Genomic DNA, 144,179 nt, shown 5'->3' with positions numbered 1-144,179 from the left:
TAGAATTCCAACAGCCCCCCTTAAGCTAGACCACTACAATACAGAGTTTTGCCTTCATCTTGATGAATGTATCGGTCTTCAATGCCTTACTAAAAATATCCGCAACTTGATCTTGAGTTTTTCAAAAGCGAACGTTGACAACTCCATCATTTACCAAGTCTCGAATGAAATAATACTTGATCTTTATGTGTTTGCTTTTGCCATGATTTGGATTACTTGTGAGTGAAATCGCCAAACTATTATCACAAAATAAACTCGTACCACCTACTTGCGAATGTTTGAGATCTTCTAATACCCATCGTAGCCAAAGAGCTTGACAACCCGCCGAAGATGATGAGATGTACTCCGCTTCCGCCGTAGAAAGAGCTACAACCGATTACTTCTTTGATGCCGATGAAATTGCACCCGAACCAATGTTAAAAACATAACCGGAAGTAGTCTTGCTATCATCAACACTTCCGCCCCAATCACTATCACAATAACTAACCAAACTTGAATCTTTAACTCTTCCATAACGTATCCCACGATCAATGGTTCCACTTACATATCTTAAGATTCTTTTACCGGCTTCCCAATGACTTCTTTTTGGTGATTCCATAGGTGTACTAATATGTTTAGCACCTTCCATTCTAAACCTCTTTAGCAAATCTTTTGCGTACTTAATTCGAAAAATAAAAATCTATCCCCTCTTTGGTTGACCTCAATACCAAGAAAGAAATGGAGAGACCCATGTCGGTCATCTCAAATTCTTGCATCATATTTCTTTTAAATTTTTCACACATGCTTGAACAATTACCAGTAAAAATTAAATCATCAACATATAAGCAAACAACCAAAGACTCACCTTGGGTATTCTATTTGATGTAGAGGGTGTGTTCATAAGGATACCTTTTGAAACCGTTCTTCATGAAATATCCATCAATGCGACTATACCATGCTCTTGGTGCATACTTCAAGCCATATAAAGCTTTCTTCAATCAGCACACTTTGCTTTCTTCACCTTTCTTCACATAATCGAGAGGTTGATTAACATACACCACGTCTTCAAGAAGCCCATTCAAGAATGCCTATTTAACATTCATTTGATAAACTTTCCAACTATTTTGTGTCACCAAAGCTAGAACCATACGAATTGTCCCAAGACGAGCAACGAGAGCAACTTTGTAATCAATGCCATACCTTTGTTGTAGCCTTTTACTACTACGCGAGCTTTATACTTTTCAACTTCACCACTTGCATTCAACTTTGTCTTGTATACCCACTTCACACCAATAGTCTTTTGCCCATTTGGAAGCTCCGTTAGCTCCCATGTATTGTTCCTTTGGATTGAACACACTTCTTGATCCATTGCTTGCTTCCACTTTTCTTCTTGACATACCTCCTCAAAACTAATCGGATCGACATCGGCAAACAAAGCAAAATTTGCCAACTCTTCATTAGTAATTTTTCTAGACTTTTTCATAGATTTCTCTTATGCTTTGTGTCTTTCTTGGAGGAGAGTCGAGGCTTGTTGAAGACGATAAATATGATGGAGCCGAAGAAGATGGAGAAGAATATGGAGTGATAGGAGGAGTCATATCTTCTTCATTTCCTTCAATTCCACCATCATGAGTATCTTTGCTTTCATTCATATCTACAAAAACTTCTTTCTTCTTCTCACTTTGACTCCAATTCCAAAACTCTTCTTCATTAAACTTCAAATCCCTACTTATGACAATCTTCTTAGTGATGGGATTGAACAACTTTTACGCTTTTGAACTTTCACTATACCCAACAAGGATACATATTTCAGATTTATCATCCAACTTTCTTCTTGTTTTATCCAGCAAGTGAGAGTAGACAATACTACCAAAAATTCTCAAGTGAGAAACACAAGGCTTATGACCACTACAAGCTTCTTGAGGAGCCATACCTTGAACATTTTTTTATGATTCCCGGTTCAAGAGATAGATGACACATGCAACGGCTTCTATCCAAAACTTGTTAGGCATCCCTTTAGCTTTTAACATACTTCTACCCAATTCCATAATCATCCGATTCTTCCTTTTGGCAACTCCATTTATTTGAGGTGTGTATAGAGTGGTAAGTTGATGCCGAATCCCATTTTCTTTGAAGAAATTCTCAAACTCATGAGAAACATATTCACCACCTCTATCAGAACACAAAGTTTTCAACATGAAACTACTTTGAAAAGGATGCCGCAGGGGACTTTGGTAAGGATGCCACAGGGGACTTTGGAAATGATGCCTCAGGGGACTTTGGAAATGACTCCTCAGGGGACTTTGGAAATGATGCCTCAGGGGGACTTTGAAAAGGATACCGCAGGAGACTTCAGAAAGGATGCCTTGGGAAGACGGTTGAATACAGCCTGTCTGCGAAATTGACTTGTCTTCGAATGAGACACGGCCAGCGGGACTGGAGGTTAGCGAAACGGGAGCTAAACAAAATTTGATTTGTCTGCGAAATTGACCTGTCTGCGAATGAGACACGGCCAGCGGGACTGGAGGTCAGTGAGACGGGAGTCAATAGGGATTAGAGAAATTGGATTGGATTCGAAATTAGAAGAGGATTTTGACTGACTCTACCGGGGATTGATTGATCATCTCTTGCTTAGAGAAATTAGGAGTGCGTGCTCTCACTTGAGAACAAGACTTGGATGACTTGCCGGAGTTTGAGTATCGACTGTTTTTGTTGAGAGAATTGTATTCTGCAGGGGATTGACTCCTATGAGGAGTTGACAGTAGACTCAGAAGTGAGTAGACTTTAGACTCAGCTGGGGAATTGATTTTTATGGGGAGTTAACTCTGTTGGAGAGCGGACTCAACTGGGAGTTGACTCGGTTGGAGATTTGGAGGCTTAACTCGAGATGTGCTCATGCCTCTCTCATCTCAACTTGCTGGAGATATTGACACTGATTATCCTTGTGTGCATGACATCTTTTATGACGCAAGTCATAAAAGATGCCCCTAGTGTATTCGTGCTTTCATGACAAGAGTACAACAAGGCAATGTAAAGCTGATATTTCATTTCATAAACACTGGGATTACATGAGTTTTTGCTTCTTCTTTTCTTTTCCTTTTTCTCTTTTTTTTTTAGAGGTAAAGAAAACAAACACATTGCTGATGTAGCCTGAGAGTCTTCCTTCTGGTTCTGCTCGTTTATGATGCTGAGATCTCTGACAAACACGGGCAAAGTAATCTCCAGCATTTCTGGATTATGCTCTGACTCGTTCTGGTCTTTGAAGATGCCGGCCTTTCTCTGCATGTCACCCCAACTTCAGGAAGAGACTAACTAAACTAGACTTTAACGACTTACACTCGACCAGACACACAAAAGACTTAGACTTCAAAGAGAAACTTGATTTGCTTCAGGACCTGATGAAACCAATGAATATTTTTAGCATTTTGAATGGTAATGGTCGCCCACTCTTAGAATATTTCAAATACCATGCTTAAAGGCATTACTTTCCTCTCTCGGTATTTGCGTCATGGTTATTATACCCTTTAGATTGTTTGGTTTTAAATGCCCCTAGTATAGAGGAGTCAAAGAAGATCTTGGTGGCGCTATTCAGACTCTGATGGTGCCAACTCTAATGATGAAGGTTGCGCCCATTTCCTGATGCTCTGTTTCTTGCGGGAAGTCACTGCCATTCGACCAGATCGCCGAAGCGGGTTTTCGATCTATCGGACCGCTCTGCCTTGATTTTTGCCTAGATCACATTTTTCAGGTTTTTGGTCCAGCAGGCTAACATCCTAATTTTTGCCTAAGTCGCCATTTCGGGTTTTCGACTTAGCGGGTGAATGACCCTAACTTTTACCTCCGATTGATGTTTTTAGCATAGGCCCGCATAAATTCGAACGCACTAGATCAAGAGGATTTGATGCCCTCCAAGCCTTTCCAACAGAAAAGAGTATCTTTGATGCTTTCCAAATGCACATCCTTCACACACTTGATCTTGACAGTCGATGTTGTGCATGCCTCTCACCATGTGCTTCTTGTTCATGAGAGATAAAGTGACCATAGCGAAGATGCCATTGTCATGACATATCTTTGATAATGGTGTTGAAGTAAGGAAGAGCTCCACTTTGAAACTTAAGAGGAAACATCATGTTTTGAGTCATTCTCACCTTGGCTATGAGAACATGACTTTTGTCTTCATATGATTTCGCATACACCTTCCTTGAAATGAACGTCATGCCCTTTCATTAGAAGTTGCCCAACACTCAAGAAATTATGCTTTAGACCGGGAACATAGAAAACATTGGAGATGTGCTTGACGCCTTTCTTTGTTTGAACGAGAATATCACCACTTCCCCTTATGGAAAGCCTCTTGTCATCATCCGTTCAAACTTCACTTTGGAGAGATTCATCCAACTTTACAAACACGCCTTTGTTGCCGGTCATGTGGTTACTATAACCACTATCAAGATACCAAGTCTCATCAAGAGAAACTTATTGCACATTACAAGCAAGAAAAAAGTGTGTCGTCTTCTTTACTTTCATCTTTCTCATACATGAAAGTAGATTATTTCTTCTTTTCTTCCGTAATCTTCGTTTTACAATACTTCATGGTATGACCATACTTTTAACAATGATAACATTAAATTTGGGATATAGGTCTTCCTCTTGTAGAAGCACCACTTTCAACTTTTTCATATTCTTCATTTCTTTCTCTACCATTTCTCCCTCTTCGACGAAAAGAATTTCTTCATCTTCCTCTTTCTCTAGCGCCTCTCATAAAAGAGACTTGAGTTTGAAAAGCTTGTTCTAGAGGAGAAGAATCAAATTGCTTCATTCGTAGTTTATGGGATTGGAGTGATCCCAATAAACTTTGTAAGGATAAAGAAGCTAAATCATTAGATTCTTCAATTACAACAACATTATACTCAAATTTCTGAGTCAAACTTCTAAGGATTTTTTCAACAATCATTCGATCTTGAATATCTTCACAATTTACTCTCAATTGATTTAAAAGAGAAATAACACGATTGTAATAATCTTCAACCGATTCCGAATCTTTCATCCTTAATTAATCAAATTCACATCTTAGAGTTTGTAATCTCACCAAGTTTACTTTGTCTTCTCTTTTGTATGATGTATAGAGCTTCTTTTGCCAAAGTCACCTATGAAATTCGTTCAAAGATGACTTCATCCACCGCTTGATAGATTAAAAAAATAAAGCCTTCTTGTCCTTCCGATTGTCTTTCAATTCATTGAGTTGGTGTGGAGTGAGAGCCGCTTAGATCAATACAACACCTTCATTTAAATGCTCTATTGGTTGTAGTTATTGCCATTGAATTGAGGAAGTTGAGGTTGCAACATATTGTTAGAAGCCGTGATCAACCTTCAACCAATGCTATGATACCGCTTTGTTGGAATGAAACCAACTAGGTTGGAGGGAAAAGATGAGTTTTAAGAGAAGAAGATTGCTCTCTTGATGTCAAACACACACAAAAATAGCCCAAGTTGTTATATTACTAAATAGCCTTCAAATTTCACTAAAATTGCTTACATTTGAAGAAAATACAAGGTCAAAATATAGTCTACACTAGAAATCCGAGATTAACTTTTCTTAATTACTATTAGCTTCGCTAAGCTACCATTAACAAGTTAACACATGAAAAGTAAATAACTAGCACAATTCCAAAACACAAAACATAGTCCCTAGACCATTAACTCCCACAAAGGAGATGTTCAATGTGGTGAAGTCTATCTAACAAGCTTCCAATGTTGAAGTAAATGAGAAACAAAGTTCTAGAAGTCCAAGAGTCAATTTGATAGATGGCCAAGATCTAGTGATTAAGCTTAGAATTCCAACACTTTGTCTTTTAGATTTGAACTCATCACAAGGCTAGTGGTCATGAGTGTGTTAATTTTATGTAGGTTCCCTTATTATCTTCTTGTATTTCCTTTCTCCGCTTGCTTTTCTTTTTCTTAATAAAATATCCACCATTCAATATATAGAGAAATTATATGATGAAGCGCCGTATAATCACGTAAAGGTGGTACAATGAAAGTACCATCCTTGATATTTAATCCAACAGCAGCTCCTCAGAAGGTGCACTGCTGTTGGATCAAATATCAAGGATGGGATGATGAGTACGGGCGTGTTCATAAGGCCCTTTGCCCTTTAATTTATCCAATTTATATGTGTGTCCTCATACGCTTGTATGTGTGTGGATGGTTGGGACTTGGGAGTAAGATTGGGAGGGGAGGGGCATCGAGTACTCTTCAATCTCTACGTCACATCTCTTTTATTGCTCCTGGTCACATCAAATCCCAAAATATATTGTGATTTGATGTGGAGTTTGTTGAGGGTGGGATCCTTGTCATTTCATGGGGTGCCCATTTACTCCCTCGCAATAAATTTGCCAGCACTACATGCCTTTTCTTCTACATTTTTATGTGTTTCTCTTTATATCCAAGAGTCGAAATAGCCACCGCTTGTCATAAGAGGGTCCATTGTCATAAGGCCCTCAACAATTCAGGCAAAAAGAAAACGGGTCCCCATCCCTCTCTCTCTCTACTGTGCCATAAGACTATGGGCATCACAAATGGCTCCAGGTTTCTAGAGCAAAGCCAAAGAATGAGTAAGGGGATTACATGATTTATAGTATTGAGTGTGTGAAGGGTAAAAGTAGTATTAGGCAGCGACACATACACATAGCCCATTTTTTTCAATGTAAGCCGACTCCGCTCACAACCTGCTTTCAGAGCCCACACTCCAACCTCATCACCGGACATGATGGGAAAGCCTAGGGGTGTTAACGGATCCACTTCGGGTCGGATCCACCTATGACACAGTCACAATCCACTCAAATTCCTTATCGGTCGGGTCGAAGTCGGATTGTTCTTCGGATCCCCACGTCATGATCACGATCCATTTTAAATCGGACCGTACATCGGAGTGTCCTATTATGTCCCACTAAGCTAAGTAAACAATTATTTTTATTTTTTTTTAAAAGAGTTAGAATGGTAGTCCACTATTAGTGTGTCTCTATGCATTTTCTTAAACTAAATTAAAATTTTATCTATGTGTAAAATAATGCTTGTAAACAATAAAACTAATCAAACTAATCAAACGAATATAATGTATAACTATTATCAACGAATAAATTACCCTAAAACCCCTCTCTCTTTTCCTTCGCGAAAGTATGAAATGAAATGAAATGAGTGAAATCGCATTTCCATCCGATTCATTAAATGATAAGAGAGGTTTTTACCAAAATGCCCTTCATAGAACTGTTAGCATTAACAAAATTTGGAGGGTATTTTTGTAAAACATTTCAGATCGTGACCATCCAATGGGCATCTGTGGCGTGCCCATACACAATTTGAAATTTTTCGGATCCCAGATTTGATGATCCGAAATATGCCTATGGATCCTATTCATATGTTTAGATCCCGTTCATTAACGTTCGGATTCAGACAATCCATCGGACCGTCTGGATCCATTGACACCCCTAGGAAAGTCTAACCTTATCCTTTAAGTCATTAAAAATTACACCTGTCTAACTCATATCTCATTGGCTTTCCCCTCCCCCTCTCCCTCTTGTTCTTCCCCTAGTGGTTCCATTAAATCTAGAGAAAACTTTACTAGCAATGTTCTCCAACAGCCACGAGGGGGGTTCGCTCACTGTATCACTCGTGACTCCATCTACATGACAATGACAAATTTCTTTTTTTTTTCCTTTATTTATTGTTGGGACCTGAGTAGAACTCACCCTTAAAAGCTAGCCGTTAATAGGAGGGTGCCCAAATCCTTATAAGCCCATCCACATACTTTCACTTTTTCCGATGTGGGGTCTTTACTTTCGCATGGAACCCCAACAATCTCTCTCTCCACGCAGGAACTATGAGATTTTCTCTGAGGGGTTTTTCCATCCTCAAAGGCGCACCGGGGTTACCAAGATCTTTCTCGAGGGATTTTTCCATCCTTGCAGGCACTGGTTAAAAATGTGGATGCAGGTCAAAATGTGGCCAAGAAAAATCCTTGTTGACTCAGCGTGGACGCGGTTGATGCAGCTGAGTACTCGATTGAGATAGGCATAACTCAGAAGAGACGTCAAAGGAATTTTTATTGACTCAATAGGGCAAAACGTGGCCAAGGGAAAAAGGGAGTCAACACAAGAGAGTCCACCATGATGCCGGGGAGTTTTAAAACTATGCTTGGAGGCACACCGGGGTTACCATGGTCTGGCTCTAATACCACTCATTTGGACTCAGGTAGAACTCACCCTTAAAAGCTAGCCATTAACAGGACGGTGTCCATATCCTTTTAAGCACATCCACATCCTTTCACTTTTTCTCATGTGGGATCTTCGTTTTCGCGTGGAAACCACAACAATAAGTTGGTGTTATTTAAACATGTGTACCATGTGAAACAACCACTTAGTCCAACAGCTTAAGCTTTAAGAGTTGGTGTTATTTAATAATTCATACTTCGACACTCACCGTCACATGTGGCCCCCTCTTTTGGGTTTGGCCATACAAGTGGATTTTTAATGTCAAGGAGTTGTTTGGTTTCCGTTGCCGTTCAAATCTGGCTGAGTGTACGAATGGGTCCCCTTTGATCCAGCTCTGGTGGAAAGGTGGTCGACGAGCTGATCTAGGGAATGGCCTGTGCTCACAAAAAAGGGTTAGGTGTGCCCGGAGTTGGAACTCCGGGGAAACCCTACGACACTCAAGTTAGTTCAAGGTAATTGTTAGAATATGTGAGAAGTTAGATTGGATTGAGGTTCAACATTGGATCGTCTGTGTGGTAGATTAAGCAAGTTTGTTCGTAGGGCAAGTAGATATATTAGAGATTAAAATCAGATCAGAAGATTTGATTTGAATGAGTTAGATAGAGTAGTTGGGTTAGATTAGGCAAGTGAATTAGATTAGAGTTATCTTTTTCCATGGTTATCTAGATTCCATTCTATGTTTATCTTTATGTACTCTATATAAGCAATTGCTATGATTAATCGAAATCATCCAAGAATTCCAAAACTTCTCATGGTATCAAAGCGGTCCTAATCTCTCTTGCTTGCCTCTTCTAATCCACTTGCCTAATTTATCTAGTTGCCTTGTTTATCCAACTTACCTAATCTACCTCCAAGATGATCCAACGGTGAGATCTTAACCCAATCTAGTTGGATCCCACATATTCTAACAGTAATTGATGGAGCTAAACACAAGGTGATATGCTCCGAGTTCTTGATTGTGCATATATACCTGAGATTCTCTCTTCAGAGTGCGGCTTTCCCTTTTTATCGAAGGTTTCGTGACTCAGGTGGCGAGGTGGCTTACGTGTAGCCATGTTGATTACTGGCATTGGTGCCTGTATTGGTGCTGTCAGTCTGTCCAGTTCTTGCAGCAATGGTTTTGACCGTCGACGAGACGTTGCAGGGAGGTGCCATGATTGGCACTAGTGTTGCTTAATCCTGAGAGTTTCATGGCGGGAATTGACTGGTGTGTGAGGCAGCGTGTGATCTCTGGAAATGCCGTGATGGCCGGGAGTGCCGTGTTGGCCAGAGGATCCATCAATAGCTGCAGTGTGGCATGTCCTGTTGCGTGGCAATGTTCGCTTGGGGGTTCTTTATGCGTCCACAGGCCACAAGTCATCATGCGGTTGGCATTTTATTTTGGCCCCCAAAAGTTTCAAACCCAGGACTGTCGTGAGGCAATAGCTCTGATACCATGTGAAACAACCAATTACTCCAAAAACTTAAGGTGTTGGAGTAATTGGTTGTTTCACATTTAATAAAGATAGTTTGCTATATATGCGCCAGAGATAAATGGAGGTAAACTTTTGTCTCCTTGGTCTCAACTTTTAACTGTTTCCCCTTGAAGTGTACGTCCAATGTCCATCCGGTGACATGTTTTGAATGAATCTTTTTTCTGGGGTAGGAACCTACGACCTCAAGGTTGAGAAACAAAGGCTCAATCAATTAAGCTACAAGCCCAACTTTTATTTTTTAATGAATCTAGTTCGCACCTACATGTATTATTTTCTTAGAAGAGTGCTAGCATGATGCTTAATTAGGGTGAAACTAGGAGGTTTACTTGCATGACTTGTTAAATAATGTACTAGGCTTCTATTTGTTGAGGCTCTCATGATGAATATAGACGATTTTTTGTAATTTTAATCTAACTGTTCGCTTAAATTAAAGGCCATAAATAGGATGCTTAGAATTGTCAACTAAGAGTTGATTTTGATGCATGGGCCCATCCATAGCATGGTCTAGATGATAAATGGTTAGGATCATTGAACAAGTGGGCCCCACATGTACTTTTTCCTGCCTATATTTGTCTTGGAAAAATATACACAAGCATCATATAAGAACTCCATATGAAATACCCAAGTTACCAAAGTACATCCCATTTGGGATATAAAAGTAATATATTGGCATGTAAACATACTATAGATAGCTGACTCTTGCTTGATGCATATTATTTAGTGAAGATTCCCATTTCTTTAAGAAGAAAAATATTCTTCTAGGGTTAGGCTTCACAACACCCTTTCCCTATTTCAGAAATTCCAAACTACTTTTGAATAATACAAGGCACCAGAACCATCCAAACTCAATAAAGATATAATAAAGAATTGGGTTCTTCATTCTCACTCGAATTGGGCCAATTGGCATTGAAATGACACTTTTTCTTTGATTAATTAATTCATCACATATGACTTTTATATGAAAACTGAAAAATAGCTGTAATGGGTAAGCTTTTCTTTTCTCAGTGAGTGTGCTTTTGCTTCTTCTTTTCTCATCTTGGTGGGTAGGTATGGTTTTAGGAACTCCACTAATGCTGTGATAAAGGATTACAAATAGCTTCCATATTTAGGAAGCCTTCCTTTTTCTTTGTCACCCCAGATTCGTGCTGTCATTGCAATAAAAACGAGAAAGGGAAAATGTTATGTGCTTTATTGTGACTGTTTTTACAACCCACGTGAATGATATAAAAAAAACTACAACCGCTAACGGTATATGATACAAGTTTCCGAATTTGGATTCAACTATGAAATTTTTTTTCCATGGAATATTAGTTTTTCAAGCGAGAGAAGGGTAGAAAGGGACAAGAAGAGGAGAGATGTGAGAGGGCATAAATGAGGTGAGTGTGAGAAGTTGCTAAAAAAATGGGAAAAATAAATTGGATCTTCAGTTGAGTTTTATATTTCTTTTCAGCCTTTTGTTCCTCAATCCTTTCAGGTATCTCCTTGTCTCACACTCACCCTCTACAGGAATAAGTTAATTTCCCATGGAAAATAAATTCATGGTTGCCAAACATGGCCAAAAAGCCTCCCAAAATCATGCCCGAACTAAAACTAGTTGTTTGAAACAAGCAAAGTTCAAAGCAAAATGAAGTCTGGACTGAATTAAACTTGAAAGTGGATTAAGCCCAAGAAGAATGTGTTAGAGGTAAATAGGTAAAGCAATGGTTGCTTGAAGCATTACACCCAAAGTATCTAGTTTAGAATACCAAGTTTGTTGCCTCCAGCCCCAATATATAGAGATACACTAGGGCTTTAATAGGTTAATGGGCTCTAGTCCAAATAGGCCCACTACACCGGTCCATTATCTTATTGGGCTTATATTAGAATATAATAGAGTTATATTATATTCCCAACAATCTCCTCCTATGTTCTACATATTGTACAATCCAATAGATAGTTAATGTGATGTCCAAACAAAATTATTGAATCATCCATATCACCATATCAATAAAAATCTGTAATCCAATTAAAAACAAAAATACTTTAAAGAATAACCAAGAGTTTTAGAAATAATCTAAACTCAAACATAAGCAGCTTCACATGTAGGTGAACTATTTAATTAACTGGAAAGAAGATAATAGTTCTCACTGCTTTATAAGGATTCACTCATCAAGTAAGTCATCCTCATCAAGATCCAAATTGAGGAAATCTCCTCCATTTTCGCAAATTCCTGTAAATTACCAAATATAAATTTCATTAAAAAATGAATCCAATCATTTGTGTATTTTACTAAAAGCATCTAGTTCTACCAGAAGAACTTAGTATAATTTCGTAATGGCTGAAAAAATAAATATCAATATCAATAAGCATCAATGTCAAGTTTCAATCAAGAACAAGACCTAAACAGTTTCTTTTACGGAGAACAATTTCATGTTTCCATTTGAAATGTTACAGGCATCATATCCAAATTGAGTTAAGCTGTATCATCAAGTTTTGAATGAAACAACCTTTCCCAAGAAGAACATATCATCAAATGTGGAATGACATAAAAACAACTGTAAACATCATTGAAACATATCAAGTGTTTATCTTGGCCAAGATAGGGAGATTCAAAAAATTCAAAATAACATGAATGTAGGTTAAGACACATCTACATAGTCTTTAACCCCATCTCCCCCACAATTTTGAATATTCAATCTTTGTTCAGCCCTTTCGTAAGAGCATCGGCCATCTTATCCTTCGATCTCACATCAACCAAAGTGATAATATCTTGTTCTATAAGATAATTCAGCATGTCATGTTTCAACCTGACATGTCTCCTCTTACCATTAAAGAGAGTTTTTCACAACTGTAATTGTAACTTGATTATCACAGAACAAACTTAAAGAGTTAATCTTTAAATGGGTCAATAGAATGTCCAGGATCAGATCTCTTATCCACTCTGCTTCATCTCATGTAGAAGCTAAAGCATAAAGTTCTGATTCCATAAATGACAGAGCAATACAAGTCTGTCTCTTTGACTTCTATGCAACAGCGGCTCCACCCAGTGTAAATACATAACCACTGGTAAATTTACTGTTTCCTAATTCTGAGCCCCATGATGCATCAGAATATCCTTTCATGATAGGAGGATAGCCATTATAACATAGAGCATATCCTTGAGTACCCTTAAGGTATCTCATCAGCCTCATAAGGGCATCCCAGTGCTCATGGCCAGGATTACTAGTAAAACGACTCAGCATGCCAACTGTAAAGGTTATGTCTGGCCTAGTGCAGCTCATAGCATACATGAGACTACCAATCAGTTTAGAATAATCTAACCGATTCACACTGTCTCCTTCATTAGAGATCAGCTTTTTGGTATAATCAAATGGTGTCTCAATCGGTTTATACTCACTGTATCCCCATGTAGAAAGTAGTTTTTCAATATAATGGGCTTGGCTAAGAGTAATCCATTGCCTTTCAAAACTTACTTTCATACCAAGAATGGTGTCAACCACACCAAGATCTTTCATGTTGAATTCTTTAGCCAAAGTGGATTTCACGTCACTCACTACAGAGAGATCGGAACCAAGAATCAACATATCGTCTACATACAAGCAAATAAACACAACCTTATTCGACACAGAACGAAAGTAAAGGCATTTATCTGAGTAACTGGTCTGAAAACCAAAGCTCTTTACTACCTTATCAAATTTTGATGCCACAATTCAGGTGCTTTTTTAAGACCATACAAAGATTGGTGTAACTTACAAACTTTGTTCTCGAAACCTTCCATGACAAACCCTTCAGTTTGGTTTATGTAGATTTTCTCTGTGAGGTCTCCATTAAGGAAAGTCATTTTTACATCCATTTGATGCACAACATACTTCTCAATAGAAGCCAAAGCAAGAAGAATTCTTATCGTTGCCAAATGACAGACCGGTGAGTAAACATGTATGTAGTCTATCCCACTTACTTCAGTATAGCCCTTAGCTACTAAATGTGCTTTATACCGAGCTATAGATCCGTCAAGATTAAGTTTCTTCTTCAAAATTCACTTACAACCCACAGTTTTAGCCCCTTTTGGCAAATCGACTAGCTTCTAAGTTTGATTTTGTAACAGAGAGCTCATTTCATCATCAATGGCTTCTGCCCACAACAAAGAATCCCTAGATCTCATTGCTTCCTTATAGGTTGATGGATCATTCTCTACATGGTAAGTCACAAAGTCTTCACCAAAGTTCTTGGGTACTCTATCTCTTGTAGAAACTCTTAAAGGTTCTGATTCAGCAATCAGTGTAGGACGAGTGTCAAAAATATTCTGTTAAAACTCTACATGTGATTCTGTAACCATCTCAGTATCACCAGGTATGGTCAAACCATGATCTCCAAGAAATTTATTCTCAAAGAATACTGCATCTCTAGATTCTATAATCATAGTGGTAGATAGATCAAACAACCGATCAGCAGCACTATCTTCTGCACCACCTAGATAAACACAAGTATTGGTTCTAGGTCTCACCTTAGGTCTCCTAGGTTCTTGTATCCTCATATAAGCAATACGGTCCTAAGTCTTAAGAGTGTCATATCTATAAGGATGTTTATGCCATAACTCATAAGGGGTAGATGGCAACTTAGAGTGTGGTACTCTATTCAGGATATGATTTGTAGTTAAAGTTGCTTCTCCCCAATAGTTAGTAGGCATGCTAGCTGTCCATGACATAAAGTTTAACATTTTAGTTAACGTCCTGCTCTTACGTTCAGCTATGCCATTAGATTGAGGCGAGTAAGGAGCAGTAGTTTCAAGTATTATGCCCGGAGATGCACAGAATTCCTTGAACTCTGTCAAAGTGTATTCTCCTCTTCTATCACTCCTAAATCTCTTAATTTTCAAGTTCAATTTATTTTCAACACGATTCTTGAAAATTTTAATTCATCAAAAGCTTCATCTTTCGATTTTATGAGATAAATATAACAATATCTAGAAAAATCGTCTATAAAAGTGATTAAATACTTCCGACCACCTCTAGTAGTGAAACTTTTAAAGTCACAGAGGTCAGAATGTATTAACTCAAGAAGTTGTGTGCTCCTAGAAACCGAACAAAAAGGTTTTCTAGTGATTTTGGTTTGTGCACACACTTCACATCTGTCAAATCTAATCAATGTATCTAAAGGTATATTATAAGTTTTAGCAAGTGTGACCATTTTCCTATTGTTCACATGTCCCAATCTAGTATGTAACAACTTAGGATCAATCAAAGTGGAACTAACCTGACTAACGATTTCATTTGCTAAACTTAATCTATACATACCATCGATTGAGAAAGCACAGCCAAAATAGTAAGAGTTAACAGTTAAAGTTACCCTACCACCCAAAAAGGATGAACACAAACCAGCATTGTCTAAAAGACTAATAGAGATTAAATTCTTTTGAATAGTAGGAACTACTTTAACATTTTTTAAAGTTAGTATTTTACAAGAAGAAATGATCAGGTTCGCAGTTCCAGTGTGAGTCACTTCTACCTTGGCTCCACTAGCCACTGTAACGGTCTCTTTCACGCCAACAGCATCCGTAAGCAGTTTCTTCTAGTTGCAAACATAGCAGGTGGCTCATGTATCTAACCACCAGTCTGAAGAAGTACTGGCCTTACCATTGCCTAACATGGCAACAAAACTCTTACACTCAGCACTGCCCACCATCATATAAGCTTCCTTTTGTGATGTGTCAGATTTAGCCTACTTAGGTTGTTTACACTCTGCAGCAAAGTGACCACATTTCCCACAGTTATGGCACTTGTCCTTCTTTTTCTGAAAGATAGTCTTTTTGGCCTCCAACTTGGGATGTTCACTTTTAGGTGACTTCGATTTCCGAGAAAATTTCTTGGGATATATTACCGCGTTAGCGGCAGACTGTTGTTGTCTAACCATCTCCAAGTTATTCCTAGCTCGATTCTCATCTTCGATTCAAATGAATCGTTTGAGATCATCCAGTCACACTTGCACTTTTTTCCTATACATTTTAGTTTTGAAAGAGTGTCATACAGAAGGTAACTTGCGTATGATTGCACCTACAAGAAACGAATCACAGCCAACTATTTTCTCATTAGTTTTTGCAGAAATCCTCATCTTTAAGCCATTGAGATTCATCAACTTCTCCAGTCGTCTCAGCAAAAGTACTCAAAACGGTGTAAAAAACAAATCATATATATTAGACCGAATTGAGTCTTTCGCTTCCTTGAAGTAAATTCTAATCCACCAAAGGATTGAAGTTTGACCATCTCAAAGAGAATAATATTCTTATTCTATCGTATATATGTAGATGAAATAAAAGTTGGAAAGAGTGCACCTGATTGGCGAATCGCGAGAACCCAATCCAAGTTGAAATATGGAACGGAATCCAACCCGAGCTACACGAGCCAAATCCAACCACGAAATCCGCGTGAACCGAACCGCGGCAAACTGGTTCAGAATTTAGAGGAATTTTGAAGTGAAGACCACCTACAGATTCCACTCTCTTCCAGCGAAAAATCTGGTCTGAGGATCTCCAGGCGAAATTAGAGTTGCTCCGGCGAACTCCGGTGTGATTTCTCTAGGATTTGCAGAGAAGGTATGGTCGGTGGATATACTTGTGGGAAGAAAGAGTTAAGCTTGCCTCAATCACCACAAAGATTCGCCCCTTTTGTTTCTATTGAAAGAAAACCCATACCCAGATGATTCGGTGGAGGGTGTGGAGGGGAGGGATGAAATCCACGGCCAAATTTTGTGGGAAAGAAACCCACGCCCAAAATCAACTCCCTTCCCCACCACACATGATACACGTTTTCTTGGTGGCGAGACTCGGAATTTTCCAATTGCCGTGACATAACCCAACTTCCACTCGGGTTCCCCAATGCAAATCGACCCCAACAAGATTCAACTGCCATGGGTTTTAGGGTTTCAACCCAATATGTATTTCAGAGTGAGATAGTTGCAAAATCTTCTTGATTAAATGAAGCTGTGATGCAGGTGTAATGGAGCCAAACATCCTTTGTGATGCAGGTGAATGGAGCCAAACCTCCTCTGTGATGTGAAACCCCCAAGTTCGAGAGCAAGGGGCTGATTCCCAGTTAGAGAAAAAGAAGCAAGTGTCCAAACAGTTTTGAACCTACGTCCAAACCGATTGTGATAAAAGAGGGTTTTCAAAAACAATTGCAGAAACCCAAACGATTCTAGAAGAGAGGGCTCGGTAAAGATGCAGAAACCCACAGGTTTTCGATTCAAGAGGAAAACCCATAACGTATTATGGTTTTCATAATGCTTCAAGATTGTTAGAGGTAATTAGGTCAAGCAAAGGTTGCTTGAAGCATTACACCAAGGTATCTAGTTTGGAATACCAAGTTTGTTGCCTCCAGCCCCTGTATATAGAGATACACTAGGGTTTTAATAGGTTAATGGGCTCTAGCCCAAATAGGCCCACTACACCCGTTCATTATCTTATTGGGCTTATATTATAACATAATAGTGTTATATTATATACCCAACAGAATGAGTTCAAATTGAATAGCGCATAGTGCCTCTAAAGGCAATCTTTGCTATCAGGTGAAGGAGGAGTCATAAGAAACCATTAAAGTGAGATTTTTTTTTTTTTTTTATCATTTTTACGATAAGGGTATTGGCAGGCAGAGACTAGAATTATGTTAGATGGCCTGTGGTACTATAAAGCATTTGGTCTATCTAATATTTGGCTTGAAGCATATAGTAAAACCTTGATCGATATGATCATTGACAAAGAAGGATCCCCCATGGTCCATTAAATATTATAGGCAGGAGCTTCAATCATGCGTTTTAGAGTTGAGGGCCTAGTATTCGTTGTAAGTAATTTTCCTTTTATTTTGATTTTGAGGTAATGTGGTATGTCCCCCTCTTATACTTCTTTTATTCTATCAACAAAATTGCATCCCGCTCCGGTTTCTAGATAAATTCTGGGTAAAAAAAAAAAGTCAAGGCTCAATGGTGTCCATTTACTCTCCAGATATGTGCAAAAAAGACTGTCCAATTCTCGACTCGGTTTGAATCTGCCTAAAACCCAACTGGCCCCGTAGTGTAACGCCATCCCGAACAGGTTGGGTTAATCTTCCGTTGCTTCTAACCGACTATCCGGCCGTCGGATACCCCCAAACTTTATGGGGAGGTTTGCTGATGACCATTGATCATGGCCATGCCATCCTATCACCAATCACCCCTACGGGTCACGTCAGCGGTGGAGAGTTTTAGTTAACCTCCAAGGCCACCAACTTTTCCCATTACATACAGTATAAAAATATATAATGGATATTACCATATAGAAATTTACATATATAAAATAGAGAATTTATATGATGAGTGGGCGTGGATGTACACTTGCAGGGTATCCACCCTTGATAGTTGATCCAACAGCAGCCTCTTAAAAAGTTGAAAAAGTGGGCTGCTGTTGGATCAAAGACCAAGGGTGGATGTCCCTCAAGTGTATGTGCACGCCCATTCATCATATAAAATCTCATATAAAATATATCTAATAGCAAAAACAGAATATACATTTGTAAGGTTTTTACTAAGAGCCGAAATATATCTAAGAGCATTTCATGTCATTTCATGTTAGAATATTCCAAATATATTCCTTTATCTTTATTCCCTTGTTTGGATTGTGGGAAAAATAATTCTTGAGGAAAATTAGTTTTCCTATGAATTTTTTTATTCCCACAATTTAGAGGGAAATAATAAATTTTACGGATATCATTATAATTTAAGGGTTTGGGCCGGCGTGGTTAAATTCTACTTAAATTAGGATTTATTCTTTCTAGAATCCTAGTTAATAGCTGTTTTGGTTTTAGTTTCTAGAAGCTTGGTTATTTAGGATTTTGGTTTGACTTGGTCAAAGTTAGTTTTTGAGTTTTAGTTAGGATTTTGTTAGCTAAATAAACCCAACAGAGAAGGAGAATCGTGTCTCTCCTTGTGGTTGTTTTGGAGTAGGTTTTTAGGTCGTTTAATGGTCTATGGACTCTGTGTCCCTGGTGGAGTCTTCCTGTATTTTTTTTAAGAAAAGGAGACAAGGGCAAAACGTTCAGGCTGAGGAGGTGTGACCGTTGTCAGAGAAGTGAGTGTAATGTTTTCTTATTCTTGTTTATAAAATTCAAGAGAATACTCTCTCTCTCTCTCCCCTTCTCTCTCTCTCTCCCTTTCTTTTGTCTTTTGATCTTTTTTGGTATTACTTCTTGCTTTATATCCTTGATTTTCTACAAGTGGTATCGGAGCTTTGTGCTTTAATCTTCGTATCCTACACTCTCTTCATACAATTTATGATCACTAATCTAATCAATGAACTTGACTAATCTCCACGTATAGTACTGTTGGAAGAGTCGCTTTTTACTTGACAAATTCTTCATTTTTTAGAGAGAATGGCAAGGAAAGTATACGTAGGAAACATGGGTTCCACATCAACAGACAAGCAATTTGTCTAGTAGTCTCCAGGGATTGTAATCTAAATTGGCTACCAAAACACCAATAAAATTACCAAAATGGCATTTTTCTACTTGGGATATGTAATACCCGGCACACACACAACACACACATTAATATTTTTTCTTTCTTGAATTGAGTGTCCTTACCAGTATTAGTTTATGGTTAAATTTTAGAATGGGGTATTAGTATCAATTTAGTTTGGTAAATTTTATCTTGGGAAATGGAGTGTCGTTAACAAAATGGTCTCTTAGGCAAAGGGTGCCCTTATCAATTGAATTAGCGATGAATCATAAGTGGGTGTCATTATCAAATGGGATGGATCTTTAGAATTAAAGGTGAGACTATAGATGGGCAATTTGATACATGAATGAGAGAAAGAGAGAACGGTAGACCCTATACATGCACCTCCATCCTTGTCTTTAATAAAAGACCATCCCTCATAACACTCACTGTACCCTTATCCCTCTACCCTTCCCAAAGCCAACCCCCAACCATGCTTATTTATTCCCCTACATTAAATCCCATACTCTCTCCATTTATTTGCCATAGATTATAGCCACCTCCCGCATTCTATAACTTCAACGGAAGATACCCAGTTCCTCATTTCCATCTCCGTTTCCCTCTCACAACAGCAGCCACCCACATCTTTCCAGCTCCCTCTACCTCTATTTTTCCACACTAGAAGATGAATGGTCTGGATCATTGAGCAAGTGGCCTCCACCTATATTCCTGCCAAAGATGTATTCTTCTTCTTATCTCTCTCCGTCTCAAATCCTATAGAATTAAAATAATCCCTTGAAGTATACCACCTAGAGATGCCATCTCCATTAAGTATGTAACATTGCCAAGGAAATCATAGAGATCCGTATCTTACCTTTCAAACCTCCGAAACTCTTGTTTACACTTCTATGTTAGCATTGTATTCTTGGAGGTTTTTTTTTTTTTTGCTGTTATGTAGTCTTCATAAGAAACCGGTCAAGTGTTAGTTATTTTGGCAACTGGCAGCCATGGTGAAGACTTGGAATGCAAGTTAGAGGAGGACTTAGGTTCCATTAAAGAAGAAATCTCAATTTTCAAATATTTTACCTTAATAGCAAACAATATTAAAAGAGGCTATATGGCCAGCCCAACCTCTCAGGCAAACCATATTGAAGTATAAATGATTAAAAAATACCGACTCTAACAGCTTAAATAACATCCCAAGGTGGATTGTTTTTTACCCATAAAAGACCAAAATGTCCTTATATGTAAAAAGACGAAAATTTCCTAGTATAAAGAACAGCATAACCGTGATGCTCACTAATATGTTTTGATAGGGTGAACGGTTGGGATCATCCAATGAAGGGGGTCCCACCAACTCAACTTAAACCCATGCATCGAGTGGGGCGTACCATTTTGCCTCATGTTGTGATCGGGTAGGTCCCACGATCTATTACTAAGACCATGTATACGGTGGGGCCCGCCATTTTACACCTCATATTTTGATGGGGTGGGTTCATTTTTCACTCATAAATAGCATGGGCCAAGAGGCCTAAGAATGCTAGTATACGTAGAAATGACATTCGTACACATTTATTTGAAAACTTAGCATTAACCACGATGGATATTTTGGTCTTTTACAAGGTAATTTTGTTCTTTTCGTATATAAGGATATTTTGGTCTTTTATGAGTACAAACCAATCCATGACCTGATTTGCAAAATTCACTGACATATGATAACTAGAGTTTTTATATGATGCCCGATCGGGCATGACCTTGAAAATATCACCACCTCTGACTTTTGATCCAACAGCAGCCCCCTTTTGCATATTTTTAAGGAGGCTGCTGATGGATCAAACATCAAGGGTGGCACTTTTTTCAAGGTGATGCCCGATCGGGCATCATATAATTTCTCTGATAACTATTTTCAAATCATAAAACTCGAACTCGTTTTGCAAATACAGCATGGGAATTGCTAGGCTAGCGTCCATCGCAAAAGGGTTTTCGCGGCTGGTCTCGTTAACGAAGACAACAGCTTTTGTCTCCGTTCATGAGGTGGCTGGTCTGACGTGCAACAGACCAACTGCGAAAGTCCTTTTGCGAAGGAGCTTAGCAAATCCCATAAAGCATAGTAGAAGACTTCTTTTGTGAAAAACGTGAAGAGGACGGGGGGAATTGAAGTATAAATTATTAAGGAAAACTCTTCTAAAGCAGGATCGTGTGCTGATTAAAAAAGACGTGAGTGAAAATGACTGCCGATTTGGTCATTTTCACTTCAGTTTTTTGCATTTTGGGGACACTGTGCTCTCCATCTTGTTTCCTTATGCACGTGTCCCAATAAGTCCATGTTTGGATTGCATTAAATATGTGGAGATGATATTTTCACTCCCCCCCTGCATTAGGCATGCGCTCCTCTTATAACGTGATTTGACCTGAAAAGTGGAAAACTACATCACTGCACTTCCATTTGACACCAATCTTGTCTCACCGTGACCTTATCTTGGATTCTCAAGACTTCTGTCGCTCCATCCCTGCAGGGGCAGAGAACCCGTCGCTGTCTCGGTTGTGCTACCGGAGGCTCTGGGGAAGTCAGAATAGGAGAGCACTCACTTTTTAACGTCAAATCACATTATAAGGGAGGCGCATGAGTAATTGTGGGGGGAGGGGGGGGGGGGGGGGGGGGGAGATATCATCGCCCTAAAAATATTTCTGATGGAAAACAATTTCTTGGGAAAAAAATTTTCTTTCCACGATTTAGAGGGAAATGATATGTTTATGGTTAATTTAGAGGGATATCATCACAATTTGAAGGATACTCTAAATAAAAATTGAATAGGGTTGCTTCAAACCATCCCTTTTCATGTGCAAAAATTTTGAAAAATTTTGAATTGTTTCTCCTTTCCAAACTTTTCAAAAAATTCTTGCAATCCAAACACAACCTTAAGGGCACGTCTGGCTGCGAGGGAATGATTTTCCTGACAAACCGCCATCTCCAAGTGTAAATTGGAGAGAAATCAGGAAACAAAATTCCAAAGACACGTCTCCAACGAAGAGAAGATGCAAAAAAAATCCAGTAATTGAAATCTCTACTCAAAACCGAATCAATTCTTTCCTGGGATTTTGTTTCCAGATTTTTAGCAGCGTTCACCCTATTCTCTATTTGGAGATGGCGATTTATCAGGAAAAACATTTCCTGGCAGCCAGACGAGCCCTGAAGGTCAATGTGCTTTCCTTCAAACGGGGTTACCTTTTGCTAACAACCCTCAATAATTAAATAACACACAAACTCTAACAGCTTAACCTTTTGGAGTAATTGTTTGTTTGACAAATCATGGTGAGTTTCAAGCTTAGATTTCTTTGTTGCGGAATACCTTTACTAGCGTTACATCTATACTGAGTATAGTAGCTCTGAATTCACAAGAAGAACAATCTTTCACATGTACGAACCATATTTGGAATCGAGTACGAGATTTCTCCTTTTAGAAAATGACACCCGTGTGCCTTCCCTTCCTCAATGAACCCCGTTCTTTTAAAAGAAAAATAAATGCTTTGGGAAATTTCAGTCCAAAAGCGACCTATATTATATTGGGAGCCAACTGAGCAAGGCTGTCTAGGAGGCCATGTTGCTACATGCATTTAGGGAAATGATATTTTGACCCTCATTCTCAGCATTGCTGTGCATGTTTGTCTTTTCCTAGATGAGTTGTCACGGGCCATTTGTTTGTCAATTTCTTATGAGGGAAACGATATGTCTGCCCTTTTTAGTCTCCACTCTCCAGTGTAAAAAAGGGTAGACATAATTCATAAATGTGATTTTATATTATGTGTGGCCGTATAAACCTCTATTTGCAAAAAAAAAAAAAAAAAGAAGTACGGTACAGTCCACTCCATAGGATGATCCAAGCCTTCCATTTGTTGGGTCACTCGGTGAACGGGTGGTGCCCGAACATGGGATGATCCTAACCCTTTTATTTTTCAAAAAAAGTATGATACGGTCCACTTCATAGGATGATCCAAATAGTATATTTGTTGGGTCGTAAATAGGTTTTGCCCTAAAAATCATTTCCATAGGATCATTCTAGCCCTCCGAAGGGTCAAGATCATTCTATGGAAATGATTTTTGGGGCACATCCTATTCACGTTCTGGCCCAACAAATGGACAGTTTGGATCATCCAATGTAGTGGGTCTTACTGTACTTTTTCAAAAATATGGGTTATACGGCCACTTATCATATAAAATCTTGTCATAAATACTGAGAGAGGGTGGTTCAAGGAAGAAAAGGGGGTGAATATATCACTTACTTTCTTATAAATGAGTTTCGATATGGTGAGTACTTAGTGCACGTTTTTTTTTTTTTTTTTTTTTTTAATATAGTGAGGCCCACCGTGTTGGAATATTGAAACCGCTCATTTGTTGGGCCGCAACATAATAGGTTGTGCCGAAAAAATCATCTCCATGTGATGATTCTAACCGTCCGACCTATGGATGGACGGCAACAATTAAAAATCTCAATAGATCCAAGGGTTAATCAGACTATGGAGATGATTTTCTTGACACAACCTACTTACGTTGGAGCCCAAGAAATGAGTGGTTTTCATATTCGAATTTTGAAAATCATCTTCATGATGGAAGGACTAGGATGATCGTTCTGGTGTGGGCCCTATGGATGCAAGATAATTTCATTCTGGCCCATAAACTCAACAGTGTAAATCAATGGTGATAAATATAAGAAAGGATCCCAAAGTGTTTGTTGACATACTACTGCCTTTTAAAAATTTACCCTTGGTTTAAATCAAAAAATTCCCGATGGCTAAGATTCGATCTCCTATAGGGAAATGATATGTTCGCCCCCTTTCTTCCTTGGGCCACCCCTTTAGTGTAAAAGGGTAGTCATAAATACACTAGAGAGGTAGTATATCACTTCCGTTTCAAATACACTAGGGCCCACTAATCTAGTCTTGGAAAAGTCAAAAATTACTCCCGCCGTTACATTAATCAATTAGTTCTGAATTGAAAAAAAAAATCCCAAATCTTTCAGAGACTTGCTAATCAGTTTCGTAAAAAGTCATTTTGAGGCTCACTTTTTCAGGAGAGAACAGACACGTTCTTGCAGATTTTGTCTTATTTACTCTTCAATATCTTCATAATTTATCTGAGGTGGCTATTATATCGTAAAAAAGTGAGCCGCGAAATGAAATTCCGCGAAATTGCCTACGAAATCCCATTCCAAAAATACAAAGTTACTAAATCAGAACCCGAGATAAGCTGCCAGTCCCCCCGTCACTTCGTCCCGTAGCTGAAAATAAACAGAAGTAAAAAAAGAAATGGCAACGATAAATTCGCACCCGTCCTAGGATAATTCGCACCATTTAACGTTAAAAAGCGCTAGAGTCTTCCACATACTCCCCTTCCAAGGCAAGCGAATTATCCTACCAGGGGTGCGAATTTATCATTGTCCAAAAGGATTCTTTGGTGGCAATATTGTAAATAAAGCTCAACACAAGTGTCATTTTCCCACCCCATATATATAATATTTAATATATATAAGGACATTTTGGTCTTTCAATGAGCACAAAACGATCCACAGAAGAGACTTTTTGCAAAATAAAGCAAAGTATAAATGATTAAAAAGAATTGCTAGCGTCCATCGCAAAAGACATTTCACGGCTGGTCTGTGTCATGTCAGACCAACCACCTCGTGAATGGAGACAAAAGCTTAACGAGGTAGCTGGACTACATGCAGCAGGCCAGCTGCGAAATGCCATTTGCGATGGACACTACTAGCTTTTGTCTTCATTCACGATGACATGCGACAGACCAGCGGCGGTTGGTCTGACATGGGTATAGTAACTCTGAATTCACAAGAAGGAGACAATCTTTCACATGTACGAACCATATTTTGAATCGGATACGAGATTTCTCCATTTAGAAAATGACACCCATACGGGTTCCCTTCCTCAAAGACTTCTAAAAGAAACAAAATTTCAGCCCAAAGGCCACCCATATTATATTAGGGAAACGGTACATACGGGCCTTTGTTTGTCCATTTCTTATAAGGGCAACGGATCTCTCCCCCCCCCCCCCAAGAAAACAAACGGTGTAAAAAGGGTAATCATAAAATGAGATTTCATATGATGTGCGGCTGTATAATGTTGTATTTATCAAAAAGTAAGGTACGGCCTACTCCATAGGATGATCCAAACCATCCATTTGTTGGGTCACAATATTGTCTTGAAAAATCATTTACATAGGATGATCCTAACCCTCCCATCTGTAGAAGTTTCCATAATGTGCCAGTTAGGATCATCCTATGGAGTGGGCCATACCTTTTGGGAAAATGTGGGATTGTACAGCCACCATCACATAAAATCTTGTCATAAATGTTAATTCAAGCAAGGATTGTTTGAAGCATTACACCCTAGGTATCTAGTTTTGAATTCCTAGTTTGCTATCTCCAGCCCCTATATAAAGAAATACACTAGGGTTATTGACTGGTTAATGGACTCTAGCCCATGTAGGCCTACTATACTGGTCCATTATCTTATTGGGCTTATATTATAACATAATTAGGGTTATACTATATACCCAACAATCTCCTCCTACGTTCTACATATAGCACAATCAAATAGATAGATAATTTAATGTCCAAACAAAATATTGAATCATCCATATCACCATATCAAAAAAGATCTGTAATCCAACTAAAAACAAGAACACTTTTAAGAATAACCAAAAATTTTAGAAATAATCTAAACTCAAACAACAACATTTTCTCATGTAAGTGAACTATTTATTGTTGAGTATATATTATAACCCTAGTTATGTTCTAATATAAGCCTAATAAGATAATGGACCGGTGTAGTTGGCCTACAAGGGCTAGAGTCCATTAACCAGTCAATAACCCTAGTGTATCATTATATATAGGGGCTGGAGGCAACAAACTAGGTATTCCAAACTAGATACCTAGGGTGTAATGCTTCAAGCACTCTTTGCTTGCATTAACATTTATTCAACTGAAAAGAAAGTAATAGTCCCCTCATGGCTCTAGAGGAATTTATTCATCAAGTAAATCATCATCATTGTAATCCAAATCAACGCAAGCTCCTTCATTTTTGTCAATTTGTGTAAATTACCAAATATGAATTTCATGAAAATGAATCCAACCATTTGTGTAAAATACTAAAATATCTAGTTTTACCAGAAGAACTTAGTACATTTCATATTGGCTAAAAAATAAATATCAATAAGTATCATTGTCAAGTTTCAATACATGAACAAGACCTAAATAGTTTCTTTTGCAAATAGAATAGTTAATTTCATCTAAATTGTGAAATGAAGAAAATTTTCTGTCAGAAATATTTTCCTTGCAATCTAAACAGGGCCTTAATTTAAGTGTTTTTTTTTTCAAATAATGGAATTGATCTAGTGGGGCCGTCATACATCGCAGGGATGATCCAAGTGTTGGATTGTGATTTCAAGCGGTGACATGGGTTAACATTTTTGGAAAGCATATTCTTGATTGAAGCACTAGTATGATCGTTCTAGTGTGGGCCCTATGGATGCAAGATAATTTCACTGTGGCGCACAAAATCAACAGTGCAAATCAATGGTGATAAGTCGCTATGGATATAAGAAAGAACCCCAAACTGTTTGTTGAAATTATAATGCCTTTTAAAAATTTCCCTTGGTACGTCTAAATAAAAAAAATCGGATGGCTAAGATTCAATCTCCTCCATTTTGGCATAATTTCAAAAAGGGAATTGATATGTTCGCCCCTTTTTCTTCCTTGGGCCACCACCTTGATGTGTAAAAGAGTAGTCATAAATATGGTTTTAAATTTCGATTCCGGTAAAATTTTGGTACCGGCTGAAATCAAGAAATTTTAGCCAAAACTATGTAAACAAATAAAAAAGGGCATTTTTTAGAAATTTCGGCCAATATTCCAGAAATTTCCAAATTTTCGACCAAAATTTAGTAAATTTTGAGAATTTCAGTTTCGGTAAGTTACGGTTTCGAACTTAACCGAAATCCGAAATTTCGGATTTTGGCCAAATTTTGAAACCATAGTCATAAAGACACTAGAGAGGGTTATCCCAAAGAAGAAAAGTCGTGAATATATCGCTTCCCTTTCAAAACTTTCTTCCAATACCCTATCAGCTTAAAAACCCTAATCACAATACCTAGTGACCCACGTAGACTATGGCCCACTAGTCTAATCTTGGAAAAATCAATGGTGGAGAAGGCATCACAGCAAGGTTCTCACATACACTAGGGCCCACTAATTTAAACCTAGCTGTAAATACCCAAAATACCCTATTAAAATTTTGTTCCCCTTTTATTAAAATGGGCATTTTTGTTAGTTGGAATTTGGCTTTGATTACAGCTTCTTAAGAAAGCCTATAAATATATCGTTTTATGGCTAAAACAAACCCTAAACGTTTTGTTCAGTCCTAGAGAAAGAAATCAGAGAAAGAGAAGGAGAACACCGAGGATATCGCGATTTCGGAGTCGAAGTCGCGAACCAAAGTAAGATCTATGTTCATTGTAAGATTCTGTATGTTAGAAACCCTAATTTAAGAGTTTTAGGCTTTATAAGAATCGATTTAGATGTTTGATTTCATTAAAGATATAAAAACTGATCTTGAACTCCTTTGGATTAGCATCGTTCTTAATTCCGACGAACTCAAGATTCGATATAGAATCTTTAGCAATTTTTCTTAAATTGTATGTTTGAATTCGGAGTGTGAAATCGAGTTTAGCGGATTCCTCTTGTCGATACGAATCCATCAGATCCGACCTTGCGCAATTTGGAGTCCGAATGAACAAGATATGAATTTTTGAAGTTTACAGAAAATCGGAATAAATCAGGAATTTTTCATCAAAAACCCAGCCGCACTTCGGACGCCCGCCTTATGGTGTTCGAGCGCCCGAATGAGCTGTTCGAGCGCCCGAATGAGCTATTCGGGCGTCCAAATGTGAAGAGTTTAAAAATCTGGGAGTTGAATTTTGGAAAAAGTCTCAGAGACGCCTGAAAGGGGGCATCCGAAAGGGTTGTCGAGGCGTCCGAAGATCTGGTTCTGGCGTCCGAACCCGCCTGGAAATTGAAATTTTATTTTGGATTTTGGACTTCGATTCTTCGGTTTAGGGGTTACTTTTAGAACCCTTATGTGATGTTTTTGTATTTTTCAGATTAAGAATACTCAATTGTTCGACGAGTTTGGAGAACGAACTTTTTGTCTTTGAGGTCCGTAATAACGTACTACTTTAGGTATTTTGTATACCCTATACACTTTGAATTGATATTAACTTTAGAATCTCGTATTGATGCCTTGAACTTCTAAAATGGCCTTGGGTCTAGCATGCCTAATTTTGTTCTTACCTATTCAGTACGGTACCATTATGAATAGGAACTTTTGAAATAACTGTTATGAAATTCAGCTTTGAAATTTGAACCTTTGAATATGAACCTTGGATACTTTCTGAACACTTCTGTGGAGGCTAGCGTATTTCTGAAACCCTGCCATATGTGGGTAGTACAATTGGCGAATTCTGAAACCCACCGAGGAGGTAGTACACTGGAACTTCTGGCCCATCAGTGAGATTAAACGCTGACCCTGTCGACTTGTATCTGAACTTTGAAGAACTAGTTCCAACACCGTGGATTGTCGGTGTAAGCAGTAGCATGTCTTCTGTACCATGTCGATAATTCTGAAGTGTATTTGAATTCTGGAAACCTTTAACTTTGACCAGAACTTAGATACTGAATTGCTTTATTGCACCTTTAATTCAGAACCATATTTGACAAATACTTATATCTACTTTGTGCCTATTAGATCAGTTGAGACCTCAGTATTCAGTTTTGATTATGTTATCTCGCCCCATTGAGCCTTAGCATGCTTAGATCTGTACTTAGAGTAGTGCTTTATTATGTACTGAGCTTTTCAGTTGACTGTGGTTATATAATATTTTTCAGGTCTTGACCCTCGTGAGGTTAACAAGGAACAAGACGCTTAACATTTGAATCGGACTTTAACTTGGAGATTAGCTTAGTTATCTTTCAGTTCATTAGGAAGTGAGTTCTTTGAATAAGATGTGAAGACTTAATTATTTTATTTTGTTTTGACTCAGGGGAGAGTTGAGATTTGATTTGAGTTTGTTGGGTCTGCATTAATTGAGACTTTAATATTTTAGTTATGAAATACCACATTATTTTTGTTATTGCTGTGTAGCCTTGTAATTTTGTGGGACTCGTCTTGCAGGTGTACAATGTTGTCATGTCGTACACCCAGATGGGGGTTTGGGGCGTGACACTGGTGGAGGCTTTTCAGCAACTAACTCTGTCACGTGGGTGAGATATTTTCTCCCGCCATTCCATTTAACGAAATAGCATTTAGAAAAAAAAGAAAAAAAAATCCCAAATCTTGCCATTACTTGCCAAGTAATTTCGGATTATTTTGTCTTATTTATTATTAATATGAGGTGGCTATTCTCTTCTGAAAAGTTTCGCATTATTTTGTCTTATTTATTATTAATATGAGGTGGCTATTCTCTTCTGAAAAAGTGTGCCGCGAAATGATTTTCTGCGAAATTGCCCGGCAAAACCCAATCCGAACATACAAAGTTAGAAAGTCGCAAAGATGGACGGTCAGTTCCTGCAGTAGCTAAAAGTAACCAGAAACTACCGAGTACCTTAAGTTGAAAAAAACGATACGAATGATAGAATGAAGGGCGCCTTGCAAAAACCAGGTCCAAGGGCTCCCTAGCGGTAGATTTTTGCAAAGCGAAGTGCCGGAAAAACTTTAATGCGCTTAAAAAAGTGGAAAACGTGTTAAAATCAACCATTGGGGGCCGCCATTGGAGCTGATTTTTCTAGAGATTTTGTGTTTATTGATGACTTGGCTGCTCTCAAATGCAACAGTCAATACGCGAAATGCCTTCTGCGATGGACGCTAACAAATCCCAAAAAAATAAAAATAGAAATTTTTAGTGGCAATAATGTAAATAACCCACAATACGAGTATCATTTTCCCGTCCCTCTTCACTGCACACTCCCGCCGTCACATATAAAAAAAGAGAAGCTTTTATTAAATAATAATAATAATAATAAGGCTGATGATAAATTCACACCCCTTGTAGGATAATTCGCACCCTTGAAATGAGCTTATGCGTTATGCGTCAATTCAAGGGTGCGAATTATCGTACATTAGTGCGAATTTATCATCTCCCTAAAAATAAATAAAGAAAATTTTCACTCACGCAGTTCAGTCGCACTCCAAACCGTACGGGTTTTTATCAAATAACGAAAAACCCATCAGATATCGACACCGGGATTTAACGCTGGTCCTGTCTGGACAGAGCCCTCAACCAATCAGATATCGACAACGTAAAATCCAAAACCACTTATCAATAATGAAAACCGCTTGTAAATTCCACTCTGCTTTTTCTCCTCTCCTATAAATAGAAACATAATTATTCTTCATCCTCCTTCAACTCTAAATCTTCTTCTCCATTTTTACTCTCTCACAGAAAACAAAAAAATTCTAGGGATTCAGTTCATCATTTTTTTAGGTTTTTTTTTCTTTTCCAATTGATTCAATGGGAAGAGGAAGAGTTCAATTGAAGAGAATTGAGAATAAAATCAATAGGCAAGTGACTTTTTCAAAGAGGAGAATGGGATTACTTAAGAAAGCACATGAGATCTCTGTTCTTTGTGATGCTGAGGTTGCTCTAATCGTTTTTTCTACTAAAGGAAAGCTTTATGAATACTCTACTGATTCCAGGTACTTTGTTTTTTGTTCCGATATATTTTTTTTTTTGTTCATATTTGATCTCGATCTATGTAGATTGTAGCTTGTTGTAGTTCTACATGTGATTTCAGATTAAATTAAAGAACAAGCAACGTTCTTTTTCCTTTTCATACTTTTCTTAGATTTTTCTCACTTTCTGGAAAATTTCAGGCTCTTTGTTTTTCATTCGGATTTTTTTTTTTTTTTTGAATATTTTGATGTCGATCTATGTCGATTCTTTTTAGTTTTACATGTGATTTCAGATTAAATTATAGAACGAGCAACGTTCTTTATTTTTTATTTTTTTTTGAGATAAATGTTGAAATATATACTTTTCTTAGATTTTTCTCACTTTTTGGAAGATTTCAGGTACTTTAATTTTCTTTCGGATTTCTTAATTTATTTATTTTTGAATATTTTGATGTAGATCTATGTAGATTGTATCTTGTTTTAGTTTTACACGTGATTTCAGATTAAATTACTGAACGATCAACGTTCTTCATTTGTTTTTTGTGGTGGAAAGGAATCTATATTTTTTATTTTATTTTTGATAAATGTTGAAATATTTAGTTTTCTTAGGATTTCCTCACTTTTTGAAAAATTTTGAATTCTTGAGTTCGATCTCTAGCTTTTACTGCTTTACGAATGCAACTCTAAAAAAACATCGATTTGCATCTCTTTTTTATGATATTAATGTCGATGATTTATGAATAGTCGACAGATTTCAGGTAATCAGCTTTTTCTTCGGATTTCTTCATTTGTTTTTGGAAAATTTTGAAATCTAGATTTTAGATCTCGAGCTTGTACTGCTCTTTGAATGCAAGTCTGAAAAAAACATCGATTTTCTTATCCTTTTCATGATATTAATGTCGATACTTTATGAATACTCGATAGATTCCAGGTACTCCGCTTTTTCTTTGTATTTCTTCATTGTTTGGAAAATTTTGAAATCTAGATTTGGATTTCTAGCTTCTACTGCTCTTTTAATGCAACTCTAGAAAAAAAAAACGTAGATTTTCTTCTCGTTTTTATGATTTTAATGTCGATCTATGTAGATTGTAGCTTCTTTTTAGTTCTACATGTGATTACAGTAAAAAGATAAAAAGAACGATCTTTATTTTTCTTTGTGGTGGAACTTTTAGTTCTACATGTGATTGAGATTTACTATGGAAAGAAATCTATTTACTAAGTTCTTTTGTGATTAATGTGTAACGTTGTAGTTTGTAGCTGATTGTAGCTTGTTTTCAGATTAGGTTACAGAAAAAATAACGTTCTTCATTTTCACTCTCTGGTAGAATTTTCATTACTTATGCTTGCATAAAATAATCTTTATAATGTTTCTCTTCTGCTTGAATCATATGTTTACTGTTCTCTTATTGAATATCATATGACAAAATCACAATCAGTTTCTTTAGAATAAAAGAGAAATTTTATTTTTTTTCTTGGGATTTTGTGATGCTCACTTTACACCCGGTTCATGTTAGCTCGTACTGTCATTGGTGCACTTTTTTTCATCCTTTTCTTGGTTTTCATTTTTTTATTATTTTCTTTTTCTGCTTCTGCCTTGCACTTCACGGTAGAGAGTGCGTAGGTTAAGGCTGTTGCTCATTCTGCGTAAGATAGTCATTGAGTGTTGGAGTGGGAATGTTATACGTTCACGTACGCTTCATGTCTTATTTATTGTCCAGTGGTTAGGAATATGTTTTTCGGTTTTTTTTATTTTTTTACCCTTTTTGTTTAATGTTTGTTTCTTTTATTTAAAGAAGAAATAAGACAAAAGAAATGCGTGTATATAAGAGGGAGTTATGCGTAGGTTAAGGCCGTTGCTCACCGTGCTTAGGATAGAATAATAGCCCTCCTCAACTATCTCTCTTCCAGTACTAATATTGCATGAACTTGTCTAATAGCTAACATATGCCATCTTATTGAACAGTTAATGAGGAATATGTCAATAGTAAGCACATCTATACTTCATATAAACTAAGCCCCCTTGCTACTTTTATGGCATATAAGATCTTAAACCTAAGTTTTGTATTATGTGGTTCATCTCTCTCTCTCCCTCTCTCTCTCTCTCTCATCGTGTCTTGCTTTTTGTTAATAATAAATAACAAAGAACTGAGCACGCCTAAGGCCCAGCCTGGGTTCTCAAGCTTTATATATGTTTCTATTTAGAGCTGTGTATTCCCCCTTCTTTTGTTCTCTAGACATGGTCAGTCTCTTTGTTTCTTCCCTCTATCTATAATATTTTGAGGTACGCCTCGGGGCCGCATTCTTATCTAGGTTGAAACAAAAAGCTGTGTTGTGGGCAAACCATAACTAAGAGAGTCATTCCATTTAGGGGTAGATAGCATCAAACTTAACTTTACGTGAGGACGTTAAATATCAAATATCTTATGAGTATAAATTCCTTTATAACTATTAAATATCTTGCACATGTCAATTTTTTTATAGCAATAAATTATGTACCTTAAAATTTTAAGTTGTAGTTCTAATTTTACCTCATAAATTTAGCCATAAAGCACGTATTTTTGCATGAATAGTGTGTGCCATTTTCTTGTATGCTTTAATAACTATTGTTTTTTCGTAAGATCAAATTCTCGGACTTAGGTCTCAAAGATGTATACACAATCTTTATGCCAACTGCAGCGGGTCATATTTGTTGTGACCGTTAATGTTGATGAATCTGATTATATGCATGTTTAACATGCAAGGGCCTGGAGCCACTTTTTTTGTCTTTTTCTATTTGCATGCATTTTGATTATATTATAATCAGGAATTCTAGAGTGAAGGGAACCCTTGCAAAAAAGAGGTGAAAGAGCTCTCCTATTGGCTACACATCACGATCATGTATTAATAACGGCTGAGAAGTCAAAACATGATGGTGATGTGCAGCCAATGGGGGAGCCCTTTCACCTCTCTTTTGCAAGGGCTCCCTTCAGTTTAGACTTCCTCTATTATAATATATATAGTTGCGCTTTTTGAATTGAATCGTGAAAACCAAGTGAACCAGCTGGTTCAATTAATTAATTACTTTATAAATCACTATTATGAAATCTACTGAAGGTAAACAGGTTGACATACCAATAGAGCGAAAGAGGAGGGTTGACTTAATAGTTAGAAATGTTTAAATTTTGAAGATAGACTCGGGGTTGTCGCCTAATGTAATATAAAACTTAGGTCTTTGTTTTTTTTTTTTTTTTGGCCCTTAGAATGGGGCTTTGTTAAATATTATATTGTATGTATATAGTATTGTTACCTAGAAATTGATCTTCTTGGGTCAATGAACCCATGCCTTGAATAATCATCTCTATAAGAAACATACTCTCACTCATTTCCCAACCAAGAAAGTAGAAAGGATATCCCGGGCACTCGAAAAGCAACCACTATTTAATCTTACCTTCATAGGCTACTACATTATGCATTCAGAATTAATGCATATTTATTTATTTAGGGAGTGGGGGGGTGGATATTTAGTGATATTTATTTACAAGTTTTGATAGATACACCCTCCTCCTTACTTTTGGTCTCTTTTTGCAGCTACTTGAGAATTATGACAGAGAATAGGATATGTTTAATGTGTAGAGGGTGTAACAAAGCAAAAATATTCTTTGATTATATATGCATTTTATAGGGGAGTGATAAATCGACCCCCCACATCTCTCTCTCTCTCTCTCTCTCCCAGAGGAGAGAGAAAGACACATTCCATGGCATCTCCTATTCTTACGCAGACACTGTCTAGTGTCTGTCCATTTTTCCCGTATCATCCTCCCTCCCTTCGAAGAACCTGGTCCTCCAGCTTAGCATCTGAATTCATAGCCTAAACATCCTAAGTCTCTTCTTCGTCTACTTCTTTCGGCCAAGAACCCCCCATTATATACAACTTTTGTGTCTTGCACCTATGACCCAGAGAGTACATTTTGTCACAGATATTGCACAATCCTTTGGCACGCTTTACTAAATTTGAGCCGGAGTAAGTCGTGTAATAGTCGGTTGGGATGATTTTGGGACAACCGTGCTGAAATCTTCCTAGTTTTTGTCATATTCAGGAATAGAAAATCGCCGACGACTTTGATTTCGTGTTCTTGTAACCAAGTTAGTCCAGTGACAGCTGACAATGAATTGGGCTTGAACATTTCAGTCGAATTTCATCTTTAGGACCCCTTACAAAGCAACTCATCATGTAGACTTTATTGAGATATTTGGTTCAGTTGGCTAGACCCTCAATTTGGCACTGATATTCATGGGCCATTGTACTCTGAAGAAGCTTTGTCGATGCTGTTGTGGGATCCCCGAACTCAAAGGGGCCATGTCTAATTTCCAATGCCAGTGTGAACTCTCTCTCCATCCTTTTATTGCTCTTGATTTATCCATCCATCTATACCATCTAATTGCACACCTAAGTGGAAGTAAGCGATTACAAGCTACTAGTCTGATGGAGTTTGATGATAGGAGAAGAACTGTTCTGATGGAGTAAGCGATTACTAGAGGATGAGTGATTACTAGCTACTAGTCTGATGGAGTTTGATGTGTGGTGCGGGGATGTGTCATTTAAATGTAAATTCCCGAGATTATTTAGCATGGCTTCTAATAGGGAGGCCTTTGTTTGCGATTGCTTGGAGCGGAATGATGGTGTCCTTGTGTGGAATCCGGGATTTAGAAGATATTTTTTTTTAGTGGGAGGTGGAATTGGCCTCTAGCCTGCGGGTCCTTCTTGAGGGATGTTATATTGTTATATTAAGAGGAATGGAGAGGATAAAAGGCTTTGCACTGAGGAACCTTCTGATCCTTCTTGGTCAAATCTTTCTATAAGAGTTTATTGCCCATTTCTAACCCTTCATATTTGGCAAAGGTATGGAAATTTCAATGCCCAACTAGAGTTTGTATCATTGGTTGGGCTGTTTGTCGTGATAGAATACAAACTATCAATTTTCTGAGAAACCGTGGTATGTGGTTTATCGATCATTGCCCCCTATGCCTGCAAGATGGGGAATCTGTGGATCATTTGTTTATGCATTGTTCTTTTACTCGGCTCATTTGGCGGTTCATTTTCATGAGATTTGGTATTTGTTGGGTTAGCCCAAAGTCTATTCCATCGTTATTCAATGGGGAGGGGTTCCTTGGAAGGAAAAAGGGAAAAGTTTGTGGAATTTTTGTTTACTCGCTACGTGGTGGTCTATTTGGAAGGAGGGGAATTCTAGGATCTTTGAGGGGAAAGCTAAGAACCCTCATTGGATCTACTTGAAGATTATCACTTTGGTTATATCTTGGGTGAGATGCCTTCCTTATTTCCGGTTTGTATCGGCGTATGATCTTTGGGAAGGTTAGAGGGAGGTTTGTTTTAGTGTTGATCAGAGAGTTCTTGTCTCGCAAAGGTTGGAGTCGCCTCCTCAAAATATGCTTAAAGTTAATTTTGATGGAGCGAGCTTCGGCAATCCGGGTCCGGCTGGGGTGGGAGGGGTGTGTCATAACGAAGAAGGGGGAGTAGTGTGGGCATACTATGGCTCTATAGGTGTCTGTGATGCCTCTGAAGCTGAAGTGAGGGCTGCGCATTTTGGCATTTTGTATATTGATAGAAGTCTGTTGGATCAAACCATTGTTGAAGGGGATTCGCTAAATGTGATTCGTTGGCTGAAAAGTGGGTCGGCTCCTCCGTGGAGATATCTTTCCATGTTTGATGACATTGGTGATATAACTTCGGGGTCTTCTATCGGATATCAACATGTCAGAAGATCGGCAAATGATAACGCGGATGCGCTCGCCAAGCGCGGTGTATCTGGTGGTCCTATTAGGTGGTTTGACCATCTTCCTCCTTGAGGAGTGGTGAGACGTTGATTGTATATTTTGTCTCTTTTGTCTTCTTGTTTTCTATTGTAAATATGGGAGTTCCATCTCGGTCTCCTATTTTTTCCATCATTTATAATATTACCATTTCAAAAAAAAAAGGAGAACTGTTCTGCTCGGTAATTCCACCCAACTGGGTCGGTGAAAATCCAAGCGAATGACCTAAGTTTGGATAGAATCTTTGCTTGCTGTCGTGTGCTGACTTCGCACTTAGTTTACAAAATGATCTAAGAAATGTTTTTCTTTGTCATGATTGACCTCTTGTGAGATCATATCATACTTCGCATCCATGGCGGTGATCTCGCTGATAAGATCTCTTGGTTTCTGATTTTGACGTACCATTATGTCTTCCAAACTAGACAACAGTTGAATATCTTGTCCAGTTAGGTTTTTCTAGTTCCATCTGACATTCCAGAACCGACTGGCTCTATATCAAACTTGATGCGTGATTTTTTACTTTCTCATGCAATGGTGACGGTTGGTGGTTTACTTTGAGGAGAAACTGAGACCTAAAGAAAGAAGTTAGCATACTTTTCTTATTAGCAACTTTCAGTCTATCATTGAATACAATGAAATCAGAAATCACTCGCAACCCCAATCCTACTCAACTACTCCCAATGATTATCTCTAACTATAAATATAGATTCACCAAATAATTTCCACATTACCAACTATATTAGATAAGATCGAGAGAACTCCAAATAAACTCTATCTCTATCTCCTTCCTACTAGGATAAGCATGCATGCCTCTAACTATGTTGCATATTGTAACATGCGTGCATGTATCAGAGATTGAACCTTCAAAGCTGCAACAATGCAACATCAAGAATGTCTGCTTGTTGGTCTCTGCAAGCACGATGATCCCACCTTTACCCGCAACCCATCTCAACCCATCTCGCTCATCGTGTAATGCCATTTCTACTCGCTTAATCAAGGAAAGGGGCCTTCATCTCTCAGCGCCTCTGAAAACAACCACTACTTTACCATGTTTTAGCAGTTGCTGCCACATAAGTCGGCCCTCTTAACCAAACTCGGCGATCGTCCAAGTAAACTCAATCTCTCACGCTTCCATCCTACAAGAAACCCAATTCCAAAAAAACCAAAACCCACTCTCAGTCTTACTGATTTCCTATCTTAAGTCGCCTATTTCTTCGTCATCATTTCTCAACAAACCTATGCAGCTTTTGCTGTAAACAGCAACAACTCCTCCAAGCTCCTTCATGATTGACTTTAGGAACAACTAGTGACAAATGGAAGACTTTGAGTTTTTTTAAAAGGGAATCATAGTTGCAGAGATTTGGTGTCTGAGAGAGAAAGAGAATGCATGTGGAGGTTTATAGAGAGGAGAAGGGTGAAATTAACACCCCCTCTATTTTCATCCATACACTCCTCTTTTGTCTTTAGTAAAATACCTACCATTCGATAATGATAATGACACCCTGTATCCATTTTCCTACTTCCTTGTTGGATTGAACCTCCTTTTTTTTCTATCCGCATCTCCTTTCTATAACACATCAATTTGATATCCACACCCAAAACAGATTCTTTTTGCACTCTTAAAAATTATAGTCTTTGTGTTTTTCCATCGGTATTTGTCCTTCCCAACTGGTAGTTTCGCTTCTTCTCTTTTTCTTTCTTATAATAATTTTCCACACATATCCTTCTTCTTTGGCCTATTTTAGTTGAGGAGCATCCCTTGATGCACGTGCATGAAGTAAGAACTCTTTTCATTTGAGGTGCCTCGATCTTTCGAGGTGTGTGCCTTAGAAGAGTATTCTAGATTTTATGATGATCGATGATGGGGTATTAAAAACAGCAGCCTATTAGCTGTCGACACGTGGCCCGAGGATGGCCCACCGCAGATTCCGCATCAGCAGGGGTAGTTTGGTAATTACCGCAGAGTTGGTGAACTCGAACCTATAGCTGGCCGACACCTGTCCTGGGATAATAACTCCCCAACTACCCCAGGTTTCCCTCTATAAAAGGGCTTCTAAAGTTCATAAAAAAGGGTAATAACTTCTCACCCACCACTCTAAAACTAGCTCTGCACTCCTGCTCATACTGACTTGAGTGTCGAAGGGCCTGTCCGGAGAAACACTCCGGGTTGGTCTTCTGACCTCGTTCGCTCCTTGTGCAGGACTCAGCTCCTTCACTTTTGTTCCCCAAGATTCAACTCATCCACTTCGGCTCCTCGGGTCCTCCAGCTCGGCTCTTACGTCACTATCGTATCTGTTACCGGTTTTAGGCCTAACAGATTGGCGCCATCCGTGGGACCACGAACTAAAAGCTGTTCGAATCCCCTATAAACAAAATGGCAGGGCGCAAGAGCGCTCGAGTACCAACTGCACGGACAACTCGAGTCGCGCTACCGCGCAGGACTCGTAGTGAGCTAATCGCCTCGCAGGTGGTGGCTACTTCTCCTACAGCCGAATAGAGCCCGGCTCGTTCGGACCACCTCAACCCTATGCCCACTCTGGATCAAGTGCAAGCTCTCTTTCAACAGATGACTGCTCTTGTCGGTCAATACCAGCAACTACTCCAGGCGCCTCCCCAACCTCCTCCAGAAGCTCCACGACCTGTCCAGGAAAGGTCAACTATCCACAGGGGAGAGTCAGCGCACCACGGTGAGGATCGAACTCACCACTCCGCGAGACAAGTCCAGCCCTCCAGAGCCAGGCACGCCCATACAGAACCTCACCACCGCCGAAGATCACGGTCCCGCTCTGCACGAAAGCATAGAGCCCGGGAAGACCGCGCGCCGCAGGAAAAACTCCGGCCTCATCGTAGGAGTCCGAAAAGCCAATCCGGCTCCGCGGCGAGCCAATCGGTGGAGAGAAACAGGTCACCAGACCGTAGAGCCGATCCGATGCTACGGAGGATGGAAGAAATGGACCACTGAATAGAAGAGCTGGCAAAGGATCAGAGCCGGCCCGCTTCGAGGGCGTTCTCTAGCAGAACGCCGTTCACCGACGATGTCATGGGTGCCCCAGCGCCCAGAGGATTTAAAATGCCAACCGTCCCGCAATACGACGGGACCACTGACCCTGTGGACCACTTAGAGACATTCAGGACAATGATGCTCCTCCACGGTGCGTCAGACGGCTTCTTTTGTAGAGCATTCCCGACCACACTGACTGGTGCGGCCCGGGACTGGTACTCAAGGATCAAACCGAACTCCATCAGCAACTTTGAGGACTTTGGGGACAATCTGGTCCGCCACTTCATGAGCAGCCGTAGGCCAAGGAAAACAACAACATCCTTGATGGCCTTGCGGCAGGAGGATAATGAACCTCTGAAGGCATTCGTCAGCCGCTTCAACAGGGAGGCACTCCAAGTGCCAAATCTAGATCCCTCAGCCACCACAAACGCACTTCTCGCGGGTGCTAGATCTAACGATTTCCGCCGGTCAGTGGCTCGCCGAAACCCGCACTCAATGGCAGATCTGATGGCCGGAGCGGAAGAGTACATATCCGTGGAAGAGACGCTGGCGGCCCTGGACTCAAATCGGAGGAGAACCTCTGAAGACAAGAACCCTACCAAGCAGCGTAGAGACGATAAGGCCGCCAGAAGAGAGAAGTCCCCCCAGAGGAGGGAAGAGAACTTCACCCCTCTCAACACCTCCCGGAGACATATACTGGCCGCTATCAGTAGAGAAGAGTTCGTAAGGTGGCCGACCCGAATGATCTCCAAGGGAAATAGGAGAGACAAGTCGAAGTATTGTCGGTTCCACAGGGACCACTGCCACGACACAGACGAATGCTGGCAGCTCAAGGAAGAAATTGAGCTGCTGATTGGCCAGGGATACTTGAAGAAGTATGTCATAAGCGACAGCCACAGAAGTGAACGCAAGGAGAAAAATCTCCAGGGCCGGAGCCCTCGGCGGTCACAGCCGCCCCCTGCCCGGGGTCAATCTCCTCCGCCATCCAGTCCACAGCCAAAGGCACACCGATCCCAGCCAAGGGGAGTCATTGGCACAATTATGGGCGGACCGGCTGCTGGTGGCACATCATCTGCTGCTCGAAAAGAATACGCACGCCGAGTCGACGCCGTGCACTCATGCGGCAAGAAGATGAAGACGGACAATGAGATCTCCTTTTCAGACGCGGACCTCGACAACCTGATACTGCCACACGACGATGCCCTGGTCTTAACCATGCTCGTCGCAAACTGGGAGTTGAAGAAAATCCTGGTCGACAATGGGAGTTCGGCCGATATTTTGTACTATCACGCTTTCGAGAGAATGATGATAGGTGACGACCGCTTAAGGCCGGCGATCTCAGATCTGTTCAGTTTCTCAGGAGAGGTCGTCAAAGTGGAGGGACAGATTGAACTCCCAATCCTCGTCGGAGAGCCGCCCTGCCAAGCTTTCGCCATGGTCTACTTCCTGGTAGTGAGGGCCACTTCGGTCTATAACGATATCTTGGGACGGCCTGGCCAGAACCTGATCCGCGCCGTCGCTTCAGCGTATCACCAGAAGATGAAGTTTATTACGTCTAACGGCGTGGGAGAAGTCCGGGGAGACCAACCGCAATCCAGGGAGTGCTATGCAATGGCACTCAAGGGCAAAAACACGGTAGAATCGTTGCCGATTGAGTTACTCGATCTAAGAGATGAAGCCCAGGGGACTCAGCCCGCTGAAGACCTCATCTCCATCCCTCTGTGCAAAAACGATAATGAGAAAGTCGTTCAGATCGGCTCCTCTCTAAGCAGCAGCACCCGGCATAGCCTCACCCAATTTCTTCAGGACAATGCAGACATCTTTGCGTGGGCTCCCGTTGACATGCCCAGCATAGACCCAGAGGTCAGCACGCACAGCCTTGGTGTTGACCCAACCTGCAGGCGGGTGAAACAGAAAAGAAGACATTTCGCCCTCGAAAGGCGGCAGGGGATAAAAGAAGAAGTGGAGAGGCTCTTAAAGGCCGACTTCATTCGAGAAATCCAATACCCGGATTGGTTGGCAAACGTAGTCCTGGTAAAGAAGACAAATGGAAAGTGGAGGACCTTCGTTGATTTTACTGATCTGAACAAGGCCTGTCCTAAGGACAGCTATCCGCTACCAAAAATCTCAGCTCATTGACGCCACCGCAGATCACGAACTACTGAGCTTCATGGACGCCTTCTCCGGATACAACCAAATCAGAATGTATGAGTCGGACATACCAATGACTTCTTTTGTGATGGATCAGGGTACTTACTGTTATCGTGTCATGCCCTTCGGCCTAAAAAACGCCGGGGCCATGTATCAGAGGCTCGTGAACAAACTCTTCAGGAACCAGATCGGCCGCAACATGGAAGTCTATGTCGACGATATGCTGGTCAAAAGCCGAAATGCACAGGATCATGTGTCCGATCTGAGGGAAACATTCCATGTCCTTAGAGAGCACAGCATGAATCTCAACCCCACCAAGTGCACTTTCGGCGTCAGCTCGGGAAAATTCTTAGGGTTTATGGTAAGCCGAAGAGGGATAGAGGTCAATTCAGAGAAGATCAAGGCCGTGGTGGAGCTCACTCCACCGAAAACCATCAGAGAAGTGCAACGGCTAACCGGAATGGTGGCCGAACTGGGGCACTTCATCTCAAAATCTGCAGAGAGATGCCTGCCCTTCTTCAACGCAGTCAAAGGACTCAAGACCGCGCCCTGGACAGAGGAATGTCAGGCCGCATTCGAGGACTTGAAGCAGTACTTGTCGTCTCCACCACTGTTGACAAAGCCAGAACCGGGTGAGGAGCTACTCTTGTATCTGTCCGTAAGCCCCATGGCTCTAGCAGCTGTCCTAGTTCGTGAAGAGCACAGCCAACAAAAACCGGTCTACTATGTTAGCAAAGTCCTGCATGATGCCGAAATCAGGTACCAGCGGGTCGAGAAATTGGCCTACGCCCTGATCATGGCAGCCAGGAAGTTGAGGCCGTATTTTCAAGCCCACACAATAAAGGTCCTGACTGATCAGCTGCTCAGGCAAGTTCTCCATAAGCCGGACACCTCAGGACGACTCGTGAAATGGACCGTGTAGCTGAGCAAATTCGATATCCGGTACATACCGAGACCGGCAATCAAGGCTCAAGTGCTGGCAGACTTCGTAGCTGAATGCACCATCCCCCAGCAGATCACCGAATCTGAAATTGTCCAAACCCCAGCTGTAGAAAGGGTAATCACAACTGAGGAGCGGACAGAAGATGGAACTGAAACAGAAATCATCCCCGTACCAGCAGGACAGGATCCATCAACCGCCGAACCGCTCTGGGAAGTGTACGTGGACAGATCTTCGAACAAGGGTGGCTGTGGAGCCGGTCTGGTTCTAACCGGGCCTGACAACTTCACTTTAGATTATGCCCTGAGATTCGGATTCCGTGCATCGAACAATGAGGTTGAGTATGAAGCCCTCCTTGCCGGAATGAACCTCGCAGTCCAGACCAGCGCCCAAAAGCTGAAAGCATACTGTGACTCCCAGCTGGTTGCAAACCAGATTCAAGGGATCTATGAGGCCCGTGATGAGCATATGATCAAATACCTCTCCAAGGTCCGCCAGTTATTCAGCAAGTTCAAAAGTTTTGAGGTCCTCAGAATCCCCAGAACCGAAAACACAAAAGCAGATGTGCTGTCTAAGCTGGCCGCATTCGGATACACAACTCTCTGGAATATATATATGGAATTTCTTTAGAAATCCGATATCGAAAATAAGGCCGCTGAAGTGATGCAGGTGGAGCACGAGTCCTGCTGGATGGACGAGATCATCGACTACCTGCGAAGTGAAAAACTGCCAGAAGCCAAGAAAGAAGCCCGCAAAGTGACACAGAGAGCAGCTCGGTTTTCCCTCGATGGTGAGAACCTGTACAAAAGGTCATACACCCTCCCGTACCTAAAGTGCCTCCGGCCCAGCAATGCTGCGTACGCCCTACAAAAGACGCACGAAGGTATTTGTGGGGTGCATCTAGGGGGCAAGGCCCTGGCGATCAAAGTGTTGCTGAGAGGTCTGTACTGGCCCACATTAAGACAAGACGCACTGAACCTGCTCAAGAAGTGCGAGAGATGCCAGAAGTTCTCTCCCACCATTCACCAGCCTGCTGTGTCTATGGCCCCGATCATCAGCCCACTCCCCTTCGCAGTTTGGGGGATGGACATCTTGGGCCCCTTTCCACCGGCCTCCGGAAGGCGCGCGTTCGTAGTAGTGGCCATTGATTATTTCACCAAGTGGGTGGAGGCTGAACCTCTGACCCAGATCACAGAGCGAAACGTACAGAACTTCTTTTGGAAGTCAGTGGTTTGCAGATTCGGGATCCCCCGCGTCTTGATAACAGACAACGGTAGACAATTCGACTGCCGGAACTTTCGAAAGTTCTGCTCCGACTTGAAGATCGAACATAGATTTACTTCAGTGGCGCACCCTCAGACGAATGGGCAGACAGAAGTGACGAACAGAATCCTATTGCAGGGGATAAAGAAGAGGCTGGACGAAAAAGCTGGTCGATGGGCAGATGAGCTTTATCACGTTAATACCCGTCGATGTGGGAGCCCCGTCTCCTAGAGTCACCAACTTCAATGAACAGCTCAATGGTAACGAGCTCCGCGCAAATCTCGACTTATTGGAAGAAGCCAAGGAAGAATCCTGAATCAGGGTCGCCGCCTACAAACAGAAAGTATCCAACTATCATGATTCAAATATACGCCCCAGAGAATTTCGAGCAGGGGATCTAGTCCTAAGGAAAGCTGCTATCTCCCAACCACAGAAGGTCGGAAAATTCTCCCCAACCTGGGAGGGGCCATACCGAGTAAAAGAGGTGATTCGCCTGGGGAGTTATAAGCTGGAGACGCTGGAGGAGCACATGTTACCCCATGCTTGGCATTCAAAGAACCTCCGCAAATACTGTCAGTAGTAGGCTACCCGGCGTGAAAGTGACTTTGTAAATATATACTGAATGTGAATGACAGAAGCTCTTTTGCAAAACTCTTCGTACAACTTGGAAACCCAGTTCACTAAAATTAGGATACTCGATACTTGGTTCGCCACGGCTCGTCTCCGCAAAGACCGGGAGCGCACTCCTGGTCCGGAACAAGCCTGGACGCAAAAACCAACTCCACTCGGAAATCCAGTTCGCTAAAACTATGGTACTCGCTGCTTGGAAACTCAGTTCACTAAAACTAGGGTACTCGATACTTGGTTCGCCACGACTCGTCTCCGCAAAGACCGGGAGCGCACTCCTGGTCCGGAACAAGCCCGGAAGCAAAAACCAACTTCACTCGGAAACCCAGTTCGCTAAAACTAGGGTACTCGCTGCTTGGAAACCCAGTTCACTAAAACTAGGGTACTCGATACTTGGTTCACCACGGCTCGTCTCCGCAAAGACCGGGAGCGCACTTCTGGTCCGGAACAAGCCCGGACGTAAAAACCAACGCCAGTTGCTAAAGCTAGCGTACTTGCTGGTTAGTTCACCACGGTTTGCCCTCGCGAAGACTAGGTTCAACCGAACCTCGAAACGCCTGTCGGGAGTATGATCGACACAGTGTAGAATCAAACAGTATAGGCAGAGACAGACAAGTGGAGAATGAGTGGACAACAAAAAGTAAATTTCCATTCATGAAGTAGGGCCTCGAAGGGACATTACAAAAATGAGGCCTCAAAAGGCTGTTACAAAAGTTGGGCCTCCAAAGGACCATTACAAAAAAATCAATCAAAAGAAAAGAGAGAAGGGGAGCTCAAGGCACCCCATGGCTGTCAGCCCGTGCTGGATCCGCCTCCGGGACCACGGGTGCAGCAGTGGTGGCCGGCTCGTCATCGTCAGGCATCGGTGGGTTAGGGAGAACCAGTCCCGTCAAAGTCACGACCGGGTTGTATTCCTTAACCTGCTCAAGGCAGTCTAAGAATCCAATCTTGTAGGACTCACTGGACAAACTGAAGAGTTCGTCCTCCTTTTTCTGAACGGCCGCTATCTGCCTCTCCCGGGCTCTCTCTTTCTGAGCGTTGAGGGCCTCGGCTGCCTTCTCCTTCTGAGCGGCCAACTCTTCCTTGAGCCGCTTGTTCTCCTCGACCGTCTTGCCAATGGTTCTTTGAGCTCTTCTGCCTCCTTCATCAGCTGCCCGCTCTCCTCCTCGGACTTCGTTATTGCCTCAGAGAACTTCTTGCTCTTCTCCCGAAGATCGTTGTAGTACAATGAAATCTGCACGCGAGCAAGTGTCAACGAAGAAGCAAAACAAAAGACAAGATGAGCAGACGCACGGGCCATCTTACCTGGTAAAGGGAAGAGAATATGGCCTCATCCGCTGCAGCTGGAGGTTCGTTGAGAACCTGGAGCTTGTCTTTGCTGAGGAGAACTTTGGTGAGGAGCTCCTTAGCAACCGGCTCTCACCAAGGCCGGTGTCATTCTTCTGAACGGCCCAGTTGGGCTGAAAAACATTGTCTCCAGACCTTGCCGGAGGTGGACGGGCTCCGGTGGATGTTCCACCTGACTTTGAGGATCCCGCCCGCTGGCCATAGGCGCCGACCAACTTCACCGTAGTCTTACTTTTGGGAGGCAGCGTCTCCTGGGTCGGAGCCGGACTCGATATCTCAGCAGCTTTTCTTTTCTGGCCCTGCTGGGCCCTCCCGAATGCCCCCTGCTGCATCTCTGAAAGTCAACATAGACAAACAAAACCAGTTAGAAGCAAGAAAAAGAAGAAAAAGAGTTTTAAAACAAGACTAGCCACATACGTGCACCGTACTAAGGCCAAGCCCGACCAGAACCGCTTCCCCAAAGAATTCTGAGCAATGAATGAGGCCCCCTCGCTCCAACTCCTCACAAATTAGGGCGAACGTTCTCGCATCTTCGCCCTCAAGGAGCGGCTTGCGGCTCATCGCATGTGTATCTGGAGCGTCCCATTTTAGAGGAACCGGCCAAGGCTCGGTGGACTCCTTGTCCTCGACGTAGAAGAACCTGTTCTTCCATAAGTGAATGGAAGAAGGAATGCCAGTGATCATTTTCACCTCCGGACGCTGGCTAATGTAAATCCAGCCCCCGTCCTTATGCCTCTTCAAGTGCGCACAAGCGCGGAATAACGACACAGACACATTTCTTTCGAGCCGGCCATGGATGAGGTACATGAACCCAGTCAGCGTCCTCCATGAGTTCGGCGCAACCTGAGCCGGAGCCAACCCATAATATCGAAGGACCGTGGTGAAGAATGGGTGCAGAGGGAACCTGAGTCTGGCCCTTAACGACTCGTCGTATATGCAGACATCAGAGCTTTCGTTGCAAGCCCTATCTCCCTCTGTCGCTGCCCTCAACCCGAACCTTGAGGGAATACAGTACCTATCCCTAATGTCTCCCATCATGGACTCATCAAGGTAATTCTACTCGTCAAGAGCCCGTACGTTGTATTTAGGATTGGCGTCCATCCGGGCCCTAGCTACGACCTCAACGGCCCGGCTAGGGAGAAATGTTGTGGACGCCTCGGCGGCGTCACTACCAACACTCGCCTCTGCTCGGAGATAACTATCCGTTGCGAGCGGGGTGGTATTCAGATCCAAAATCACCTCCTCCTCTATAACCTCGTACTCACTATCTACGATTTCCAAGCTGACATCAGGACTTGCCATTTTTGGCCTTGGAATCCTGGTCGGCTTATTTTGGGTCCTACTTGACAAACTAGACCCTGAGCTACTGGAAGACGACTCCCCTGAACCGGACTCAGAACTAGAGCTACTACTTGACATGAAAGCAGGAAAAGAAACGAATAAAAGGCGCGCTCAAGAAGATTATCGGTCTGAATAGAGAAGCTCCTAATCCTCAAACGATCACAACGACAACCTACGCGAGCCGAACAGGCAGAGCAAAAAGCAAAGAGGAGGGAGCGAAAGTAAAAGTGAAATGTAAAAAAAGAGAAGGGAGAAAAACCTCTTCTTATAGGCAAAAGTGAGGCGGTTCGCATTTAATGAAGGGCACGCACTTCGAGGGCCCTTGAATGGTGCCACTTGTCTTTCATTAATGACGGGCACATACTTCGAGGTAAGGGCGTAAGCAGACACGCACGTATCTCCAAGAGGCTAAGGGCTTCCGTGAAGTGCTCATGTGAGGGATAGCTTTGGGCGTGATTGTGCCCGTTAAGAAATTCTGTCCGGCCCAAGCCGAACAAGATATGACGCAACTCGCTACGCGACAAAATTCAGTCCGGCCCAAGCCGGACAGGATATAACGCAGCTCGCTACGCGACAAAATTCAGTCCGGCCCAAGCCGGACAGGATATGGCGCAACTCGCTACGCGACAAAATTCAGTCTGGCCCAAGCTGGACAGGATATAACGCAACTCGCTGCACGACAAAATTCAGTCCGGCCCAAGCCGGACAGGATATAACGCAGCTCGCTACGCCACAAAATTCAGTCCGACCCAAGCCGGACAGGATATAACGCAGCTCGCTACGCGACAAAATTCAGTCCGGCCCAAGCCGGACAGATTTTCCGGACTCATTTCCAAGCCGGACTTACAGATTTCCGGACTGATTTCCAGGCCGGACAGACAGATTTTCCGGACTGATTTCTAGGCCGGACTTACAGATTTTCCGGACTGATTTCCAGGCCGGACAGACAGATTTTCCGGACTGATTTCCAGGCCAGACGGACAGATTTTCCGAACTGATTTCCCGGCCGGACAGACAGATTTTCCGGACTGATTTCCTGGCCAGACAGACAGAATTTCCGGACTGATTCCGCAGGCCAGACAAACGGCTTCGCCGGACAGATTCCCCCTCCGATCAGGAATGTAACTCACCACACTTCCCCAAATCACTACAATGACTTGGAGAACTGGGGGGCAACTGATGGGGTATAAAAACAGCAGCCTATTAGCTGTCGACACGTGGCCCGAGGATGGCCCACCGCAGATTCCGTGTCAGCAGGGGTAGTTTCGTAATTACCGCAGAGTAGGTGAACTCGAACCTATAGCTGGCCGACACCTGTCCTGGGATAATAACTCCCCAACTACCCCAGGTTTCCCTCTATAAAAGGGCTTCCAAAGCTCATAAAAAAGGGTAATAACTTCTCACCCACCACTCTAAATATAGCTCTGCACTCCTGCTCATACTGACTTGAGTGTCGAAGGGCCTGTCCGGAGAAACACTCCGGGTTGGTCTTCTAACCTCGTTCGCTCCTTCTGCAAGACTCAGCTCCTTCACGTTCCCCAAGATTCAACTCATCCACTTCGGCTCCTCGGGTCCTCCAGCTCGGCTCTTACGTCACTGTCGTATCTGTTACCGGTTTTAGGCCTAACAATCGATACTCAGAACTGACCATGATGACCTAAACTATCACGGCTCACTTTTGCCCTTTAGGGACTAGTCCATATTGACCCATTTCCATGAGGACCAATATCCAAAATTGGCACATGAAGACTTGCCTGTCAAGGCTTAAGTTCCATCCAACCCATTGAGGTAATAGTCTATTCTATTGTGACCGTTGGATTTTGTTTATCGACTAACATTCAGCAACGGGCATTAGTTAACATCACCAGTGGATATTCATCATCAACTTTGACAAAATCCATTAAATCAAAAGATTCTCCGTATATTTTTTTATTTGAGAATTTTATTGTAATCAAATATATGTCGAGCTATCCCATTATCAGCAGTCAATCACACAATGTATGTAAATAAACAAGGGGAATTTCAAACAATGTAAAGGATAGTGATTTTGTCCCAAAAAAAATAAAAATAGTGAATTCGTCCCATTATCAAAACATGTCCGTGCTTATATCATTTTGCCTATATGTATCAAAGGCTACTGCCGAGGCTATATCTCGAACACATCAGATGTTTGCTCGCCACATGGCCTAGAGAAGAAGGGTGTTTTATGCATTTTGAAAATTGGAAGTGTAGTTTTAGTATCTACAGATGCAAAAGGAGATAGAGCACTCACGTTGTCCAATTTTTGCTAGCCATGCGCCACCATGTGTTTAGAGTTTTAAATCGGTTATACACACGGTTTTCATTTCACTTTCCTAGTTTTTCTATCCACAATCAACCAATTTGTCCATTTTTGGCAACTTGGTCACTGACTGAGTTGGGCTTCCTATGTACCAACCAACACTCTACATTTGGACTTTATGTTTTCTTAGGCCAAAACATACCACAATGGACGCACAACACGTTTTAACTTTATTTTTTCCTAAGAAACTAGGAAGCATAACTCACACAACTCTTAGAGATAGATTAAATAGGTCAAAGCTAGGAAAGAAAACATAAGAAAGACTCCCTAAATACGTCATCAAAGAAAACTTTCCAATCGAACAAACTCCAACTCCTATAATCAAGAATCTAGATTGTTGTAAGCCTTTCTTAATCACGAAAACAAATAGTTAGTTTTCTAACCCGCCTCTTGTGTTTTCTCTGTCATAGGACTCCTCGTTGCATCAGCTGCCCTTTGTTGAGAAGAATTCATCCTTGAATTCGCCATATCACCCAATGACATCAAAGATGTGAAGATCACTGGGTAACCTGAGGCAATAAACATTATTGTTGTTTCATACTAAAATCCCATACGGTCCTACCTGACACCAAACAAATGGAGAAGATAAGAGGAAAACGCAAGGGAAAAACTGAGATAAAACAACTCGCCACCTTGGGAATCCACCAAAGGGATAAGAGCAAATAGACAAGAACTCCTTCAAAAGCCAAAGGCTAAACTGGATTCAATCTGTCACGCCCCAAACCCCATCCTAGGCGTAAGACATGACAGCGCCGTACACCTGCACGACGAATCCCACAAATGTACAAGGCTACAAAGCAATAACACAATAACCTGGCAATTCATAACTAAAATATCAAAGTTCAATTAATGCGGACCCATCAGAGTCAAATTAATTCTCATCTCTCCCCAAAGAGTCAAAGCGGAAATAAATAATATGGTCTTTACATCTTATTCAAAGTACTCACTTCCTAATGAACAGAAACAAATAAACTAAAATTAGTCTTCTGAGCAAAAATCCAAATCCCAGCTAAGCGTCCTGTCGTCGTTAACCTCACGAGGGCCAAGACCTGAAAAATGTTAAACAACCACAGTCAGCTGAAAAGCTCAGTACATAATAAAGCACTACTCTAAGCATTGTCTAACATGACAGGATTCAATAGGGTCAGATAGTCAAAGTCAAAGCTGAGTTCAAAGGTCTTAGCTGATTCACTAGGCATAAGCAGTTATAAGTGTATGACAAATATGGTTCTAAATTGAAGGTGCAATAAAGCAAATTCAAAGTCTAAGTTCGGATCAATGTCGGAGATTTCAGAGTTCAAGTACAGAGGGTTCAGAGTTCAAATACACTTCAGAGTCATCGGCATAGTTCAGAAGGCATGTTATTGCTTATACACCGACAGTCCACGGTGTTCGGAATCAGTTCCTGAAGTTCAGATACAAGTTGACAGGGCCAGCGTTTTATCCCATTGACGGGCCAGAAGTTCCAGTGTACTACCCCCACGGTGGGTCCAGAGTTGCCAAATGTTTTACCCCCATATGGTAGGGTCCATAATTCATCCAAGCCTCCACAGAAGTGTTCAAAAGTGTCCAAGGTTCATATTCAAAGTTCAAACTGATAGTTTACAGGTTCAGAGTTCAGAACAGATTTTAATAACATTATTTCAGAATAGTTATTTCAAAGGTTCAGAAGAGTAACAGTAGGTGAAACAAAATAGCATGATGGACTCAAAGCTAATTCAAAAGTTCAAAGTATCAATACAGGTTTCTAAAGTCAATACTGATTCAAAGTAGCAAGGGTTTATAAATACCCAAAGTAGTATGTTATTATGTACCTAAATGTCATTCGTTCTTCCCTTAAATCTGCTTATGATTCAATGTTCCAATCTGAAAAGGGCATAGACAACAAATAAGGGTTCCAGAAGGTAACTCCAAAACCAAAAATCTAATATTCAATGTTCTCATAGATTTTCAAAATTTTCAGAGTTCTTTCTAGTGTTTTTTTAGAATTACAATCATCATTGAGTCTTCAAACACTTCTGAATCTATTTTTATCATAAAGTACGTCTTCTGCCGAGTCTATAGAGTACAAAAGCATCGAAAACAGATAAAAGATTAAGAAGATATGATTTTTCAAAGTTTTACACATTTTCAGAGTTCGGAAGTCCGAAGGTTTCTTCGGAACTCCGAAAGCCTCGGATCAATTCTACTGGCCTTCCTTCGAAAGTCCAAATGTTTCTTCGGACGTCCCCTTCGGAAGTCTAAAGGTTTCTTCTTAAGTCCGAAGGTAGCAGACTGGGTTTTTCGGAAAATTCCAGATTCGTTCCGAAAACTTCAAAATGCCATAACTTCTTCGATTTAGCTCTGATTCGCGCGTGGTTGGATTCGTTGGACTCGTATCGACGAGAGGAATCCATCTAATCCAATTTCATGCTCCGAGTTCAAACGCACGATTTATGAAATATTGCTAAAGATTCTTATTCGGATCTCCATACTTCAAAATTCAGAATTCGGATTCTTAATAATCGACTTTGAGTTTGTAGGAATCGTAGAGTAATATCAAAACCAAAAAAACTCAAGATCAATCCGGAGGTTTCTTATTCCTAATCAATATTAATCAAAGTTCTTATTTCTTTTCTATTTTAAAACCCTTGATTTAGAGTTTCTAATTATCCAAAGCTTTTATAGTTCATAGATCTTACCTGGATTTGCGGCTTCGACTCCGAATTCGCAATCTCCTTGCTCTTCTTCTTCTCTTTCTCCAATTTCTCTTTCTAGGGCTGCACAATCGTTTAGGATTTGTTTAGCCACAATAATTTATTCAAAAGTTCTAATTCAATTACATGATTTAGATCTGATATGTACTTTCGTAACATAGACACATGAAACACATTGTGCACTCGGGACAATGATGGAGGTAAAGCCAATCGATAGGCTACTTTTCCAATCTTTTCTAATATTTCATATGGTCCCACAAATCTTGGGCTGAGTTTTCCTCTAACCCCAAACCGCATCACTCTTTTGGTGGGTGACACTTTCAAAAGTACCTTATCTCCGATCTGAAATTCCAATTCTCTTCGTCTGACATCTGCATAATTCTTTTGCTGGCTCTGTGCCGTGCGAAGATGCTCTCTAATCAAATGGATTTTGTCCACTGCTTGCTGAACCAAATCTGGGCCTAAGAGTCTTCTCTCACCTACATCATCCCAACATATAGGTGATGGACACCTCCTCCCATAGAGGGCCTCAAAAGATGCCATCTGAATACTGGCCTGATAACTATTATTGTAAGAGAATTCGATCAAAGGAAGATGGTCATCCCAAGATCCTTTCAAATCCATAACACAAGCTCTGAGCATATCTTCAAAAAATGATGATGAATATAGAGCTAATTCTCTCTTCATGTTATTCCACCAGAAATTCCCTTTCAAGTCCTTATACATTTTAGTACCTCCAGGGTGTATAGAATAACGCGAACTGTGCGCTTCTTTCAGAATTTAATTCTTCAGAACAGAGTCACTCGGAACACAAATGCTGTTACCAAACATCAGGGTACCGTCATTGTGAATTCGGAATTCAGATTTAGATCTTTCTTTTAGCTTATTTCTGATTTTACAAAGTTCTGGGTCAGATTCCTGAGCTATTCTAATTCTTTCTTGTAGTGTGGGCCGTACTTGGAGTGCTGCCATCAGTACCCAAAAGTTTGGACCACGAATTTCTATTTCTGATCTTCGGAGGTCTTCTAAGATATACTTCTGAGAAGTGATCAAAGTTGCCAAATTCACAGACGACTTCTGACTTAGAGCATCAGCTACCACATTAGCCTTTCCAGGGTGATAGCTTATGGTCAAGTCGTAGTCCTTCAATAGTTCTAGCCAACGCCTCACGTTCAATTCTTTCTGAGGAAAGATGTACTTCAGACTCTTATGATCAGTGAAGATTTCACAAGGTTCTCCATACAGATAATGCCTCCAAATTTTCAAGGCAAACACAACCGCTGCCAATTCCAAATCATGAGTCGGATAGTTCTCTTCATAAGGTTTCAACTAACGTGAAGCATACGCAATCACTTTGCCATTCTGCATCAACACACATCCTAAGCTTTTCTTCGAGGCATCACTGTAAATCACAAATCCCATTCCGCCAACAGGCAAAGTTAGGATGGGAGCAGAAACTAGCCTCTTTTTCAATTCCTGAAAGCTCTTTTCACAATCTCCAGACCAAACAAATTTTGTCCCTTTCCGTGTCAAACGAGTCAAAGGGGCAGCCAAACGTGAAAAGTCCTGAACAAAAAGGCGGTAGCATCCCGCCAATCCCAGAAAACTACGAATTTCAGAAACATTATTCAGCCTATTCCATAATGTTATTGCCTCAATCTTCTTTGAGTCTACAGACACACCATCTTTAGAGATAATATGACCCAAAAAGGAGATTGAGTCGAGGCAGAATTCACATTTCTTCAGCTTTCCATATAGCTTCTCTTTTCTTAGAATCTCCAAAACAACTCTAAGATAATACTTGTGGTCAGACTGACTTCTAGAATATATCAGAATATCATTAATGAACACAACCAGAAATTGATCTAATAATGGTCTGAATATCCTATTCATCGGGTCCATAAAAGCTCCCGGGGCATTGGTTAACCCAAATGGCATAACAAGAAACTCATAATGGCCATACCGAGTTCGGAAGGCCGTCTTCAAAACATCTTCTAATCTTATTCTTAACTGGTGATAACCCGATCGAAGGTCGATCTTGGAAAACACACATGCCCCTTGCAATTGATCAAACAAATCATCTATCCGCTGAAGCAAATATTTATTCTTTATAGTAACCTGGTTCAATTCTCTATAATCTATACATAACCTCATACTTCGTTCTTTTTCCTTAACAAACAAAATTGGTGCTCCCCAAGGTGAAACACTGGGTCGCACAAAACCCTTCTCTAAGAGTTCTTCCAACTAATTTTTCAACTCTTTCATTTCCAAAGGTGCTATACGATACGGGGCCTTAGAGATAGGCGCCGTTCCAGGAACTAAATCAAGAGTAAATTCAACTTCTCTATTCGGAGGCAGACCTGGAAGGTCTTCAGGAAACACATCTGGAAACTCCCTAACCATAAGGATATTCTCAATCTTCATATCATTATCATTAACCTCAATGACAATCTACTGAAGCATAATGGGTAGACAACCAGTCCATTCCCAAAATTACATCAAAATCATACAACTCTAGCAAGATAAGATCTACTAACAGTTCTCTATTTCCAATTCTAACAAGACACACCTTACTAATTCGGTTAGTCAAAATTTCTTTTCCTACTGGGGTGCTAACACACAGATCGTAATCAAGAGGTGAAGTAGGTAAACAGTGTAGTGTAGCAAAACCAGATGAAACAAACGAGTGTGTAGCACCAGAGTCAAATAATGCATGACCAAAAGAGGATGCTATAGGCAGAGTACCTGATACTACTGTGCCAACGACCTGAGCGTCCTGATAAGTAAGAGCATAAGCTCGAGCCGGAACACGAGGTCTTTCATTCCTTTGCTGCGCTTGAGGATTACCCGGTGCAGCTCTGCTCTGAATAGTCTGAGTCTGAACTGTCTGAGCTCGAACAGCAGGCGTCCCCTGAACTGATTGGGCATCTCCTGCCAGATGAAGACACTGCAATTCTGTGGCCTACCTCGCCACATCGGAAACAAGCCCCAGTATTCCACCTACAAGTTTAAGTAGGGTGGTTCTTTCCACAACGTTCACATTTAGGGGCAATTGGTCTATTCGATGCTAACTTATTCTGATAGCCCCCACGATTTCCTTGCTTTCCTCTAGGCTCTTTGAAAGCAGGAGGTTTGGGCGTTTGCTGACTCGAGGCTGATCCCCTAGGAGCTTGTCCTTTATTTTCACCTTCTCTATTTCTTTTCTTCTGATTAGCTTGAGCATAGGCTCTAGCTTCCTGATGAACTGCTTCAAGTTTCTTTGCCCTTTCTACCAAATCTTCATAAGATTCAGGGGCCGTAGATTCGGCTATCCCCTTCTTCAGATACATAGCTAATCCAAATTCAAATTTGTTTCTCTTTGCTTCGTCGTCAGGTACCAAAGAAGGTACAAAATGAGCCAGCGTATCAAATTCCGCTTCATAGTCATCCACGGTCATATCTCCTTGCACCAACTGGGTAAATTCCTGATGCATACGGTACAGAGTACTGCGAGGAAAGAATCTCGCAAGAAACTCGGTGCGAAACATCGCCCAAGTGAAAGGTCCCTGATGGTGCTCATATTTCCTCTGAATTTCCTTCCACCAATGAAGGGCTCTACCTTCCAACATTTAGGTAGCATATTTCACCCTATCTCTATCCCCATTACAGTTCATTGCCTCAAAGGCATTTTCTAACCAGGACTCGGCATCATCTGCTGTAGTCGACTCCTTAAAGGCTTTTGCTGCAAGCCTCATAAATTCTGAAATTCCAAACACTTGATGTGGCTGTTCAGCCACTGGTGATTCCTGAACTTGGGGTTGCTGACGTTGCTGATTTGCCAATCCAATCATGGCTCTCATGAAATTTCTCATCTCAGTCCCTTCTTGTTCAATATTATCTTGAGGCGGAGGTACCTCAGGATTCTCATTCGGTATCTGACCTCCTTGATTCGGAGGGTCCTGAATTTCTTGTTCTTCTTGAACCCCTTGGTTCTGATTTTCCTGAATCACTGGCTCTTCTTGAGCCACATTCTGATCTCCCTCGATAATGTCATTGAGGGCTCTAGTACGATTAACTTGAGTTCCACGGCCACCACGTCCTCCTCGAGTTGCCATAATCCTAAATCCAATCCAATTAAAATGCTTAATCAGAAAACTATCTAGGACATAGTTACATACATATATTGTATTTATATAATAATTACAAAACATTCTCATTTGGAGCCAATATCTATCCATCACATATTTCTCATGATTCTTACCCAATCACAAGCGTCCCCAAGTGCATTTGAAATTATAATTAGGACCTGATCGCGCAACTGATTTATGTGTTGTCAGGCGTCCCCGATATGAACAACATATCAAGCGCTTCCTAATTGCTCCTTATATAAATCCCCAACTCTCACAATCACCGGTCCTTTGTTCAAATAATTCTACCTAGGACCTAAAGCTTAGGCTTTGATACCACTTTTCTGTCACGCCCCAAACTCCACCCTGGGCGTAAGACATGACAGCACCGTACACCTGCAAGACGAATCCCACAAATGTACAAAGCTACAAAGCAATAACACAATAACCTAGCAATTCATAACTAAAATATCAAAGTTCAATTAATGCGGACCCATCTGAGTCAAATTAATTCCCATCTCTCTCCAAAGAGTCAAAGCGGAAATAAATAATATGGTCTTTACATCTTATTCAAAGTACTCACTTCCTAATGAACGGAAAACAAATAAACTAAAATTAGTCTTCTGAGCCAAAAATCCAAATCCCAGCTAAGTATCTGTTCCTCGTTAACCTCACGAGGGCCAAGACCTAAAAAATGTTAAATAACCACAGTCAGCTGAAAAGCTCAGTACATAATAAAGCACTACTCTAAGCACTGTCTAACATGACATGATTCAATAGAGTCAGATAGTCAAAGTCAAAGCAGAGTTCAAAGGTCTTAGCTGATTCACTAGGCATAAACAGTTATAATTGCATGTCAAATATGGTTCTAAATTGAAGGTGCAATAAAGCAAATTCAAAGTCTAAGTTCGGATCAATGTCGGAGATTTCAGAGTTCAAGTACAGAGGGTTCAGAGTTCAAATACACTTCAGAGTCATCGGCATGGTTCAGAAGACATGTTATTGCTTATACACCGACAGTCCACGGTGTTCGGAATCAGTTCCTGAAGTTCAGATACAAGTTGACAGGGCCAGCGTTTTATCCCACTGACAAGCCAGAAGTTCCAGTGTACTACCTCCACAGTGGGTCCAGAGTTGCCAAATGTTTTACCCCCATATGGCAAGGTCCATGAATCATCCATGCCTCTACAGAAGTGTTCAAAAGTGTCCAAGGTTCATATTCAAATTGTTCAAAATATTCAAAGTTCAAACTGATAGTTTACAGGTTCAGAGTTCAGAACAGATTTTAATAACATTATTTCAGAACAGTTATTTCAAAGGTTCAGAAGAGTAACAGTAGGTGAAACAAAATAGCATGATGGACTCAAAGCTAATTCAGAAGTTCAAAGTATCAATACAGGTTTCTAAAGTCAATACTGATTCAAAATAGCAAGGGTTTATAAATACCCAAAGTAGTATGTTATTACGTACCTAAATGTCGTTCGTTCTTCCCTTAAATCTGCTTATGATTCAATGTTCCAATCTGAACAGGGCATAGACAACAAATAAGGGTTCCAGAAGGTAACTCCAAAACCAAAAATCTAATATTCAATGTTCTCATAGATTTTCAAAATTTCCAAAGTTCTTTCTAGTGATTTTTTAGAATTACCGTCATCATGGAGTCTTCAAACAGTTCTGAATCTATTTTTATCATAAAGTACGTCTTCTGCCGAGTCCATAGAGTACAAAAGCATCGAAAACGGATAAGAGATGAAGAAGTTTTGATTTTTCAAAGTTTTACACATTTTCAGGGTTCGGAAGTCCGAAGGCCTCAGACCGATTCTACTGGCCTCCCTTCGGAAGTCCGAAGGCCTCTGATCAATTCTACTGGCCTCCCTTCGGAAGTCCGAATGTTTCTTCGGACTCGGCAAAAGGTCGAGAACTGGGTTTTTCGAAAAATTCCAGATTCGTCCCGAAAACTTCTAAAGGCCATAACTTCTTCGATTTAGCTCCGATTCGCACATGGTTGGATTCGTTGGACTCATATTGACGAGAGGAATCCATCTAATCCAATTTCATGCTCCGAGTTCAAACGCACGATTTATGAAAAATTGGTAACGATTCTTATTCGGATCTCCATACTTCAAAATTCAAAATTCGGATTCATAATAATTGACTTTGAGTTTGTTGGAATCGTAGAGTAATATCGAAACCAAGAAAACTCAAGATCAATCCGGAGGTTTCTTATTCCTAATCCATATTAATCAAAATTCTTATTTCTTTTCTATTTTAAAACCCTTGATTTAGAGTTTCTAATTATCCAAAGCTTTCATAGTTCATAGATCTTAGCTGGATTCGCGGCTTCGACTCCAAATTGGCGATCTCCTTGCTCTTCTTCTTCTCTTTCTCCAATTTCTCTTTCTAGGGCTGCACAACTGTTTGGGATTTGTTTATCCACAATAATCTATTTATAGGCTTTACTAAGAAGCCCTAATTCTGAGTTAAACGCAGACGGACAAAAACGCCCCTTTTTAATCAAGGGGGGATGAAAATTAAAGGTGGTGTTTTGGGTATTTACACAAACTCTCAGCCAAAGTTCTCTCTCTCAAGTCCAATACTCATTTAAGCAAGAGCTGGAACAACCCTCTAGCCATAGGTGCATTTCCAAAGGTTTAAACAAAATATCCTAACATGACAACACAAGTTTCAAGAAAGAAGGGGGAGGAAAACTAAAACTACTTTGACTACATATGAGGCTATTTAAGTAAACATAATTGGGGTCCTTTGGGACTTGATAGAGCATAGAAAGAACTTCAAAATTAACTTAAACCATCGCCAAAAATGTGTAGTAGATTGGACTGGGCAGCAGTTACTGAAATTCGTATGGTGCAAACAACTTGAACACTCTCAGAAAAATGGCCATAACTCCGTCCTTAGAACTCTGATTCACGAATCGATTGTTGCGTTAGAAAGTAGACACACACCTTTCCAACCATGCATGGCTTGCTGTTTTTCAAGCTATGAGTAAATTTAAGTTTGACCCTCGAAATGGCCTAAAATCATGGACTACAACTCTGTTTTTAGACTTTCTAAGTTTGGGACCTAGGCTAGTGGGCTCAGTTTGAGGGTCCATCTGAGCTAGATAGCTCCGGCACCACTACCTTCTTGGGGTGAAGCTTGTTATGGGCACCCATAGGAAAGCGATCTTTGGTAAACACGGCCCACACGAAATAACCCACTTTTAAAATGACTTTTTGTCTATGCTTGTCAGCCAACTCTTTATAGCCTTGGTGGATTCGAGTGTTTTACAAACTTGTTCATGCACAAGCTTCATTTGATCAGGAATAGGCATACCCCATAGATCTTCTTTCTCAAGCAAAACTTACACGACTCCCAACTCTTTCATCTCATTGGTGAACTAATGCATGGATAGAGAGAATAGAACTCCCTTCTTATTTAGGTTTCGGGTTGACTTCATTCAATGAAATAAGTACAATATTTAAATAGTCCTTCCAAAGGGGTACGTGTTTATGTGCCTATTGTGCACGACACTCCAATATACTGCCATGGACAATCCAATAGAATGTGACATAAGTTTTTACGTACACCACGTCACATCATGCATCAGCACAGTAACATGTGCCAATCGAAAAATTCAATAGGCATCATTTTGAAACATTTATCTTGCTTCCTCATTTCAACCATAAAAGGTTGTCGGGCTTTGGATGTTCTGTGATACCAATTTTTAACTTAGTTGCGGCAGACTCTGATAGGTTGTTCTCACAACTCTCGCTATTGAAAATCAATGACCAAACTTTTTTGGCCTCTATACATGTACGAAAAAATGTTGTTTCTGAGCTAGTCATCGGAATTGTCTTGAAGTGAAATCATCACTTTCTGAATAACTAAGGCTAACCCAATGTTGCCTTATAGTTCCACTACATCTGCCTCCTCATCTTCGTACTCATCATAGATGGGTTCTTCTCGGTCTTCTTTGTCCACATCGATAAGCAACAGATTGATGCCTTATGCCCAAATTCCTCGCAGTTGAAACATCAGACTGCAATCGAGGGGCTTGGTCTGAGTTTTGGTATGTCTGATCGTGGCATCCAACCAGATTGGATTTGATACGTAGGCACGTGTGCAATAAAACTAGGATGTGTATTGGGAGTAATCCTTATAATGTCCCTTCCTTGTTAGTCCTCAAGAAACAATGCCTAGTGGTATACGTCAGAAACCATCCAGAATGTATACATATTTATAATATCCTGCATTTGAAGCCTCAATTCACTGATATATCTCTCTACCAATTGCTCTTTACTTTCTGCCAATTCATTACGGACGACTAGCTCATAGAATTCATTAGTATAGTCGTCGATTGATCTGTTATCTTGCCCAAAATTCATTTTTGTAAGCCTCCTAAATCACGATGACAAAGAAATGGCTTTCTAATCCATGCTTGTGGGTTTTCCGCTCGTAGGGCTTCTCAACCTCCTCCGCAAATCCTGGGTGCATCACTCCAGATCTAGTGTAGAAGCTTAGTGTGGATCTTTAGCTATCACCACTTCATATACATTGTGGATCCAACATCTTGTATGAGATGTGAACCCTCATTCTCCACAGGTATAATTTATTTTTATTTTTTTTTGAAATATCAATTTGTATTAAATGAAAAGGGAGCACCCGAGAAGGGGCAACCCAGAGAATAAAAACAAGAAAGAAGATACAGGAAAGAAGAAGAAAAGAGACAACAAAAATTACAAAATTATACTGCGGGGGAAGATGATCGAACCAGAGAATACACTCCCCCCCCTCCCCCCCCAACTCCCTGCTTGGCTAACACATCCGCCTTTTCGTTGTCGACCTCCAAACGTGTTTAAAGACAATAGCTAAACCCGCAACAAAATCCTCAATTTCATCAAATAACGCCAAAAATCTCCAAGGAGGAGCTACTCCACCCTTCAACCACCGAATGACATTCAATGAATCCCCTTCAACAATAATATGATCCCAGACTTCCCTACTCAACTTCTTGATCCCAAAATAGGCCGCTTTGACTTCCGCCTCCGAAGAATCACACACCAATAGGGCCAGAAAAAGCCCAAAGTATCTCACCAAACTCATCACGACAAAGGCGTCCCACCTCCGCCGGACCCGGGTTTCCAAAACAAGCACTATCAAAGTTGATTTTCAACATTTCTAGCATCGGAAGCCCCCATCTTTGGACTATGTTAATTGTCCTCTCACTAGTAGAGCACACTTCCCTCCAACCTCCCCAAAGATCAAAGGCCGATACAAAACGAAAGGATAGAAGACATCTAACCCACGATATGATCAATGCTATAATCCGCATGTACAAATAATAAGGTGATAATTTCAGTGCAACATGTATGATTGTGAAGGCCTCACACGAAGCATTGGCATATGTTATCATTCCTCAATGAACGTGCTGTTCCATAACAACTTTTTATTGCCTTCAAATATAGTATGGATCAAGTTATTAAGATAATCATCAAGGGTTCATTTGGGTGTACAAAACTAGTAGTAGGAGGAAAGGAAATCAGGTGTTGTTTCTTTACTTTTTTCTATTCATTTGAGAAGAAAGTCAAACAGTAAAAAAAGGGCTTGTGTTTGGGAAAGTTACAGTCATGTGAATAGTAAATAGCATCAAACAGGGCTTGTGTTTGGGAAATTTACAGTCATGTGAATAGTAAATGGCAATCAAACAATACTAGAAAATAAAAGGAAAACACTTCCAAAACATTCGTTTGTAAAATAAAGATGAAAGTAGGGGTGCAACTTGAGTCGTGCTCAACCTGAACCCGACGGGTTCAACCCCCATTTCAGCATGGGTTGGGTTGGCATTTACTCTGATTGGTTTTGGTTAGTGTTGGGAAAATCCAACCTGATTTACTTTCCGGCTGGCTTAGGTTTGAGGCCATGGGCAACGGGACCCGACCGGAACCAGACATCCATCCTTTTATCCTGATTTTTGAAATATTAAGGCTATGTTGTTATTGTTGTTAATTTCCTTTGTTGGCTCCAGGCTAACCTGAACCCAACCCAACAATCTGGCCCGAATTGGAAAAACGGGTCAGTTTAGGGTTGAGAGATTTAGAGGGTTTGGTTAGGGGTTAGATTTAGCGGGTTGGGTTAGGGTTGACAATCCTACACCCGAGGCTTGGGTAGGGTTGGGTTACGGTTAAGGGACTGCTTATCTCTGGTTGGTCTAGGGGTTGGGAGCATCCTGATCCAACCCGGCTAGTTGCACCCCTAGACGAAAACAAAAATGAGTGAGCTAATTGCAACCAAACAATACTAGAAAAAGGAGAACGTCCTTTTCTTTTCATTTTCCCAATTTTTGGTGCAACAAAGGGGCTCTTTCTCAAGACAATTGTTCCATTAAGGACCAAGTTAATGGCAAACCAACAATAGTAGGAGGAGGAAATTATGACATTTTCCTTTCATTTTCCCTTTTTTTGGTGCAACAAAGGGGATCTTTCCCAAGATGAGCAAGCAACCGCTAGCAGAGGCAACACACTTTCTCCTGTCATGTGGGTTTTAGTGAATAGTTAGCCTCTCACTCATACGCAACCCCCCCCCCGGTGCGCACGCACACACACACACACACATATATATATATATATATATACATATATATATATATACATATATATATATATATATATATGTATATATATGTATATATATATATATATATATATGTATATATACATATATATATACATATATATATATATATATGTATATATATATATATATATATGTGTGTGTGTGTGTGTGTGTGGATTTCCTAGGAACCATCACATAAGGCATTTCGCGGAACGTCGGTTGCATGAGAGAACAGACAGATGGCTCACTTTTCAACATATTTTGTCATTATTCATAAGGTGGCTGCTCTCTTGTGCAACAGACGTTCCATGAAATGGCTTTGAGATGGAGCTCTTGCGCAAATCATTTACAAAGTAGAAGAAGTGCAAAGTGCTTTTCGCATTCGAAGTTCTCTTAAAAGTCCTCTTTTTCCTCCGCTCAATCGTCCATACATCCTTCTACAATTCAAAAGACACCTAACCATTAGCAACCACTTATTTTAGGAACCACAAGTAAAATTCCTAAAACCTTACTACTTCCTAACTAATACCTCAAGATAAAGATTAAAGTTAACAAACAGAATTACAAAAATAAAGATAATTCCTAATTTTCATCGACTGAATTTTAGGTAGAAGATTTTCCACGTTTGCCGTCCTCAAGGCCGAATGATCATCACCATCATCTCTATGATATACCTCCAAATTAGTCACTTGGGAAGTTGCAAAAACTCACATGTCACCAAGTTGATTAACCATGTAAGCATTCTCAATAGTACCTTAAGTACACAAAATGGCCCATCGACTCGCTCTTGCAACTTGCCATGTTTACTCCTTGAGAACCGCAACTGACCCAAACAATGTCTCCATCTTTAAATTTCAAATGCTTTCTATGCATATGGACCAATACTTTGTATTCTTTGCTGATCTCTTGAATCAATCCCTTATCAATAAGATCAACAACTCGCTTATTTAGTTCTTCATGGTCACTAGGATTCCTTTCATAGGCTGTCTTACTCACTAAACTTAAGCTCAGAACAAGGTCTATATGATGTTGAATGTCCCTTGTCGACGATAAACCTACTAGTAATTTACGGATAAGAACATCAGAAAATTCCCTCATCGATTTGTGCACTCTATGTTGAAACCCAAGCACTTGAAGCACATATCATTATCATGGTAGGGATGATTAGGATCCGACCAATCATGAACTTCCCTCTCACCCGGGTCACCATGCACATATCATTAAGACATTAACATTCTATGAGACGAGACTACTGTCATCATGACTCAGAATTTTGAAACGCGCTACACATTCCGTAAATTGCTGGACTTGCCTCCTAAATACATCGACTTCATTAGTTTAGTGATCTTGATGAGTAGCCTTCATACGAACACCACCATGTCCACGATTGTCAACTATGGTAGTTGTCTCTTCACGAAAGCGCTAAGGATCAACAAGAGCCTTGATACCAAATTGGAGAAGCAGAAGCATTAAGATAGCACAACAAAAATAAAATTTAACTAACTTCGGTTTACGATTTTTGCAGAACCATAACACAACTTGAAAGTTCTCGTTTTCCTCCTCTCAATTGTCCATATATCCTTTTACAATTTAAAAGAATTGCTAGTAAAAGACTCCTAACCATTAATAACCACCAATTTTAGGAATCACGAAAAGTAAAATTCCTAAAATTACATATTACTTGTTAACTAATACCTAAAAATAAGGATAACATTAAGAAACAAAATTACTAAAATAAAGAGATTTTCTAATTTTTCCTCTACTGAATTTTAGGTAGAAGACTTTTCACGTTTGCAAGTTGTGCCTACATCACTCATGATCATTTATTTTGCGTATATATGCCTACATCACTCATGTTTAAGGATAGACTACTTAAGGAAGGACCTTGGAGTCTTGACAAGGGGACTAATATTATGTGGAATGGCATGTCTAGTTATATCAGAAAAGTGGCTAGAGAGGTACTTGGAGAATCTAGAGGAAGTGGGCTACCGTCTAAAGACACGTGGTGGTGGAACGAGGAGGTCCAAAAGGCAATTAGGTCTAAAAGAGAATGTTATAAATGTTTGCATAAGTGTATAAATGAGGAGAATATTGAGAAGTATAAATTGGCTAGAAAAGAAGCTACGATGGCAGTAAGGGAAGCTAGAGGCAAGGCATATGAGGATTTGTACCACATGTTAGGGACAAAAGAGGGTGAAAAAGATTTCTACAAGCTTGCTAAGATGAGAGAAAGGAAGAACAGGGACTTGAATCATATAAAATGCATCAAAGACGAGAATCAAAGATTGCTAGTAAAAGAAAACGAGGTTAAAGAGAGATGGAGAAGTTACTTCGATAAGTTGTTTAATGGAGAACCTGTAGCGAATTTGGGAGAACTTGATAATGCTTTTGATGATACAAGCCGGAAGTTTGTTCGTAGAATCCAAACATCATAGATAAGAGTAGTTATGAAAAATATGAAATTAGGTAAGGCTACGGGGCTGACGATATTCCTATTGAGACTTGGAGATGCTTGGGTGATGTGGGTTTCGTTTGATTAACTAGACTATTTAATAATATTTTGAAGACTAAGAAGATGCCCGATGAGTGGAGGAAGAGTACATTAGTACCTATTTATAAGAATAAAGGGGATATTCAGAGTTGCACCAATTATCGGGGAATTAAGCTAATAAGTCATACCATAAAGCTTTGGGAGATGGTAATTGAGCATGGACTAAGAAAAAAGACTAAGGTGGTCAGAGAATCAGTTTGGCTTCATGCCCGGACGATCAACTATGGAAGCTATCTTCTTGATTAGGCGGTTAATGGTGAGATTCAGAGAAAATAAAAAGGACCTTCATATGGTTTTCATTGATTTGAAGAAAGCGTATGATAGGGTTCCCAGAAGTGTTATGTAGTGGGTCCTTGAAAGGAAAAAAGTGCCTACTAAATATGTTGATGTGATTAAGGATATGTATGATGGAGCAGTAACCAGTGTCAGAACTACGGATGACACATCTAGTGAGTCTCCAATTACAATAGGACTGCACCAAGGATCAGCTCTAAGCCCTTATCTTTTTACGCTAGTTCTGGATGAGCTTACGAAGGGTATCCACGATGAGGTTCCGTGGTGTATGTTATTTGCAGATGACATAGTATTAATCGATGAAACCAAAGCAGGAGTAAATGCTAAGTTTATGGAGAACTACTTTGGAATCCAAAGGTTTTAGACTAAGTAGGACTAAGACAGAGTATATGGAGTGCAACTTTAGTAATGTAAGGAGGCAGGACGAGATTGTAGTAAATATGACTGGACAGGAGGTACCTAAGAGGGATATCTTTCGCTATCTTGGTTTAGTTTTACATAAGGAAGGAGAGATTGAAGAGGATGTTAACCATAGAATAAGAGCAGGTTGGTTGAAGTGGAAGCTTGCCTCAGGAGTTCTGTGCGACCGAAAATCCCTACCAAGTTCAAGGGAAAGTTTTATAAGACAGCTGTGAGGCTAGCCATGCTATACGGCTCAGAATGTTGGACCACCAAGAAGCAGCATGTGCATAAGATGAGTGTAGCGGAGACGCGAATGCTTAGATGGATGTATGGCCACACAAGGTTAGATAGAATGAAAAATGAAGACATTCGTAAAAAGGTGGGGGTGTCACCATTTGAGGAGAAGACATTCATAAATAGATGGATGTTGAGCACTGCTTCAGATGGTTTGGACATATCCAACGTAGGCCTTTGGATGCTCCGGTGAGAAGAGGCGACTCATTCCAAATTGATAGAGTAAAAGGAGGTAGGGGCAAACCGAAAACAACTTGGCAGAAACAGTGAGGAAAGACTTGATAGCTAGGACCATTATAGAGAACATGACCTTGGATAGCATAGAATGGAAGAAAATAATTCACGTAGAAGAATCCAACTAGAGCCGGGATTAGAGTTGGGTAGATTCCTTTCACCTTCGTCATGAAATTTTTCGAAAGGATTCATTTTAGCCGACCCCAACTAGTTTGGGACAAAAGCTTTGTTGAGTTGAGTTGAGTTGAGTTGAGATATATGCCTCAATCTTGATATGATTTATTATGCGCATGATTGCATGTATGAGGGTGCACATGATGTGCTTTTTATTTTGAATTGTTTTGTTATTTGAGGCTTAACTCCATAGGAGATGTTAGAGGAGTGTTGTTTTGGGTTATCTTGATAAGGTTCAAGTCAATCGAATAGTTGGTAGGGAAAGCCCTTGGGCATCCTAGCCATTAGTTTGCTAGAGAATAATAGGTGTGCAGGGGTTGGCGAAGAGGAGATTCGCAATGTTTCCAACTTAAGATTTGTTGTGGGAGGCCTTGTATATATATCTACTGTATTCTCAATACAAAAGATAAGTATTAAAGATATGAATCTCTTAGAGATCTTAGATAAAAGGAAACTAATATTTATGCATAAACGAGAAATTGGGAAGCAATAGAAAATCATACGATTACGAGAAACGTACGAAAAAACTTCTTACAGAACCCACTAGTAACGTTTCAAAAAATGTTATAGAAATGTCAAGAAAACTCATATGAAAGGGAAACACAAGACAAATATGTGAGAGAAATGCACCTAATATATTTTTATTTATTTAGCTTATTACCTGAATTGTTTCTTTTAATTGTATTTATAAGTTTTTATGTATTTTTGTTTGTTTGTAGATTTGAAATTTGTGCGCTTCGAATATTTGTGAGCTTTTATATATAAATTCATGCATTTATCATTTTCTCATAATTTTTATTTATATTAGAGACATACATAGATGGTTTGAGTAAATTCTCTACATATTTTATTTTTTAGCGGAATTTTTTATGTATTTCTATTTATTATTATATATACTATTGTTTTCTTTTTAATATGTATTTCGCAATATTTTGGTGTGCTTTTGCAAAACGTTTCTCGTACGTTTTACAAATATTTTGTCACACGTTTCACATATTTCTTATCTGTTTCATATACATTTTCAAGCGTTTCTCATTAGTTTCATGCATATTTTACATAAGTTTCTCATATTTTTCTATCATTTTTCACACATTTCCCATCCCGAAACAACTGAAAAGATCAAACATGTTGCTCTACCCAACATGACTAATGGAGGACCTCTATCCGAGCAAGTTTAGAGCAGAGTCCACCCGTTTACCGCCAAGGAGAAGAAGGGGGCAGGCCTTTTTTCTAATGTAGTCACCAATCTTCTTTAACGACTACTTCTAGGAGAGCTCGGTTGGTAACTAGTCTGTGACATGTGGCTGTAGCTTCTTTCCCTTCGAGAGATGTCCCTTCTTTATGCACATCCATATGCATAGGTTGAAACAAGTTTTCTCTTTTTTCTCACATTTTGGAAATGATTTTGAAACAAGCTCTCCCCGCCCGACTCCCACCCCTCCCCAAGATGTTTCCAGTAATTATGGAGTAAACAACACTTGGTTAGATCATGTGATTGGTAGTTGTTTCCGCCCCACTCCCACCCCACCCCAAGATGTTTCCAGTAATTATGGAGTAAACAACACTTGGTTAGATCATGTGATTGGTAGTTGTTTCCTTAACATACCCTTGCAAGAAAAATTGTAGATCCATCAATGTGAGCTTGGTCTATAAAATTCGAAAGTCCTTGGGATCTAAGGATTTAGTATAGGTTTATGTCACTTGATCAAAGTTGGGAATGCATCGAACATCAATATCCCTGCGAGCAACTTTGCCAGGAACAAAGTAGAAGTCAACTACCACATGTTTGGTGTGAACATGAAATATGGGGTTGTCAGTAAGGTAAATAGGACCAATGTTATCACACTACCACATTGGAGGGTGCTTTAAGTAGATCCCAAGTTCACAAAGAAGCAGTTGCAACCAAGTGACTTAAGCAACATCATTTACAAGCCCCTTGTATTTAGACTTATTGGTTGAACATGCAATTGTTGGCTGCTTACAAGAGCTCCATGAGATATGATTAGGAGCAAGATAACACAATAGCCACCAGTGAACTTGTGGTTATTAGGACAACCAGCCTAGTCACCATTGAAGAATGCGTGAATAGGAAGAGAGAGACCCACCCCCAAAAGAGAAACCATATGTTTAGCACAATCGCCCAGTAATCAATGGTTGGGTGATGAAAAAAATCGATAAATTTTATTAACGACAAACAAAATATCCGGTTTGAGCGAGAGAGGTATTGTAGTACCCCAATCGTGCTTCAATATTCAGTAGCATCAATACGAGCAGTATTAGAGTGATGTGATAAAGAAAGTTCAAGCGTCATAGGGTTGGAATAGGATTTATCTCCATCCTATTAGTGTGTATGTCGTAAAAGCTAGTCATTTGTGTATTGAATTCATTGTTATTAATAAATAAGTTCGTTCCAAGATATATATTAGGTATTTTTTAAATGTGTGATGTGCTTATTTACTTGTGGCACATGGTCCTCCTTAGGCAGCATCGTAGGAATAGGCATGCACATGAATTTGTTGTTATTAATAAATAATTTCGTTCCATGATATCTATTAGGTTTTTTTTTTTAAATATGTGATGTGCTTATTTATAAGAATAAAGGGGATATCCAGAGTTGCACCAATTACGGTGGAATTAAGCTAGTGAGTCACACCATGAAGCTTTGGGAGAGGGTAATTGAGCATAGACTAAGAAAAGAGACTAAGGTGTCAGAGAATCGACTATGGAAGCTATCTTCTTGATTAGGCGGTTAATGGAGAGATTTAGAGAAAATAAAAAGGAACTTCATATGATTTTCATTGATTTGGGGAAAGAGTATGATAGGGTTCCCAGGAGTGTTATGTGGTGGGTCCTTGAAAGAAAAAAAGTGCCTACTAAATATGTTGATATGATTAAGAATGTATGATGGAGCAATAACTAGTGTCAGAACTACGGATGGCACATCTAGTGAGTTTCCAATTACAATAGGACTGCGCCAAGGATCAGCTCTAAGCCCTTATTTTTTTACTCTAGTTATGGATGAACTTACGGAGGGTATCCAGAACGACGTGCCATGGTATATGTTATTTGCAGATGACATAGTATTAATTGACGAAACCAAAGCAGGAGTTAATGATAAGTTAGAGTTATGGAGAACTACTTTGGAATTCAAAGGTTTTAGACTCAGCAGGACTAAGACAGAGTATATGGAGTGTAACTTTAGTTATGTAAGGAGGCGGGGCGAGGATGTAGTAAATATGACTTGACAGGAGGTACCTAAGAGGGATATCTTTTGCTATCTTGGTTCAATCTTACATAAGGATGGAGAGATTGAAGATGATGTTAACCACAGAATAAGAGCATGTTGGTTGAAGTGGAAGCATGCTTCAGGAGTTCTATACGACCATAAAATACATACCAAGTTGAAAGGAAAGTTTTATAAGACAACTGTGAGGCCAACCATGCTGTAGGGTTCAGAATGTTGGGCCACCAAGAAGCAGCATATGCATAAGATGAGTGTAGAGGAGATGCGAATGCTTAGATGGATGTGCGGCAACACAAGGTTAGATCGTAATTAAAAATGAAGACATCCTTAAGAAGGTGGGGGTGGCACCAATTGAGGACAAGATGAGAGAGCATCGCTTAGGATGGTTTAGGCATACACAACGTAGGCCTTTGGATGCTCCAGTGAGAAGAAATAACTCGTGCCAAGTTTATGGTGTAAAAAGAGGTAGAGGCAGACCGAAAACAAATTAGGTATAAACAGTGAGGAAAGACTTGAGGGCTAGGAACATAACACAGAACATGACCTTGGAGAGCATAGAATGGAAGAAAAGGATCCATGTAGACGAACCCAACTAGTGTCAGGATTAGACTTAGTCAATTTGAGCCTGGTAGATCCTTTCACCTTCTTCATGAAAATTTTCTAAAGGATTCATTAGCTGACCCCAACTAGTTTGGGACAAAGGCTTAGTTGAGTTTAGTGGAGTTGAGTTGTCTGATGTGCTTATTTACTTTTGACACATGTTCCTCCCTAGGCAGCATTGTAGGAATGGGCATGCACATTCACAGATCATACGGGGCAAGGAGATATGACATTCCAATTCTTTGCAGACCTAAAACATTCTTGGTTGGGGTTGAGACTGGATCATATATAGAATAGCCTCTGGACAAGGATACATATAAGGCTATAATGTTAGTCAAGACACTTTATATCTCCTTAGACTTAAGGGGTCAGATTGGTCTATCGATCTGCCTGATAGCTTTGGTCTACCTTAGAGTAGTTCCTCCTTGCGTTCACTTATGGGCATACCGGACCCTACGGCCCATGAGATCAACAGGGATGGCCAACAAGGAATCCTCTACAATAGAGGAAACCCATTTACAATTTTAATCTCAGCTAAGCCTTTTAAGCTAAGCCTTTTAAACATAACTGGCCAATCGATTTTGATAAAGTGTTTATCAAATGGGTTTTAAGAAAAGTATTTTTTTTCAAAGGGATTTGCAAATGCATTTGCAGGCCCAAGCTGATGGATTGAAAGATGTACCATAGGGTGGGCCTAGGAGGGGGTAATTAGTGTCCACTCCCCGTAGGGACCAACCCAGTAAATATAGGATTGGAGGAAGGACATATACATTGGATGTGATAAGGAGTATTTGATCTAACGGTCATCTCCAGGGAAGTCCTGGTGGGGATCTCTTACCTAATGTAACTACATTACATGGCGTCGCAGTGGGGCCGATCTTGGGGCTCTAAAGGATCGATGGTTGGATCCCTGCATTAATCCCACTCTTTACTCGCTTGACCCGTTTCGATCCATTGTGGATCAGGGTCCCGGATTTGTAGAATGCATTCAGATTTTTTGGAGGAATTATACCGTATGAATGATGTGTGCGCTTTAGTGCATATACAGTGTGTGTTAATTAATTAATTATTTCATAGCATTAATTAATTAATCAATTAATTTGAGGAAAGCAAGCATTTCTGTTTGTGGAGAATCTCATAGAAAAGATAAAGGGAGAGACTTTCTAATTTGTGAACTTTGTTTTGGGAAACAAATTTAGAAGGCATAAAATATGTTTTTATTAATAGTGTTTTATATGAAAAAGGAATGTGGTGGTTTTTGGAAAAGGCATGGGCGTCCAAGAGTGGGGGAGAAAGGCAGCTGGACGTTTTGCACTCTTCGTAGTTTCCCAATAATCTCTCTCTCTATCTCTGTTCTTCTTCCACAAGAGAACTTCCACATGTTTTTCCTCCTTGGGGATGGGAGCCAAGTTTGAACAATATTTCTTCGATTCCTCCGGTGTACGTTCAATCTTGCGGAGCCACCACTCCAACTTTTGGAGCGTTCAAGTTTGAGAAACTTCGAAGCCAATCAGGGAGTGGATAGAGCATAGACTACTAGTCGGGTAGTCAATCTTGGTATTGTTTTCTAATCTTTGTATTTTTCAATTCAATCGCCATTATCAATCTAGTAATCTAGGAATTCTGGGTTTAAGGATAAGGAAAATTTTTGCTCTCCATATCCCCACGGCCTCTTCTGTTGCGCATGGATTGCTCGTTCAACTAACAATATATGCCAATCTTTTTTAAGAAATCAACAATGTACTTTCTTTGAGTGAGGAGTAGACCGTCGGGAATAGATTTCACTGAAACAAAAGAAACTAGGGGCGCCCAAGTCTTTAATGGAGAATTCAGTGCCAAGTGTTGGCTGAGGTGATGGAGAATGCCATTATTGTTGCAGGTGAGAATATCGTCATTGACGTAGACGTGGAGGATCACCCAGGAGTCTCGGTAAACAGAGACGAGTCAGAACCAGAGCCCACAAAGCTGAGTCCATGTAAAAATGTACTAAGGAGAGTAAAGTAGGCACAAGGAAGTCACTTGAAAGTAACAAAGCCAGGGGATTGGACCATATAGACCTATATATTCATGAAGCACAACATGCGGCAAAGTGTTGTGAACATATAAGTAGCAGAAAGACCAAAAGAAAAGACAACAGGAATGGTAGAGATTCAACTAGAGGCCTGCTTGTTAGGTGAAGGCTTTGGTAACGAGGCATGCCTCATAGTGTTGGATGGTACCAGTAACATGTTGTTTAATGCGAAATAACCATTCACAACATAAAAATATTATGATGTATTGTGGTGGAACAGGTGTTCGTGTGCCGTTTTGAATTAAACTCATCTGACATAGCAAAACAACATTGAGAAAGCTTCACTGCTTGAGAATAGCAGCTAGGTTCCACATCAATCGACCCTTTAGAGAGTAGGGTGAGAAGATAGCAAATGGTATGAAGAACTTTAGCCTTTCAGGTGGCATCTTTGGTACAGGTCACAATGGAAACTATTGAGAGCATCGGAGGAGGGTTGTGGTAGACATGGAAGGGACCGAAGATTGACTAGGGGTTAGTAAGGTAACCGTAGTAGCGGAAAAAGGAAACTCACTCTCATTAAAAATAATATGAATGGAGTCATGAAGTTATCCGATTTCAAGATGAAGGTGCCACCAATAGTCATGGTGAGAGTTATTGTCATTGTTTAAAAATGTGAATGGGACGCGGAACGCGACCTAGAAAAACCTTGTCGACTCGGCACGGATGCAATGCGGTTGACGTGGTTGATGCGGTCATAACTCGGGAGTCAAAGGAGTTTATTGAGTATGTAGGGCAAAACGTGGAATGCGGATGCGGTGTGATGTAGAAAGCGGCCAAGAAAAATCCTTGTCAACTCTGGTGAGTTTCTTGTCGTGTCAAGGAGTTTTTAAACACTGTTATTGTAGCCTAAGAAAACACGCTTGGTGGTTCAAAATTGGAGGTTATTTTTGTGGTATGGTAGTAGGGACAGATAGCTAATACAAGCAGCGACTTTTAGAAATTGAGTCATAAAGACAATTAAACAACCAGTTCTAAAGGACTTTGGCCAGCCAAGTGAGGAGAGGAAATAGGTTGATAAGATAGACCGCAGTAGTGAACACATCCACCAATTTGAAAAGGGATAAACTCATAAAAGTATGGACAAAGATGGTGAGGTTTGTGTCCACTATAAGGTGATGTTTCCACTTACGAAGTGGTTTTGCTCGTATGGGGACAGTAAATGCGAGTTCCAATACTGAAGAATGGAGTGAGATGTGAAAATACTCACCACCCTAAAAAGATAAGAAAGAAACGACATGACATTGAAAGCCCACTCTCTACCGCGGAAATAGACGGAAAAAGAAGACATCATCTGTATTAGCACACAATAAATTAAGGGAAATTATATCAGCACAACCATGTTTTGATATTTTCACTAATGCATCTTGTCTTTTAGTATTTAAAGAGCTGTCAAAAGGTTATTACAGTTCCCAAAAAGCTCTATCAAGCCAATTAAAAAAGAAAAGACAAGCTGGTCTGTGCTATTATTAAAACATGGTTGTGCTGATATCGTTTCCTTAAATTAATTGTCATGCATCTCAAAAACCAGCACATGGAATAATGTGATATTTTGAAACTCCCATTGTGAATGTGAGTTTAACCGAGTACTAGACTTAATGAAACCTAGAAATTTCTCTTTCTCGCCATCTGCAGTGCATTTTTCTACCTATATTTGTTATACCCAGTGGACAATAATAAGATGTTGCAAGGAAAATATTTCTGTTTTTCTACTAGAAAAAAGCTAACTTCTATTTCCTTGTTCAACAACAGCATGGGGAAGATTCTCGAACGATACGAGAGGTATTCCTATGCAGATAGAGAGCTTATTCTTACGGGTTCAGAATCAGAGGTATGTTTGGTTTTTTTTATATTTTATTTGGCCATGCAAGAAAATTTTATTGTCATGAATTTTCTTAGACACTTATGTATTTCACATCTATGATGAAATGATTTAAAATCACATAAGCTTGTTAGGCCCTATATTTTCACGATGACTGAATAGGTGGGAATGGATATTGATCAAATTAGCTCAAGACAAGTCCATACGTAGTATTAAGATTGTTCTACTGGGATTTTATGTTAAGTATAAAAGAATAAATAACACCTTCTCCAACCACTTAAGGTTTTGGAGTAACTGGTAGTCTCACATGGTATCAGAGCAAACATCCTGAGTTCAAACCTCCTGTATAGCAAAAATCCACATGCGATGGCCAAACCCAAAAAAGGGGCCACATGTGCCATGTGTGGGCCAAACCCAAAAGAGGGGCCACACATGAGGGGGAGTGTTAGAGTATAAAAGAATAAATAACGCCTTCTCCAACCGCTTAAGCTTTTGGAGTAACCGGTAGTTTCACATTTTATTTATTTTTTATTTTTATTTTTTTGGTTTTTGAAGGGATTAGCTTCTGAAGGCTATTAATCTTATGTTATTAAGGAAATACATGAGTATGTGTACAAGTGTGTCTCATTTTAGGCCACTAAAGGAGTGGAATCCATAACATATACATATGCTTATACGAAGGAACGCGACCTTCAAAAACAATCTTGAAGGAGCACAAGGCCGCAGAGACGTTTTTGTGACATTGAGCTACCCCAAAACTATTTTCACCTAAACTTTGATCCAACCGTAAGATCGGGGAGAATTTTATATCGATCGAACATAATTTGTTAGTAGATTTTATGTACTTTTGGGGGTATTTTATCATTTTTACAACTAATGTAAGTATCTGAAGGAGCACAAGGCCGCAGAGACGTTTTTGTGACATTGAGCTACCCCAAAATTATTTTCACCTAAACTTTTGATCCAACCGTAAGATCGGGGAGAATTTTATATCGATCGAACGTAATTTGTTAGTAGATTTTATGTACTTTTGGGGTTTTTTTTATCATTTTTACAACTAGTGTAACTATCTGATTGTAACCCGATTTTAGGGGCCTATTTAATATCTCATTTTAAGATGGAATTGCAGAGCATTGGCCCCTGAATTTCGATTTCCCTTTAGATCAAAGACCGTCACATGGTTCATAGCCAGATGCTTCTATACTTAACTTTGCTCCGCAGTCTAGCTTGCATCAGAATGGTATCTGTTAAAGTATAAAAGATAAATAACGCCTTTCTCCAACAATTTAAACTTTTGGAGAAGTTGGTAAGTTAACATGGTATCAGAGCCAAAGGTCTCGAATTCAAACCTCCCGGATAGCAAAAATCCACATGCGATGGGCGGCCCAAATTAGGACTAGATGTGCCACGTGTTTGCCAAGTGGGCCACACGTGCGGGGGAGTGTTAAAGTATAAAAGATAAATAACGCCTTTCTCCAACAGCTTAAGCTTTTGGAGAAGTTGGTAAGTTATCAGTATCAAAGCAAAGATTGCTGCTTCAAGCACAGTATACTTCCAGAAAAAAGGGTTTGAATGACTGAGTGGAAGAAATGGGTTAGAGAAAATAAGTAGCAGAACTTCGTTAGCGAATCCAAACCTTGGCCAGTAGTTAGCGGTTTTGGAAAATCCACAATAGGAGAATGATTAAACTCAATGTTGATGGTTGCTCCCTCGGCAACCTGGGCATAGCACGTATTGATGGTGTTTTTCGTAATTCTTTGGGTGATATTATCTACTCTTTTTCTAAATCTATTAGAACTTCTGATTCTTCGGAATCCGAGGTCTGAGCGCTCCACCATTGGTTGTGCATCTTCATTAATCAGATGGAAGGGAAGTTTGCAAGTGGAAAGTGATTCGTCCAACATTGTGTTGTGGGCCAAAAGGATTAACATCAGTTCGTGGAGATTCGCCAATCTATTGTGTCACCCCCCAAACCAAGTTTCCGGTCTAGGCACATAACAACGCCACATATTCATCAAACCACGAATATGTAAGGCATTCTCACTGGAACCATGCAATAAACAGAGCTACTAAAATTTACCAATTAATTATCTATCAGAGTAATCAATGCGGAAACTATAATATCTTTGTCCAATGGACTACATCAAATAACCAAATTAAATTACTAAATGTTCACTCCAATTTAAAGCTACTGTCTGAATAACTGAAAATAATAAATCCTAAATTGTCGCCTTTGCTCACTCCCAAGCCCGCGAAACCAAGCATCTACTAGTTTCCACCTGTAACATAGAATGCGTGGAATGAGCTAATGCTCAGTGAAATAAACATGTCTACACTAAAAACATAATACAAATTAATAAAACAGAATAATTGGCAATATATGTAAATATGTAACTAGCATAGCAATCTAGCTAGCAAACTGTATAACTGGCATAAACATGCATAACTTGTAGCTGGAACTGTATCTTGTAACTGTGCCTGATGCCTAGTATAGTGAGACTAATACTGCTAGACTACGTAGTCAACGGAACCTGCCTACTAACTCGTAGGAAGCCGAATCCCAATGATCTCGTACGAGATTTCACCCTCGAAAATACCGCGAACGGTGATACTGTGGCTTGATCCGTGACTTTACTTTGACGGCCTAGAAAAAGTTTCATATACTAGTAATCATGCAAAACACTTCGTCTCAAAGGACATTAACTGTCGCATCCTTACTTAGACAACACCCTGTCCTGATGCAAAAACTGTGACTATAAAGTCCAACTGGCACATACGTGCATATGCTAGATCCGGACTAGGAGTCAATACCATACTATGAATATTGACCCTCGTGTACACCAACACAGTCAATATCAATCAAGAACATGCACACTTGCATAAGAAATCATATTCAATATTAAAATAACTGTGGTAGAACAAGTCTACTCACCTGTGATACTTGCTTAATTTGTCTCCCACGAAGTAACTCCTTCAGTCACTGTGTAGTATCCCCTACAGTCCATATTAACTTTTAATTAATACTTTGGACCAATATTTATCTCTTCCAGGGCAAATTTGTGCCCTCAAAACTTATTGGAAAATTTTTCAAAAATCAACCCTTTCTGGTGTGTTTGGACGTCCGAGGACCCCATTCGGGCCTCCGAACCACCCTCTCGGGCGTCTCTAAGATTTTTCTCCTCTCGGATATTTTTATTCGGGAGCCCGACCCTTGCCCTTCCGGCGTCCGAACCTTGCGATTTGGGTTTTTTTCTAAAACCCGCAAGAACACAAGTTTTCTTCCGGATTTTCTACCCGAAAACCCTTCTTTCTTATTCCTTTAAACATGTTAAATACTTTAACAAGTTATTTATTAATCTCTTTAATTTATTAAGGCATCTAACGCGAAAGAACGTGAAGATCTTCGAGGAAAAACTATTTCTCCACCCTAATCAATGGTTCTTCAATCGAAGAACACAAGGCTTGATTTAATCACCATAAGTATACTATAATCTTTATTCTCAAGAGATTTGAATCTCTTTAGAGAGTAAAATAAAACATAATTATATTTACATACCTCGTTAGGAGATGGATTTGCAAGCTTTTCTTCGTTTTCCTCTCCCAAAGCTCCACACAATTTCTCTTTAGGGTTTAAAGTTCCAAGATCTGTAGCCTTAGGAGTTTATTATAGGCTCTTTCTTTTAAGAGTCCTAATATAATAGGCTTTTGGAAACCCTAACTCATTCTAACTAGGAAACTAATTAATTTCTAATCTTTATTTTAATATTTTATAATTTGATTTTTTGGGGACAAAAATACCCTCTCCCCCAAAACGTTCCCACGTTTGGGACATATAGGGTATTTCATATTGGATGAGATTAGAGATCATTGTATGCATGGTGTTTTCTCTTTTTCTCTCGTACCTAGGAAGTGCCAACTTTATGCTGATTGAAGTGCCAAATTGGGAGCTTCTAGAGCTACCTTGTATATGGGGCAGTCTCAACTCCATGAAGTGCACTTGTCAATCTTTTATTTAATAAATGTTATCTTTCTTCAAAAAAAAAATCAATATATTCTAGATGATAAAAATCAGGGATCAAGATTGAGATCCTTAAGTTTTTGAAAATTATTTGTTGGAAGAATAAGTCAATTCGATCTGTATGGTAGATGAAGCATTGGATTTTAGTGAAGTGGTAAATTGGATGAAAGTGATCAGTTTGGTTGTTACTCGCTTGAGGGATAAGCGATGTTTGGGGGAAATAGATGAAGGTCAAGCTAGAAAAAAGTAGAAAAGAAAAAAAATAGTTGAATGGGAAAATATGAAACAAAAACTTCTTGTCCAGAATTATGAACGCTTGGTGGACCAGTGATTAGAAAATCTCCGATTGGATGAGGGTACTGTTGATACCTATATGGAGTGATTTTACCTGTTGGTGATGTGAAACTTTTGGTAGACTGACTAGCAGATTTTGTGAGAAGTCAGAAGTAGAACTACACCTCCCGAAAGCCACCCCTACCCTACATCCACCTCCCAACAGCAACCCTCCACCTCCCCAATCATAACCCCATGCCTACACCTCCCACTACCAGTAAATCTCCTTTCCCGATCTTACATCCTCAGTGTGATCCCATTCCCCTCACTCCACGGGTCTTTGGTTGTGTTTGCTCTGTCCACAACCTCTCTCCTGGCCTTGATAAATTGGATCCTCGGTCCGAGGGATGTCTTTCTAGGGTACTCTCATATCCAAAAGGGTTATCGATGTTATAACCCACGGTTGTGCCACTTATTTGTTTCTGCCGATGTTACCCTTTTTGAGTATGTGTCTTTCTTTCCCTCTCCCACTGAGGGGGCTCTCCCAGACTCTAGAGTTTCTCTTCCTCTTCCTCTTCCTATTCTCTCTGACCCTCTTGAGTCAAGTTCTTTCACATTGCAGGTGATATCGGATCCTCCTCTTCAGTCCAGTTCTTCTCCATTGCAGGTGACTTTGGCTCCTCCTACTCCTCTGAAGGTCTATCAGCATCGCCAACGGCTAGAGGTCCCTTACATTGCGTCTGAGGAGTCGTCTTCCTAGTTGGACATGTCTCCTACTTCTCAGGTACCTCTTCTTCCCTCTCCTAATGTTCCTGTAGACTATCCTATTGCTTTCCATACTCGTTCTCATTCTACTACTCATCCTATTTCTAATTTTGTGCCCTATGATAATCTCACTCCAGCATTTTGTAGCTTTGTGTCTTCTCTGTCTTCTATTTATTTGCCGTGGTCTGTGGCAGAAGCCCTTGCTCATCCAAGATGGCTCACTACTATGGATCTTGAGATGAGTGCCCTTTAGGCCAATCAGACTTGGGATTTGGTCTCTCTTCCTTAGCATGCTCAGCCCTTGAGTTGTCGATGGATTTTCTCCATCAAATGCTTGCCAGATGGCACAGTTGAATGCTTCAAGGCGCGCTTAGTTGTGAAGGGGTATACGCAGACATTTGAGGTCGACTATACTGAGACTTTCTCTCCAGTCATCAAAATTCCTTCAGTTCGGGAGTTGATTTCCTTGGCCGCTAACGGTGGTTGGCCTCTATATCAGCTAGATGCGAAGAACACCTTTCTTCATGGTGGCCTCACTGAGGAGGTGTACATGGAGCAACCTCCTGGGTATATTGCTTAAGGGGAGATGTCATCCTCTGTTTATCGCTTGCGGAAATCTCTTTATGGCCTAAAGCAATATCTTAGAGCATGGTTTGAGAGATTCAGTGATGTTGTTTAGCGGTTTGGCATGAAATAATGTGCAATTGACCACTCGGTCTTTAGCCATCAGTCTGATGCCGAATATGTTCTTTTGATAGTATGCGTTGGTGATATTATCTGTTAAAGATTTTTCAAAATCAAGTGTTTTTGGTCAAAACAATTTTTGGAAAATATTTTCTTTAAGTGTGTTTTGGAAAAAGAAAAACTTTTCTTTGGAAATAGTTGCTTTTTGCAAGAGAAAGAGAATAGTGTAATGTAGTTGAAAAGATAGTCCCAAATCGGATGAGAGAAAAGAAAGAGAAGGGCTTATAAAGCACTACACTTTTCTATTACTTGTTTGATTGCACATTGGGTTGAACCCATGGTTGGACCCGCGGGACGGTGCAACGCACCGTTCGCGCACGCGCACGCGCACACGCACGCGCGGCGTGGGCAATGGGCTATAGGGCGCATAGTGGCGCTTTATTGGCGCTTTTTTAGGCGCACTTTGCACTTCGCACGCCGCATCGTAGCGAGGAGCGATTGGAGCCTTTAATTTTTCCAGATCTGATCTGGACCGTTGGATCTAGACGATTGTGGATCGGTCTAGTGGGTGGGCCGAATAGTTCAAAGGCCCATCAAGCCCAAGCCCAGTGTCGAATAGTTCGATTGGGTTGGGCTTTGATTCGAGCACAACGGTCGGCCCAGCGGGCCCAGTACTCCAACGGTCAGTGGGTGCGATCCATTGGGTTGTGTCCCTTCCCAACGGTCAAGGATCTAAGGGGTGCGATCTGTACCATAGATGGATCATCTAACGGTTAGATGGGAGGACGGGAATTTAAATATCCCAACAGACTCTCTAGGATTGATCTGGTTCGTTGAATCGCGTATGGGCGCGATCTAACGGCCAGAATTCAAACCGATCTGGAAAGACTCTATACAGGGGTGCTTTTCACACTGAAAAGACACCAGAGGCTCTATAAAAGTTGCAGAACCCAACCATTTCAAAGAACAATCGAATTTACCCATTTCTGGATAAATTCTTAAGACTTCTAGTGCATTATACTCTCTTTCTTGCTCCCACCAAAATTCGTTTTACTAAACTATTTTCTTATTGTTTATCTAATTACTGTTATACTGCAGTAACAGAAATTAGACTGATTCTCTCAGGCTTGTAAGATTCTAAGGGCATTTCGGATTTGACTCCGCTTGTGCATAGCGTCGTCAAATTAGTAGGACATTCCTACTGGCTTCATTGTATCTTAGAGGCAGTTCGCGGATCCCCTTTGCACACTTCTAGTGGGGGCGAAATCTGTCTTAAGGAAAGCGATTTCGCGCCTTGAAGCAAACTGGTTACTGCTTTTTCTTTCCAACAGATACATAATTATTTCACTAACATTATCATCTCTGGGAGTGACTCAATGGGCATACAGAAGTTGAAGGCTTTCTTGCAAAAAGAGTTTTTCATCAAAGATCCATGTCGCCTGAGGTACTTTCTTGGGATTTAGGTAGCCTATTTGAGCAATGGCCTTTCCCTCTCACAAAGAAAGTATGTACTTGACTTATTAGATGTGACAGGTTCTCTTAGGGTGAAACATGTTGTTATGCCCATGGCCCCGAATGTAAAACTTCTTCTAGAAGAGGGAGAATTATTAAATGACCCTGGCAGATACAGGAGGTTGGCTGGCAAGCTTATATATCTCATAGTCACTCGTCCAGACATCTCATTTGTTGTAGGGGTAGTCAACCAGTATATGAGCTCACCATGTACCTCTCACTCGGCAGTGGTGCTTCAGATTATCAAGTACTTGAAAGGTGCTACATGAAGAGGCTTATTGTTTAAGAGGCATGGTCATGAAAAGATAGAAGAGTTTACTAATGCAGATTGGGCAGGATCTCTAGTAGATATGAAATCAACCACTTGATATTGTACCTTTGTTAGAGGTAACTTGGTGTCATGGCAAAGCAAGAAACAAGACGTCGTAGCTAAATCCAGCTCAGAAGCTGAATACATGGCCATGGCACACAGAAGTGGGAATTCATCTGGTTACGCTTACTTTTGTCAGAGGTTGGTCTCGCTCCCTCCTCTCCTTCTCAGTTGTATTGTGATAATAAAGATGCGGTTCACATTGCTACAAATACAGTCTTTCGGGAGCGAACCAAACATATTGAGGATGAACCGTCATTTCATCCGTCAGAGAATCCAACAGAGAAAGATATGCGTAATTTTTACTTAGATCAGTGGATTAGCCGGCTAATGTGTTCACCAAGCCATTAAGTAAGGCGAGACAGAGTGATATTTGTAACAAGATAGGAATGTTTGCTATATACATTTGTATGATATATACATTCGAGCTTGAGGGGGAGTGTTAGAAGGGTGTATATGTGCATAAGGGAACTTTGGTCTTTGTCCTCTTTCTCCTTTTATATAAATACATAAGTGAGGGGGGGGGGGCATTCCCCAACTCAGCTTTCTCTCACTTCTCTTCTCTTCTCCCTTCTCTCAAAATTTTGGAATATGGTTTCGAAAACCAAAATTTAGAAAGAGATTCCTAAATACTGAAACTTGTTGATGTAGTGCCAATATGGCAGCCATGTCATGCCTAGGTGGTTTTGGTGGAGTTCCAAGGTGCATTCCCGTAATAATGTTGCTCCCCTTTTTGAAGCTGATTAGTGGACTTCCAAATGGTAGAATCATGGAAAGTGGTAAACTACAAAGTTGTAGCTCGTTTTGAGTTGTTTCTAACAACTATTTGTGCTTGAAAATTGGATTAGTGGTTAGAAAGTTATGGCAATTTTAGTGGACTGTGTCTATTGGTTCCCAAACCATTCAAAGTTAGTAAGTTCCAATGCAATTAATGTTATGTTAGTCCCTAAGTTAGCTAGTGGATGATCTTGAATGAATTTTCTCTTATTGAAATCAATTGTAGAAGGGGATTTTGGATTTAGATTAACTTATGTAATTGATGGAATATCAATTGGGTTGAGCATTGCTCCCATTCTCGTCTTCTTCTCTTGGATGTGTTCTTGTATTCTTATTTCTCTTCTTCTTCCCTCTTAAGCACCTGCATCATCTGGTATCAGAGCCAACGTTACTTTCTTGGGATAGCTTCGATTTGATTTCCATGACGGCATGTAGAAGTAGAGGAAGGCGTGGTAACTAAATGATAGAAGATTTGAGAGATGAAAGAGATGATGAACTTCAAGCGCTTTGAAAACAAGTTGAGCAACTTACCATGAGACTTGAACGCCAAGAGGCTCGTAGTGAGTGTGGTGGATCAAGCCGTGGAGGTTCTACTGACGAGTCCAACGTGAATCCCTTCGCCAATACTCGTGAGAAAACTAGGTTGGGAAGGTTCTATCGTGATTTCAACACCGTCAAGATTGATTTGCCGGAGTTCCATGGTCGTCTACAACCTGAAGAGTTTCTCGTATGGATTAGTATCATTGACAAGTATTTTGATTAAAAGGAGACACTCGAAATCTAACGTGTGAAGCTTGTGACTACAAGGCTTCGTGGCTATGCTTCAACATGGTGGGATAAAGTTCAAGAAATGAGAATCCGCAAAGGAAAGCATAAGATTTCTTCTTGGGAGAAAATGAAGTCAAGGCTTCAGGAGGAATTTCTTCCATTGGATTTTTCTCAAATTATCTTTTCTCAATTCAAAAACCTACGCCAAAAATCCAAGAGTCCAAGAGTGTGTTGGACTATACCGAAGAATTCTACAAACTCATGACTCGTAATGATATTCAAGAGGGTGAAGATCAACTTGTGGCAAGGTATGTTGATGGTTTGAAGTTTTATATACGTGATGAAGTGGAAATGCACCAATCATTGAGCATCAATGATGCTTATCAACTAGCCTTGAAGGTGGAGGCTAAGCTTGCTCGCCGTGGTGCTAAGAAGTATGTGAATGTTTGTAGTCTCTATCCTTCCTCTATAGGTGAATCTTCGCATGGTGGAGGTGCAAAGTCAAAGCCCGAACATTTCAACAAAAATTCTACAAAATCAGCCCCTACACATCAAGTTGGAAATCAATCTAATTGTCCCAACAATCCAAATACTTGTTTGGAAATATTTCAATGTGCCTAGTGAGTTAGAACCTCTCTTGGAGGAATTCAAGGATGTCACACCCGGTGAGTTACCCATTGGTCTCCCTCCTTTAAGAGACATTTAAAATTGATTTGATTCCTGGTTCTAATCTTCCCAACAAGGCTCACTACCGTATGAGTCTCAAAGAGCATGAAGAGTTAAATCGGCAAGTAATGGAGTTGTTGAATAAAAGCTTCATCAAAGAAGGCTTGAGCCCCTGTGCGGTGCCGGCATTACTAACTCCAAATAAAGATGGAACATGGCATATGTGTGTGGTTAGTCGTGTCATAAACCGAATCACTATCAAATACTGGTTTTCCATTCCAAGAATTGGTGATATGTTTGACATGCTTGCCAGTGCAACGATATTTTTCAAGATTGATCTTAGAAGTGGCTACCATCAAATTCAAATCAGGCTGAGTGATGAATAGAAGACCGCTTTCAAGATATGTAATGGCTTATATGAGTGGCTTGTTATGCAATTTGCTCTCTCCATTGCTCCAAATACCTTCATGTGGGTAATGAATCAAGTCCTTCGCCCTTTCATTAGAAAGTTTGTTATTATTTATTTTGATGACATTTTTTTTAAAGTCATGATAAAAGTGAGCATGTAGATCATTTGAGGGTTGTTCTAACCACTTTGAGAGGTGAAAAACTCTATGTAAACCTCAAAAAGTGTTATTTCATGACAACTAGCCTAGCTTTTCTAGTCTTTGTTTTGACTTCAACATGGATTAGAGTGGATGATGAGAACATCAAAGTTGTTCAAGAATGGTCTACTCCAAAGAGCTTGCAAGTTGTGAAGAGTTTCCATGGATTGACCTCATTTTATCGTCGATTCATAAGAAATATCAGCACTGTATCAACCCCCTTGACAAATTGCATGAAGAAAGATGGGTTCAAGTGGACAATTGAGGTCGAAAAGAGTTTTCAACTTATAAGGGACAAGTTGTCTAGTGCTCCTGTGCTTTGCTTTGCCAGACTTTGAGAATATATTTGAGGTTGATTGTGATGCCTCTCATGTGGGCATTGGCAGTGTACTTAGCCAAGAAGGTCATCACATTGCCTCATTTAGTGAAAAACTCAATGAAGCAAAGAAGTAGTCTACGTATGATGTGGATTTTTATGCAATTGTTCAAGCACTTCTGCATTGGCGATCTTATCTTGTTCAAAGGGATTTTATTTTGAATTTCGATCATGAAGTTCTCAACCACATCAACAATCAAGGAAGCCTAAATCGAAGACATGCAAAGTGGGTTTCTTTCTTACAGGAATATACTTTTGTGTTAAAGCACAAGAGTGGAAAGTGCAATCAAGTGACAGATGCTCTTAGTAGAAGAGTAGCTCTTCTTAATTCTGTAAGTGTGCAACTTAAAAGGTTTGATAGCATTAAAGACATGTATGCTAATGATGAAGACTTTTGTGAAATTTGGAAGCTTTGCAAAGAAGAGAAGCATGAAGATTATTTTCTTCAAGATGGTTTTCTCTTTAAGGGGAGTCGCTGTGCATTCAAAAATGCTCCCTTAGAGAGTATGTTATTAAAGAGCTACATCCGAGAGGTTTGGGAGGATGTTTTGGAAGAGACAAAACTATTTTGCTAGTGAAAGAGAAGTATTTTTGGCCGACGACCATTTACTGAGATGTGATGTGTTATGTGAAGAGGTGCCGAATATGCCAAACATGCGAGGGACATACTCAAAACACCGGTACTTACAGTCCACTTCCACTTCCTAATGCTCCATGGGAAGATGTTAGTATGGATTTTAAGGTTGGTTTGCCAAGAACTCAAAGACGTAATGATTCTATCTTCGTAGTTGTTGATCGCTTCTCTAAAATGGCCAATTTCATTCCTTACAAGCAGACTATGGATGCTTCCTATGTTACTGATCTTTATTTCAATAAGGTAGTTAAGCATCATGGTGTTCCCAAGTCCATTGTTTCATATAGAGATACTAAATTTCTTAGTCATTTTGGAGATGCTTGTGGAAAAGAATTGGTACTATTTTGCTCTATAGTAGTGTCTATCACCCTCAAACTGATGGACAAAACAAAGTAGTGAATCGAACTTTGGGAAATTTGCTTAGGAGTTTGGCGGCAAAGAGGCTCAAGTAGAGTTTTCTTATAATTATGTTGTGAATCGTTCTACCGGTAAGAGCCCATTTGAAGTGATCTATGGAAAAACTCCAAAACACTATCTTGATCTTGCACCCATTCTGGATCCACCATTGTCCAACAAGAAGGCAGAAGATTTTCCTACTACCATGGCATTTATGAAGAAGTGAAGAATAATCTGGAAAAAAATACCGAGAAGTACAAGCAAGCGGCCAATACTCATCGCCGAATCAAAATCCTCAATGAAGTTGATCTTGTGTGGGTTTATTTGAAGAAGGAAAGATTTCCATCTGGTTCTTTATAACAATCTCAAGGAGAAGAAGATTGGTCCATATCGAATTCTCAAGAAAATCAATGACAACGCATACAAGATTGAGCTCCCTCCAACTATCAATACTCACCCAACTTTCAATGTTAAAGACTTAACAACTTATCATGGAGAGCTTGATGAGAACTCATGGGCAAGTTCTTTCTCACCCGGAGATGATGATGTAGTGCCAACATGGCAGCCATGTCATGCCTAGGTGGTTTTGGTGGAGTTCCAAGGTTCATTCCCGCAATAATGTTGTTGCCCGTTTTTTAAGCTAATTTTTGGACTTCTAAATAACAGAATCATGGAAAGTGTCAAACTACAAAGTTGTAGGTCTTTTTGAGTTGTTTCCAACAACTATCTCTGCTCGAAAATTGGACAAGTGGTTAGAAAGTTATGGCAGTTTTAGTGGACTATGTCTGTGGGCTCCCAAACCAGTCAAAGTTAGCGACTTCCAATGCAATTAATGTTATGTTAGTCCCAAAGTTAGCTAGTGGAGGAGCTTGAACGAATTTTCTCATTTTATCTTTCATTTAAATAGATAGAAATCGGTTGTAGAAGGGGATTTTGGATTTAGTTAATTTTTTGTAATTGACGGAATATCAATTGGGTTGAGCATTGCTCTCATTTTCTTCTTCTTCTCTTGGATGTGTTCTTATTTCTCTTTTTCTTCCCTCTTACGCACCAGCATCAATTGTCAAATTTGAAACTTGACCAACGTAGAAATATGCCTAAAATTGAAAATGGTAAAATTGGAAAGCGCCCAAAATGGAAGGTTTCCTGATGATGTCATTTCAATGGCCCGGTCGTGGATTTGAACTTTCGTTCGTCAATCTACTTAGGCTAATGAAATGCTCCTGTATCATGACTCCCCTTCTTGGAAAGAACGCGAACACGAGTTCGATTCGATATATTTGATGATTTAGGGAATTAAGGATATAGACAGCCATAACGGGGTAGCTCTCGCGCCTACCTCGAACTGAAGTCCTTTCCAACAAACCGATACTTCCATCGTGCTATTAGTTTGACACTTTTGCGTGGGCGATGGAAATTGATTCGGCTAGAGAACGTGCTCTTGATATAGTCATCGAACCTCGATAACAGAGGCAATAAGAAGCCTTCACTATTATCAAAATTAAGATCGGGACATTTGTCAAGGTAGGGCCAATCTTTGTCCATCAAGTTATAAATTTGCTTATCTACGTAGCTCTCTGACTCTTGCAAGCGTTCTGTTAAGGCCTCGAACTTCCACTGAAGATTTCGCAAAGCTCACTCCATTCCCAGGCGCAACTCTCGTACTTCATGTAACTGGTGTGTCAAATTTTCTATTTGACATTCCAATTTGCTATTGGTGATTTGTAGATCTTCCATAGGTGGATTTTGATACTCCCGTGAACGATGCCGAGTAATTCGACTCCTCCAGGCTTGTTGATTGACATATGTAGCCCATTTGATTTTCAAGTAGTTGTCAGGGGCAATCTTTCGACGAACCCAACTTTGAATAATAGTGGCGGAAGTAACATAACTTTGGTATTCATTCTTAGTCTAGTACATTCGCTATGTCTTTTGAATTATAAGACATGCGGCTTTCCTTATAGAAAAGTCCTTGGCCTTTTGGGCTTTTTGATCATTTATTCTTGTAGCCGAAAACTTTAAGGACTGCTGATAAGCTACTTGTGCAAATAATTTCAAAAAACAACCAAGTACCTCCTCCCAATTACTGAAGGGTGGTTTTCCCAATTTGCGTTGCTCGTGTTCATAAATCATAAGTATCTACAAAGATTTGGTGCGATGGGCTGTAGTCTTACTAGCACACCGAATCATCTCTTTGTGGGTCAATCCATATTGCTCATCACACGTCTCAATGGCCTCAATCCAAGTAATGCACTGGTGCTCACACTCGCCATAGCCAAAGAAGATAGGAATTTCATACGGTTGCTCCATAGGTTAGAGAATCATCATCTTCGCGGATTAGAAGTAGTTAGAACTCCTACCGAGCCTATATCTGATACCAATTAACGTAGGGATGGCGCGCGCGATCGATAAGGGAGAAGACGACTCGATCAAAGATTACTAAGGATAATTGTTGTGCTTAAAAGCTAACCCATGTTTGAGGGAAACTCCAAGAAACAAGTGTAATAACACTGTTCTCCACAAAACACATTTTTCATCAATATTTTAATTGTCAAAAAAAGCTCTTTTATTAATGAATATGAAGGCGTATTTATAGAGGTATAACCTCTCTACAATATAGCAGTAAGAAACAAAAGAATCTCTTGATCATCCATCTTTCTGTTTGCCTAACAACAAATAAAAAATATAGAAAGACTCTCTCCTCTTAGCAACTACCCTCAAATGTAAGTTGGGGTGTCAATGGATCCAGACGGTCCGATGGACCATCCGAATCCATACTTTAATGAACGGGATATAAGCATACCAAGAGGGTCCATGGGCATATTTCGGATTCCCAATCATATGATCCGAAAATTTTCGGATCAGATCCAGGCATGCTACGAAAGTCCTTAGGGATAGTCACGATCCGAAATCATCTTACAGTAATACCCTCAAAATCATTACAACATCAATGTTAAGTGGGGGTATTCTCGTCAAAATAGTCATATTCTTTTAGTAGTTACCGGTTTCCATCTTTATTGAATGAAATCTCCTTTTCGAAATAAATCTCATATTCCTTCCCGTGTAAGTAACCCTTCCCCATTTGTGGAACGAACATGTCATCTTCCTATCTGTAACCATAACCCATCTACTCCATGTTCTGTCCCTAGTCATTGCTCTCACCCTCGCCACCGCTACTCATTGCTCTCACCCTCACCATCGCAGCAACCTTGCCTTCCCAGCATCCGAGCAGTAAGCACGGAAAACTCCTGCTAAGTTTTTGGTTTCTATCATCTTCTTAGAATACTGGATAGTGGTATTTTTTCCTTGTTTTTAGTCACTTCTTTGAAGTCGATCACTGCTTTTCATTATCGTGGAGTGACATTCTAACTCTTTTTTAAAAAAAATAATTGTGTACTTAGCTTAGTAAGACATAATAGGACACTCCGATGGACGGTCCGATTTAAAATGGATCGTGATCGTGACGTGGAAAGTAGGATCCGAAGAACAATCCGAATCCGATCCGACCGATAAGGAATTTGAAAGGATCGTGACCGTGACAAAGGTGGATCCGATCCGAAGTGGATCCGTTGACATATATAGTCGTAGGACTAGTATGGTCGTTCTTTCTTCTTGGCTTGCCAACTCAATGAAAACTTGTTTCCATATGAGAAACAACCAAAAAGAAAATACTACATACACTCACAAACTAATATTGAGTAGGCTTACTTCTATGTAGAATTTCTAAAGAAACCCATATTAGAAACTACTAATAACTAGTTGATTTATTTTTAATGGTGATGGAAATTTTCATTCAAGAGAAAGGACGGAGATGATCAAATACAAAGCAACAGAGAAAAAATACATGGGCTTAAGAAGATACCACAACAAGATGAAAAGAAAAGTTAAGGGGATGAAAAATCAAACTGCTCAAGGGCCTCCATGTGCATCCCTTCCGTAGCAAGTTTATCTGCCTCCTTGTTCGTTGATCTTCTTGTCACGCCCCGACCCCACTGTGTAGATATTATCCGATTCTGGGTCATCTACCCTCCCCGGTTTTGTTTTCCAGCAGCACTAACCATGCCCGACCCACTCCATGGGGCCTGCCCCTTGGAGATGCTGAAAACACGTCTACATAGGGAGAGGAGAAATCCACATATATAGCCCAGTAACTTTTCCTCCCTTTCCGATGTGGGATCTTTCAATCAACTCCCGTTAGGACCCAGCATCCTCGCTGGCACACCGTACTGGATGGGAGGTCCCGCTTTGATACCACTTTTCTGTCACGCCCCCAATCCATACACATACACACAATGAAGCACGGATACGGGTACGGGGTGCAGGTACGACACGATACGGGTACGTGGGTACTTGATTTTTAAAAAAATAGGATACGGGTACGTTGAGGTACGCTGAATATAATATATTTTTATATTTTATTATATATTTATAAAAATAAAAATAAAAAATATTTTGTTAAAGAATTCAAACAATTTAATTGGAGAACAATCAAATAACAATAACATCACTAAAATCTAATATTACTTACCAAATCTAATATTATTTCTAGTTGTTAGGTTTTTAATTACGGGATATATATATATATATATATATATATATATATATATATATATATATATATATATATTATAGATATTTTGATATATTCAACCCCCCTTTTGTTAATTGGGACAGCCCCTCTATTGTAAATTTGTAATTTTCAATTTAATTTGAAACGGGTGCGCACCCGATACGTACACAAACCTGGGTGCGTACCCAGTACGCACCCAAAGAGTACCCAAGAGCACCCGCACCCGATACGCACCCGACACGGGTACGTGGGCCTCCGGAGAGTACTCGTGCTTCTTAGCATACACACATAATCAATACAAAAGGCTTAGGGGTGCGACAGCGCCGTACACCTGCAAAGCAAGCTTCACAAGCATACAAGGCTAGCAAAGCAAATACCAAAACCATCTGCAATAATCCAATTAATTGAAGTTTAAAGGTCTTACATTAATCCAATAATCAAATCTCAGTCACTTTCCAAATCTTTCACCTAACACGTAATCCCATAAAATCAAAGTACTTAATCAAATGACATAGTCTCAGTAGTCCTAAACAATACTCACTGTCTAAAGCATGAAAAGTACTTATAAGTAGAGATAGTCAAAAATTAGGATCACTCCCGCGCCTCATCACCGGTTCCACGAGGATCAAACTCTCAATACCGAATCACTTTCTTTATCCCTTTCCTTAGAGGTCAAATACCTTGGTTCGCGATCTCTCTTCTTGAATCCCGTTCTTCCTCTCTTTCTCCATGAAGATCTCCTCTTAGGGCTGCAAAAACGTTTTAGGGTATCTTAATCTCCCTTAATGATGTATTTATAGGATTTTCTAAAGAAGCCCTATCTACCAAGAAGTCATAATCAAATTCTAACTCTTAAAGACAAAAATGCCCCTCACTAATGGAGGGGGACGAATTTTGAAGGGAGGGTATTTCGGGTATTTGCACTTCTTCTATGGCGAAAAGAGATAGATGAGCTACCCACAATGTCCTTATTCTCCTCAAGAACTCATTAAATCTCCATTGGAAAATGAGGGATCCACTCAACCAATGAATAACATTGAGGGAATCTCCTTCAATCATTACTTTGTTCCAAATTGTCACCCTCTAGGAGCTTGATACCTTGATGGACTGCATGCACTTTTACCTCATTTGAATCTGCCATCCCTATTAATAACTAGTTGATATGACTTCATAAATAAGACTTTCTAATCTAAGACAAACTCAACTCAATAGCCTAAATTAATGACTTTACAAAATGGAAATGGAAGCTTTCTAATCTAACAAAACCAAATTAGTAACTTACTAACTTCTAAGACCCAAAATAGAATATTTCCTATTATGGTTCCGAAAAGCAAAATTTAAAAATAGATTTCTAAATACAGAAAGCTGTCAAATTCATAACTCGACCGATATAGAAATACACCGAAAATAGAAAATGGTAAAATTGGAAAGTGCCCAAAATGGAAGGTTTCATGATGATGTCATTTCGACAGCCTGATTGTGGATTTGAACTTTTCGTTCGTTGATCTGCTTAGGCTGACGAGATGTTCCTGCGTCACGATATAGAGGAGATCATGCTATTCAGTGATGTTGGAGATGTCCTAGTGATGTAGAGAATGTGTTTTACGCTCAATGAAGTCGAGGACGACCCGTGATTTAGAAACAACCTATTTCACCTGTCTAGGTAATGATTGATTCGAAGAGTTGCTGAAATCTCCTGCCAGAGGAGGCCATTACAAAGCTCTGAATGAATGCACAACAACACCCAAATCCATAAGGGAAATGAGGTAATAGTTTCAAAAGTGTATATATATATATATATATATATATATATATATATATATATATATATATGAGAGAACATTTCCTACACACTTGTGTAGGTAAGTTACCTACGCACTACCTTAAAATACAGTGGGGGCCCACATTTTTTGGGTGATCCAAACAATTCATTTGAATGGTCCTCACATAGATAGGGTGTCCACAAAAAATCAGATCCATAGGATCATCCTAACCATTCAAACTATGGAGGCAAAAAATGGACTAATTTGTGAAGGTTTATACACGTCCATTTTACCTCCACAAATCGTAGGGTTGGGATGATCCTATGGATCTGATTTTTTGTGGACACCCTATCTATGTGAGGACCATTCAAATGAATTGTTTGGATCACCCAAACAATGTGGGCCCCCACTGTATTTTAAGGTAGTGCGTAGGTAACTTGCCTACACAAGTGTGTAGGAAATGTTTTCTCTATATATATATATATATATATATATATATATATATATATATATGAGAAAAGAGAAGGTACTCCTTAGAGTAGATAGCTTATCTTCTCCCTACCTTAAAATAACAGTTGGGGCCACATTGTTTGGGTGATCCAAAGCATTCATTTGATGGGCCCTCACATAGATAGGGTGTGCCCAAAAAATCAGCTCGATAGGATAATCCTAACCCTATGAACTGTGGAGGCAAAAATGGACGTGTATAAACCTGCACAAATCTGTCCATTTTTTGCCTCTACAGTTCATAGGGTTAGGATGATTCTATCGAGCTGATTTTTTGGGCACACCCTATCTATGTGAGGGCCCATCAAATGAATGCTTTGGATCACCCAAACAATGTGGCCCCAACTGTTATTTTAAGGTAGGGAGTAGATAAGCTATGTACTCCAGGGAGTACCTTCTCTTTTCTCTCTCTCTCTCTCTCTCTCTCTCTCTCTCTCTCTCTCTCTCTATATATATATATATATATATATATATATATATATATATATATATATATTATGGAGACCATGGTAGTGTGATTAGGAGTGTTGTGAATATGGGAGAGGAAATACCTACTACTTCATTTTCAATAAAATTAGAATCGGAATTGAACTGTCGAAGGAAATTAGTTCTCAACCAACTTTCAATGAAGGTGCCAGTTTACTTACTATGGCTAAGTTCATAGATGCCAATGAAGAAACTATGGTAGTTTCTATTCTACTTGGTATGGAGAAAACTGACTTGGGTGAAGCACCAGGAGGAGTAGGCCTTCACTAGAGAGTTTCTAGACATATTCTCGAAAGATTTGTTGAGATATTCAACATTGGATTGATTTGGTACCAAGGGAGAGTTTACCAAATCGTGCACACTATAGGATGAGCCCTAAGAGCATGAAGAGCTCAGTCAGTGTGTGGATGAGCCCTAGAAAGGTAATTTATACGGGAGAGATTTAGCCATTTTGTAATTGATATATTTTTTATATTGAAGAAAGATATCCCATGGAGGATGTGGATGAATATCATATTAATAAATAAAAGTATGGTGAAGTACCATTTTCTCATTCCAAGATTAGATGATATCTTTGATCAGCTGGGCTAGGATATTTTTGAAGTTGGATTTGACAAGCGAGTATATCCCCATAACCACATCCAGATTAGAGATGAGTGGAAAATTAACTTCAAGATGAAGGAGAGATTATATGAATGATGTGTGGTGCTATTTGGGTTTTCAATGTCCCTAACACGTTTATGAGGATCATGAATAGCATGCTTGGGTCATTTATGGGGCAATGTACAGTAGTTTATTTTGATGATATCCAAATCTAACATTTCAACTCGACATCATACTACACAGTTTTTCGCGAGATCTTGGATGTTTTGCTCCAGGAAAAGCTATTTGCAGCCTCAAGGAAATTCTACTTTATGAATGACATGGTGGTATTTCGTGGAAGTGCGCATCGTGGATCTTAAGGTTGAATAGGGAATTGTTTTCGGCAATTTGGTCTCGATTGGATCTACTTTCCACTAGGCAAAGATTGTCAATATCTTGTTCCATTCACTCCTACAAATTATATTAGAAAAAATAGATTACCAGGGGATCAGCCTAGCGATCGGATGATCAAGCTACAACCAAGAAATGGAAAAGAAAAACAAGGAATATAAGTCAAGACACGTCAAGGGGGAGGTCAAACATTTTCAAGTTCATCCTAGAGGCTCCCTCCCTCACTAGCACTAGCTGATCTGCCTCACTGTTTTCCGACCTTCTTACGTGGTGGAAGAAGACGGAGGATCCCTACTAGATCCAAAATCCCATACATCCACTGTACAAACCGCCAAGGATGGGGGAGGCTTCCCTTCAACCACTTTATAACATTCAGGGAATCCCCTGCCACTGTAATCTGATCAAGGATATTCTGACCAATCAACCTTACTCATAGGTGAATGGATCTTATCTCCGCCTCATTAGAGTCTGCAATCCCAATGGGGCCTAAAAAAGCCCAGCTTGTACTGCCTTTATGATCACGAAGCAGACCACCTACTCCCATCGGCCCAGGGCTCCCTAAGCTAGAGTCACTGAAGTATTGGATCGTTGCTCGCACGTCGATTCATAAATTCCTGATTTTTCTGTATTAAAGTTTCATGAAAATCACAATCTTATGTCCATTTGTATATAACTGTTACGAGTGGATAGAGAAATATTAATGCATTGAAGAACTTTTATGCAAAAATCACAACTTCAATCGAAGATTCTTAACTCGCACACTCTCGCTTAAGAGTTTTCCAACCCATTTCCGGCTCTCAAAACTTCTGAAAATGGAGATATATTTCCTATCTGATCAATTAAAACAAAAATTTTCAAGTTATTTGATCCATCTTTATGTAGGGGAGCTGGTGTCTTGAATATAGAAAACTTAAGGCCAAGGTTGAGGATTTACAAAGAAGCCACAGGTATTTATAGCATACCGAGTGATTCTATTTATCTATCACATAACCATTGTAAATTGCATTGTAACTGTAGCTTTGTTTCTTTATATATCTGCAGGCATTTTATGGGAGAAGACCTTGATTCCTTGAGTTTCAAAGAGCTTCATCACTTAGAGCAACAGCTTGATGCCGCTTTGAAGCATATAAGAACCCGAAAGGTATGTTGCTCTTTTTTATTCCTTCTCAGTGTCTTAAATAATTAGAATTATGGAATGGTCCTGTGTCTTAAAAGGGAGAGAGACAGGCAGAGAGAGCGAGCGAGAGAGAGAGAATTACACCAAATTTTTGGTGTACGTGAAGTTGGCAACAATCCAATCTTGGATGGAAGTTCATCGCCTGCAGTACCAATGACCAGCCAGGTTGACGAACCCTAAAACCAGATTGGTTTCAGGCGGTGGCTCCCACATGTAACAACCATGGCTTTAAATTTCCTCGAAATTATAAGATTTTTACAGAAATTTCCACCGAAATTGAAATTGCCAATGAAATTTCTACCGAAGGCCGAAACCGAAATTTCAAACAACATTTGGAAGCTTTAAATAATTATTCGTATAAAATATTCTTTAGTTTGTAATGCTTAAATGATCTTTTATCATGCAGAACCAAATCATGTTCAATTCAATTGCAGAGCTTCAGAGAAAGGTCAGATCTCTGTACTTACAGACAAGGTTTTAAATTTCAGTTTCAGAATGAGTTTCGGTCCTCACCGAAACCGAAATTTTTGCCGAAATTTTGAAATTTCGTTCGAAATTCAACTTTGGCAGGACTTGACTTCAAACTCGATGTCAAGTTTTTCTCAAGCAAAGGAGAATGATGCAGTTGCATAAAGTCACGTGCAGCCACATTTATTATTTTGGCCTTTGTCTTTAATGCTAGTCTTTGGTCTTGGTCTTTAATACTAGTCTTTGGTCTTTAATATTTAGTTTTTGGAAAGTTGTAGTTTTCTTAGTAAGTTGTGGTTTGTTTTAATTGCCTTGAAAGAGTGCTTTGACTAGCTAGTAACTTGTGTATGTCTAGGAAATGTGTCTATGCATTTATGGAGTCTTGGACTACAAGTCTTTTGTTGTAATCTCTATAAGCATGAATGAGAATGGAAGGAAAGGGACTTTCCTTACTTTGGAGTAGAGTGATTCCTCCTACGAATCAAGCTTGTGGCTTGGTCATGTCGAGTGACTTCCGCGATTAGCAACGTTGAGTGACGTTCGTTGCCTCCTGTTGAGGATTCCCGAAACTATCCTTTCCTCTTGGTTGAGATCATTTTGATCTTAGCCATCCCACGTGGGCTCCGGCCTGCGTCAAAGTGGTATCAAAGCTACAAGAACCTGTGGCGCACTTCGTTCACAATCCAGAATTTTGCAGTCCAGAAAGTTGGGGTCTGTTTCGTGCTGTTTTTTAAGGGGTTATCGGTGTCCGATCTGTGCAAGCCATGTACCAACGGAAAGTTCGTCGAGTCTACTTTCCAACGTAACAAACAGATCGTAAATCGGAGTTTTCTCCAAGGAGATATTAGCATTTTACTAAAGGTCGACGGAGGGGACTGCAAATCCGAATTTCCTTCATTTTTCAAGCTTATAAAATGCAGCGTGGACGACCTATTACTGAAATTTATGATGATGATGTGCGAGCTGAACTTGTCGAACTCCGTCAATCTAATCAAGAGCTTCGACAAATGGTGAATGATTTTTTAGAAAGAGCGCTGGCACCCTCTTCTCCCTGAAGTAGGAGGAGTGCATCATTTGGTCGTGAAAGGATGAATATGAATGAAGACGGTGACTCATCTAGTTCCGTTGAAACTCCAGCAGCCCCACAAAATGATCGATGGAATATGGAACACCTGGCTAGAGCTCTTGAAGGATCGGATAGAAGCATTCAAGTTAATGTTTCTGATTTTGAAGGAAAACTCAATCCGGATGAGTATTGTGATTGGATCGCCTCTTTGGAAGTATTCTTTGAGTGGAAGGATCTCTCAGACGAGAGGAATGTGCAATTCGTGGCTACAAAATTGAAGGGACATGCTCTTGTTTGGTGGCAACAATACCAACGAAATCGAGATCGAAGAGGTGTTCCAAGGATTAGGTCATGGGCAGAAATGAAATTGAAGTTAGATGAGAAGTTTCTTCCGCTGGACTACCCTCAAACACTTTACAGTAAGTTTCATCAATTGCATCAGCTTAATGATCAATCGGTAGCCGATTATACAGAGCAGTTCTACAAGTTAATGAGTCGAATCAATTTGAATGAAAGTGATGACCAACTTGTTGCTCGATATAGAAGTGGTTTGAAATTTAGTCTTCGTGGTGAACTAATGTTGCACTCTATTCAATCTATCAAATGGCACTCAAAGCAGAAGATAAGTGTAAATGGAGCTCCTTTAGAAGAGGTGAAAAGTTTAAAGTTTTAAAAGAAAAGACGGTTGCGCAAGGAAAGAGGAATTTTGCACCTACTTTTGAACGTCCAAACCCACGTGATGGGTGAGGAAACAAGGATCGTGGTAAGGGTGTATCTTCCTCAAACAAATGTTTTAGATGTGGAGAACCTGGCCATTGATCTTATGAATGTCCAACGAAGAGGGCTGAAGTGAACCTTGCCGAAGAGGGATTTTTGGAAGAGGAGAAAGAACCAGTTTATGATGAGGAACCCGATGGAGAAGTAGAAGAGGAGTATTGTGAACCAGATTGTGATGCTGAAAGTCTTGTAATTCATCGGGTGATGACGGTTCAAGAAGATGACCAGTGTCTAAAGCATAATATTTTCCGAACTTATTGCTTGTCTTATGGGAAGAAATGTATTTTGATGATTGATTCCGGAAGTTATGAAAACATGGCGTCAAAGACTGTGATTGATAGGTTGAAGCTCAAATGTGAACATCACCCCAAGCTCTACAAAGTGTCATTGTTCAAGAAGGGAGGTGAAATTATGATATCACTGTTAGAAGTAATCTAGGGTTAGAGAAGAGAGGAAGAAGAAGAGGAGTGAAGGTTGGAAAGACTTCACTAGGGAGCTCCTCATGAATATGATGTATATATAGGCCCAAACTAGGGCAACAACATATAATGTCTAAACTAACCTAATACATTATTCAACGCTCCCCCTCAAACTGGAGTGTATATACTATGAAGCTCCAGCTTGCTACAAAGAACTACGGCAACAGCTAAAAAAGTTCAAGAAGCTCATGCACATCCAGCTTGGTATAACACTCATCCTCAAGCTGGTGTGGTACATACATAATGAAAAACATAAACAAAAAAACAAAGGCCACCATGAACAGCATCGAGATCAATGTCCATCAAAAGAGTAGCTCCCTGAAGTAGCACAACAACGAGAGCGATCAAATAGGGCATCTCCCTGAATGAGAGCACGGCGAACATATCCGCATATCAAGGGCAATGGAGGCGCCATGGCAAAAACAACTACAATCCAGCAAGCAAAAGGGGCACACCAAAGGTGCGCACAACGAACATTGGCGAAGCAGCACAACGCCAAGTGAAGAGGATAGCAACTGATGGGGAAACCATCGAAGACAAGGTCGACGGAGAAACCGTTGCCTGAAGAGAAGGGATAGAGAGAAAGAGGATAACCAACCAATGATGGGGAAACCATCATCTGGAGACTAGGTCTACGGCATGAACATCGTCACCTGAAAAGATAAGAAGATAGGAAGAGGATAACCAACCAGCGATGGGGAAACCATCGTCTGGTGACAACGTCGACGGCATGAACATCGTCACCTGAAGATAAGAAGAGGAAGATAACCAACCAACAATGGGGACATCATCGCCCGGAGACAAGGTCGACGGCATGAACATCGTCGCCTGAAAAGAGCCGACCAACGATGGGGAAACCATTGCCTGGAAAGGAGAGGTCGACGGGAAAAGACAGTCGCCTGTAAGAGAACCGACCAACGATGGATATGGAAGCCATCGCTCGAAAAAGGAGGAAGAAGATAACATGAAGGGATAAGGCATAAAGCCGAATAACACGAAGAGACATGAAAAATAAGACATAAAAACAAGACAACACTCCCTCAAGAAGACAAAGACAACACTAACAACACTCCCCCTCAAGAAAAGATAACAAAGTGGACAACACTCCGAAGAAAAGACACAAAGAACTACATGAAAACACTTCCCCTCAAGTTGAAGGTCAAATACCTTCAACTTGCAACGAAAAGAATACAAACAAGGCATTACACCGCTTTCGGACATTTGATCAAACACTTGGTGTGCGTCGTAGACAAGAAGACAAAGGAAAGATGACAAACAAGGCACCACACCTCTCTTAGACATTTTATCAAATACTTGGTGCGCGCCTTGAAGAACTACATAAAAGACATAAAAGGTAATAGAAAGAAAGAGATGATAAGAAGACGACAACAAGACAAGCACAAGAGAACAACAAGAAACAATACAAGACAACACTCCCCCTCAAGTTGAGGTTTGGCCTCAACTTGAGGCCAAAGGCCTTCAACTTGAAACAAAAAGAACACTTTCAAGGCACAAAACCCCTTTGAGATATTGCATCAAACACTTGGGGTGCACCTTGAAGATGAGATGAGAAAGACAAAGGCCATAGGCCAAAAAAAGATAAGAGAAAATAAAGAGAGCTTTGGAGTGGAGGAGAACCCAAAATGAGTTTAGACAAGTAATACAAATACGATTTTTGTTTTGTTTTGAGATATACGATAGAGGGAAAATGGGTTAAAAACGAAATACGTTTGACGAAATGAAAGAGAAAGAGTGAGATTTCTAGGGTATAGAAATGAATTTTTTATTTTATTTTTTTATTTGGGTATTGTAGCAGGCTACTGTAGCGATTTACTGTAGCGGCACTGTAGTGGTTACTGTAGCAGTACTGTAGCGGGTTACTGCAGTGGGTTACTGTAGCAGGGAATGGAGGGGTTAGGGGAAAGGGAAGAGGGCCAGTGGGAGGAGGAGAAGGGAAGGACACGAGCGAGGAGAAGAAGTGACTTTTTTTCTTCTTTTTTTGAGATTTTGTGGTCTTGGCAAAAAGGACACGAGCAAGAGAGAGATTTTCTTCAAAAAAAAAAGGGTTTTAAAGACAAGGAAAGAGAGACACTATGAGAGAGATATTTGAGGGATTTGAGATTTGAGGGAGAAACTATAGAGAGATAAAGAGAGGAAAACGAGATACGAGAGAAAGGGATGATGACATGGAGGGAGATACTCTTCTTCTTTCCTTCTTGAAGGATTAGCCCATTGGCTCTGATACCATGTTAGAAGTAATCTAGGGTTAGAGAAGAGAGGAAAAAGAAGAGGAGTGAAGGTTGGAAAGACTCCACTAGGGAGCTCCTCATGAATATGATGTATATATAGGCCCAAACTAGGGCAACAACATACAATGACTACAATACCCCTAACTAATACAAGTAATGTCTAAACTAACCTAATACATTATTCAACAATCACAAAGGTGCCGAATCAAGTTTTTCAATCGGAAAGTATGAAGATGAGATCTACTTTGATGTTCTTCCTATGGATGCTTGTCATCTACTTCTTGGGAGGCCGTGGGAATTTGATCGAAATGCTAAACATGATGGAAGGAAGAACACCTACTCTCTTGTTAAGCATGGGGTAAAGTATATGTTGAACCCATTGAAGGATATTCCTACCACTGTGCAATCTAAAAATAAAGTAAGCTTGTTGTCTTACAAAGCTTTTGAGCATGCTTGTATGAAAGAAGATGTTGCTTATGCTTTGGTGGTTGTGGGAGAGAGCCGAGACAATGTTAAAGTGATTCCGGAAGAAGTTTCAAAGTTGATGGACAGATTGAAAGGCTTGGCTCTTGAAGAACTACAGGCTAGTTTGCCTCCACTCCGTGATATTCAACACCACATTGACCTCATTCCAAGTGCTACACTTCCTAACTTGCCTCATTATAGAATGTCTCCTAAAGAACATGCTGAATTACAAAGACAAGTTGAGGAATTGGTTAACAAGGGACTTCTTAGAGAGTCACTTAGTCCTTGTGCAATTCCGGCTCTCTTAACTCCTAAGAAAGATGAAACTTGGAGGATGTGTATTGACAATAGGGCTGTGAATAAAATAACTGTGAAGTATAGGTTTCCAATCCCTCGCCTTGATGATATGTTTGATATGCTTGCCGTTGCAAAAGTTTTTTCTAATATTGACCTACGTAGTGGCTACCATCAAATTCGAGTCTGAATGGGTGATGAGTGGAAAACATCCTATAAAACAAAAGAAGGCCTCTCTGAATGGCTTGTTATGCCATTTGGGTTGTCCAATGCCCTAAGTACTTTCATGAGGCTTATGACACAAGTCTTGAAGAAGTTTAAAAAGTTTGTTGTTGTCTACTTTGACGACATCTTGATTTACAGCAAGGACAAAATTCAACATTTAGAGCATTTGGCGAATGTGTTTCAAGTCCTTCATGAGAACCAGCTATATACCAACCTTAAAAAGTGTTGTTTTATGGTTGACAAAATTGTGTTTTTAGGCTATGTTGTGACTGCAAGAGGAATTCAAATGGATGAAGAGAAAGTTCAAGCAATTCTTGATTGGCCTACACCTAAAAATCTTACTAATGTGCGAAGTTTTCATGGCCTAGCTTCATTTTATCGTCGGTTCATCAAAAGTTTCAGCACTATTATCGCTCCTATGATGGATGTTTTGAAAAGAAAGGAGTTCCATTGGACCGATGAAGCGGAAAAGAGTTTCCAACTTCTCAAATCAAAGCTTGTTGAAGCTCCAGTGTTTGCCTTGCCAGATTTCACAAAAACATTTCAAGTAAAATGTGATGCTTCTAATGTGGGTATAGGTGTCGTCCTAATGCAAGATGGAAGGCCGATTGCTTATTTTAGCCCGAAGCTAAGTGATGCCAAGCTGAAATATTCAACCTATGACAAGGAGTTGTATGTGGTGGTGCAAGCTTTGAAGCATTGGGAACATTACCTCATTGGAGTGGAGGTTGTTCTTTATTCTGACCATGAGGCATTGCGGTTTCTTAATGCACAAAAGAAGCTGAGTTCTCGTCATGCGGGCTGGGTATCCTACTTTCGAAAGTTCAGTTTTGTTTTAAATCATAAAGCCGGTTCTTCTAACAAGGTTGATGATGCATTAAGCCGAAAGTACAGTTTATTGGTCACTTTATCTTATGAGATTGTTGGGTTTGATCTGTTACCAAAACATTATGCTGCAGATCCATTCTTTTCTAAAGGTTTGCAGGGGTTGAATGAAGGGAACAACAGTGATTTCATGATCATTAATGGCTATCTTTTTAAAGGGAACCAGTTGTGCCTACAAGAAGGTCACTAAGGTTGTTTGTCATTAATGAGTTGCATCGTAGCGGACTTGGTGGACATTTTGGGAGGGATAAGACAGAGGCACTTGTAAAGGACCATTACTTTTGGCCTACCTTGAAGCGTGATGTTGCACGGTTTGTGGAAAGGTGTCTTGTTTGTCAAAAGGCCAAGGGAAGTTCTCAAAATACAGGTTTATATCAGCCCCTTCCTACTCCAGAAGCACCTTCATACAGGTTTATATCAGCCCCTTCCTACTCCAGAAGCACCTTGGGAAGATATATCTATGGACTTTGTTCTTGGTTTACCGAATACACAGCATGGGAATGATTGCATTTTTGTTATTGTTGATCGATTTTCAAAGATGGAACACTTTATACCATGCAAGAACTCCATTGATGCCTCTCATAAAGCTACTTTATTCTTCCATGAAGTGGTTCATTTACATGGAGTTCCAAGGTCCATTACTTCTGATCGTGATGTGCGATTTATGAGTCATTTTTGGAGAACACTTTGGAAGCTTTTGGGAACTCGATTGCAATTTTCTAGTGCCTACCATCCACAAACTGATGGCCAAACAGAAGTTGTGAATAGATCACTTGGTAATTTGTTGCGAAGTTTGGTTGGTGAGAATCCAAAGAGATGGGAATTTGTCATCCCTCAAGCTGAATTTGCCTATAACAGTTCTCTTCATCGATCTACTAAGAAGTCTCCATTTGAGGTTACTTATGGTAGAAATCCTCATCAAGTTTTGGATTTATTGCCATTGCCACATCAGTCCCGAGTGAGCATGGATGCTGAAGAATTTGCTGCCCACATCAAAGCTATTCATAACCAGGTTCGTAAACACTTAAAACATTCTTCTCAACTCTATAAATCAAGTGCTGATGTTCATAAGAGAAATAAGGAGTTTCAAGAAGGTGATCTTGTCATGGTTTATCTTCGGAAAGAAAGATTTTCTGCTGGAACTTATAACAAGCTTAAGCAAAGGAAGTTTGGGCTGTGTCGAATACTCAAGAAATTGGGACCAAATGCTTATCGTATAGAGCTGCCAGATGGGTTATCAATTAGTCATGTTTTTAATGTGAGTGATTTATATGCATATCATGGTGATTTGGACAAAACTTCACTCGACGTTGATGATTTTTCTGCTACACCTGTGAATCCTTCACGTGAAACAATTGATGTTTTGGGTACACGTTCCATAACTACTCGCCGTGGGACTTATACTCAATATATAGTTCATTAGAAGGGAAAACTAAGCACGGAGGACGCATGGGTCTCAGTTGAAGAATTAAAGAAGATGGATGAGCAACTTTGGCATGACTTGACTTCAAACTCGATGTCGAGTTTTTCTCAAGCAAAGGAGAATGATGCGGGAGCATAAAATCACATGCAGCCACATTTATTATTTTGGCCTTTGTCTTTAATACTAGTCTTTGGTCTTGGTCTTTAATACTAGTCTTTGGTCTTTAATATTTAGTTTTTGGAAAGTTGTAGTTTTCTTAGTAAGTTGTGGTTTATTTTAATTGCCTTGAAAGAGTGCTTTGACTAGCTAGTAACTTGTGTGTGTCTAGGAAATGTGTCTATGCATTTATGGAGTCTTGGACTGCAAGTCTTTTGTTGTAATCTCTATAAGCATGAATGAGAATGAAAGGAAATGAACTTTTGATTGCTGTAAAAATATTCTATGCAACTTTCCTTGCTTTGGAGTAGAGTGATTCCTCCTACGAATCAAGCTTGTGGCTTGGTCGCGTCGAGTGACTTCCGCGATAGCAACGTTGAGTGACGTCCGTTGCCTCCGGTTGAGGATTCCCGGAACTATCCTTTCGTCTTGGTTGAGATCATTTTGATCTTAGCCATCCCACGTGGGCTCCGGCCTGCGTCAGCACTTCATTAAGTGACCGATTTAAAAAGGTTACCGACAATGACGTGGATCCAATCAAGGGCCCTTTACCCGCTCTTTTTGCAAGGGCGCCCTTGCATCTATCATTCCTCATTTTTTAGTTATCCAAAGAATTTTTGTAACTATGCATGAACTGTGCATGTATGTACATCTATCTATGGCTGTGTGTAATTCTCCCTAATGCTTGCATGGAAACACAAACAAATAAACATGACGTGAACAACTATGTTTCCAATGTCCCATATATCCCCATGATATTGTTGTTTATACAGGAGAAGGCACTACTGGAACAAAATAGCATATTGGAGAAGAAGGTAACTTCTATAAATTTGAATAAACTCCTTACCTTAAATCATTGGACTTTCTCATTGTATAATGAGGAAGCAACATGTTTCAAAACAGATCCAAGAGAAAGAGAAGGAGAAGGCTATGGCCCACCAAGCCCACTGGGAGCAACAAATCCAACCCCCAACCTCACAACCATACCTGCTAACATGCCCTCTCCCCACTCTAAATATTGGGTACGTGTCATCTCTCTTTTCTCTAAATGTTCTGAGCAGAAGCCATATGCGTAATATTGTTGTGTATTTCTATTAGCGTTTAACTTGGTTCTATCATCTACGAATAATAATAGTTTTGAAATCTGATTAGGTCAGCACCACAGAAATAATTTTACAGGACAACAGATGAGTTAGGGAAACTGATTGAAATAAATTTACAGGACAGAGTTCAGGAAATTGATATGTGCACGCCCTTTTTCATATGATACTGGCACCCCTCCCCACTTTATTTAAAGATTTAGGCAGGTAGAAAGCTTCTAGATGACACAATTCTGGTGCAGGAGAATACAGCCACTTAATTGAGGCCCACATGGCATGCCTTGTATGCATGTCGATGTCAGCATGTTTCCTTTTTCTAATAGATAAAAATAGCAGCATGTATATTAAGATGTATTGTTACTAAGCTAGTCTAGCATATTTCTTCTGTTAGATAGCTAATTTTAGATATAGTTATACTATTAGGAAGCTTCTCGAAAACTATTTAAAATGTTTCTTTCTTAGATTATTAAAAAATGTATTTATTTAAGTAGTTATTGTCGCAAAGGAAACTACACAAAATCACAGATTTTGGACTCTAGTCAATGTAACCGGTAACTCGGTTTGTTCAGGTATGTGGTACGTGGTACGATGGTTAGCCTGGTACGAGGTGAGATGGGGTGTGTGACATACATATTTATTCAAAAAGAAAGTTTTAGTTTCAAACTAAAATATATAATATTTAAAGATCTCAAAAATATCACCAAACTAAAATACATATTTATTCAAAGATCTGAATATATAAAATATAACCATTCAAAAAAAAATATCACAAAATAAAATACTAACACATGTTGCATACTGATCAGTCTTAAAAAGAAAGCGAGCAGAAAACAACTACCTAGTTCTGAAATAAAAACATACAAATATTATAAATGATCAAATTACTAAGCTAGTGTACAACTGTTTTTTCCTTGTCCGTGAAAATGATCCTTCTACCAAAACTGGATAGCGGGTATGTTGTAGTCTAGAATGACGGTGATGCAGTCTAAGAATCTGGACACTCTTCGTGGCGCAGCAGCGAATGCAAGATTGATAAAATAAATGAAAAAGGGGCCCTTCGAACACCGTCGTAGGGAATATAATACTTCGATCACCGTCGAAGGGGATGTAATTTACTTCCATCCCGTCAAAGTCGAGTTTCTCAGAGCGAAACTAGAAAATACTCCTACAGGTGCTAATCCAAGCAACCAAAAGTTCTCAGAAGAACTCAAAGCCAAAGGTAAATTTCATTCAATAATCAAAGTCCCATTACATGTCTCATCCATCTCCTTCTATAGATTATGAGGAATTCTAAAAATGGAATCTCATACAAGCGAAAAGAAACATCTAAAATTGCCACCTTCATATTAAAGGCAACCTAAATATAAAAAGTAAACTCAATCCTAAATGACCTTATTTGGCTATGCATGGAATGGACAAATTCCTTATTTGGTCATGCATGGAAATAGAAATAAATCTATCCTAATTGGCATGAAAGAAAATGGAAATAAATCTAGCCTAAATGATATGCAGGAAAATAAAAACAAATCAGCCGTAGGATTTGGGTTGCATCAGTCTCCCCGGGTTGGAGAAAATCCATCCTCTGATTTGAATCTTTCAAACAACACATGCTTTCGGTGGTATTTGCCTCCATCATTCTTCCATGGTTTAAAAATACTCGTCCTCTGGTTTTGAAGTAACGAAGAAGTATCATTAACTGAAATTTACCCAACCACATTATATAATTCCCAAGATAAAATTATATTCTTTCTTGATCTTAAATGAGCTTGAAGCCATGAGTAACTGTTGTAGACTTCAATATAAGATCTATTAAAAATGGGTCAAGATAAACTGATAAAGAAATCAATGCACAATCTTTCCATTCACATATCTCTTCAATCTCCATAGGTTCACCAAATGAGATATCCAATCTAATCTTTTTTGTTGCTTCGTTTTGGATACCATAAGACTCATTGATTACCTCTTCCAGTGAATTGTTGGTCACTTTGTCACCATCAAACGTCAATAAATCACCATTTGAACTTTTAGGAAAGATTAAATATCCATCCTCTAAATATTCATCATAAATTGATGGTGACTCCCAATTTATGATTTCTTCCTCTAAATAATAAAATATCTCAAATGTGATGTTACCTCCCAATCTTGGCATTCGGCAACTCTTCTTTGAAGTGATCGAAGATAATCTGTACCTATCACGAATCCACGCAAACTTCGCTACCAAACGTTTTCTTCAACCCAAGGAAGGAGTCAGCTCTGATACCAACTGATGCAGTTCAAGTATCTGGACACTTTTCGTGGCGCAGCAGCGGATGCAAGATTGATAAAATAAATGAAAAAGGGGCCCTTCGAAAACCGTCGTAGGGAATACAATACTTCGATCACCGTCGAAGGGGATGTGATTTACTTCGATCCCGTCGAAGTCGAGTTTCTCAGAGCGAAACTTGAAAATACTCCTGCAGGTGCTAATCCAAGCAACCATAAGTTGAAGAACTCAAAAGTCAAAGGTAAATTTCATTCAATAATCAAAGTCCCATTACATGTCTCGTCCATCTCCTTATATAGATTATGAGGAATTCTAAACATGGAATCTCATACAAGCAAAAAGAAACATCTAAAATTGCCACCTTCGTATTAAAGGCAACCTAAATATAAAAAGTAAGCTCAATCCTAAATGACCTTATTTAGCTATGCATGGAATGGACAAATTCCTTATTTGGTCATGCATGGAAATAGAAATAAATCTATCCTAATTGGCATGAAAGAAAATTGAAATAAATCTAGCCTAAATGATATGCAGGAAAATAAAAACAAATCAGCCCGTAGGATTTGGGTTACATCAGTCTCCCCGGGTTGGAGAAAATCCATCCTCGAATTTGAATCTTTCAAACAACACATGCTTTCGGCGGTCTCCGCCTCCATCATTCTTCCATGGTTTAAAAATACTCGTCCTCTAGTTTTGAAGTAACGAAGAAATATCATTAACTGAATTTACCCAACCACATTGTATAATTCCCAAGATAAAATTATGTTCTTTCTTGATCTTGAATGAGCTTGAATCCATGAGTAACTATTGTAGGCTTCAATATAAGATCTATTAAAAATGGGTCAAGATAAACTGATAAAGAAATCAATGCACAATCTTTCCATTCACATATCTCTTCAATCTCCATAGGTTCACCAAATGAGATATCCAATCTAATCTTTTTTGTTGCTTCGTTTTGGATACCATAAGACTCATCGATTACCTCTTCCAATGAATTGTTGGTCACTTTGTCACCATCAAACGTCAATAAATCACCATTTGAACTTTTAGGAAAGATTAAATATCCATCATCTAAATATTCATCATAAATTGGTGGTGACTCCCAATTTATGATTTCTTCCTCTAAATAATAAAATGATCTCAAATGTGATGTTACTTCCCAATCTTGGCATTCGGCAACTCTTCTTTGAAGTGATCGAAGATAATCTGTAGCCATCACGAATCCACGCAAACTTCGCTACCAAACTTTTTCTTCAACCCAAGGAAGGAGTCAGCTCTGATACCAACTGATGCAGTTCAAGTATCTGAACACTTTTCGTGACGCAGCAGCGGATGGAAGATTGATAAAATAAATGAAAAAGGGGCCCTTCGAAAACCGTCGTAGGGAATATAATACTTCGATCACCGTCGAAGGGGATGTAATTTACTTTGATCCCGTCGAAGTCGAGTTTCTCAGAGCGAAACTAGAATATACTCCTGCAGGTGCTAATCCAAGCAACCAAAAGTTCTCAGAAGAACTCAAAAGCCAAAGGCAAATTTCATTCAATAATCAAAGTCCCATTACATGTCTCATCCATCTCCTTCTATAGATTAGGAGGAATTCTAAAAATGGAATCTCATACAAGCAAAAAGAAACATCTAAAATTGCCACCTTCATATTAAACGCAGCCTAAATATAAAAAATAAGCTCAATCCTAATGACCTTATTTTGCTATGCATGGAATGGACAAATTCCTTATTTGGTCATGCATGGAAATATAAATAAATCTATCCTAATTGGCATGAAAGAAAATGGAAATAAATCTAGCCTAAATTATATGTAGGAAAATAGAAACAAATCAGCCCGTAGGATTTGGGTTGCATCAGATGGGATCGTCATATTTAGCAATCTAGATCGCAAACATATGATATTTGGGGTCATGCACCCTAGATCGCGGGACGATGAGGGGGATAGTGACCCTGGTAACATTGGCTCTAGCTCCCTTGCTTATTTATGGTAGTTGTTTTCTTGTATGTTAGTTTCTATATTGGGATTGTCTTTTCCTAATTATAAGGGATTCCTTCTTGCTTTTCATTATTGTCTACAATAGAATTCTATCAGGCCAGGTTTGGATACCTCATGGTTTTGTATTTGGATTTGGATTTGAGTTTTGGATACAAAATACATCGATCATCCTCATGGTCATGTTGTATGAGAGGGAGGGAGGGAGGGACGTCTCGCTGCTGCTGCAGCAAGGTCGAGGAGCGGCAAGGGTGAAGGCAATTGCAACAAATATTGATTTCAAAATAACGTCTTGCAGAAAAGATTTGGAAATCAGATCTTCTTTCATTGTTGTAGCTGAACTGGAAATCTAAGGATATGATCCAGTTCCAAATCTCAACTGCAAATGTGAGAAATCCAAATCTAAATCTTGTGGGGATCCAAACATGGCCTTACGATATAAGTTGTAAGAGAACGACATAGATTAGTTTTGAAATCGAATGGAAAAGTGTGTTTGTGAAAGAGGTGCTCCTTCACTTGAATCCTCTCGAAAACTTGGGTTTGCTCTAAAAGCCCCACGACTATTCTCCATATTCTCTTGCTTGGATCTTCTCTGTTTATTGGCTGTATGTGGTTCCTGCTTAAAATTTCTTGGCAATTTATAGAACCCAAAATTTCTTCTCTCTTTCCCAAGGCCTTCTAAGCTAAAAATTCACTTAAACATCACATCCCTACTAATTTGTATTCCTGTGGAACAGAACCTATCATCAGGCGACAAGAGGCGTGGAAGCACAAGAAGTAGGAGCACAAGCCCACACTCGAACCAACAGCCTCATGCCTGCTTGGATGCTTCGCCACATTAACGAGTAGAAGAAGTGGTCTTGAAACTGGCCTTTTATGGGAAAAAAAAATGGGGGTGTATGTGTAGTTTGGCTAGATTATATCAGTATCTGTAGTGGTGCAATGGCAATCATCAGTTGGTTATTTAATATGTTATATACTTATGTAAATTATATTTAACATGCTTGTTGTTATATAAACAAGTTTCATGAACCATATGACTTATGGTTTTTCTCTCTAATGTATCTTGAGATAGGGATTTTCAAATCTTTAGGGATGGAGAGATTGCATTGTTGTCCTTAAGGTTGCAACCTACACAACCCGACTCGAAAATAACCTGGGTCGGGTTTAGAAAGCATAGGTCTCAGGTTGGGTCAGGGTACAGGTTGAAAAACCCAACCCAATCTCGGTTCGGGTTGGGTTTAAAGAAGCCCCAAACTTGACTTTACCCATGTGTAGTAAGACTTTCTTATTGATCTCTTGAATAGCATGACCAATAATTTTCCAGTAAGTTGATAGAGTTGTCTTCTATTCAGTTGTTAAGGTTAATGAGAGGAAAAAGTAGGCTCTTTAAATTTATGCTCTTAATGACTTAAAATTAGAGATTTTTTATGGGAAGATTTGTTGTTTTCTACAATCTTTGAAATTAGCTATTATCCTTAGCTAAGCATTAAAAAGCCTGACCTCACCCAAAAAACTATCAGGTAGGGTCAGGTTTATGAATCTGGGGATTTTCTCATATTAAAAAAAAAAAAAAGAACTCAACCCAACACGACCAGACCCCCGAGTTGCAACCTCTCTCTCTCTCTCTCAAAGTACTATACAGCCCATACTCTAGGATGACCCAAACCATCCATAAGATGGGCCCCAAAAATCATTTCCATAGGTTGATCCTAACCATACGATCTATAGAGGGTTAGGATCAACGTTCTAATGTGCAGTCCCTCTATAGATCGAAGGGTTAGGATCAACCTATGGAAATGATTTTTGGGGCACATCTAATGGACGGTTTTGATCATCATATAGTGTGGGCCATACGGTACTTTTTGAAAAATAATGGACTATATCATCATATAAAAACTCATATGTGTGTATTAGCCCAAGGGTTCAACAAGTATTCCCATTGAAATATTTTGATGATTAGCAAACTCAATTTGACATAAAAAGGTTTTATATACTAATGATTTACATTGGCTAAGTGACTATGTTCATAGCTTTAGCACCTTCAAGATTGCACAACAAATGGCAAAATCATTCAAGCTCAAGGTGAGATCAAATACTTGGAGAAGACATCATTGACACAATGGCGATTCAAGCAAGACAAGACCAATACAAAGGCAAGTCAAGCATATTCAAAGTCAAGGTTGAAGTCAAGCCCAACAAGGATGCAAATCAACTCAAAGGCTCAAGCTTGGCTCAAACATCAAAGGAGTTTATTGAAGACATGTCAAAGCCTCTACAAAGTGCCAACAAGATTGAAGACCAAGCAATTTTAGAATGTATTTGGTTTCTCATATATAGTCTAGGTCAAAGGCACAAAAGAGAGTTAAAATCAACCTAAATCTATTTTAAATGGTTAGTAAATGTTCATAGTGGTGTCCACACATGTTTGGACCTTCATGACATTCCATTTAACAAGATGGAATTGAGTTCCCAAAGCCCAAACCAAAACAGCAACAAAGAACACATTTTATATGCTTTGTTCAGGCTTTTCAGAACTCTGAGATTATTCTCGGAGCTCCGAGAATCGTTCCAGGTTCAAAAAATTAAAGGACTACGGTCCGCTCGGAGCTCCGAGTCCGGACTCCATGCAGACCGTTGGGGAGCTTAAAAAAGGCATATTTGTTGCTCCCCTATATATATGAACCTTGGGACTCTTGGGAAACCACTTGAAGAGTTTACCTAACAATCTAAGAGCATTCAAAGGCATTTATTCTCATTCTCCTTAAGATTTTCACTCTCCCTCTCTCTTGTGCCTTTACCTTGGATTATTCTTGAGAGACCTTAGGCTTTTCATTTGTTCATCTTTTTCTAGTGAGAGTGAGTGTACTTTACATGTAATCAGCCTATCTAGAGGCAAGCAAGCTACATCTTCATTTCTTCTTTGTATTTGGCAATAAAGGGCGCCGTAGAAGACCCTTTGAGCGCGAAGCTCGGTTTGTACAAGGCGGAAGGAACGCCGTATTTAAGTTCATTTGAGAAGATAGTGGAATCCTCAAGGGAGCAACTTGAGAAGAGTGGAGTATCGGATTAAGACCGAACCACTATAAAAATTCTTGTGTCTATCCTCTTATCTCTTCTCTTCTTCTCTTGTGGTAAGCTTTTTTCTTTTGCATTTGAATCTTAATTTTAGTTTTCTAAACAAACTAAAACTAGTGCAAACCAAAGTTTTTAAATCCGTAAAATTTGATAAGAAACCCAATTCACCCCCCTCTTGAGTTGCTAAGTGGAATTTCAGTGTGTGACTGTGTGTATTAAGGGAAATGATAAATGCACCATTTTTCATTACATGGGACACCCAGCGGCAGTGTACGTGACAATCAGGCACATTGAATCCTTCTCACGTGAAGTACATCAGCCCCTTTGCAGTCATGGATACACTGCAGCTGGCTGTCCCTGGTAATAAAATGGGCCGGATATATCACTTCACTAAATTAATATCAAGATATCATTTTCCACTGATTTGTGGAAGGAAAAAAATTTCCCAGAAAATTTTTGCTCAAAAATATTGTTCTTGCAATCCAAACAGTGCCTTAGGCAGTGTTACTTTTGCTATGAATTTTAATTAGAAGCCTTTGTTACGTTTAGAACTCTAATTTGTAAAATTTAGGGAAAAATACACTTAGACCCCCTGTGGTTTCTGACACATTCAACTTAACCCCTAATGTTTAAAAAGTTACACGTGACCCCCTGTGGTTTCAATTTGTGTAAGGTAGACCCCCTCAGTTGACGGTTCATCCATAGATTGAAGGGTTAGGATGATCCTATGGAGCTGATTTTTTGGGCACACCCTATCTATGTCAGGGCCCATCAAATGAACGCTTTGGATCATCCAAACAATGTGGGCCCATACTGAATCCAGACACTACCAAAACACAGTGGGCCCACTTTGTTTAGATGATCCAAAGCGTTCATTTGACGGGCCCTGACATAGATAGGATGTGCCCAAAAAATCAGCTCCATAGGATCATCCTAACCCTTTAATCTGTGGACTAACCGTCAACTGAGGGGTCTACCTTACACAAATTGAAACCACATGGGGTCTACTTGTAACTTTTTAAACATTAGGGGTTAAGTTGAATGTCTTAGAAACGACAAGGGGTTCTAAGTGTATTTTTCCCTAAATTTTATAAGTAGGAATTTTTTTATTCAAACCTTTATTAGAATTTAGAAGTAGGAATCTTTTATGCAAACCTTTATTAGAATTCCATTTTTATAGTGGGACTTGTTTTTTTTTTGGTAGATCTATACAGAGTGATTAGTGATTTGCTTGGGATTTGCCTTTATGCGATGCTCCCTAGTAAATCTCCTATATAAATAGGGATGAGTGGGTGTAGGATTTAATTCCCACATACAAGAGAGTAACTTTTTTATGAGAAAAGAAGCTACAAGCTTTTGCTTTTTGCTTTTGGGTTTGTGTTCTTGTTCTTTTACTTGAAGAAGCTTTCAACTGGAGATATATTTTCTTCTTCAATCTACTACTTCTTATTTCTTCTCTTTTCTTCATCTTCTTCTTATTGTTTTTTTATATTTTCTTCAAGGTAAATGATAAATGCGCCCCTTTTCATCACTTGGGACACCCAGCTGCGTTGTACATGGCAATCAGGACCGTTCATCCCTTCAAATGTGAGTACATCAGCCCCTTTGCAGTCATAGATACACTGTAGCTGGGTGTCCCAAATAATGAAAAGGGTTATCATTTCCGTTTCTTCAAATCTCACTTGATTTTTTCCGTGCTTCCTTGAGTAAGTGCTTAAGTGCTTAATCCCTTTTTGAAGACAATTACATTTAAAGAAAATGGTAGGTGATGCAAGTTTCTCATTTTAGAGGAGATTGATTGAACCACTCCAATTATGAGACTTAGAGAGTATGGAGTCATATCTACAATGACTTGAATTGTGAGAGGAAACGTGTGGATCAAACAAGGTTGGCCCAAAAGACGCAACACAAAAATAATTCCTTGTTTGGTTGACAATAAAGCATTGAAATCCCTGGAGATTACCAAGGATGCCTCATGGTTAATCATTGCATGTCTACTAATGTGTCACCATTGTCCCCTCCTTTTAAAATCCACAAAAAAAAAAACGCTGAATTTTTCTTGGATTTCTTAATGATTCTTTTTCTTTTTCTTTCTTTCTTTGTTTCTTCCCTCTCTCCCTATTTCTATATTGTTAATGACGCCCCTGGCCACTACTCTACGACTTTGACAATCAAACACTACTTTCCATTTTCTATGAGGTTAGTTCTTGGTAAATCCAATACTTGTCTCCTCCCTATTAACTGCTTACACCACTAATCTACGACGTAAATACTTGCAACCAGAGCCTAAGTGGAATGAGAGATCGGGAAAGACATTACATGTCCTAAAGTAGTCAGTAGTAGGGGTGCAACTAGAGTAGGGGTGCAACTCGGGTCTGGTTGGGTCGGGTTGAGGACAACTCTAACCCAACCCGAGATAGCATTCCCTCAACCCTATCCTGACCCAACCCGAGCCTCGGGTTGAGATGGTCAACCCTAACCCAACCCGCCTCCAAATCGGGTTGAGTTGAGCCGGGTTGCGTTCGGCTTCATCTAGGGTCAAACAAGAAAATACAAGGAAGAAAAAAATAATCCTACATACAAGGAAAAAAAAACATAATTCTAAGAAAATCACGATAAAATTAAAGGACGGAGGTCAGGTTCGGGTCGGGTTGGCTTTTCCCAACCCAAAAAAAATGCAACCCAACCCAAGCCTGGTTCGGGTTCAAGTTGCACCCACTACTCAGTAGATGATGACATGCTCATCCGTATCCAAGATTTTAAATTTTTTTAAGTGTAAGACATTTGTCGGGTTATTCCCAAAAAGGAACATTCATGATTCATTGTTTCTAACTCTAATTGGAGATTGGAAAATTTGAATAAGAAAAACTTTCTATTAAAATTTTTTCCTTCGCATGAATAAAACGTGTAAAAAGTTTTCCCAATTAGATCGAGCTTGCGATAGTACGAAATGTATTTGTCAACCATTGCTGGTTGGGTAATAAAATATTTTAAAATTATGATACCAACAGTTGCAGCCTATTTGAATGCAGGAATTTTTTGAAAAGGAAAGAAATTCTAAATTTTCCTACTTTTTTTACACAGGAAAAAAGAAAACTTGAACCAACCCAATTAATTTTCTACTTAAGAGGGACTTTCAATTTATAATAATACCCCTCTAAATTAACCATAAGAATATCATTTCCCACTAAAAGTGAGAGAAAACTTTTCCCCAAGTAAAACTTCTGTCAGAAATGTTTTTCTCGGTGCACATCCAATCTCCAAGAAGAAACTGAATCTTGTTTTCAATTTCCAACTTCTCAGGTCAGACTCTCCTAGAACCCAGCCATATTGGTGGAGACATTTGTTTGAAAATTTAAAGGTGTTATTTGCATTTTTGTCCTTTTTAATACCATAATTTAAAAGAGTCCTTGCAAAATTTGCTTGAAAGTTTCTGCATGGACAATGAATACATACCAATTCGTGCAAGCAACATGGACACACTACTTTCTCCAATGAGATTGGGAAGAAAGACTAAAAAGGCGATAACGATCAATCCTTACAAACACTTTTTTGGGTCCCTCATGGATGTGATCCGTCCGTTGATCCAACTAGCCAACACAAATCCGGCTCATTTTGGTTGGCCCCATCTTAATCGGATGATCCTAGCCCCCTTGATCTATTACAGCTTGTCTCGGGTTTCCGAGAGAGGAGCATATGGATCATCTCATGACACAAGTGACTCTTTGGGAAGGAACTTACCCATGAAAACCCAATCCTTGCTGCATCTATTATAAGTGTAGAAATTACAGAGTTTGACTTTTTATCAAGACCAAAGGGTGGTAAACAAACACATCTCCACATCTGGCATCTGGGTATTTCTATTCATCTACCTCCCTTTCATTTCTATAAATAAAACTGCTTAAACTGTAGCAGAGAATGTTTGACATGTACCTTGTTATAGTGATGTGCACAACCTCCTTTGAAAGATCATAGGTAGTATTCACAGACTTTACCTGGGTATTATTCACAGCCTTTACAGTTTTTGGTCTTTTGTGTTATTTTCCAACTTCAAGGCGACTTGAATCCTCCGTGAAAGATCATGTCTCTTCGAACACCATCACCTAGAAAATACACCCAGTTGAAATCAACATTAAAATGAATGACCATTACACGAGTAAAAAGAACGATGAGAAGTTATTCCGATGACAAATACATGGAACACTGATTGGGAAAGCAGCAGATCAAAACGCTGTTTTCTAATATCTTTGCCAAGATTATTTTACCAGATCTTATACTATGAAATACAATATATTGAGTTATAACTTGTCAGCTATAAGCAATACTATGATTTCTACAAGCTTGGAAATATACACACATTGTGATTCTTTAGTAGATTTTACAGATGCCTTGAAACATAAGAAGCCATCAGTAATGCAAAGCTGCTACCACATCCACTGAAGCACCTCTTAATCAGACTTGGATGACACCCACCTGAGCTTCCTTGAGCTCGTCCCATCCTTTTCACTCTTAAGGGCACTTCATTCCAATGGTGGTCACATTGTCAACTAGAGTATCCCCAATATGTTCTGAAGAACAAGGATGGGAGAAGCATAAGTATTTTATCTACAACATCAGCTCTCCTAGGCCAGTGAAAGAAGCTGGAAAGACGAGTTGTTTTCCAATTTGCATTGGTCTACTTGCATAACGGAGCACTCATCAAAGACAATGCCTTAGAGACTGATGAGATTCTGACTTGATGTCTTAACGTCTTTAGGGACATTTTTTTTGAAAGGTGAAAAAAAATGTCCCTAAAGACGTTAAGACATCAAGTCAGAATCTCATCAGTCTCTAAGGCATTGTCTTTGATGAGTGATCCGTTATGAAAGTAGACCATGGCAAATTGGAAAAAAAATAAATGCCTTTAGGGACATTTATTTACAGTTTCTATTTTTCTTTGGTATATACTTTCTATCTTGGCATTTTAGCTATTTTCGGAGCCTAGATGTGGGGGTTGTCCACATCACCTAGGGCCTACACCACCTCACACTCCACTTCATTGCATACTTGGACCATATTAGTCTCAAGTGAGTAGTATTTAGTTGTGACTTAAGGGTATTTAAGTCATTTAGCAATGATTTATGACTTAAAAACTCTTATATCCTATTAGTTATTGATAGAGTCCACTCACTTAAGGCAGATCTCACCTATAAATGTCTTTTTAGATTTTACAAATAGACCTCCACAAAATGGCAACGTTGAAAGAAAGAACGGGCACCTTATCTCCATCATCCGTTCTGTTATGATTGAATCCCAACCTCCAGCTCTTATTACTGTTGGTTTGACTAATTGTCAGTTTTCTACTATCTTGCATGACAAATATCCTTAGCATCGTCTTTTTGGCCAAACCCAAGATTATTCTTTGCTCCATTTTTTGCTATGTTTTGTTCAGCTTCCTCATGAGGGATAGATCCTACCCCAAGATTATTCTTTGCTCCATTTTTGGCACTGATCAGCGTCCATGCATTTTTTTTTTTGAAAGATTGATCAGCATCCATGCATTTCTCTTGCCATTTTTCTTCAAAACATTTAGATGTTTCGTCTTCCATATGAATCATCCCATCCGTCCATCACTCAATTACCATCTTTTAGTGACAAAGGTAGGCCATTCCATTGTGAGGATTTCTCAGCTCCTACTCTGATAACCATAATCATTTATCAACAAAAAAGGAAGAAAGATGTAAAAACTACATCTTCCAGAATTAGATCCCTCATCAGGCTCTGATATTACATCCCCTAGAAACTCCTCCCTTTGACGTTCGTCTGTTACGTCATTCTAAATGTCACTCATTATCCTGACCATCTTGGATTTACATCAAAAGCACTCTTTTTCAATCTTGACCAACAAGGTATCCCTTCAACCTATTAACAAGAAGTGAAGCTGGACTGTTGGAAATTGGCTATGGAAGAGGAGTTTCGTGCTCTCCATGAAAGTGACACGTGGGACTTGGTTATGTGTCCCCCGGAAGGCGACTGTAATTGGAAGAAAACGGGTCTATTCTATGAAGCTCAAGTCCGATGATAGCGTGGACAGATATAAGGCTCATTGGTTGCCCAAGATTATAAGCAAGAATGTGGGATGACGACCTCCTGGACTGTTGGAAATTGGCTACGGAAGAGGAGCATCGTGCTCTCCATGAAAGAGACACGTGGGACTTGGTTCTGTGTCCCCCGGATGCGACTGTAATTGGAAGAAAATGGTTGTATTTTATCAAGCTCAAGTCCGATGATTGTGTGGACAGACATAAGGCTCATTGGTTGCCCAAGATTATAAGCAAGAATGCCCCTCCCTCCCTCGCTCCCACATCTTGTTTGTAAATTGAAGAAATATCTTTATGATTTTTATTTTTATTTTTGGAAAGAAAATATCTTTATGATCTCAAACAAGCACCACAAGCCTAGTTTAAAAATTTTTACACAACAATGGTTACTCACGGCTTTGAGAGGTATACTTCAAACTACTCTTAATTTACACATTGTATCAAATGAAGAATTATTATACTTCTTATCTATGTTAGTGATATCATTATTTCTATTGATGACAAATAAGGCATCGCTCGTGTGAAATCATTTTTTCAGTCATCTTTTCAGATAAAGGATTTGGATCCTCACATTTTCTGGGATTACAAGTATCACATCCCAACAAGGTATCCTAATTAATCAAACAAAATATGTCAAGAATTTAATTTGTCTTGACAAATTGACTGATAAGGTAGTCAACACTCCACTTGAACTTAATATCAAATATTGCGATGTTGATGGTATACGTCTTGATGATCTGACAGCATATCGACAACTTCTGGGGAGTTTAGCTTACTTGACATTGACCAGGCCAGATATTGTGTGAGTCGCTTAGCTGGTGAGCCAACTTGTTTCTACTATTCATATGCCCCATATTACAGTCATTCATCGGATCATAAGACACTTGTGTGGCACTCATGGTCAGAGTTTCTGTTTTTTCTCTTATTCTCCCTAGAATTGACTACCTATATTGATGTTGATTGGCCAGGTTGCCCAACACATTGTTCAACAAATGGTTGGTATATATTCCTTGGAGATTCTCTGATTTCGTGTAAATGTAAGAAGCGGGATATTGTTCCTAAATCTCCTATTGAAGCAGAACATCGATCGACGTCATCAACATCTGACAAAGTGGTCAGGCTTTGTGCTCTCCTCTCAGATTCTGGCATCATGCTCCATCCAATAACTCCTCTTTATGCAAATAATAAGAGTGTTCTGTGGATTACCACCAATTTGTGTTCTGTAGATTACCACCAATTTATATTCAACAGTGCAATTCGAACGGATGGATCATGTTATCATACGCTCCTTCAACACAATAGCTTGCAGGCATATTCACAATGGCAATGATGCGCGCCAAACATGAATTTCTTATTCGCAAAGTGATGCTTCATGACCCGGTGCATCCATTTGAGGGTGTGGAACAAAGTCGACTTATATACATCATTATTGCATGTATATAAGTCATAGAATTGTACTTTAAACAAGTATATACACACAAATAGTTACGTATATAATTAAATATGATGTTACCTCATCCGACACTGAATGAACTATATAAATAGCGTGATCATTGTAATTGACTCAAGATGTTAATATAAAGGCAATGGGAGACAAGTCGTGGGGTTAGACTTTCTCCCTGTCTTCCCGGCGGCCCTCTTCTCTTTTCTTGCTACTCTGAGATTCGATAATCAAGTCAAGTTTATCATGTTCATCTTTCTCATTATTGGTCCTCTCAAAGTTTCAGTAATGATCCTAACTTCTGTCACGATAAACCAATTTCAAACTCAAAGCAACGTTATACAAACAGCACACTCGACATTATTTTGGGATGATAAGTTAAGGATTCATCAAAAGATGACAGTAATATAAGACCGGAACGAGGCATCCTAGAATGCACTTCTAGAGAGGGAAGAGAAAAGAAATAGAGAATATCATCATTTCTGGTGAACTGTAACGACAGCATAACTTGCCACCCAATGTAGAGAGCATTCCTCTTGGCGATGAATGTGAGAAGCACATCAAGATTTGAGTCTGCTATAAAAATGGTTTTAAATTTTGGCCGAAATTGAAATTTCGGATTTCGGCCGAAATTTGAAACCATTGTTATAGCAGACTCAAAACTTGGTGTGCTTCTCACATCACATTTCGGCTTGGATTTTGGCCGAAATTTGGTCATTTTGATCGAAATTGTAAAAATTTCAGCCGAAGTGACCGAAATTTGAAAAAAAAAAAAATCGCTTTCGGTAGGGACCAAAACCGAAATTTAAATCCATGGCTATAGCTGCCCATAATTTCCAAAAACAAGTGACGAACTCCAGGAAAAATCTACTAAACCAGTGACGATCTATAGGCAAAATCTTTCCAAAACTAACCTCCTCGAGGAGGAAACCAGAGATCAAGCTTTCTACTGTCAATTTGTCGTCGTCCAGACATTGAAGCCAACCAGTTAAGATATTGTTAGAATTCATATATTCAAATGAGCCATCGAGACTAACATTGCTAGCCCAAATTTGAGTAGTACATGAGCGATTATTTCAAAATATGTCTTTCACACCTTCCAAACATGCCACAAGATATAATGAAATACTCGCTCCAATGTACCTAAGAAAGCACATCCATACTTGGGTACTGATACGCAAAAGAAACATATAGACATAGTTTGAGGAGTCTTCTACCAGCAGCATCTGTATTGTAGCTTAATAAGTGAAGTTGGATGGAACAAGGTTGCCAGGGCAGGAATCGAAAACGGGATTCGATTCAGGATTCGAAAGCGGGATTCGAAAGCTCCGGGGATGGTTGGGAGCGGGATTCAAAATTTCGCCGGGGAATTGTCGGGGAATCACGGGAGATTCGTCGGGGATTCGCCGGAGAGTCGTCGGGGACACCCATTGCCATTGTACTTTGCAATCAAAACCACTGGATTTTTCTCACATCATGTACATTAGCCCCCTTTGCAATCAAAGCCACTGAATTTTTCTCACCCATTGCCACTGATGATGGGTGTGGGGTGATCAAAATGGGCATAGCTATCACTCCCCTAAACCATGGTTGGGAGCGGGATTCAAAATTTCGCCGGGGAATTGTCGGGGAATCACGGGAGATTCGTCGGGGATTCGCCGGAGAGTCGTCGGGGACACCCATTGCCATTGTACTTTGCAATCAAAACCACTGGATTTTTCTCACATCATGTACATTAGCCCCCTTTGCAATCAAAGCCACTGAATTTTTCTCACCCATTGCCACTGATGATGGGTGTGGGGTGATCAAAATGGGCATAGCTATCACTCCCCTAAACCATTCTCAAGCCCGGAAACCTCTCAAGCAGTTAACTTCACACAGAAACCGTTCAAGAGGCGCGCGCGCGGGGGGGGGGGGGGGGGTTATATCAGGGGAATCGCCGGGGAAACGGATTTCACGGAATGGGATTCCCGGTTTTGGGTAATGTGAATCCGCGAATTTTATTATCAATGAAACGTGAATCCATAAATGAAGAATCGCGATTCCAGTGGAAAAGAAATCGCGATTCCCAAATAGGGATCCGTGTTTCCGATGAAAAGGATTCGGGATTCCCGTATTTTGGGGAATCGAATCGAATCCGATTTGCGAATGGGGGAATCACGATTCCCCACGCGTGAAAACGAATCCTGCTTCCTTGGGATGGAACACCACCTCCTTGGACATATTTTCTTGGGTTTTTTAAGTTGTTATCAACTTGAGAATTCAGCAACATGTAACCTCTCAGCCATCAAATGAGACCATTTTTGTGGCAAAATATTTGACCAATCAAGGCGTTGACTAAGCAATTGATAAGCTTTGGTCCCATTTTACCTAATTTAGGCCCTTCAAGGAAGTTGTATACAAGTCGATCAACTGTCTGTCCATGCCATAGATGTTAAGAAACATCAAGTCCTAGCAATGAAAATGAATCGAGTGGTACAAGAGGAAATGTGGAAAAGTATAACGTCAATGGTGAATTGTTAGTAGTTGATGTATACCTATACCCCCCCCCCCTAAAAAAAAAGGGATTTTTGAGTATGGATGATAATGAAAAATGTGTAAAAATAACACGCCAAAAGAAGAAACCAATTCTGTTGTGGAGTGAATGGAATTCCACTGCTAGAGTTGACAAGTGGAGAACATAGATTAGCGAAGATGTTTTGGAGCACAAAATTCGAAAACTTAAATGAAGACTTCATCCACAAAGAGCATACAAAAAACAGTATCTCAACTTCCTGAATGCGTACGTGATAAGTTGTCTATTGCACATGTACTTGTGCAGGCTTGGAAGCCATAAGGCGCCCCTCACCTCTTGGAAGTGAGAATGCATGCAGCGAGCCCTGTTAGTTAAGTCACGCCGATGCGCCTACAATCTATATACTAATAAGGGTTAATAGATGCCCCCTAAACGTAGTAAGGAGGAGCCCTTATTAGCCCCTCCCACGTAAGCGCATTTAGGGCATATAGGGTCCGTTCACTTGTTTTCCGCGTGAAGGAAAGAAAAGGAAAAGAAACTGACATCGCAAAATGGAAAAGGAAAAGAAACTGTGATGGAAAACATGTTCTATGGTCGTTCAATCACCCAGAAACCCAATGAAACTAACAGGAAAAAGTAAACTAAGCTGTCTAGTTGCACAAAAACCCCAGAGAAACAAAACAGAGACTTCATAAACTTGACTCCAGCCCTCATCTGGAACAAGAGATTTGATAGTCCAAAAATATAAGTTGTGGCTCACAATTGGGCACAAAATAAGTTTGATAGTCATAGGTTCAAAATATGAAAATCATAGCAATAAACACAACAATAATGCTATTATAAAAAATCATGACAAACTACACTGTGTAGCTTGGTGATCCACACGAGTGTGGTGGTCTTCATTGCTATCTTCACACCGGTTTTCATGGCAGTCTTTACGACGGTCATCAAAGTGGTCTGCACGTCGCTCTTCACTACTGCGTTGTATGAAAGCATTTAAGGCAACTTCTACCTCCTCCCTAGTGTTATAAGGTCTGTTCACTTGCTTTCTCAGAGGTGGAAAGGAAAGGTAAATACCCCAAAAATTTTGTGGAAACCCAAATTTGGGTCGTTCACTTGCTTTCTCGGGAAATTTAAATAAATGACGTGAAATTATAAAATAAATACAAGGAAATATCAGTTTCTCTCAAAACGCGCCTACCCATTTCCTTCAAAATCAAGCGGAAATAGGTTTCTTTCCACCGAGAGAAAAGATATCAAAGTTGCTTGCGAAAGAAAAAAACCCTATCCTCTCACCCATATCTTCTCTGGCAACCTCGGTCTGTGTCGGCAACAACACTCTCCGTAAGGTAGATAGATTTCCTCTCTCTCTCTCTCTCACTCTCGGCTTTGAGCAAATCGGCTTCCGCAACTAGGGTTTCCAGTGATTTTGGAAAGGAAAACTAGGGTTTGGAAACCCTCAGCTAGAATAATCATAGCTTGAATTATCTCTCTCTAGGATTTTGATTTTCTCCTAGGGTTTCTGCAACTAGGGTTTCGAATTAGGATTTTGATCTAGGGTTTCGAAATAGTTCTATTTTAGTTGTATTTGTTCTGTTTTCTTATTATGTTCTTCGAAACTAGGGTTTCGAACTACTTGTTCTTTCTTATTCTGTTCTATTTTTGTTTCGAAATAGTTCAGTTCTGATTCCATTTTGAACTTGTATTTGGGTTTTTTTCCATCATTGTATTTGGGGTTTTTCCATCATTGCACCGATGGATTTAAATTCAGGTTTCAGTCCCATTTTCGGCCTTCGCAGAAACCGAAATTTCAGCCGAAATCCAACAAAAAATAATTAAATAAACATTTCGAAATTTCAACAGGAATTTTGGTAATTTCGACCGAAATTTCGTAAAAATATTATTTTAAAAAAAAATGAATTACTCAAAATTCCGAAAATCCGAAATTTCTGAAATTTTGGATTTCGTGAAATTTCGGTTTGTAACTAGGGTTTCAAACTAGTGTTTCGAAATAGGGTTTCGAACAAGGGTTTCGGATTAGCTCTATTTTCAGTTGTATTTGTTCTGACTTATTTCTATGTTCTTCGAAACTAGGGTTACTATTCAAGCTTGTGATTATTCAAGCTATATATGGGTTCAATTTTGGTAGATTTGTTGTTATAATCCTACATCTACATAATGTAGTTTGATTCGAAATATACAAGTTTGTGATTATTCAACTTGTATTTGGGTTCTATTTTGGGGGATTTATTGTTATAATCCTACATCTGTTGTGTATGATTTTATCAATGTCTAAAGATATTGAGTTCTATTATAGTTTTTATCGATATTTGGTATTGTTTTCTCTGTTGTATGCTGAGTCCTTGCTGCTTATTAGTGCCCAAATCCAACTTATCTCTCCTTGTAGGACTACTATTATGCCACCACAACCAACAAATAGGAGAATCATGATTACTCAAGCTGCAGCTTTGGTAATGTCCGTGGCAACTGCATTAACAGTTAAGCTTCGACTTTACTTTGAACAAAACATTTTGAGATCCCCTTATGAAAGTCAGTACCTAAGGACATTTGTTAGACGTGCTAAGTCGTCAGAGGATCATTGTCCCCACCTGCTTTGTATGAATGTTACCTGCTTCAGCAAGTTCGTCGCAATATTTAGAAACATTGGTCAACTTGAAGACATTATAGACTATACACTGTAGTATCGAGGAGCAGGTGGCAATATTCTTACATGTTATTGCCCATAATGTAAGGAATCATAATATTAAGGCATTCATTAGACGGTCAAGGACAACTGTTTCAAAGTATTTCAATAATGTCCTAGATGTTGTGCTCAATATGCAAGACTTGTTCATAACACCTTCATCAAAGGACACACCATGACCCATCCTTGAATATCCGAGATTTATGCCCTACTTTAAGGTACCCTCACATTAGTTATGTAGTAGGCATAAGTTGTCTTTAAGTGAATGACTCAAGTTTACAATGATGGTTGACATTTGAAAGCATATATTCTAGGATTGCATCGGTGCCATTGACGGAACACACATTCCTCTGCTAAAGTGCCTCCCAAAATTGAAGCCAGATTTTAATCATAAGCACGGGTCGTCACAATGTGCTAGCGGCATGTGACTTAGACTTAAAGTTTACTTACGTCTTGGCTGGATGGAAGGGGTCGGCATCGGACTCTAGGGTACTAGCATCTGCTATAGCAAGGCAGAACGTGATTCCTACGTGATTCCTTGTTTTCCAGGTAATTGTGAAGTTATTATCCCCTCCACATTTGTTAAATGGCGTGGGTTAATGAACTTACATATAATCTATGAAAGTAGGAAAGTTTTTATCTTGTTGATGCTGGGTACCCATGTTTGTGGCATTTTATAACTCCAATCTGAAGCGTAAGTTACCATCTCAATAAAATCAGAGGGGGAGACTTCAGTCGCTCTCAATGTTGGGTACCCATGGATGCGATATTTGTTGCCCTCTTTACATCTTATGCTCTCGAAATAGCTGGCAATGGAACTGGTGGTTCATCGACTTCAGCGGCTCTCGATGCCAACTCTGAGTCAACAATCTAAATGAATGAATCATTTGGCATCTCCCTTCTTATGTGGTCGTGCACGCAGCAACAAGCTAATAACGTGTCAATCTGTCTTTCAAATGAGTACATAGGTTCCTTGTTTATTATGCTGAATCGATTCTTCACGACACTGAAAGCACGCTCGATTACATTCCTGAGCGAGGAATGCCTATGATTAAATAACTCCCCCGGAGTTTGTGGTCTCTGCCCTCTAAGTTCATTGAGATGGGTAACTTACACCTTAGATTGGAGTTATAAAATGCCGCAGACATGGGTACCGGTAGGGGTGCAACTCGGGTCGGGTTGAGGCCAACCCGACTCTCAACCCGGCATGGCTAACCCAACCCAACCCAAATTGGTTTTTCCCTAACCCGAACCCAACCCAACCCAACCCGAATTCCCAAGTTGGGTTGGGTTGAGTCGGGTTTAGACATTTCAGATGAAATATTTAGGAAGGGAAATGGCATCCAAGTTCAAAACCCAAGAGATAAAAACACTAATAGAACACATGCACAGATTAAATAACTACAAATGAAGCAAGGAAAACATGACAATCACAATCACAAGGATATGCACCCTCTGTATCTCCATATCATCTACACAACAGCAGCCATCTCTCTAGAGAATTATATTTTTAAGGATAGAAAGTAGAAAAAATAAAACGTCAAAAACTAAAAAAGCCAAAAAACGTGTTGATGTTTGACGGGTTACAGGTCAGGTCGGGTTGCCTAATGGCCAACCCAACCCAACCCGAATTTTGGTCAGGTTGCCAAATCCCAACCCAGACCCGAACCCAACCCAAATTTTGTCAACCCACCCGCCCAAAAACCAGGTTGAACCTGTCAGGTTCCAGTTCAACCCAACCCAAGTTGCACCCCTAGGTACCAACCATCATCAAGATAAAACCTCCCTACATTCATAGATTATATATAAGTTCTTTAACCTACGCTATTAAAAAATACGGATGGTAGAATAACCTCATTATTTCCTAAAAAACAAGGAATCTCGTTCTGCCTTGCTATAACAAGTACTAATACCCTGGAGTCCGATGCTGACTCCCCTCCCATCCAGCCAAGAAGTAACTTTAAGTCAAAGCACATGCGGCTAGCACATTTTGAGACGGCCAATGCTTGCAACTAAAAAATCTGGCTTCAATTTCAAGAGGCACTTTAGCAAGAATGTGTGCTCCAACAATTGCACAGATACAATCCTAGAACATATGCATTCAAATGTCAATCATCATTGTAAAAATATGAGTCACTTAAAAACAACTTACAAGCCTACTACATAACTAATGTGAGGGTACCTTAAAGTACGGCATGAATTTCGGATTTTCAATGATGGATCGCGGTGTGTCCCTAAATGGAGGTGTTATGAACAAGTCTTGCAGACAGCACAACATCCAGGACCTTATTGAAATACTTTGAAACATTTGCCCCTGACGGTCAATGAATGCCCTAATACTACGATTCCTTTCATTGTGAACAATAACTTGTTAGAATATTGCCACCTGCTCCTTGATACTACAGTGTATAGTGTCTTCAAGTCGACAAGTGTTTATAAATATTGCGACGAAATTGCGGAAGCAAGTAATATTCATACGAAGTAGGTGAAGACAATGATCCTCTGACCGGGTAACACGTCTAACGAATATCCTACAAGTTAGGTACCCACTTTCATAAGGGGCTCTTGCAATGTTTTGTTCAAAGTAAAGTCGAAACCTAACTGTTAATGCAGTTGCCGAGGACATTGCCAAAGTTGCAGCTTGAATAATCAGCATTCTCCTATTTGCTAGTTGTCATGGCATAATGGTAGTCCTACAAGGAGAGATAAGTTGGATTCGGGCAGTAATGACTAACAAGGAATCTGTGCATACAATCAACAGATAAAAACCCAATCAAGTAATCCATGAATCAGTGCACGCAACCAAAAAACTAAAAGAGAACACAATATCAAACATCGATAAAAACTATAATAGAACTCAAAAATCATTAGACACTGAACAAATCATACACAACAGATGTAGGATTATAATAATAAATTCGCCAAAATAGTTACCAAATACAGGTTGAATAATCAGAGCTAGTATATTTCAAATCAAACTACATTACATAGATGTAGGATTATAACAACAAATCCACCAAAATAGAACCCAAATAAAGCTTCAATAATCAAAGTTTGAATAGTAACCCTAGTTTCGAAGAACATAAAAATAAAACAGAACAAAAACAACTAAAAAATAGAACTATTTTGAAACCGTAGTTTGAAACTCTAGTTCGAAACCCTAGTTGCAATGATGGAAAAAAAACCCAAATATAATGATGGAAAACAGCCCAAATACAAGTTCAAAATAGAATCAGAACAGAAATTTCAAAACAATACATAACACAACAAAGAAAAAACAGGTAGTTTGAAACCCTAGTTTCGAAAAACATTGCGAGAAAACATAACAAATACAACTAAAATAGAACGATTTTGAAACCCTAGTTTGGAACACTAGTTCCAAACCCTTTTTTTTTAAATGGCAATATATTAATAGAAAAGGAGGACCGAGAAGGACCTCAAGAGGACAAGAAAGAAATAAAAGAACAAGGGATACAAAAAATCGAGGAAGGAAGTCAAACCAAACCAAATCCTCCCTCTGCACCCCAGACCTAGCTAGGGAGTCTGCTTCGGAATTAGCAGATCTCCTTACATGCTTATAAACAATAGATGGTCTGAATGTTAAATCGGCAATCTCCTCAAAATAAGACCAAAATCTCCATGGAGGGGCCGCCGAACCCGACAACGATTTGATCACATTCTTAGAATCCCCCTCCACTATGGTCTTGTTGTAGAGATTCTTATCAATTCTTTTTAACCCTATATACATCGCTCTATCCTCCACCTCATTAGAATCGCAGACCCCAATAGGCCCGAAAAGGACCACAAAACCGCTCCATGAGAATCCCGGTAGAGACCTCTAATACCAGCCGGCCCCGGATTTCCCAAACTCGAACTGTCAAAATTGACTTTGAGAAAATCCACAGGGGGAGGCTCTCATCGCTGAGTAATCTTAGATTGCATTTCCTTTTCCATGCACACTATTTGCCACCCCTTCCATAAATCGAAGTCCGAAACAAATCTGAACATAGGAAGGCATTTCGCCCATACTATGATTAAAGAAACTACTTTAATATAGAGCCAATATGGAGTTTTAGACTCCCCATCAAAGACTCTAGAATTCCTCTCATTCCAAATAACCCACCAAGTGGCTAGCAGACACATATTCCATAACACCTTTCCTTTCTTTTTCCATGGCACTAGTTCCCAAGTAAAGATTAACTCCCGAATTGATTGCGGAAACACCCAACAAATCCCAAACCGCACAAGAATAAGACCCCATACTTCTCTAAAAAACTTGCAATGAATGAAGAGATGGTTGATAGATTCCCCATCTTCTAAACACAAGGGACAAAGGTCCACTAGCGACATGCCCCACCTCCATAGAAAATCAATAGTCTAGATCCGGCCAAGACTCACCGCCCAACCAAAGAAGCTAACCCTCAGAGGACAATGAAAATGCCATACCTTCGCTAAAATGAAAGTTACACTGCAGGGCACTAGATGACGGTAGAAAGATTTAACTGAGAAAGAGCCTGATGAATCCCGAATTCATACTCTTTTATCTGTCCCGAATCTTTTTATGTAACACCCCTCAAGCAACTTCAGGAGTTGAGCCAATGAGTTCAGTTCTCTATCAAAGAAATTTCGAAACATTCACGTACTAAAACCTCCTTTTGGGAGGCCTTTTGGGAGGCCACCGCAAACAAGTTGGGGAACAGTCCCATGAGAGGCTCGCTCGAACACCACGCATCAACCCAAAATCTGATCCGATCCCCAGAATATACTTTATATCTAATACCACCATCGAAAGAGTGAGACAACCTTCTGATATCCCACCACACAGTCAAAGGTTTTGTATGGTACAAATCCTCTGAAACCCTAGTTCCAAACCCTATTCGAAACCATAGTTGTAGAAATCCTAGGAAAAAACCCAAAATCAGGGAGAGAGAGAGAGAGAGAGAGAGAGAGAGAGATAATTCAAACTGTGATTATTCTCAAGTTGAGGGTTTCCAAACCCTAGATTTCCTTTCCCAAAATTGTAGAACACCCTAGTTGCAGAAGCTGATTTGCTTGAAGCAGGGGAAGAGAGAGAGAGAGAGGAAATCCACCAACCTTGTAGAGAGTGGAGTCGACGGAGAAATAGTGGTCGACGGAGAGATGTGGTGGCCGGAGAAGATATGGATGAGAGGGTAGGGTTTTTGTCTTTCGCGAGAGAGAAGTTAAAAATGCAAGCCCAATATCTTTTCTCTCGGTGGAAAGAAACTTATTTCCGCTTAATTTTGAAGGAAATGGGTATGTGTGTTTTTTAGAGAAACCGACATTTCCATGTATTTATTTTATAATTCCACGTCGTTGATTGAAATTTCCCGAGAAAGCACGAGAACAGCCCAAATTCGGTTTTCCAAGGAAATTTTGAGGTATTTTCCTTTCCATCTCCGAGAAAGCAAGTGAACAGACGCATAAAGGTTTTGAAGCAAGCAATAGCTTCTTTAAAGCCCTCTATCATGACATACTAATACGAGCATTTATGGCACTAGCCCCCCTTAGCCCTTATTAGCCCAAGTAAGTTGGCTTTTGAAGCTCGAATCGCAAGAATTGAGAAATCCACTATTGAATTGAATGGGGTGGGAAAGACAGGTTCAAACTTCAAAATTGGTCGGATTAGCAAGAGGGAGGGAGGCCCCGCCCTTCCCTATTTTGAGGGATCCTGCATATTGATGATTAGCCATGCACTAATCCCATAATGACAAACGGGAGTGTATACAGTTGATAGAATCTAGTGCCAATGCAAAAACCTCCTGGGAACAATAGGGAACGCCAGAACATAATTAGTAGGAAATCCCTCACCGGCCAAAACACATGCTTCGTGCTATCTAGCGGTTATCCCTGAGCTTCATGGCATGAATCTAAGGAACACAAGTCGGGGATATTTCTACTTCCTAAGGTCAGTTGGATGGATCGATTTTAAGTTGGACAGAAAGGTAAGAGGGTAGCATGCGACAAGATGGTATGCCAAGAGAGGAAGGAAAGTTGTATAAGCAGTCCAGGCTGTTGTTGCTTCCTTCGCTCCAGTTGGTCATAGTTCAGCTTCAATTGGATCAGTTGGTTTATCGAATCGACTGGGTTAACTGGCTAGACCATTCTTTTTTTGGCTATCCGGAATGCTTACTCCGATCTTGTCGAATAAGCCTTTGCTTCATAGTAATTAGATAATCTATATTTAAGGGACAGTAGCGTCCTGACCAGGAACCAGTAGTGTGGGACAGGACCTCCTCCCACCAAGAAAGAATCAATTTACATTCTTATATGCCTTCCCTACCTACCTTGCATAGATATTTGTTACATGCTATAAATTAGAGTTCTTTAGTCCTGAAGAGAAATGAGTTTAGAAACTTCCATCCATAGGGAGGAGCATCTCAAAGTATGGGGCAAAGGATCAAGCGCTTTGACTTTGTCCCTCGGGATCCACCACGGGTTGGGTTTGAGAGTTGTGTGATGGGTGACTATCCAGCACGGTTTGGACAGCACTTGTAGTCTGTGTTGGTGACTGGAAGCGCCCCCCCGCCCCCCCCCCCCCCCCCCCCCCCCCCCCCCCCACCCCCCCACCCACACACACACAAGAAGCAAAAAAGAAGTGGCTCTTCCCACTCCATTGACTCTATTTATTATTATGTTACATCATGTATCAAGATGTCAATCTAAGATCTTATTTTGGTTTGATACACCCACCTACGAGACTCGCCTTTGGCTTTTGTCTTAGTAGGTGTATTATTCTACATTTTCCCAAAAGGATATTCATTCGTTTCTTTCTTTCCCGTAGACCACGACGACTAAAACGACGCAACAAATCAAGACCCGGAAAGGAGAAGGGCTGGTGTAGGCATTTGGGAAAGTCAGGCCAATCAGCCATCTTCAGTCAAGCAACGGTAGAGAGGAAGAACAGAAGGAAGTGACGGGAAGAACAGAAGGAAGTGACGGGCTGGGGGACGGGGAAAAGAGTCAAGTCAATCGGGATTTAAATGAAAAATCTTCACCAGAACAAGTATACCAAATTGTTAAGTTCTTGTGTTGGTCTTCCTCGAGCCTTCAACCATAGGATTTGGACCACCGCTAATGGACCTTTCAATTTCCTATCTGCGAGACATAGTCACATGATTTTACTGAAGTAGGACTCATATGCATTGATTAACATGGTCTATATGCTGCACTTGTGGGAATTATCTGGTTTAAAAGGAAACCACACTTCCAAGTTTAGAATTGCTTCATGCATCTATTTGTTTTCCAAATAAGTACATATCTGATAAGATCGACTGATGAGCTCTCCAATTAGCACTAGTAGTGTTAAACACCAAGAGATTACAAGAATCCTACTGCATTCCGGTTTCTGCGAATGAAACCCTAAAATACACAACAAGACAAGTAGAATTCTCACGCGATGAGTAGAGAAAAATGATGAAGAAATTATAACTTGTAGAAGACTTTCTTGAGGAGAAAAAATGGTGAACAAATTATGGCTTTGATTCACTCTGATGAACACATTATGGCTAATTTTGAAATGCTTTGCAATGAAGAAAAATAGGAAAGGAACAACAAGGAAAAGATCGAAAGGTACACCTTGAGACAAGGCATACGAAGAAAAATTAAACTGTGGACAGGTAAATACAATCGAGGTGTTATCCAGTACAGCTATTTCCCATTTTCTGTGAGTGAAACCCTAAAATAGACAACTTGTAGAAGAGTTTCTTGAAGAGAAAAAATGATGAGCAAATTATGGCTAGTTTTCAAATGCTTAGCAATGAAGAAAAATAAGAAAGGAACACCAAGGAAAAGATCAAAAGGTAAACCTTGACACAAGTCATACGAAGAAAAAATAAACTGTGGACAAGTAAATACAATTGAGGTGTACTCTAGTACAGGTATTTTTCCAGTAGACTTGATCCATTTAGCACTAATATGGCAGCGTATTACTATTATAGTAAACAGACATAGAGATTGAAAGATCCAAATGCCAAGCATGAAAAAAATATAAAATCTGAAAAGAACGAAAAAGTTCACAATGAAATGTGCTATAACAGAGAAAGAAAAGTACCATGCCACAGACTGGGCAACTGTCACTCCTCTCCATCCACTCATATATACAACCAAGGTGGAAATGGTGAGAGCATTGAGTCATTATCTTGGGATTTTCGGAAGTATATTCTGCATAAAAGAAAAAAAAAATGCATCTCAGGATTGCTCACCATCTATACACACTTCAGAAGGAAATGTTTGTTTATTCACATTCATCTTCCAAACAAAACATGAGCATACAAGCAAACGAGATACATTGAAGAGCTTTCAACAATTGTTTCCCTATTAATTGATATCAATAAGAGAATCCAGAGTTTCACGAGATACTAGAAAAACCAAAAATACCATAACAACATATGATACCATTAAAAAAAAAATCATAACAACGTATGATATATTTATAATGTTATTGTATCTCCAGGTTGTATATTTGCCATTGGAAAATACATCACATAGCGAATCACTTGTCCCCTGAGAGTATTACAAGATTCCATAAGCCAAAAGAAACAGTTACCAATGAAGGAATTGAGAGGATGTCAGAGTAGAGTCACATGTTTCAGTATGTGTTCATTTCTGGTATTTTATTCTAAATGAATTTCTACATTTCTGATAATAAAAAAACCTACGCATAAGACCATATGGGGCAGAAATACGCAGAGTAGACCAAAGACTAATTATAAAAAAAATGTCTGGCATTTGTAGGGCTTAAAGGGGAAACAGGATACAACAAGCAGGCCGGTGGAACGAGCATCACTCAGGTTAGAGGGATGATAGATGAATTTAACTGAAGAACTTGTTCCACATTAAAATTTAAGGAGATGGGTTTCACAAAGCAGATAGAAGATTTCACGTCGTGCATTAAGAATAACAAAGCTAACGGCAGTTGCTATTGTTTATCCTAATTTTTTTATGGTTATATTATTTGTGGGGTTGAATCCATGTTGCCAGGAACGCTACGGAACCTGGTAAAGTGTGTAGTGAACTACAAACCCAGTAAAATGGGTAAGAGTTTTGAAGCCATAATTCTTGAAATGTCATAGATAGATGGCATAAAATTTGACCTTAGTTAATGAATATAGAAAAGGATGAAAATGTTGAAAAAATATACTAACCACAAATTACAAAGTTTTTTGCCATTCAAAAAAAAAAAACAAATTAAAAAGTTCATGAATCAAAAATACAAAAAACTCATTCTCAATCATACTTATTTTAACAAAATTATGATATTTTAAGACTAACAAAACATTAATGACCAAAAGTTTTCAAGTTTACAAAACTCAAATCAAAATTTTCTTTTCTTACAGAAAAATCCAGGAGAAAAAATGGGAACAATGCAGCAGCTCAGCATTCCCATGCTTCTGGTTTGGTGTAGTCAACAATGGGTGCATCCAACCAAAAAAGCTGGAATACCAAACCAGTACAATAAACCAAGCACCCTCAGAGTCAGACCCCACCAGTGTGTCAAATACCGTGCAGACCAAGAAGCTTACTATCACAATCTTATCCAAGAATGTAGAGTGGATCAACAATCAGAAGTGTATATATTCCCCATGTTTACAGTTAAAATAATCAAAAAAGGATCCATGATTTGCACCTTCAAGGCATGTGGGGCACACATCTTCATCTTCTGATGAAGTAAGGATATAGGTGTCTCCACTTGTGACTTTCATTGATTGATCCTTCATTGAAGACTCTGAACGGCATACTTTTGATCCTCCTTCATAGTTAGAGCCATTCCATTTTTCCGCTGTACTAAAAGATTCTACTTCGGCATTACTGTTCCTTCTCAGTGGTTCAGATTCCTCATGAAAATGACTCGAGGCCTTCTCACGCCTTGAGACCAATCCATCACGCTGTAAACGAGAACGCCTCGGATCTGTATCAAAAGGCAAAGGCCTTGGAGGAGAATGGAATGCATCAGATAGAGAACTGTCAAGTGAAGCTGTTACTACTCCTGAGGAAGCCAATGGAGTTGACCCTGGAATGGATGATGGGACAGCATGCACTTCCCCTCTATGGAATAATGAAGTGTACTGTACAAAAAGAAAGGATAAGTGACATTATTCCAACAAGAATTCAAATCCAAACAGGCTCGTCATTTAAAATTTTAATTTGTATACATTTTTTCTATAACAAAGGATAATATTAAAAATAGGAAAAAGTGGGAGGCCCACGCAGCCGAGATGGTCAGTACTAGAAGTATAGACTACAAAAGAATACAAATAGCAAACACAGCCTTTGAGGAGGAAGATAATCAAACATCTTTAGGTCATCCTAGGATACCCATGTCCAAACTAACCTATCAGCATCACTCTTTGCCGATCTTTTGACATGATGGAAAGAAATGGATGAGCCCACCACACAGTCTTGGATCTCATCGAACCAATGGGTAAGCCTCTCCCCTTTAGTCACCAAATAACATTGAGAGAGTCTCTATCCATAATCACTCAATCCATGAGACTACCCTCTAACGTCCCGAAACTCTTCTACCCCTCTCAACAAGTGTCATACAGTCTACACAAACCTCTTCCAACAAACCCAGATCTCAAGGAGATAAACAATGTCATAATCTCTAAGATTATAAAGGAAAACCCACTCCGACATAATCCACACACCCTAATCGTTGATATGTGTCGCCGTGTCACTAACAATCCCATATAGATTCGGGTAAGCAAGGCAAAAAGGAAAACTACCTAACAACAGGTGTACTCAAAAAAAAAAAAAAGGTGTTCTCAAAACATTATCATCTACACCCTACCCACACTAAACCAAATCCTCAAAAAGAACTCTAATTAACTTAACAAATAGCATGGCATGCACCCAAGTGCATACCACTAACTAACCCTTTACAATTTCACCCCATCTCTCCTCCCCATATTCAATTAACTTAACAGATAGCATGGCATGCACCCAAGCACATACCACTAACTAACCCTTTACAATTTCACCCCACCTCTCTTCCCCATATTTTCCCATAACGACCCCCCCCCCCCCTTCTCTCTCTCTCCTTCTCCTAAATTGTATCGTTTTCTTTGGCAAGTCGAGTCATTTTCCCAAAAGCGCTTTATGCAATAGGCATGCGTTTCATATGCCAAGGCCTATACATTTCTTATGCATATATGAAGTCTTTCAATATGTTGGGCAGGTTCCGTTGGGATTCTGAAAAGGAACATAAAATAGATCAGAAGGTTTAACAAAGATTGCTTGCTGAGAATAATCCTTCCCAAAAAAGATAACTGTTCTTCCACCAGGTCTGCTGAACTGGTACCAATGTTTAAAACTCAAAGTTGGACATGAACTTGCCCAGTTACTTGTAGATTGGGCCAAGTCGAACAAGTTTTTCATTGATCAGGTCAAGTTTTTCATTTACTCTACTGAAGTTTTAATATTTTTGATCGACTTTGTAGAGCCAAAACCAGGTCGAGACAGTCAAATATATGATATAACAGGGCAAGTTTTTGCAAGAATTGGTTGACTGGGATCAACAAATGATTCATGGAATGAAATCCAACGTGAAGCAGTATCATAAGCAGCAAAAGGAATCCAAGACCTAAACCATCGAGAAGATAAAATTGTGGGAAAATATACAAGTGATCCTAGAATGATAAACTTTCAAAGAGATACACGACCTGTAGCTAACTCTGCATAATGATTACTTCAGGTGCATCATGATGCTACAGGAAATTTAACAAGATTGTTGTGGTGGGTTACAACAGTCTTGGGTTTGACACACAGCTAAAATCAGATGAAGTTGTATATTATAGATGCCATGTCTGCAGTTTACAGAAAAATGGAAAAGAAATAAAACTGGCTCAGATGCTAGTGAGTTGAGGGTATTATCTACAAACAACATTCCAAGAAAAGAAAGCATTTCAGGAAGAAGATATTATCTTGAGGTTTTTCTTCCTAAAGATGTCTCCATAACAGCCAACACCATACGAATCATGATAGAACTAGATGAGCCTTCAAAGAGGAACCTGCCAAATATTGCACTTTTTTTTTTGAAGGGTAAGCCAAATATTGCACATGCTTAGCCAGTTTTGCCCCATGGTTAGTCACAATATTCAAAAGAATGTGAATAGCAATGCAAGGGATAAGTTTTGACAAAAGCAAGAGCCGGGCAATAAGGGATATATGAATAAAACTTATTGGATTAAAACAGAAAAATAGGAAGATAAACTCAATAAGAATAATCCATGACTAAAAATGGAAAGTTTTCCTTGTTTATCAGAAAAGAATAATTAAAGAGTCATTACATCGAAGTCATGAGGAAACAAGTTACGCTAAACATCCCTGATCCACAATCTGTTGGTAACTCAAAGCTGTGTTTTCCTTAATTATATGCTTGGCCAGAACTAAGGTATCAAAGTTGTCCTTATGTTCTTAATCAAGGCAGAAGAAAATTATGTACAGTGGGACGGGGATGAGGATACCCACAGATTAATCACAGCAACAATCAGTAGGAAACTAATGCTTTTACTTTGTTTTGACCTCAAAGCATACACCATATTTTCTACACACAGGAAAAAGAATACAAAGAATGTCATCCCATTTTGGGTCCTACACTCTTTGAGGTGGAATGTCAGGACAACTTGCACCACACAGTTTAGGATACCATTTGATACTGCAGAAACCTCTATGAAAGTAAGAACAGATACCAAATTACCACTAAAACCAATCAATGAGGCAGGGCGTCCGAAATGTAATTGAAGAGACAACTCTTCAAACAAGTGTCATCCATGGTTTTAAATTTCGGCCGAAATGTTTCGTTTCGGCCGAAATATTTCGGTTTCGGTGAAAAACGAAACGAAATTCACAGTGAGTCGGAAAAGTACCAAACTTCGCCGAAACGTTTCAGAAATTTCGGAAATTTTGGTGAAATGTTTCGGAAATTTCCGAAATTTCGGTGAAATTTCCGAAATTTCGGTGAAATTTCCGAAATTTCGGTGAAATTTTTACAAGATTTCGTCCGAAATTTCGTACCGAAACCGAAACGTTTCGGTTTCGGTGATGACCGAAACCGAGATTTAAAACCTTGGTGTCATCTCACCACACAGTGACAAATGAGGAAATCTAAGTCCATCATAAGCAGCTTATAAACGTAAAATGGGAGAACCCCAAACCATGTAGAAGTTCCTCACCATTCTCTTGTTACATGCATCTAGCCAAGTGGACGATATAGGAGCTACTATACTCATCTAAGACTAAGTATAAATCCTCCTACAAGCCCAATTTTTTGTTTATTTGGAACCCATTATATTTCATCTTAAAACAGTTGGTTGGCAGAGTGTATGTACCATGCCAATACAAAATGAGCTGAGGAAAGATAGGAACCTAAAGCAAAACAAAGTGGGTGCCCCCTATAGCGCCTCATAATATAATGAGGAGGCCCCCTCCTAAATGACCTCTAATAATTCAGAAGCAGTAGTCCTAAAGTTTTCTGTATTTCAAATAATACCATATAGTACCATCTAGATTCTAGAAACTCTACATGACCAAGATGCCCTAACAATGTGAAGTAATGAAGAAGCTGCTAACATACTGGGCAACAATATTAATCCCAAAATAAGCATGAATGGCCAACAGGGAAACAGGTATGGTGTTTTCAACTTTGAATTAGGGCAAGGGAGACAAGGAAAAAGATATATTTCCTAAAGGTATTGCGTGACAGTTCAAATGAATTCTTAATTAAGATGCTAGCTTGGAATTAAGAGATCTTATTATATCAGTAGGTCCATTAGAATATCCATAAAACCTGTTCAGAAGGCTAGTAGATACAACTCCCTCAAATCAATACAACAACCAAAATATCAAGAAATATCTCCTTCTTTTTTTAATTTCAAGCGAATCCCAAATGATTCTTCATAAACAAATAGCATTCAGAAACAAAGATTTCAAAACATACCGCGTGTAAAAACTGTTGAATGAAACAATTGAGGCAGATACAGTGTCTGTAAATGGAACTATTAGAACGAACATATTCTTCCAAATCCTCCACATGCATGCAGCAGCAGACACCACCCATAATGCAATTCTTTTTGTTCACCGGATTGTGCCCTCAAAAAATAATTCCCACTATAATAAACAAAGTCCAATATATGAAGTATTCCCAGATAAAACTTTCTTTTGATAATGAGAAGGCCCAAAAAACTTCCTAGGAGAGAGGACGCTAAACTCACGGATGCTATATTTTTACCGCGAGCCAGAACAACTCCCTCCCATCCTCTCTCTTCTTACAACCACGCTATGAAACCCTCCTCGGTAAACAAATGAGAAGAATCAAAATAGATAATTGAATTTCAATTTCTTTATATGATAATAATCACTTCATCTAAGCATTCGCCTGTCAAAAAAACAAGAAAGGAATTTGTAGAAGAAAGAAGATATTAAAAGTAAATAATGGCCTCAATATAGTTTGTAAAAAAGATGCAGCAGGTACTAGACTAATGAGCATAAAACAAGAAACAAAGGTAAGAATACTCGATTAATCGTGAAATAGATTCCGAAAACACCAATGTCAATGACATAATCTATAGAAAAATGTTATCATCAAAATCGTTCTTCAAAGAAATAAAAGAGATTAAGGCCCTGTTTGTATTGCAATGGAAATTTTTTCTTGGGATTATTTTTCCTTTTCACGATTTATAAGGAAATGATATGATTGTGGTTAATTTAAAGGTATATTATCAGAAATTAAGGTCCCTCTGAGTAAAAACTGAATATGTTTGGTTCAAGTTATCATTTTTTATGTGTAAAAAGGGGAGAAAATTTATAAACATTTTTCCTTTCCTAACTTTTCCAAAAAAAAAAAAATCATGCAATCCAAATGGAGCCTAAAAGAAACCACCTTTTTAACTCAATTCCAAGAACAATTCAAACCTGAGATCGATGTACTATGAAAGCTACAAATTATCAAAAACCCATTAAAAATCTCATGAAAAATATAAGAAAAAAGAAGGGAATAAAAAAATTAAATATGGCAAAATCTCTTCTTTCTCACCCCTGATAAGCAATTAAAAAACCCTTTTGATTTTACAAGAGATTCATTCTATGCAAACCCACAAACCCAAAAAAAAATCAGAAATCAACAAACAAAACTTTCACCAAACAACAAAACAAGCCTGAAATCAAACTAAAAAATCAAAATCAGAACAAAAAAGGCTCAATACTTAAAACCCAGTTTAGGAATTTGGGTTTAATGATCATCAGATCCTTCCACAAACAAAAATTAAAGACATAATAAGAATCAATGGGAAAGGGGCAAAGAGAAAAGAACAATGGGTAGAGAGATATGTACCGTGTAAAGAGAAAGGGAGAGAAGGTGCGTTTGCGAATAGAGGGTGAATTGAAAAAGGGGCGTTCGACATTCTATCAAGAGCATTGGCTTTTTGGCAAAAAATAGAAAAAAGGATGAGAAGTGGGTAGAAATAGAATCTACAAAATCACGGGCACTCCCATATTACTATATTAGCTAGAGTTGGACTCCCTCAACAATTCCAACACACACGAGGGACTATTCTTAGAAATAAAAATAGGGGAAACTAATAAAAACTCCCTTAGATAAAACGGTGAAAAATTCACTCCCACTATGATAAATTCACCCCTGTACCATTCACACACTCTCTCTCTGACCTGGTAAACAGGTGGTCCGGGCCGGTTTTAATCGAACCCATATGGGTCCGGGTGGTACTGGCCGAGTCACAAATGACCTGGAATCTTACAGGTCACAATTTGGTGAACCCAGACTCCACCCACATGGGTCGGGCGGACCCGCGGGCTGTTATTTATGGAAACTTCTAGAGATCGGAGGGCTAGGATCTTCCTATGGAAATGATTTTTGGGGCACAACCTATTTACGTTGTGTTCCATCACATGGGCGGTTTAGATCATCCTATGATGTGGTCCGTACAGCACTTTATGAAAGATACTGGACTATAAGGGCTTTCACCATATAAAATCTCCATCATTTGGGTTTTTTACAAGCACCCATGGACACCTGCGGGTCCACCCGGACCGGCCCAGTTTTGATGGACCGTACGGGCCGGATCAAATTTCAATGGGTCAATTAGTGACCCAGACCCATAAATTACCGGTCCGAGTCACTTTTTGCCAAGTCTACTCTCTCCAAAGTCCAAACATGAACCTTTGGTGGGGCCTAACATGTAAATTGTTTTTATCTATGAACAAGGTAGGGCCCACCTATACTTATTCTCACAACTAGTACTCTCTCTCTCTCCCCGCACTCTTTGAGCATTGGTGGGACCCAACAATGAATGGTCCAGGTCTTTAAAGAGGGAAGGTGGACATCATAAAAAGTTTATTTAAAAAAAAAAATCATGTGCGCCCACCTGATTCTAAGATCCAAAATGTTCATTTGTTGGGGCCCAACGTAAATAGGCCTTGCCCGTAAAATCAACTTTATCCGATGATCTAAGGCCTCCTCCGATCAGCCTCTACAAATCAGAATCCACATTTGAAGGTTCAGACCGAATCAATGGACCAGATCACCCAATCACTCCAGACGCAGCAAGGACCTATGCATGCCCAAAATAATTCAGATTGGTACCATTCCAATAGTTTTTCTTTTATCTCCATGGCATATCTAGGAGTGTCAATGGTCCGAGAGAGTCCGATGGACCATCGGAATCCGAACTTAAACGGACAGGATCTTGACACACTACTTGGATCCACTGACATATTTCGGATCTAGACAACTAACAAAACCCGTGGGGCTGTCCTAAATCCGAATTTATTATATTATTTTATAAAAGGGAAATGATATCAACACTCCAATGTTTTGATAAACATGCGCTCCACATGTTTGTCGTGTAGTATTTAAGGGGCTTTAAGAGATTTTTTAGAACAGTAATATTCCTCTGACAACCCTTTAAATACTACACAACAAAAATTGGATCGCATGTTTATCCAAACATTGGAGCGCAGAAATCATTTCCCTTTATAAAAATATCCTCTAATTTATATGACATTGAGAATTTTAAGCGTAAACAATGTAAGTAGGACCTACTAGTACACTCCGTTGGGCTGTCCAATTTGAAATAGATTGTGGCTGAGACCCAAAAAGTAGGATCGGAAGAATACTCTAAATCCAATCAGACCAATAAAGGATTTGAATGGATAGTGACTGAAACATAGGTGTGACTGAGACATAGGGAGATTTGATCTGAAGTGAATCCGTTGACACCACTAAACATATGTATAGGCACCCCATGTTTCACTTGGGGTCAACCTTGCTTTTCAAATAAGGTCTTGATCGAAGATTAGTCATGGCGGGGCATGTTGCATCTGATGGGATATAAAGCTCATTCTAACTACAATTACAACAAACACTTGAAAAGATCCATAGATCATGGTTTTAAAAGACTTAAAATTTACCATTCAGATTAAATCTTACGGATTTTGATTTGAATCTCATAATAAAATCTAAATTTATATGAATTTCGCAATTTTCTAATGATTAGTACTACAAGTCAACCATAAATCATATGGGATTTGTTTCATTAGGGATTACATTAACCTAAATAAAACAAATTGTACAATAAGACTTAATTCTTTATTTGCCAAGAATCTATTCATAATAAAAGTTATCCCAAAATCAGTCTTTAACTTATAAAATTAGGATAAATGCAACTCCCTTTATACCGTAATCGGTCTCTCTGAGTCAAGGTTTATGCAAATCTTCTACAGTTGTTCTTCAACAAGTATGTTCTAGGTCTCACTTCTTCCTTTTTCAGTTTTTTGTTCTTGAAATTGGTTGTACATGGAGGTTAGCTACAGATTTGGGATAATTAGTCTCTCTTGAATCTAGAGATTTGGAGTTTCGCAAATCTTCTCTTCAACTACAAATGTTCTTCAACAAGTATGTTCCAAGTCTCTCTTCCTCAATTTTCTGTTTTTTTTTCTGGAATTAGTTGTACATGAAGGTTAGCTACAAATTCTGGGTAATTAGTCTCTCTTGCATCAGCATATATGGGGTTATGTTCTTTTTTCTATGCATGATCTATTTTCTTGAGTTCCTTTTTCCCACTAATCCATTTTCTATTTGTTTGCACCACCTCTTTCCCTATTTTGTTTCTCTTTTTAATAAAGCTATTTTTAGTTGGGTTTTAAAAATATTATTAATTTGTAGAAACTATTCGTGGCAGATAGATGAATGAGAAAACGGTTCCTACACATATGTGTAGAGAGTTCTCTACACACTAGCTTAAAATACAGTGGGGGCCCACATTGTTTGGGTGATCCAAGCCATCCATTTTAAAGGCCCTCACATAGATAGGGTGTCTACAAA

General features: G+C 39.7%; 2 protein-coding genes across 7 annotated transcripts; one reads left to right on the top strand and one right to left on the bottom strand.

The window, feature by feature from the left end:
• Window positions 1–30,617: 30,617 nt before the first annotated feature.
• On the top strand, window positions 30,618–111,063 carry AP1 (K-box region and MADS-box transcription factor family protein). Its single transcript, XM_077366342.1, has 8 exons — window positions 30,618–30,919; window positions 74,742–74,820; window positions 95,857–95,921; window positions 96,016–96,115; window positions 96,558–96,599; window positions 105,412–105,453; window positions 105,542–105,660; window positions 110,741–111,063. The coding sequence occupies exons 1-8, from the start codon at window positions 30,735–30,737 to the stop codon at window positions 110,850–110,852; spliced, it is 744 nt and encodes a 247-aa protein (XP_077222457.1). The 5' UTR covers window positions 30,618–30,734; the 3' UTR covers window positions 110,853–111,063.
• Window positions 111,064–116,825: 5,762 nt separating this feature from the next.
• LOC143856175 (E3 ubiquitin-protein ligase At3g02290-like) lies at window positions 116,826–141,373 on the bottom strand. 6 transcript variants are annotated; one of them, XM_077366296.1, is made up of 6 exons: window positions 141,171–141,311; window positions 140,053–140,216; window positions 139,779–139,948; window positions 135,468–135,906; window positions 133,893–134,002; window positions 116,826–117,184 (listed from the first exon to the last, which is right to left on the bottom strand). In XM_077366296.1, the coding sequence occupies exons 3-6, from the start codon at window positions 139,896–139,898 to the stop codon at window positions 117,161–117,163; spliced, it is 693 nt and encodes a 230-aa protein (XP_077222411.1). In that variant the 5' UTR covers window positions 139,899–139,948; window positions 140,053–140,216; window positions 141,171–141,311; the 3' UTR covers window positions 116,826–117,160. The 6 variants fall into 6 exon arrangements, with proteins under 6 accessions (XP_077222411.1, XP_077222427.1, XP_077222402.1 ...); XM_077366312.1 differs by having other exon boundaries at window positions 140,053–140,117; window positions 141,171–141,256; XM_077366287.1 differs by having other exon boundaries at window positions 139,779–140,216.
• Between the last annotated feature and the right edge of the window lie 2,806 nt (window positions 141,374–144,179).

The sequence above is a fragment of the Tasmannia lanceolata genome, unplaced genomic scaffold, assembly GCF_043159265.1.
Source record: "Tasmannia lanceolata isolate RefF3 unplaced genomic scaffold, GAP_Taslan_0.1 ptg000003l, whole genome shotgun sequence".
NCBI lineage: Eukaryota > Viridiplantae > Streptophyta > Magnoliopsida > Canellales > Winteraceae > Tasmannia > Tasmannia lanceolata.
This window is presented reverse-complemented; position numbering and strand designations above follow the sequence as displayed.

Bases quoted from the DNA above. Each gene is read 5' to 3' on its own strand.
- AP1 (XM_077366342.1), top strand. From the start codon at position 30,735: ATGGGAAGAGGAAGAGTTCAATTGAAGAGAATTGAGAATAAAATCAAT. The intron at 30,920-74,741 runs GTACTTTGTTTT...GTTCAACAACAG, and splicing joins GAATACTCTACTGATTCCAG to CATGGGGAAGATTCTCGAAC. The intron at 105,661-110,740 runs GTACGTGTCATC...CCTGTGGAACAG, and splicing joins CTCCCCACTCTAAATATTGG to AACCTATCATCAGGCGACAA.
- LOC143856175 (XM_077366287.1), bottom strand. From the start codon at position 139,898: ATGGGTGGTGTCTGCTGCTGCATGCATGTGGAGGATTTGGAAGAATAT. The intron at 134,003-135,467 runs GTGCAAATCATG...TCTTTTATGCAG, and splicing joins GTGCCCCACATGCCTTGAAG to AATATACTTCCGAAAATCCC. The intron at 117,185-133,892 runs GTACTTTTCTTT...TGTATTTTCTAG, and splicing joins GTTGCCCAGTCTGTGGCATG to GTGATGGTGTTCGAAGAGAC.